The sequence below is a fragment of the Hyalella azteca genome, unplaced genomic scaffold (genome assembly GCF_000764305.2).
Source record: "Hyalella azteca isolate HAZT.00-mixed unplaced genomic scaffold, Hazt_2.0.2 contig11277, whole genome shotgun sequence".
Classification (NCBI taxonomy): domain Eukaryota; kingdom Metazoa; phylum Arthropoda; class Malacostraca; order Amphipoda; family Hyalellidae; genus Hyalella; species Hyalella azteca.
The window spans coordinates 16,492-138,387 of NW_025941278.1; the positions used below are offsets into that span (position 1 = coordinate 16,492).

General features: G+C 37.8%; 7 protein-coding genes across 7 annotated transcripts; 5 read left to right on the plus strand and 2 right to left on the minus strand.

Moving 5' to 3' along the window:
- The first annotated feature begins 48,253 nt into the window (after window positions 1–48,253).
- Window positions 48,254–50,938, plus strand: LOC125178600. Its single transcript, XM_047882776.1, has one exon. It carries the CDS (start codon window positions 48,444–48,446, stop codon window positions 50,232–50,234), a length of 1,791 nt encoding a protein of 596 aa, XP_047738732.1. The 5' UTR covers window positions 48,254–48,443; the 3' UTR covers window positions 50,235–50,938.
- Window positions 50,939–53,176: 2,238 nt separating this feature from the next.
- LOC125178601 lies at window positions 53,177–62,572 on the plus strand. The gene is made up of 2 exons (XM_047882779.1): window positions 53,177–55,169; window positions 60,754–62,572. Exons 1-2 carry the CDS (start codon window positions 54,409–54,411, stop codon window positions 61,769–61,771), a joined length of 1,779 nt encoding a protein of 592 aa, XP_047738735.1. The 5' UTR covers window positions 53,177–54,408; the 3' UTR covers window positions 61,772–62,572.
- Window positions 62,573–63,864: 1,292 nt separating this feature from the next.
- LOC108678776 (craniofacial development protein 2-like) lies at window positions 63,865–66,705 on the plus strand. Its single transcript, XM_018167243.1, has 2 exons — window positions 63,865–65,281; window positions 66,581–66,705. The coding sequence occupies exons 1-2, from the start codon at window positions 63,865–63,867 to the stop codon at window positions 66,703–66,705; spliced, it is 1,542 nt and encodes a 513-aa protein (XP_018022732.1).
- Window positions 66,706–67,371: 666 nt separating this feature from the next.
- LOC108678787 (GPALPP motifs-containing protein 1) lies at window positions 67,372–75,678 on the plus strand. Its single transcript, XM_018167254.2, has 5 exons — window positions 67,372–67,622; window positions 73,059–73,891; window positions 74,191–74,364; window positions 74,640–74,789; window positions 75,429–75,678. Exons 2-5 carry the CDS (start codon window positions 73,121–73,123, stop codon window positions 75,600–75,602), a joined length of 1,269 nt encoding a protein of 422 aa, XP_018022743.1. The 5' UTR covers window positions 67,372–67,622; window positions 73,059–73,120; the 3' UTR covers window positions 75,603–75,678.
- A 7,997-nt stretch (window positions 75,679–83,675) lies between these two features.
- On the minus strand, window positions 83,676–102,352 carry LOC108678805 (copine-8). The gene is made up of 10 exons (XM_018167287.2): window positions 102,254–102,352; window positions 92,295–92,354; window positions 91,127–91,301; window positions 90,346–90,793; window positions 89,814–90,013; window positions 89,354–89,501; window positions 88,485–88,631; window positions 87,989–88,111; window positions 87,534–87,704; window positions 83,676–87,247 (listed from the first exon to the last, which is right to left on the minus strand). Exons 2-10 carry the CDS (start codon window positions 92,336–92,338, stop codon window positions 87,105–87,107), a joined length of 1,599 nt encoding a protein of 532 aa, XP_018022776.1. The 5' UTR covers window positions 92,339–92,354; window positions 102,254–102,352; the 3' UTR covers window positions 83,676–87,104.
- Window positions 102,353–105,343: 2,991 nt separating this feature from the next.
- LOC108678794 lies at window positions 105,344–107,902 on the minus strand. The gene is made up of 6 exons (XM_018167264.2): window positions 107,869–107,902; window positions 107,468–107,561; window positions 106,953–107,083; window positions 106,265–106,419; window positions 105,863–105,997; window positions 105,344–105,663 (listed from the first exon to the last, which is right to left on the minus strand). Exons 2-6 carry the CDS (start codon window positions 107,536–107,538, stop codon window positions 105,484–105,486), a joined length of 672 nt encoding a protein of 223 aa, XP_018022753.1. The 5' UTR covers window positions 107,539–107,561; window positions 107,869–107,902; the 3' UTR covers window positions 105,344–105,483.
- Window positions 107,903–112,091: 4,189 nt separating this feature from the next.
- Window positions 112,092–119,444, plus strand: LOC108678795 (glucoside xylosyltransferase 2-like). Its single transcript, XM_047882772.1, has 5 exons — window positions 112,092–112,382; window positions 113,009–113,123; window positions 115,462–115,798; window positions 115,957–116,127; window positions 119,259–119,444. The coding sequence occupies exons 1-5, from the start codon at window positions 112,217–112,219 to the stop codon at window positions 119,442–119,444; spliced, it is 975 nt and encodes a 324-aa protein (XP_047738728.1). The 5' UTR covers window positions 112,092–112,216.
- Window positions 119,445–121,896: the final 2,452 nt, after the last annotated feature.

A 121,896-nucleotide genomic window follows, 5' to 3' on the forward strand; every position in this document is an offset into this window, starting at 1 on the left:
AACAGAGCTAGAAGTCTAAATCACTGTTTTTAAAAATGAAAACAATAACAATTAGAAAAAATCTTTGAACAGTAGTTTTTATGTTATTTAGGTATCTATTATTTATTTTATTTTATTTTATTTTTGTTGGTGAGAATGCACTCAGTTATAATATTTTGAGATCGTCAATTATAGTATTCACAGATTTCATGAGATATTATTCCAAAATATTATTCGATATTTTAGTCGTAATTGGATATCACTTGCGCCTGCAATACACAAAAAATGTAGGCAAAAACATACGCAAATTTTACGTACATACGTAATAAGCACCTACCTGCAGCAGCGTATGACGTCATCAGCGCCAGCAGACAAGCAGACACGACCAGCGTCGAGGCAGACTGTCGTCTGAGGCCCTGATTTGTTCCCGTCATTCTTTCACAAATTTAAACGTAGTTGCCTTATTTAAATATTCAAATAAAAACTGTTACTTGACATGGCTCAATAAATACTTACAGCAGCCGCAAGACAGGTAAAAAACGAAACACGGTAATTTTCGGTGTAATTTTTCGATCAAAAGTAGTTCAATGGAAAAATTGTTTTTCTATCTATTAAATGTAAATCCCACATTCAATATTTAACTAAGAAGATAATATTAACGATTGTCTCAGCTATTTTTTTTATTTATTTCGTCTTATTATTATTTTTAAATGATTATCTCAAATATCTCACTCCTACTGCTCGCTCACTCTCGTAGCTCACATCACAGTTTCGATAAATAGCGACAATGAACGAATGCCAAATTCCTCGTTAGTTTGACTTCAGATTGACTGGTGCTTCATGATTGAATATTACTTATTGCGAGGTAAAAATTAAGTAACAGTATTTCATATACCGTAGCTTAGAATAAAGAACGTTTCTACGTAAATATATAAGTAAGTCACCATCATTCTCATGAATACTTCATCATTACAAGTATAAAGCTTTTGTCGGATGATTACATAAATAATTTATTATCACCTCTATTATTATTATTCCGATTCTGGATAGCGTAAATTTTTTACAGATATCTGGTACTCAAACACGCAATACTTTGCTCACTGTCTCAAATTATTACGTTTAAAAAAGGTAAATAATTTCAGCTTTACTTTCACCAAATTCTAAATTAATAATTCCCCGTGCACAAGATTTCCATTCAATAACATGCCCAAGTTTATGCTCGTCTAATCTCACGTACTCCGGTTCGGCAGGGCGCCGAGATTCTTACCGCCGATTGCGCCTTTTCTCCTGGAACCGAGAAAGCAATAACCTGAGAGCCTGGCAGCCAACGTTTGCCTTCCTCGACTGGAAGCGGCCGTGTAGCTCTGAAACTCGACTGCAAGCAGCTCAGCGGCGCTGAAACTCGACTAAATGCGGCAATTTCAGAAAGAAACTTGACTGCAATTAGTTAGATAGTAATGAAACTGGTCTGCAGGTCTTTACGCGGCGTTGGAATACGACTGTGAGGGCCATTTAGGAAGGAAACTTGACTGCAACTTGTCAGGTAAGCAATGAAACTCACCTGCAAGCGGCTGCTTTAAGATTAAACTCGACTGAAGGCGGCAATTTCAGAAAGAAACTCGACTGCAACTTGTTAGTTAACAATGAAACTCGCCTGCAAGCGGCTGCACAAAGATGAAACTCAACTGAAGGTGGCAATTTCAGAACGAAAATTGGCTGAAAACTGATACATGTATGTAGCCGTGAAACTTGACGCTATGCGGAAACGTGTTAATTCTACTCGACTGCCACAACTAGTCAGCCATGAAACTTATTAGTCAACAACCACGTAGCAATGAAACTCCGCTGCAAGTGGCCACGATGAGAATGGCCACGTAGCAGTAAAGTTTTATTTAATAATTGAAATTTTTTGCCAGCTGCTCTTGTGGCAATTAAATTAGCCATTGAGCTGTCACGTAGCAGTAAAACTTCACTATGTGGATATGAAACTCGAGTTCCGATGGTTAGGTAGCAAAAAACTTTACTGCGAAATGAAGTGCAGCAGTAATTATGAAATGACGTGCAGCTGTAATTATGAAATGAAGTGCAGCAGTAATTATGAAATGAAGTGCAGCAGTAATTATGAAATGAAGTGCAGCAGTAATTATGAAATGAAGTGCAGCAGTAATTATGAAATGAAGTGCAGCTGTAATTATGAAATGAAGTGCAGCAGTAGAAAAATAATTGAATGAATTTAGGGATTTTAAAATATTAATTATGTCTTTCGAACTAAGTGAGAAATAAGTATTATTTTGGGTAAATTTTAGCAGCGACTACAACAAAACAACCCAACGAATAAGACTCAATTAATTCCCTATATATATTTCGTGTCATTATGTTGGCATGAACCAAGCCTGCGTTAATGAAGACTAATGAAAGAAAGCAATCAGTGTAGCAATGACGGATATGATTATTCGGTGAAAGCAAAGCAAGTTCAACTGAAAAGTTCAAACGAATGATTCTCCGTTTCAAATTTTGATAGCTTCACAATATTGGACTGGCTTCTGTAGTTTGTTTTACTAAGAAGTGTGAGCTCAGATTTATCCAAAGTAGAATGAAAAGCAGTAATTTCTCACTGATGGCACAATTAAACAAATTTTACTTTAGTTATTGCAACGACAAAAATTACATATTATTGATATTTTCAAAAAAATTATTGATATTTATTTTCTTCCATGGGTTCATCGCATATTAATTTTTCGTGAAAACATTTTTCGTACATTTCGTAATAAATTTTTCATTCGAGCTTTCAACATCCTGACTCCATCTTACTGTCAAATACCATACCAATTTTTTTCCAACTACCGGAGCGTTTCTATGTTTTTATTCCACTACTAGATTGCTGGAGCGTGCATTGCGTATTAATTTAGCGCGTGAATCAAAGTTTCATGCGTAGCAGGTTTTATCCCGCACTGTTTACTCGAGGGACTGAGTGCAATACCTTGTGATTTGTGCCTTCACAGGTGAAGCCCTAAATTTACTTCCGCATAACTGAAGGCATTTAACAGGTCGCCTCAAACAATGATAGCTAGGAAGCCTTACAAGCAGCGCGCGCTCATCGAGGGAGCTCCACACACACGTGCTTCCTTGTCCACTGCCTGAGCAACACTGAGGAAGTCAACCTGGTCGAGGGGAAAATAGTAATTTTGCTCCGTAAAACACACGTGAATTTGGAAATTTTCCGTGCAAGTTTACAACGAATTGTATGCTTGTGTGCTAAAAACTACTCCGAATTTAAATCTGTTAAACTTCACAAGCAGCAATGGCACCTGCGATGCAAGAACGCGACCTAAATACTGAACTTCGTGCGTGCAGCTTTAAGACTCAAATTTGTGATTAGTGATGAAAATATTTTATAATTCGCATTTGATGCCTTGCAGTATTGCGTTACTTAATCAGCTCCATTTTTTCAGCTGTCTTTCACTGGTTATTACTTGATTTAATAAATACAATAATTCCTTTCAGAATTCGACCAATTTTATTTTATAGTGTATTTTACGAGCTTGAACGTCGTGTTCAGCTTCAATACAGGAACCTAACGTTAATGCACCAGGGCAAAGAAGTGCATTATCAATCTATATGGAGACAACCCCGGCACCCGTCCTGATTATGTCTAAAATAATGGACTATGGCAAGTCTCGCTCCAGCCATGCAGTCAACCCGGCCCCACCTCGACGCTGAGATGTAAAGCAAACAAAGCTCTTGTGCTGAATTCTGAGAATTTCATCTCAATATTCATGGATATGAACATCATACAATAGTTGTGTGCTGTGCGCTGGTGATCCACAATATAATGGTGATGTGGCAATAATGATTTACGAAGTGGACGGTGTTGACTGGGGTTATGAATATGGTGGTTGTTTGGAGAGGAATCGAAATTGATGACGTTAGGAGGGCAATTGAATTGTATGATGTTTGAATGGGAATTTAAAGGGATGACGCTAGGAATGGAATTGAATGGTATGATATTTGGAGGTAAATCAAAAGTGATGACCTTAGGAGGGAAATTGTTTTGGGATTAATTGATTGACAGATCATAAAACGCTAATATAGGAATATAATATTTAATTTCAACTCTTCCCTTTTGGCAAATTTGTGTAAAATACTCCTAATATTCGATTGAATAGCTACAAAATTCGTCAATTATTTATGTATCAATAATTTATGTGTTTACAGCCGTAAAATAATAGTTATCTGAGCGTTTTGAGTCAGTGTGTATCATAATCACTAAGCCTTGCTCCGCGCTGATTGACCGTAATATTCAGAATTCAAATGAAATTTTTTCTATGTATGGCAGTAATTTCCATTGTTACATCTTTTTCTGCAATTGACCGCAATTTCAGCATTACTAACCCTTTTCTTTGCTGGTTGAGTTGCATGTTGATCTGAATATACGAAATGTTGCACTTGAGCGATAAAACGCTCCTACTTTTTTTCTGCAATCGACTCACATGACGTTATCAAAGTGATGCATCCAAAATGAAACATCACAGCAGTTGTTCCGTGGTGAGTGGAAGTTATTGCCAAACGTGTCGCAATATCGTAAATCCGGCTGCCAATCAGCTTTCTCGTTGCAAATAATAACCCTACCAATCACCGACGTCAGAGCCGAAATCACGTTCTCAATCCACCTTCCCATCTAAGTAATGGAACGTCAGAATCCATCCAGCAAAGATCCTTCCTATTTCATGGCCGGCTTGCCAGTAGCTAATAAATAACTGACTGATAGACGCTGATAATCTCCCAATTGTTTTTTATTTACGACGTTGTTGAGAGACGAGTGCAGGTGGACAGTTATAAAGCTCGCTGCCGAGCCTCCGCTCCAACGCTGTCCATTTGGCCAAGTTTGGCCGTCGAGTGGAACGATTTGTCGACTCGGCGGAACAAAAATATTGTGTGTCAGGTTCTTCCATTTGGGTTTTTGTCGCGTTTGACACAGTGTTTCACTGACCCTCAAACATTGCCAGCAGGAGTGTGGTTTTCAGTGTCCACGAGGTGTTTCTTCGCCAGAGAAAACTTTACAATTTGGGAAAACTTGACTGACAGTTTGGAAAAACTTGACAGTTGTGAAAACTTTTCCCGTAAACTGGAACTCGCGAAAATATTGTTACCTTTGAAGAAACCCGTGCACCACGACGAAAGAAAAAGGAAAGAAACTAAAGAATATAACTCAGTTCTCACTGCAGTGAGTGACAGAGAGCGCATTTTCTCCTCGACGAAAACGTGAAGTCACGGACGGACAGACAGACGGACGGACAGACGGACATGGCGAGCACAATAATGTATTTTTTCCATAAATGATAAAATGCGCTAAAAATTGCGAGAAACTTTTATCAAAAAACATTAATATTCCATGATTACATTTTACGGCACTTATCTCATATATTTAAGTAAAGGCATTCAATAATTGAAATTTCAATTGCAATCGATGCTTGATATTTTCTCTATGTACGCCAGACGTACGAATTTATCTCCGTCTGCCTCCGAAGAAGCTCGCCATCTTTCTTGCAGGAGCGATGGCCCCACAGCGGCTAATATTTCGCTCGCATTCTTCAAAATGTCCGCACCAATTCTGGCTAATTTTAGAGATCGATGAAACCATGGAAATATATCGACTGCTAAGACAAACGATAAAAATCAGAACCTACAACCGCCATTAATCCTAAAAAACTGTCCGGAGTTAAAAGTGAAATTAATGACAAAATACAAAAACGAAGACTTTTATAATTTATACCTGGGATTGTTTTATTCAATTTGGTTCGCTTCGTTATTAGTTCTTAATAAGTTACCAATTCAATCATCTAATACAGACTATTCTGTTAATTCATGGTTCTGTACATCATTCAACGCGCTCCACCCTCCTCGTTATACCATTTAAAACCATGCCACATAATTTAAAGAACTAATTTAAATAATTGATTCAAATTTTTTATTCTAAATTGGTCTAGTGCCAGGTGACTATAAGGGCCATTTTTAACGGGAATTTTGTCTGTTCCTTTGAACCCTTAAATTGGCTGTAAATTGCCAACGCATGATAAATTAATGGAATTCCTGAGTTGCTGTAATACTTGCCTCATTAAAACGCAGCCATTTGCTCTCATTATCATCGTCAGAGCTCCAATACACATGTTTTTATTAACTATTTTATGTCACGATTCACGGTTTTTCCACGTAACTAACATAGGTAGGTTCGTGAAGAAGTCAGGCACTAGCATACATTAGTGAAAAATTCGATTACTTAACACATTAATGAAGAAAATAGTAACTTATCTGCATTATTTAGTGAACTAATTTGTTAGTACCGTAACATGTATACAATTGTGAAGAAGTCAGGTAGTATCTATCATACGTTCATAACGTTCATAAAAAAGTCAGGCTCTATCAGGAAGAGATCAAACATAGATTATTTTCGATTCGAAGTGAGAAAGTATTGCCCTATCTATATAAGTATCGGTAAACAGTAGAGGGCTCACTTGGCTGGATCAAGAGGCATTTATGGTGCTATATTGAGCCACGGGATGGAATATTTCAGTCCCAGCGACCGAGGATAACAAAAATTTAATGATATCTTTGTACTTTATTCCTGAAATCCGAAAGTTATTTCACTGCTTATTTGCCTCATTTATATAATATACAACGATATTTTCTGATCCCAATTAACTATGGGAAATGCAACTAATATAATAATAAATATTTCAATAAGTAGAGCTTGCTGAAATGTTTAGAAATTATTTACTTCGTAAAAGTAATAATCGTTAAGTGTTCTTCAAGGACTTTTAGTGAAAAAAAATTATTGATCTAATTTGGGCAATATAATTATATTTTAAAACTAATGGATGTCGAAGTAATAGAAATATAACTCTATTGGTACGAATATTTTCGTTTCTTAATAAATATTTTCCTATGATCAGTTGCTCCTCAAATTAATATTGAGAAGCGGGTAGTGTAGTAAACGGATATTTTATACATAAATAATTTAAATTCAGCTCGTTTACATACATACTAAACATTATTCATTTATTATATTTGTGCTTGTGTCTAATAGATAGCTGGCCTCGAAATCGGATTTAATGTAATTAAGTCGCTGCTTGTAAGCTATGAAACGCTATCAGGACCGCTCGCCAAAATAAATCCCTTTATTTTTCGTATTTAATTAATTTCGATTGGGTTATACCTCAAAAATTAAAAGAATTTTTTTTAAGAGCCTGAAAATAAGCTATGCCAAAGTTATATTTAATGAAACTAATCAATAAGCTATAATATAGTATTTTTAGACAAAATATTTAGAGTTCGTAGCCATCGATATCTTCATTAGACATTGCAAATGAAATTAAAACGCATTTCAATTTCCATTCATTTCATCAACTTCATGCCATTGTTTGAAATGTCTTCTTGTTTAAAAGGGGGCAAATATAAATTGCAAACCTCTACTTTTCTACCACATTTCCTCGCGTGTCTTGAAATGTAAAGTTTACTCCTAGTAACAAAGCGCGTTGCAGTTCCTTACATCAAAGGGAATTGTTGCGCCTTCCGAGTAAGCCTGGGCCTAACTCCAGCAAACAAACAATTATTCAGTCCCCGAACAGACCTAGCACATAATTCAGGTCACAGTCCTTGCCCTGAGACCCATGCTGCTGTTGCTTGTTCCTGCATCGGCAGTTAAATTCAGAAGGCAACGAGCGTTTCCGTTCATCAGTAAATTTATAGGGAGATTTGACACACTGAGCATGTCTTCCGTCATGAAGCTCTCGAGCGCCGCTTTCAGTTTCCCGGATGTCTGAGGCGATGTATAGCACAAGTTCGAGCACTTCTTAACGAGTTCAACACTCCCGAACTGAACATGATGAACAGTTGAACAGTTGCCTGCTTGCATCGTCCAAACTTGTCTTGTACGAACAGAGTTTAAACCCTTCTAGCCAGAGTTAGACCCTTCTAGTCAGAGTTAGGCACGACCAAGACCCACGTCAAACGTTATAGAGTCTCGGGTCTGGCATGAACTTGGATGACTTTAGTGATGGGAGGCTTGAGTGCTCCATCGAAGTCCTTATGGAGAATTGGACGGGCGGAAGAGTCTTTTACTGAAGACGTCATTTCTTTTAGGATAAAGCCTAGAGAACTTTCAGGGACTTAGTGGAGTTTAGTATTCGGAACGGCAGGCGGAAGCTGCTCTTATAATAAATTCGTTGTCGATCACTTTTAGGTGTCTGGCCTGAGTCACGGAAAGATTTCACAGCATGATTCTGAATAGCATTAGAAATGCCGAATTCAAAATTTAAATAATAAGATAAGTGAATGTATGTTTAAATCTACCCTGTTTTACCGCATGCAATCTCAAGTTCGCCCAGCCTCATTTACCTGCTACGGGATTCTGCTCAGAACTCAGCTTGATGCCTTCTACATAAAAGACAAAACGAGTTCAGGTTACGACGCGGCGTCCCATGAAAATGTCCACAGAAAGTCCGTAAATATTTCGGAACACCTAGAAATAGCGAGAAATATCTGCTGCCTACCAAACGATTTGATAATGTGGTTCCCATTAGAGGTAACACGAGTATTCATCAAATAAGTGGAAGCATAGAAGCTCTTTACTTGTAGGCAATACATATAATATAGAAAATTTTAGAATAACACTATTCAGAACATGAGCAATTTTATACAAATAGACAAGTAGATTGGTGAAAAAAAATTTTGCGCGAGCAATAGTGATATTTTAAAATACAAATAAATAACTAAATCCCAAATCTTTGACAAGTTAATGTTGATTTGAAACTTAATCCACTAATAATTTGTGAATGATTTAAATAAATAGTTTTTATAGAATTGTATTATTTGATTATAACTGATATTTCCGGCTTTTTGTGAATTAAGCTGTAAGATGAAATAAGGAATATATTACAGGACTAACGGCAGAGTTGAATAAAATTTTAAAATCGAAGCTTTCGACGCTCGACGAACGGTAATTCAGTTTTGTTCTTCAACGTCAAAACTACTTCTCGAGAATGACCATGATTCAATGTTAATTCTAAATTGAGTTTCTTTATTATTCAAACGTCATCAAAGTTGGTTGAACAATAGAGTGACTGCCAGCTCGACTCGATAATAATAATGAGTAGACCGGCCGCACTGCCCCCACTAGACCCCCTAACAGTTTTTATTGTAAAGAATTTCACTACAAATCCCTAATCGGTGATTACCGGGACTTGAAATATTGAAGAGCGATGGCTCATCCAAAGATTATCGATACCTTCATCATCCTCAATTGTTCAACAATGCTTGCTTATACCAGATCTGGATCTCATCTTGATGATGTCAGCATTAGTGGACCTTTAAGTGATGATGTCAGCATTAGAGATGCTGTAAGTGATGATGTCAGAATCAGACATGGTGTAAGTGATGATGTCAGCATCAGAGATGCTGCAGGTGATGCTATCAGCATTAGAGATCCTTTAAATGTTGATATCAGCATCAGAGGTGCTGCAATGTGATGATGTCAGCATCAGAGGTGCTGTAAGTGATGATGTCAGCATCAGAGGTGCTGTAAGTGATGATGTCAGCATCAGAGGTGCTGTAAGTGACGATGTCAGCATCAGAGGTGCTGTAATGTGATGATGTCAGCATCAGAGATGCTGTAATGTGATGATGTCAGCATCAGAGATGGTGTAAGTGATGATGTCAGCATCAGAGAGATTTTGACATCATCTCATACTATGGGAGAAAACTCAATCACAAATTACTTGCATTATACTAATTGAAAAGATCGCCATTCAAAGCACATATATATGTTTCTTCTTTTAAAGATATATATTTTAAACATGTAATAATATTTTTTCCGGAGTGAATAGAGCGACGAAGAAAGAAATCTAATTGAAAAAATGTAATCCTATATTTTTTTAATATTCTCACTGAGTTGTCATAATTCTGCTTCATTATTGTATCATCAAAAAAAAAGATAATTATCTTTACTTAGCAAGTCACTAGGGCTTCAGAAGAGACCAGCTTCAATGAAGAACTATTCAATTAAATGCTTCTAGGATATAACTAAATCTATTGTGGTAAATCCGTATACTTGAAACTTTAACCCTTGAAAAGGTTGAAAAGGACTTGTGTTTAAACTACAACGCACGCTTGGAATCTTCTTCGAGTGCATATCTGAATCTATCCTGATAAATCCTTAGAATCGTAATACATAATAATGTCATGTTTTTTTGTTAAAGCCATGAGTCTGATTTATGATGAAACGAATCCACTTTGAGTGAATTTGTTTCCATGGCGCGAGCGCGTGAGCTTCCAATAACTGTTAGCATTCAAATCACGTACAAAACAGCCTGCCTGGATCAGAAAAAATCCCTCCTTACACCCAAGTTTTCTATGCAGGCTTTTATGCTCCAAACTGAGTTCTAAAGATTATTCCAGTTTGAGTAGATAAATGATTGAAGAAATAATTTATCTACTTTAATTAAGATATCAAAATTAGGATACTAAAATTAAATTTGGTAATTTAATTCAGCCTTTACAAGCTGAATTTTAGACGCTACTTCCATGCCACTGACTAAAACTTGCATAACTTTACCTTTGAATCATCTAGTTGAGAACGTCCGTATTTTTTCCATTATTGTAAGAAAATATGAAAAAGAAAAATATGGACCATATGTATGAGAAAAGTCTACATTGTTTGTACAAATAACATATAATATTACTAATACCTACAATATCGCACCTTTTGTCGGGGGTGCCTGCTTTAATCGTACCTGCTGCAGTATCGAGAATAAGCTTAATACACGAGGGCGAATCATTAATGCAGTGCTTCACAATTCGTCTGTGGTTCATGACTGAAAACTTAAAAATTGGGCGTAATTAACTTGACGATTGGTTTTTCAGAGCATACATTAACATGCAAATTGTAAAGCCTTCATTACGATATCTATTAACTTCAGTTTTTCGCGTTTGTTTTCGATTAATTTTAAGAATTTTTTAATGGTTGTGAGATGGCATCCATTAATAAATTCCAATTTCATGAATTTTTCGTTTTACTGGAAATTTATGGACGCCTCTTTTGGTATTTCATAGGTAATTAATTGTTAAATTCTAATAATTTTCTGTAATTCGTAATGAAAATCCTGAAATTATTACAGTATGTTTCAAGAACAACCTAATTCTCAAAAAAAAACACAAAACATTACAATTTTCCAGTACACCAAACTTTCTTTGCCTCGAGGGCAATCTTCTTGCACTAACGAGCCTCCTCCGTGTAAGGTTTAAGACCCACAGCCTGCGCGCTAAATTTCGTCACTAAGCACGGAGGCTGCGATTTCTAAACCGAGGTTTAAAGATAAAATTTGCATATCCGCCGCAGTGAAGCTGTCGCCAGAATTTAGACCTGCATTGTATTTTTGAGCTGAAATTTTTGTGTTTACATTGAAAAAATTACTGTCTTTTAGGGTCCATCATTAAATTCAAAATATGGAAATTTTTTATGATTCGTAAATCATAATATTTCTGAACTACTGCCACACAAATCGCTGATAACTATGGAAGAGCGGTTAAGAATCTTATGTCATAGTTCTTCTCTGTCATCTAGCGTAGTTCTTATAAGTCATTTATATCCATAATATATAATAAATCGGATCATTTTAATGGACTACGAATTATCTGCATTTGCCATACATAGTTGAATCCTGGGTTTAAATACCGTAGATTTTTTAACCAAAATTTTTTCCAAACATTCACGGATAAGCGCAGACATGACGAATACATGACGAACAGCTTCCATAACACTCATATTTGTAGCGTTATTGCTCTCTAATATTTTTTATAATTTTGTTATGAACTTTTTTGACATCGTTCATTGTAAATAATATTACAATGAGCAACATTTTTAATATGACTGATGAGCGTTAAATTAAATAAAAACCAATAATAGATTTTAGAAAATGATTATATCACAAATAAGAAAATTATAGAAACTAACTTATTGTATTAAAAGCTCATGGTTCACTATCGCGATGAAGGGTTCAGCGAGTGGAAGCGTTTAGAACTCGATTCCACTTTATACCTTTGCTTTATTGTAATAAAGTAATAATTTAATAACTCCACTATAATTATATTATAATTATTATTGCCATAATATATTATTACATTATACTTATTATACAATTATATTTACAGCTATTCAGTAATTGATGTATCCATGCAGAATGTCAATCATAGGTTTAGAATTCCAAAGTTTAAACTGGCTGTAGAAAAATCTCAAATGTGTGAGATTAAAAATTTAGAATTTGTTATAACATAAATATTTTTAAACTCACATGGATGACTCTACCGTATAAATGAAAATTTGTCGCATGTGGCAAACATCTAGAAAATTTTTGTCAATAAAAATATTTTGTCAATACGATAAAAACTAAAAAATTAAATGGAGTACGGTGATTAATATTTTTCTACGTTTCGTATTACGCCTGCCTGGCTTATTCCAATATCGAATTTCCCTTTTTTAACACGAATTTTAGGAGGGCTTTAACTGCCTAACTTCCCAATGAAAGTCTGACACGCAAATGTTTGCAAGCGTCGTAAATCACGGCATGGGCAAGGCTCCGTGGCTAATCATGTGTTTTGAACCATAGAATCTGAGCTCTCAATTCAGGGATGAATATATTAGTTCTTGGTTGTATATTCTTGAACCTAACTCATTTCGCCACTTATTCCTGCAATAGAACAAATAAGTTTTTCCAAGAATTTTCGTGGTTCAAATCCACAAAGTTTTGATTTTACCATACGACCCGAGTTACATTAACAGAGTAAGCGCGTATATATAGTAAATGATTACAACACAAAGTAAATATGAATACAATGCATGATTACACAATAAAAATTAACCATAAACATTTTTACAATGCACAGAATGTGCAGTATTACCAGATTCCTCAACCATGTGCTCCGTGGAGCAATTATGTTTCTTACCCTCACATTCCCTCGGCTCGCCGCAGATGTCGTGGCAGTTCAGCGATAATGACCAAAAATTGTGACTGAGAAGCGCAATAATTTGGCCGCAGAGCTCAGAACCTGCGCCACCGGGACCTCATAATCTACAAGACCGACCTCACTAATGACCTCAGGCGTCTATCTCAAATTTTATAATTACTGAAGAGCCTCGACAAGATGCTTCAGCGTAAACTTGAATAACCCGCAAACTTGAATGAATAACTACAGGATTTTTGAGTATTCAAGTAAGTAACTTAAGTATTTAAAAAGGCTGCAAATTAAAGACCGGATGAAATTTTACTAGTCTTGCAGGTGCTGATACATGTTCCACCAAATTGATTACGTTCTGCAGCACCCAAATACAAGGATCGATCAGACTATCCTTCAAAGAGCACGTAATTTGTTTACCTTCCATTAATAATTGGCTACTCACAGCCTAAGTGTTAATTCTCCGGTCAAATTAAGCCATGAAAACAGTTCATAATAATGCTCCTCAAACTGCGAATAGATTCATCTGGCTAAATTCAACGCCCCTGACGAGCAGCGGACACGCAATTTGTGGATGTAATCAAGCGGTTCAGCGGCCACGGTGCCTACAAGCAATAATAGCGCTGCCGAAATTACACGAAGTTGTCGCGGCTCTGAAGGCGTTTTCATTGCTATTGTACGATCACCTTGGTTCATCTAGGATACAGAATTAGACAAATTCTACTTAACGTAAGTTCTTTTCAGGCATTTCAGGGTCCTTATTTTTCATGGTAAATGCTCTGGCAATTATTCATTTACAAAGAATTTTAATTCTCTTGGATTTATACTCAACACTTCACAGACGGTGCGGACGTCTCAACTTTCTTGAGTTCGATAAGCGCTTGGCTAAATTTTCTTGGAAGCAACATTTTGGTTTCACGCGTACATAAATGGATGAATGTCTATTGTCTCTCCACTGGAGCGAAGATACGATAATCTCAGCGAAATTTAACTTTTTGCTGACCAAGAGGCGGGGCTACTGAGCGTGTTACGGGAATCATACCAGCTTGGGCCGATGGCTTTTTAAGGAAAAAAAATCGCACAAAAATAGACACTTTGTCAACTATAAAATACACCGACACCACTTCCCTGCATCCCGAACACACATCCCTTAATTACACCGTCGTACGAGCGACCGGAATTTCGGGCAAGGCACATTATGACAAATCTATGTAACAGATGCTGCAGATACAACTCTGCAGTCAGAAAAATTATTGAAACTTGGTTAAAAAATATTATTATTATTAATATTAAAAAATATTATTATGCACACAAAAAATATTATCATGAACATTTTGACTTCATGTGGGTTATATTGACCTAGCTTAGCTCTGTAATAGCGGTTTTCAGTCCTAAATGCATAAAATGTCACTATTTGCGCAAAATATTTTTCTATGTGTAAAATTTTCTGTAAAATCTGCAGGAAATGTTGCTTTTCTGCTGGATGTAAAACGGTCTCCTGGAATGGCTGCAGCATGGAAACCTCCTTGTCACAGCTGTAGCAACGGAACAGCAACAGAAAGGCTTTCCAGCGATGCTGTCACGGCAGCGACAGCGCAAAGGCGCTGTTCTCTGACAGCACTTCGAGTGTCAGGAGGGCATAGAAATTGCATGCAAATATTGCATGATGTGAACCGAAATCTGATTTAATATTGAATCGATGTATTCCATGTTTGCATCCTGATATGTCCCAAATAAATTGCTTGGTTATACCACAAAGGTTCATCATATCACTTATTTCCAGGAATGTTTCTTGTTCTCCATTTTTATGCAACATAGAAACAATGAATTATTCCCACACAAGATGCAAAGGTATCAGCATAAAATATAGCACCAACACTGGGCTTTCTTTGAAGCCGGACCCGGCAGCGATACTGACGCCATATAAGCGCAATATGATATAAATAAATACGCTGCAGAAATGCAAAGAACTCTATGATATGAGGCGCTACAGAAATGAAGTGATATTTTGGATGCAGGTTATAGTATCAAAAAAGAATTTTACCGAGTATACATATGATGTTGCGTTTCGTTAACTCCGCTGGTCGTTTATATAACTGCGAATTTCACTGGAGCCATGCGTTCATATAACTCCGCTTTATATATCAGCAAGGCTCTTTGCTCAGATGATATTCAATACAAATTTAATTCACAGTAATGTTAGATAAACACGTTGTAACCGTTGATTAAATTATATCAATTTTATTGAAGGAATAATAATGATGTATTGTATTGCATTATCTTAATTCATGAAATTACAGTATAATGAGGAAGATGACATCGTCCTAGCGTTTTGATTTTTATGATTTTAAGTCAAGATTTTTTAAGATTTATTAGAAAAAGTTTGCGGTTGCAGAGAACACAGCAATTAGAATGCACGTTTATGACAAGTTTTCACCTCATTTTTGCTGTACATGTGTAATCATGGAGGCTTTTAATGCAGATATTGTTACTCGGTGATCATCGAAGCATATATTTCTTGCCATCAAAAAATAATAAAGCCTTGTCATGTTGAAACGATCGTTTAGGCTAGCATAAGACCAATAGAATTTTCTATACTCAAAGGCATGTCTGTGCTAGTTTCCGCAAGAAAGCAACGACTCTCGTTGTAAGCAATGCAGTTTTTATCCATATTTTGTGAAACCATCCCGAACAATGTGTTTGTCTGGCCGTGTAAATGGAGAGCAATGTACCTAGAATGCGCCGCTGTCACTGAAGCAGATCTAGAGAACGAGCTTGCATATCTCAAATTCCAGGTGACGGTCCTTAGAAAACTGCTGCGTCCGTCTTCATTTGCCCAACGCGCGGCTGGACTTGTCTAGCGCCCGAGCCGGCACTATTCTTAAGTGCATTACTGTGGCAGCAAAAATAACGCCCAGTTACGGCCAGTGGCGGTAACTGTCGCAACAAAAATATGGCCTAGTAACGACCAGTAGCCATAAATGTGGCGACAAAAATAAGGCCAAATCAGGGCCAGTGGTCGAAAATGCTGCGACAAATATAAGGCCAAATTAGGGTCAGTGGTCAAAACTTTGGTAACAAAAATAAGGCCTAGTTACGGCCAGTGGCCGTATATGTGGCAATAACAATAAGGCCAAATTAGGGCCAGTGTCGGTAACTGTGGTGACAAAAATACGGCGAAGAGCGCAAAAAAACAAACTGACATTGTTTTATAGTGCATCTTGTGACAATAAAAATGAGGCCCAGTTACAGCCAGTCCTTTGCATTTGCTTGAGTCATTTTGAGTTAAAGGTCATTTTCACTTGATGATATTGAAGTGAATGATACTCACTGGCGCGGTACCGCACACTGTAAATACGCAACTTATGAATAACTACCGAACTCAAATAATTTCCTGAAATTTAATTTGTTGTCAGAAGTGACTTAACAATTTTAGTACCAATAACGGAACAATTTAGTCCCAAAAACGATACATGCATTTTAGTACGATATTTAAAGGTATGAATGCTATTATTTGGAATTATCATTTACAATAATCAAAAATATTGTAATTAATTTCGTTAAAATTCCCATCATTGCATTGCGAACTGGTTTTTATTTCGTTGTTAGAGCGTTACTTCGCTGTATCGAAAATATTAACTTCTCTTTTACCGCCCTAAGACTTACGCATTCAGCACATTGTTGTTGCTACTGGCATACAACCGATCCCTTGTACTGCAGAATTTTTCATCTAGTTTCCTTTAAATCCTAACCCGCCTTGCAGCGTTACCATGCGTGCCAGCACGAATCCCTCGAAAAGAAATCTTCAGCACAAAAAAAAATCCAGTGAAACTTTCTGGTTTCAGACGAGAGTTTCGTCAACTACTGAGTCACTCACTGGCGTCAAATGAAGCACCTCAAGCACGCTAAAGCTGCCCGCTTTGCTCGGTCTCACTTTACAGTAGAGTAATTCATTGTTCACTGTCGCGCCGCTCACACTATTTGTTAAAGTGCCTCCCACACTATTTACTACAGTGACACTCACACTAGTTACTACCGTGGCATACACACTATTTGCTATCGTGCCTCTCACACTATTTACTACCGTTCTTCTTACACTATTTACTACCGTGCCACTCACACTATTTACTAGTGTCATACACACTATTTACTGCCGTACCTCTAGCAGAATTTAATGCGGTATCACTAACACTATTTACTACCGTGCCACTAACACTATATTTACTGACCTGCAATAATTGCAAAATGTTTTGTGCGGTACCTCAACCAAATGAATTCGGAAGTTTAAGCACAAATTTAAAGTGAATCTTCAAAGATCAGTGATCAGTGTCTATTTTCAAAGAGATCTATACCCACTTGCCCGCACTCAGTCCCCACAAAGTGATCTTTGCTCGTCTAAAATAATAGATGACAAAGTCAATGTCACAACAGGACAAAAAAATCGTATCAGAGTTGAATATCAAACAATAGTTTTGTTCGAGGGCCCAAATTAACAACAGACGTAGAAATTTTCTTTTTGTATGCGTGTCTGGAGACATCATTTTACTTTGCGTTTCCAAGTCAAAAATATTGCATATTTTCAGGCTAGAGCTGTGAGCTGCCACATCTTTATTTCAACTCATGATTTACACAGTGGGAATAAAGCAAGCGCTCTTTGCACGGCTCGTAAACCAGCCTTCTTCTATTCACTACCGTCTGCATGGAAGTAAACCTGAGCCAACCGTTACATCTGTTGTAAAGTCCCTTACTTCTGTTGTAAAGTCCTTTACTTCTGTTGTAAAGTCTCTTACTTCTGTTGTAAAGTCGTTCACTTTATTTTGGAGTTGATCCGTGGAATTGGCTCGGCGCTCTGAAGGCGTCAAGTTTTACGAGCGCAACGAAAAAAAAAACGCCTCTGGGAACCACCTTAGGTCCAGAGTAATCAGGTATATTGGAATTTCAATGAAGTAAACGAGGTAAAGCAAAGTCGTTTAGAATCTTCGTAACAAGGAAAACTCTATGACGATTGAAATTAATTTATTCAATCAATGATAAAAAGTAGAACAGCAAGAATTTGAGATTAGATCGGTCGGAAACGGTACTCGAACGGTTCGAACGGTATTCGAACGTCATCTTTCTAAGCAGGAAAAACGTGAAAAATCGCTTTACTATTAAACTTTATCCAGCTTTTATGGTTAAGTAAGGTTGGAATGCAAGTTAACCAAAAATGTATTAGAAAAAAACGTCAGTTAAATTCACCATATTTTAATTGACTACTACCTTCTTGTAACGATGCAGAGGGTTTTCTTTGTTTTTAAATTCTCGCGTAAATTAATGTATGTCAACATATCTCGTTACCACCTCAACAATTATAAGCTTGATTAACATCAATCGAATTATTAGTCATGAGCATTATTTTTAACCTGCTCTACAACGATGTGACTCGAACGAAATATTTATACGCGGTTTTATATCTCTGGCCTGCCGCCTTTGATCGCTCGTTTGCTTTGAACGCATCGGTGTCGACCTCGATGGGCTCGTAAATATTCCATCGCTAAGCCGACGCTCGGGGACACTTAATAAACATTGAGGCTTTAAAACCTTGATGAATAATTCATAGCTAGAACACACCTTGTTTCAGATGTTGTTTCTTATTCATTGCCCCTGTAGTGACCAGTGAATAATTAATTAGGCTTTCGAAAGTGTTTTTCTTGTCATACCATTGAAACAGCAGATTAAATTTTTCAGGCTTCTAAACAAAAAAGGAATTTTTTTCTTAACCGAAGGAACAGGACGATGAAATGATCAGTTAAGAAGAAATTGTAATCGTTAGAAACTTGAAATGTAAATGTTTAAAGTGCTTATATAACGAAGATATAATTTTTAATGTTGGCAGTCAACAGTAACAGGCACTTCCAGATCCTAGATATCCTCTAACTTTATGGATGCAAATGAAGCAAAGCGGTGCTTCCATCCTCCTGATTCATATGGCTATAAATTCTGACAACGTTTAACACATTTGCTATTCTGTTTTCGTGCTTCACGTGGTAAGTGCCGCTGGTGGTGTTAGTATGCAGAACTTGATCGCACGGTGTGCATCGATCCATTGTTTAAATGATGCAGCAACAATCTCTGCATTTGGGATCGTGAACGATTGCAGGGACAAACGTAAAAAGTGCAAGCATAGATAAACCGCCTAGTGTTTTGGAAAGTTGTTCGTTCATATAATAATAACAACAACGATCGTTTAACTGTTCAAAATGCCATATCCTAACAAAAAGTTATTTATCTAAGTTCTTTTTCTAGACTTAAGAAATCTTTTACTTAACTCCTACGCTTCAACTAAAGGCGCTGTTGAAAAATCGTAAAAAATAAAAAGCCGTCGAGTGGACCAAAAGGATAACTATTTATTCCAGTCATGTCGGAATAATTTGAGCTGAAATATGTATATGCCAGAAGTTGGTACGATTCATGGCGAAAGTCAGCGTCATGGAAGCCAGGATGGGAATTGTCTGGAACATGTGCATGGGGTGCTGCCTGCATAGTGTGAGGAGAATCTGATGCGTGGGTAATCCGCGCCTAAACCTTCGGTGGACTTGAGATTATTCGGTCTAAATCCTTTATAATATTCATTTATTGTTCGAATTGAGACGGGCGGCAACTAATAATAAAAAAAGGAAAATTCAGCGAAACTTTTTTAAGAATTTCAATTGCAACATCAACCGGGAGTATTCATTATAACCCTACAGCCATATAAATAATCGCTGACTCAGATTTTGAATGAACGCTTGCATAAATTAAAGTACTTTTGGAAGTGTAACTTTTTTATTTAAATTAAATTTAAGGAAATAAATTCCTTAATTGCACGGCAATTTTGTACAGTTTTTTCTTAGCTGTCAAAAACTATAGCTGAATTTGCTGGGACAACTGTTGTGCCAACAGCTTCTGGTTTTTTATCATCAAACAAACGTACAAGTTTATTCTGTGATTTTAAATTTTTCGACCACTATAATGTTATTGTGTAATAATATCATTATTAACGTCTATGATTCACATTATTTTTTATTTCTACGTTCCAGCAGATATAGTCACGATCATTGGTTTGAAAATAATAATTAGACATGAAGCCTTAACATTTGTTCAGTCAAACGGATAAAGCTTAGATATGTTGCATTGATAATTATAATAAAAAGCTTATCGATAATTGATCCCTTTCTGCCTACACGCATATGTATAACATCAACTGAAATAATTTATAGACGAATGATTTATAATGTAAAATTATTTTTCATTTATTTTTCAATGGCTCAATTCAATTTCGAACCGCTTTTTCAAAATATATGCTGAAAGTCGACATTAAGGGTTTCGATTAATCTAATTTCTTCGAGATTATTGAAATTCAGTCAGGCTTCAACGCTGTCGCACTAACGATTCAACAGAGATTTTCGACGCTGCAGTATCGGTATAATTCACACTACAGCCGTTACAGGGGGTTGTTAATTGCTGTGCCGCTCCAATGCAAAAATCCGTGGCGTTACATTGGTGATGAAATTGAGATTAGTTTTGCATGGAAAGAAATGAAGCCTTTGTGTCTTCGTCATGGCGTAGGACAAATCTCCACTTTTGAGAGAATCCTATTGCAGTAGAACTCCGCTATCGCCTAAAAATTACGATTGATACTGAGATGGCGAGATTAATCATTGGCATAGAGCTTATGATCGTCTTTTGACGTAAATTCAGGACAAAAAAAAACCTTTCTCTGAGGTCTAATCGACATAAAATTATTTATATAGGTATCGAAAAAGATAATTTTTCAAAAAGGCGACTGATTAATTGTTCGTTATGTCATCAATCGTTCTAGAATAAATTTTTCTAATGGTAAATTTTCTAAAATTATCCATATTCGAATCTACTTTTAATGTTTTCGATTATGAGTGATCGTCGAAAGCGTTTTGTTTTCCTCGTTACAAAAAAATGTGAACTCTTCGTTTCAGATTTTCACTTTAATTATCGCTTATAGTAATTAGTATTAAATTTATGTTGGAAAATGGTTGAAAATTGTATCAATTTGGCTGAGACTTCTTCATCGTCAAAAGTAAAGTAAAAGATCGAAAAATTATTTGACTTTGCAATCGTAAAAGTTCTTTGCGGGACAACAAACATCATATACTTTCGTAATTTATGAACGCCAGATATAAATTTTAAAATCGTTTATGGTTACGGGGCCCTGCTTCTGGATAGCAGGGCCCCGTTTTAAATATTAATTGAGCACATTCAAATTCAGTGGCCGTGCAAGTGCTATTAAACTCCGAGACAATCTGGCTGCAACTTAGGAGATACGGTTCATGGCTCACCGCCAGTATACGAGCTCATTATAACATTCCTCGCCTTTATATTCAATTTACCGCGGCCTGAATCCTTTACATGGAAGGAAGTAATTGATTTTAATTGTTTAATGTGCCGCCGATGCCCAACCAATGTTCTAATGTCAATGAAACATAATGGGCGTTACCAATTATTTTTCAATGTGATAATCGCGGCGTGACCAATTTTTTAGCGTATACTTTGCATAGTTTACCTATACTACTCGGACGCAAGTTTTATGTGCATTGTAATGCTTTATGCATGCTACGCAAGTTTTTAGCGCAGTGCCTATATGCTATGTAAGTTTTTAGTGCATTGTCGTACCTATGCTACGCAAGTTTTTAGTGTCTTAAATAATTGTAGTGCCCATGCTAAATAAGTTTTTAGTGCATGGTAGTGCCTCTGCTTTACAGATTTTTGATGCGTTATTGTAGCGCCTTTGTTACGAAAGATTCATTGAGTTGTAGTGCATATGGTATATATATATATATATAAGATTTGTGTATTGTAGTGCTTATGGTTCTCAAGTTTATGTAGCATTGTAGTACTTACGCTACGCAATAGCTGCATACTTATTCGTTAGTGCGCTGTTGCATATTTATTCATTTTCCATTCATATAGTTACCGCCAGCTTCAAGAAGCTCAGTTTAATCAGGCCTTTAATCGTCCGCCACAACATGCATAAATAGCCCCAGGTACGTTCATGAATAATGACGGGATATTTGCATCACACATATGCCTCAGGAAGAAAGCACTCTAGGGCGCCACATTTCTCAGCTTCATTCGTTGCTGGATGCCGCAACCTGCTTCGCTTGAGCCCAGCAGTTCATCTTAAGGTCTTTGTTATGGAAAATAAGGAGTTTGTAACGAGGCATGAACTCGAGGCAAGTTATACGTGGCCACTTTTAGCTGAAAAACCTACGAGCGGCCGCTAAATGACCTTCTAAGCCGCCTGCATTGCATGTAATGAGTGAGTTTCCCCTGGAAATCCTGGAGGCCCTTATAAGGTGTGCAGAATATTCATGAGTCTGGAGGCCGCTGCTGCAATGGGAGGAATAAGCGAGACTTGGTATAAGTAGCGATGTACTCTGCGCCTGGTGTGAGTCACTCTGAACCAGTTCCCCCCCCCCCCCGGCAGAGAGGCGTATTAGTGCTACGTACGAAAAGCGTGTCATCATGTGGATAAGATGACCCACTCATTATTCTTAGTGTGGCCAACCGCCGAGGCAGGGTTTCGTCGTACGGGCACTACCTTGCTTCACTTATGAATATATATAAAGATTCCATACATAAAGCTCATGTTTGTCTCCAATTAATTCCTTACGCGGTGATGTCATTTTGCTGATGCCAATCAGTCAAATCATTTGCTTACTATGATATTTTTTTCAATTTTTTACGTCATTGTTTACACTTTTCCTAGGCCAAGTTAAAAACTTGGCAAAAATTCTGTTTGTCATTTAACGCAAAGCAGCTCGAATCTCAATTGAAGTGGTTGCTTTGTCACTGTGGCAAGAGTTGCTACATGACTAAATTGCTTTGTCACTGTGGCAAGAGTTGCTACATGACTAAATTGTTTTGTTACTGTAGCAAGGGTTGCTACATGACTAAATTGCTTTGTCACTGTGGCAAGAGTTGCTACATGACTAAATTGCTTTGTTACTGTAGCAAGGGTTGCTACATGACTAAATTGCTTTGTCACTGTGGCAAGAGTTGCTACATAACTAAATTGCTTTGTTACTGTAGCAAGGGTTGCTACGTGACTAAATTGCTTTGTTACTGTAGCAAGGGTTGCTACGTGACTAAAACGTACGTAAGTTAATTTTGAATAATCATAATTTACTCGTTTACAGGCCAATAGGTATTTAAAATCCTGCCAAAATTTCGCTTACAATGCATCGCAGCAAATATATCACTTGTTTAGCAGATAAATAATCTATTATATAAGTGTTATTCATCCATATTATATATCAGTATATCTTTTAATATTATATAATCTTTAATACCATGCACGTAAATTCGGTTGGAAAAGGAGTAATTCAGGAGCGATGGAGTGCCTGGATCATGACTGCCATAGGAGTGGCTGGAGAAAGCCTAGTGAGTGTCATTTGAGTGCCTGGATGAGGCCAGATGAGTTTCATTTGAGTGCCTGGATGAGGCCTGATGAGTGTCATTTGAGTGCCTGGATGAGGCCTTTGGATGAGGCCAGATGAGTGTCATTTGAGTGCCTGGATGAGGCATGATGAGTGTCATTTGAGTGCCTGGATGAGGCCTGATGAGTGTCATTTGAGTGCCTGGAGAGCGGCCGAAGAATGCCTAATGAGTGCCTGAAGAACGCCCTTAAGACGGTAATAATTACGTCTGTGGCTGTCAAGCCGCCGGCCTCTGCAACACTCAGACAAAAATTCAAATGAAGTCGAGCGGCCTGTCCTCGCCGCCGGCTCTGTCTTAGCCTCTCTCTTAGCTTTTGCTCGGTTTTCCTCATAGTCGTTTCATATGAGGTTGTGGGAAGTTGGACTTCCCAGAATTGTGCATTACACAATTATGGGGAAGAATTCCCTCAATTCCCATAAAAGTTTATTTCCCTCTTTCACTCATTTGAGACTCCACTATTTCAAGCACTGACGACTGTCGATGAGATGTCGATCTCGACGACCCATTCTAGCAGATATTCGTTTGAATATACAATTATGGGGAATATTCCCTCAATTCCCTCATAAAAGTTTGTTGCCCTCTTTTCCACATTTGAGACTTATGCATGCATGAATGTTGAGATTAATCCCCTAAGGCTATTTTATTAGAATTTGTTGCGCTGTTAAGCTTTGCCTAAAGATTTTCTCACTAAAGATTTCTCGATTTTCGATTCGTACATTTCGTACACTTTTCGAGGCAACTTCCATGTCATTCCTCTTTTTCACATCATCGAAGCCTCGATATTTATAGGGTTTATATTTATTTATAATATTTATATTTTATTGGTTTATATTTTCTTATTTGCGGAAGAATAGCGAGTCATTTCGAACCGGGGAGAAAAAGGCTGGACCAAAGATTTTTAAGTTAAGTTATGAGTTTAAATTAAGAAAATAGATTAGTATATGAAAGTTTAGTATTTATGACATATGAGAAATTTTTCTGAGTTTATGAATAATGAAATGGGAGTTTTCTGAACTACGCATAATGTAAGTATGTAATCTAGGAGTTTAACTCCATAACACTAGACTAACCAGCTATTATCCATCATATATATTAAGTAAAAACGGTCATGCGTAATAATATGTAATAAAGTACTTTCCGAAATTCATACGGATGATAAAATCAATATTCTTGATTTCAATGCTGATGCCACTGACAATTTTATCACATCCGTTAAATAAAAATCCACCAATACCGGGATATAAATCGACAAAAAAAGTGAATGCCAACAACGTTATATTCACAGTACCATCAAAGCTCTGATTTACTGCGCATCCAAAATATCATCAACCTAGGAATTTAAAAGTGAAGAAAATAGCCAAAAAGTTCACCATTTCTTATAAGAGAAAACGTTTCGGAGTCCCGGAGTTTTCTCTTATAAGAAATGGTGAACTTTTTGGCTATTTTCTTTACTTTTGAATTCCTGGTGAATTTGCGACTTAAGCAGCCAAGTGATTTTAATACTTATCATCGACCTAGCAACTGTTTATAATATTTTAAAACAACGCCACCCCATCATCAACAACAGCTCCTCCAATTCACTCTTCGACAACCTCTAAATAATGACCTTCTCAAAATTGTGCACAGCAAAATAGAAGATCCGATAATAGACTCTAGAAAACCTAAAAACCAACGAATTTTTAAGGTCAACTACAAAACCATTACGTGTCTTCATACAAAACCAGTTTAAGAATTCCAATAGAAATAATTAAAAACAATAAGATGTCCAAGCGATGGCGACTGACTACGATTGATCCTCAATTACAATTAGCTGGCCAGTAACGGACTATCATAACGAACGAACTAAGTATTTAAAGAAACGAATGAAAAATAACAGTCCCAAACTACCCTCCTTGATGGAAACAAACCGGCCAATGTCCTTTTCAAATATTCAGGCAGCCACGGTAAGTGCGAGCCGAGCAACCGTTCATACGCGTATATTTAGACATGACCACCACAATCCTGTCTAGACGAGTCACAATGCATCTAGATATTAGAGGACCGAAACTCCTGTAAAATATAAACAACAATTTTTAACCTGCAAAGAGCTGTTTCAGAACAACAAAATCTTAAGCAGATCAGATTATAATAGGTGGAAAATGATGGAAGCAAAATCGATACTACGAATTTCACGGGTTCGAAAAATTTAGGTAATTGTTTTAGCTTATTATGGCTAAATTTGTGACCATGAATTTATCTTTGTACAATATTATTCAATTTTAAAAAGTTTAAGTCTTCTACACAGAGCTCCGAATTTTATATTTGGAAGACAGTGCTAATTTTTTATACAATTTTATAAAGTCTAGAGTATATTTTGGTACTATATTTCATAATGTGTTCTTAATACTTTGTGGAAAATGGTGAAAGTGAGAAGCAAAGCAGATACACTCAGCCTAGACTATCTACTCTCACCAAGCCTTAAACAGAAAAAAATTCGGACAATTGTCTTAAATTGTTAGTTTATTGCCAGCTTCTATAACTGTAATGGACTGGGGACAAACAGCGCTGGACTTTTATTGGGTTTAGGAGGAAGAGACTGCGATCTCAGGGCATTTGGAGACTCTGATAGAAAACCACAAGGCTTCCTCAAACGACAACGAAACCGCAGCACAAATCCTTGTAAAGAACTTAGCTTGTGAAACATGTGACTATAAAGTGGTGATTATACAGCCGGCAAGGGGCTTTGTTAAATAATAATAATAAAAAACTAATTATTAATAATTGTAATGGAAATAACTATGCTTATCTAAAAAATGATTTCCTCATGAAAAAGATTCATTAAAAAATATTTCCTACACGAGATCATTATCTCTTACGAAAATCCTTGCGGTATTCAGAAAAGTGGAGATGATTCATTTCAAAATGAATAATTATTCAGAATCAGAATAGATTGTTGTGTATACAGTCGGGAATTCTCTAAGTTATGTATTCAACATTCCTTCACAGGTGCCCACGTTGTATCATAATGATTAGAAACATTCACCTGATCTACTGTGAGCTGTTGTTCAACTTCAACTCAATTAAAGTGGAATAAAAAATTAGAATAAAAATGGCACCTCTGGGAATCTCAAATGACTAGAGAGAGAATCGTGCTCTGAAGCATCATTATTGCTCTGAAAACGCAGGAATTGCCTTCGTGGAATGTTACTGGAATATTATTCTGATAACAGTGATATATTACTTTGAAGGGGGTGGAAAATTACTCTGATGGCTGTTGAATATTACTTTGAATTGACCACTCACTGGCATCACCACTCACTGGTGTCACCACTCACTGGCGTCACCACTCACTGGCGTCACCACTCACTGGCGTCACCACTCACTGGCGTCACCACTCACTGGCGTCACCACTCACTAGCGTCACCACTCACTGGCGTCACCATTCACTGGCGTCACCACTCACTGGCGTCACCACTCACTGGCGTCACCACTCACTTGCGTCACCACTCACTGGCGTCACCACTCACTGGCGTCACCACTCAATGGCATCACCACTCACTGGCGTCACCACTCACTGGCGTCACCACTCAATGGCATCACCACTCACTGGCGTCACCACTCACTATGGAGTGGGCTATTCATCAACAGTCACTAGAGCGTTCACGCGCTAGTCACGTACGTCGTCGGAGGCAAAGCGACAATTAAGCTCAATTACAAGGAATTCGGCGCACGCAAACAAGAATGTTTAAACAGAAAATTTGCCCTTTTAAACAGTGCAACAATTCTTGACTATAATTTGAAAGGCGAAAATGGTCGGCAGCAAATTACTTTCAAATGTTAACTTAGTTTCTAGGCCTTTAAAAATTTTCTTAGCGTTATTTTAATTATAAGGAATGCGGTTTGATAAGAATATCTAGCGAGTTTTTAGATTGAACTTCGGCCCTGGTCACGTATTCCGATCAAGATATTTATATTTTCCTATTAGTTCAACATTTTTGGCAGTCCATCAAGATAAAAGTGTAACCCGTTCGTGTCCGGCGCCACGTCGCCGCCCGTTACGATAACGGTTACGCCTCAGACGACGGCCGTTTGAAGAGCCGTTAACTAAAGTTTAAGGTCTTTTAAGAGCCCTTAAATCCAGTGTTTTAAAGCCCTGTTAATCGAACCAGCCTGACAAAGCACAGAGAAAAAAAAGCTAAGTCTTTAGTCCCCAATTACAGTCTCCTGTGAGGAACTCGTGTCACGAATCGTTCCTTTTTGGGGGACTTGATTTTCGTCAACTAGTGAATTGTAGTTATTTTTTATTATTGTATACTGAAAAATGCATGTAACACTACCTTATTAATAGATGACTTTTCTTCTTAATAGTTCTTCTAATTGTTTTAAATTGTCAGTAGGTGCCTCCAAAAAAACTGACACCTAATTAGTGTCTGTTAGAAACTTTGACACTAATGGGTGTTCATTGAAATCTCTGACTCTAATGGGTGTCCCTTCAACCTCTGACTCTAATGGGTGTCACTTAAAAGTTCTGACTTACAAGGAAACTTCGACAGGTCAAACGTGTCGACCTTGCGAAATCCTCGGCTGAAATTAAATTCTTTAAAATAAATTCTATTTTGTGTGAAATGGTACATGTGCGACCAGCTGAGTCAATAGCCAGCATCGATTCATTATGCAAAACGTAGATTAAATTTGATCATACCTAAGTGTATTAACGCTTGGTGCGTGTAAAACATACAAGTAGCAAGCGATCGATCTATTCCCAAAAAAATTGTACGTTTGGAACTTTAAATTCAACGAACAATTTTAAATTTTCACGTGAGTTGAGTCTAAAGAAATTAATTTTTACAGAAATCTTTGCATTTTCTGTAAAATCGAACCTAGTGTCATCATAAAATGAGTTACTTGCGTTATTAGTCTTATTTAGATGGTTAAATGCCTGAACTTTATATTGCTGTCGTCATTCCTTCACATTTAAATATTGATAGACATCCTTTCCCATGATTTCATCAAGAACCTTTCAAAAAATTCCTGAACGAGCGCTTACTCAATAAGGCGATAAATCCCAATTGGCACGTCGCTGTGGGGAGATAAAGGAATTGAAAGGCACAATTTTACGGGTGCGGCTCTCAATAAATTGAACGGACTTTTATTGCGGTGGCAAAGACAAAGTGCGAGTTATGGACGCTACAAATTTTTTAGCCACAACGCTGGCCAAAAATGGTCTCGACAACCTCAATTAAAATTGCACACGGAGCCACTGGTCCAGCGCGTGCAATACAAAATTGAAAGTGCAGTTGAAAGTTTTAGATGGCTTAACCTGAATGCGATGAAATGTTGTTTTAAATTTGCTTGACTTGGTAGTTTTGCGTACGAAAAAATTTTCGACTCGAATACTAGTAATAAAAGTAAAGATTTTTCGTAAGTTTTAGTAGTTCAACGAAGAAACTTCCTTGAGTTGGTCTTTGAATCCAAATGAGAGATATTTCGGCTATTAATGCGAATAAATATTTTTGGAAAAATTTATCAGCTATAGAAGAGACCCGAATATAAGGATAAAAAGAAATAGTGAGGATAGTTTTCCCAACGCATGGGGTTGTATGACGACAGCACACAAGCTGCATTTGCTGCAAACATCGCATGCTGCTCCAGCAAACACCTATAGGAAGACACGGAGCTGGGATAGAGCAAGCATCTGCTCAAAATCAACACTGCCATGCAGAGACCATTATCTTTATTTTTTATTCATCTATTTATATTTTATTCACTTTTTTATTTTTATTCACCTATTTATTTTGCTTTCCTAATTTCTTTATTTATTTATTGTTTTCAACATTTCTGAATGCAAGACTATATGGTAGTACTGGAAAAACGTTTGATTCCGTATTATCCTGCGATGAAATTTAATCTGTGGGTATGTATTGAATGTCCATATATGAATGGAGTTGTCTTCACGATTCAGAGACAACCGAAAGAGTTAAACCTATCGAAATCAATGTAACCGAAATCGACCGGTTAAAACCTAGAAAATTTTCAACTATTGTAAAAATCTGAAATAACAGACGCATTAATACCGATTTGTTTTCATTTCATCTTTTCTTATCATATTCCAATTCTCAAATCCAGCAATCAGCTTGTATCTGCACCACATGTTAATTTCCAGTTTAACCGGCAAATTCAAGGGCTTCTGTTAATACCTGATCCAAACGTTTACAATGAAAGCGTAATATATGCTTTTAGAAATGAAGGTACCACATTACCGAATGTTCTTCATAATTTACAAATTTTCACCTTTGAAAGCGAAATATCCTTCACTAATACTGTAGACCCACAGAGATGAAACGCCAAAGTTACGTTTTTTATGGTGGATAGCTTATGAAAACACTCCACACGCACACGGACAAATTGCCGCCGTAATTCTGACGTCCACTGCAAGCTCATCATCGCTTCCCTGGCCCTTACATCGCGGCGTCACGTGTCAAATTTTTGGCAAGGCCAAAAATCTATATATCACAGGCCATCCACATCTATATATCCATCTATCCACAGCAGCTTGATCCACTCGCATTTACTCCAGCAGATCTGGCACAGCTGTTCCAGTTATTGCTTTTGCATCGGCTATCATTTGATAGCGGAACAATCATGTGATTGTCCTTTCGTCCTGCAGAGTTCACTAAATTGGAGAATAAATGAGTTTGCTTGCATTGCTGCGTTGCTACAGCTACATGCAGGACGGCCACAAATTGAACGAGATGGCAAACTGAAATAAATTGTAAATGCTGAAGATCTCGCGCATTGAATGCGAGTATCATACGGTTAGCTTGTAGCTCAAGCCTCTCGACAGCAATATAAAATGATGGAATTTTTTATTTATAAACTAGATTTCATGTCTAGCGCAAATGAATGAATTAAACAGATATTTTGCACTCGTTTTTACACAACTCAGAAAACCAATCCCCTCTTAATTTCCTTGTGCTCAGGGATGAATACAAATAATATATAGTTTCCTTTCCAATCTTGTTATTTTCAAATCACATGCACACTTCATTACCTCATAATTAATGCAGTACTAATAAACTATAATTACTATGATTAAAGCAGTACGTGAAGCTGCACTCACATTTTTTAAATCGTGTATAAGCGCGCTCGATTTTTCGTAACCGGGCGCAATATTACTGACGAGCTTTTTATGGGAAATAATAAATCATTTATAAATTCGTAATTCCTTGTGTCATTACCACGTTTATTTATTTATTTATTAATATTATTCTACTAAGTTCTCTCCACCTTATATTTTTTCCACAAGGAAAAACGTACCTTCGTAGTCTGTTTTACGTATCCACACTCTGATATTTCATGAAGCTTCTTCCGTCAGCACTTGAACAGCAGCACCATTACTGGCCCCGGCAATCGGCACTTAATATCCCGTGTGAAAATAGCGCCCGTGTTAGGCCGAGGCCGTGTGAATATAGGCCGAGGCTATCGCTGCGCCGCAATGATGAGGGAGAGAACACCAGGCTTACTGTCCATCGTATGGCTGGTGTGAGCAACGTGCGAGACATCATCATTGTGTTGTGATGCTGTGATGATCATGTGCGGTGCGACGTATTGTGTATTGCATGCTGTAATGCAGACCATTGTTGCGTGCAGGTCATTGTAGCGTGCAGGTCATTGTTGCGTGAAAGTCATTGTAGCGTACATGCCATTGTTGCGTGGATGCCGTTAAAAATTATTGTTGCGTGCAGGCCATTGTTGCGTGCGGGTCATTGTTGCGTGCGGGCCATTGTTGCGTGCTGGTCATTGTTGCGTGCGGGCCATTGTTGCGTGCGGGCCATTGTTGCCTGCTGGTCATTGTTGCGTGCGGGCCATTGTTGCATGCGGGCCATTGTTGCGTGCAGGCCATTGTTGCGTGCGAGCCACTGTTGCGTGCAGGGCATTGTTGCATGCAGGCCATTGTTGCGTGCAGGCCATTGTCTGTCTCTTATACACATCTAGATGTGTATAAGAGACAGTATACATTCCTCGTCGGTGTCATGTGTTACACATTCCTCGTCGGTGTGACGTGCAACACATTCCTCGTTGGTGTGATGTGTTACACATTCCTTTTCGGCATTAAAAGTAACACATTTCTCGCCGGTTTGATAAGAAAACTTTAATCTAATTGTTTAAGAAGACAGTTTGAAAAATTTACTGTCGTTGGTGCAGCTTCCATCCCCCCATGCCGAAGCATTACAGTTTCATAAACAAATGATAAAAGCTTCTAGCAAATATTTCCTGCTAAAGTCGCTAATATTGGCAGTCGCTAATATTGGCACAGTCTAGCTTCAGGAATAAATTCGCAGGTTCTTATGCAAGACACGCGTCTGGAATCTCGGAATCGCGCAGCTGGAATGGAAACGTCGGCGAGAGGCAGCAGGAATACAGCGCCGGGATTTTGCTAAGAATTAAAGACGACAGCGCGAGAGAGGCTGAGCGCTCTGACTTCTTGTTGACAGCAGAGATATGGCAACATGAGAGTGTTGACAGCAGAGATATGGCAACACGAGAGTATTGACAGTGGAAAGATGGCAATATTATAGTGTTGACAGTAGAAAATTTTCAACACGACAGTGTTGACAGTGGAGAGATGGTAATAAGATAGTGTTGACAATAGAGAGATGGCAACATAATAGTGTTGACAGTAGAAAGCTATCAACTCGATAGAGTTGACAGGGGAGAGATTGTAATACAATAGGGTTGACAGAAGAGAGATGACAACATGATAAACTAGATATCAGTGAAGGGGCGACAGAATATTGTAAACAGGAGTGAAAAGGCAATGATATTAAATGACCCAATTTTTATGGAACTAATGCAATGACGATGTCACATGGCTTAAATAAAAAATGGGTTGTCCTTGAGATGTTGTCTATTTACGTTAAGCGAATACGTACACAAACAATATTAAGTAAGTAATTAAGTATATATTATTCCAGTAACAATCGGCAAATTTTAAACATCCTCTTAAAGATTAATATCATACTTGTATGTTAGTGACGAAATCCCCTTAATGGCTACATCGATCATATTTACTAAATATATCCATATAGAAACAAATCAACTGCTATTCATTCGAATAAATTTCGTAGCACATTTCTCCCAAAACCCGACGCCGGAAAAAATCATTATTCGCTCGATCTCTTATTTACGTTACGAAGTTTATATAAAATTTAAAATATGGATATCCCACGAAAGAGTCCGCAATTCGTACCATGTTGCCTGACTGCAGAAAATGCCTAGCTGTCCGCGAAAAAGGATGGCATTTCACGCTCCGCTGTCACTCAAAGTCTACGGATGGAAAACCCAACTTTACGATGTTTGTGACTCTCAGCAAATCAGTTTGTTCATGGAAGTATATAAGTCCTTACATTGAAAACTAGTGACTTGACTGAATTGAACTTATAATAATCTTAATATATTTATAACATGTATTTAATTTAATATGATACATAAATCTTATTCCCTTCAAAGACTGGCTTCTTGACAACAACCGGCCACTCAACGAGTCTGAATTGTTTTAAATCGAAAGTAAAATTAATGAAAGTAACTCTATTCAAAATTGTATGGTAATTTTTGGATAAAAATAATAGTTAACGATTAAGTTTTGATTATTCGTATGGGGGAAAAATATATGACGCTAATATTTGATGTTTATTATTTATTTACAGTACACGTTCACTATTTTTAGTGCATTTTTTCATTTATGGAAAAAAATACACTATTTTGCTCGCCATGTCCGTCCGTTCGTCTGCCCGTCCGTTCGTCTGTCCGTCTGTCCGTCTGTCCGTCTGTCCGTCTGTCCGACTGTCCGTCTGTCTGTCTGTAAGTCCGTGACTTCACGTTTTCGTCGACGAGAAAATGCGCTCTCTGTCACTCACTGCAGTGAGTACTGAGTTATATTTTTGTAAATTTTACAGGAATGTTTCGAAAAATACGATGAGTGAATATAAAAACATATAAAACATATAGATCAATATAAAAGCAAAAACAACAACCAAAAACAAGTACCGTGTGCAATTTCTGCAATTTATTTGCATTAATCAGTATTCAGACTCGTATTATGAATTAGCCAGTTCCGAAAATCATTCAGAACTTATTCTTACAATACTTTAGATATTAATTTCGCAACATAATCCATGTATCAAAATTCCGAGGATTTCTTAGTACGAGAACGGTTATTGCCCCGTCTCCATATCAATTGGTCCGTCAAAGGTTATAGATCTCTTTTATTGGTTCGTCCGAACAAAGAAAAACCATCGTCCACAAATTATGACAGACGCGCCGAAGAGAACCAAAGAATTGGAAGCAAACTGACGCCGCTCGATGGCTTGTAACAGATCTTTTCTTGTGCAATCGGTCGGCTGTCATGTTTTTCTGATCTAAACATTTTCGTGCTGTCGTTTTTATGGTTGAAAGTTACCACTGAAAAAAAAAAATAAAAAATTGTCCGAGTAGACTGTATTACTGATAGGTACTGCGCTTAAAAGCTTCAACTTCGAAATCACTGAAAAAAATGAGAAAGTATCTGAGTTGACTATATTATTTTGATATATACTGCACTTAATAGCTTCAATTTGGATATAATTGGTTTATCGTAGTAGCGATTTATCTGCCAGCAGAGAACATAAAAAAATCTTACTAATCAGCTAGTGAACCAGAATTTAGAAGTAGAGGCAAGTAACTTTTCAATATTTATTTTCAAGCCACTCTGCTCTTTTCTAGACTCAAGCGTCCTCGACGAATTCCATGCTTCATAAGAAGTGTATACATCATGATCATGTTATAACAAAACTGAAAAATTTGAAATTCATTTTAAGCAACTTAAGTTTCAAGTACCAAAGTCCTGTATATTTTAAAAGCTTCGGTACTTATCAACTCCGATCGGATTGAGACTCACATCACTCGCAGATGAACAGTTGTAAAACTAAATAACTTAAGCACTACAGGTTAAGAGTCAGAATTTCATGTGTTCTTCAAGAAAGTAAACTTTTTCATGCATTTCCAGCTCTATATTCAACTCATTCTCTTCTGCAGTGCAGTGTTAACAGTTAAATATTTCCACTTTTTCGTGTTTAGGTTTCCACATGGTCGAAGGTGCGCTCTTTAACTATACAATTAAATTTTTATTTAAATTTGCGATAAATATTTTGTATTTCTCAGTATTCTGTATTGCTTGGAGTGCTCGTTAAAAGACTTATTTTCATAATTTGCTTTTTATGTCCTTTATTTTTATTATCGGAAGTGTACGCTACAGGCGTAAAGAATGTAATTTGTTATTTATATAATTAGTATGATAAGTTTCTGTTTCTCTAGTAGTAGTAGTACACGTCATAATTCTAACTATTTAGCTCTATATATAATTCGAAATTTGAGCTTCTGTATTCCTAGGAGAGCACGTACGCTAAAATATTACATATTTTAGTTAACGCTTCCTCTGATTTGCCAGACTAACTTCTCTATCCCTCAGAGCGCACGCTAAATAATTAAATATTTTAATAATTCTATATTTATTTCTCTAGACTAGCTTCTTTATTCCTCGGGGTGCTCGGTAAATAATTAAATATATTAATATTACCCTTTTATTGAATTCGTAAAACTATCTTTTATGTCCCGATGAATACAAGTTGAATAGTTAAATATATTAATAATTCTATATTTATTTCTCAAGGCTCGCTTCTTTATTCCTCGGGGCGCTTGGTAAATAATTAAATATAATAATATTACCCCTTTATTGAATTCTTAAAACTATCTATTATGTCCCTAGGGATGGAAGTTAAATAGGTAGATATTTTAATTAACTTTCTATTTACTTAGCAATACAACTAATACAAGAGTATTTCTCAGAGTACACGCTTAATAATTAAATATTTTAATTAACTTTCTATTTACTTTGCAATTCAAGAGTATTCCTCAGAGTACACGCTAGAACTTATACACAGCAGCTTTACTGGCGCAGAACATCGCCGCCCCGGGACTGTAAAGTTGTTCAAGGCAGCAGCGCCAGTGCACCGCGGTGGACATTTTCCTGGCCCGGAATCCACCGAGGAAGCTTTTCACATGTGGATTTTTTTCCAAGGAGTAGCTTAATTTGTTTTTGAAGTTAGCCAGCAAATTAAAATTGTAGGCAATTGAAGTTAATTGTATGATGTATAGAAGCATTTATCTATTGCAAATGTGAACAATGTGTTCAATCTTATTATGAAAATTATTTTGATGTCATAATTAATGTAAAATATAAAAATTATTCATTTAAGTTCGTATTTTCTCCAAAGCACATAGCGTTTAATTAGCTTGTCACACTTTTGTTGTCCACTTTTATTTAAACAAATACTAAAACATGTCAATGCACTAAAACGTGTGTTTTCCCGAGGTACACTATAACAATAAACTCTATTCTGATATATAAAGTCGCATATTTCGCTACATTCCGGTGCATTTTTTAGTAAATTCAATGATTGCGCCATCTGTCACGTGAATTAAACTTAGATTGTTTTACTTGCCGTTGTATATCCCTGGAAGAAAAGCCGTACTGTGCGTTTTGTTTACAAAAATTTGAGTAGCTGGCCGAATTGTTTTCTTGTGCCATTCAAATGAGAACAACTTCCTCCATCCATCACTTTTATGATCAGGCTAAATAAAAACACAGATAAAAAGATCCCGCCATTGTCGTGACGAGAAGCGACTTTTGAGTTGTATTGTTTGGAATGCCAAGCGGAATGCGAGGTATAATATAGGACAGCCAAGAATGGATGAGTTTTAGAAGAAAATGTGTAATTGCTTTAATTTAATCAGACCTAAAGTTACATAAGATTGCTTTATGAAATTCAGGTTTTTAATGGGGATTTTCAGCTTTTACCTCATTCCTTTGACTACTTCATTAGACATTTTACGAGAATTTTTATTCACATTCATATTCTGAACATAAATTCAGCTTAATTTATACTTTCTCTGGTCAGCGGGTGGGATTTTGCGTTTCAGCAACCTTGCGATTTTCAAGAAATACTAATAACAGCAAAACACACTTTTATTGCTTTCATAAGTAAAAATTAAAATTTAATTCCAATCTGATAAGTTCAGATGTATTGTAAATGAAATGTAAAATGACATCAAAAATCGCCAGCAAAATATGTTTACAGAAATACCAATCTATAAAATACCAATCAGAAATACCGCGTATTCTATCTATACCAATATGAATAATACGAGGAATTTAATAAAAAATATTTATTATTAGTCTAAATTGATTTAACATATATAAATATTATTTTCTCACAACGCCTTTTCAACTTCACTTTGAAATTCATTTTAAGCAACTCAAACCCAGTTGGCCAAGCAGACACGAGCAGGGAATGATTATATTTATCGGATATTAATCGCTGATTGATCATATTTATCGGATATTGAGCGCTGATTGATTATATTCATTAAATATTAATCGCTGATTGATTATATTTCTCGGATACTAATCGCTGATTGATTATATTTCTCGGGTAATAATAGCTGATTGATTGTATTTATCGGATATTAATCGCCGATTGCTTATATTTATCGGATATTAATCGCTGATTGATTTTATTCATTAAATATTAATCTCTGGTTGATTATATTTATTGGATTTTAATCGCTAATTGATGATATTTATCGGACATTAATTGATGATTCTTCTCATTTTTTACTTCAATCGAGCAATATCAGGAGTATTCCTTTAAAATAATAGCCCTAATATCCTTATATAATAGCCTTGAAAGCAATGCCCGAACAGTCAAGATATTTTCTATTCGGTTACTACCCACAGAAAACACTGTCACGTAATATTTAATAAAATATGAATAAACAACACTCCACTTTTATTTTCATTGTTTGCGTTTCATTTGGTCCGTATTGTTTCCTTTTAATTTTTCAATTAAAAAAGTCGTGTTACTCTAATAACGCGACTTTATTCGATCGATTCGTCCGGCATTCCGGTATGTTTATTCATACCGGATTTATTCGCGTAAATTTTAGGTGATCACCTGGAATTGTTGTTAATTTTTCACCCAAGCGGTAATCAATCCAGCTAGAACAGAACTTTATTGCTATATAATCAATGATAAACCTGTTAATAAGTTCCAAAATATTTAAATAGCATGTTGCTAGCGTAATATGGCGGTTACTGGCGAACGACCTTGATTCTACTCCATGGTTTTACCATGCACATTTTATTCTACAGTCGTACAACGCCTGTCTGCATCGCTATTCTAATCTGCAATATTTTGCACATGTTCGTTAAAATTAGGCAAATTAATAAGATACAGCCAATTTTTTCATCAATTTCCAGCTATTTTAATCGATTGAATCATAGAGTAAGATGCTTCTCAAGCTCTCCATTATTTTACCATGGACAGTGCAGAAATATTATTAATAATTTGACTCGATTGAAATGAGAATTCAATATCTTCATACATCCCGTTATCAATATCTAATTTTTTATCATTTTGCATCTTGAATTTTTATGACAACGCCATGCTGTAAATTATTATCTGATTTTCTTAACATGCTTTGAAAATTATTAACTTCCTTTATGCCAAAATTCGTTTCTTTTCCATCATTTTGTTAATATTCAAGACGTGCGCGAATAGACCAGGGCAGCTGAACCCGCGTGTTTTGTCAGCCGCCTTCAACACAAAGAATGTGGCCGCCTGCTCCAATTTGTCAATGAAGCCGTCGCTTTTTGCACTGCAAAATTGACCTCACCTCCGCTTGACTTCCCTTGCTACTTTATCAAGACGAAATTGAGAAGTTTTTCTTCAGACTGCAAGTTCAAGTTTTATTTAAAACATATAAAAATTAGAGGAGTCCTAAAAATTAGAGGAGTCCTAACAATTAGAGTCCTGAAAATTAGAGGAGTCCTAAAAATCAGAGGAGTCCTAAAAATCAAAGGAGTCCTAACAATTAGAGGAGTCCTAAAAATAAGAGGAGTCCTAAAAATAAGAGGAGTCCTAAAAATTAGAGGAGTCCTAAAAATTAGAGGAGTCCTGCTAAATTAGTTGCTATGTTTTAAAAAAGTAAATGCGCCTGAACTGTTGATTATATCGGCCCAGTTTATTTCAGTAAAAAAAATTATTGACGGAATTCGTCCTATCAAAGGTATCGTACCCCTTTTGAGTTTTTTGTTAAATGGAGCTACTTGGTGAAAAATTCATAACTGTTTACTAACAATTAAAACTGCAAATTATAGAACAAAATTACTGCCAAGCCAAGATTTGAGAATTTTGTCAATATCAATTTGAGTTTGAAAAGATCGCCTTTTCTTTCACTGTTTTGATTCAACGTACATGATTTTCTTGCCGCAATCAGTACAATCAGTTTCTTTTAATTCTTTACTAAGACCACCAACCCTCGCCTTGTTCTCCCTGCCCTACGTAGCTCACCTCCGCGTACCGCAATTACGTAATGAGTTTCATCTGAGCCAGAAATGGACCATTGCAGGTGTTATTGGCTGTCGTTGTGTCGTACAGTCTACGACTTTTGACGGCTGACACGAGACACTTACGTCAGAGCGACGCGACGTAATGTAGGCCTAACATGGCGGTCTATTGGCTGATCAGCCCTTAGTATGTAGGCCTAACATGGCGGTCAATTGGCTGATCAGCCCTTAGTATGTAGGCCTAACATGGCGGTCAATTGGCTGATCAGCCCTTATAGTATGTAGGCCTAACATGGCGGTCTATTGGCTGATCGGGCGTTAGTATGTAGGTCTAAGCGATGTAATTTAGCCGTATAAAATCATCTTGTATAATTATGACTTTTTCATCGGTATTTTCTAGCTATTCATCCTTTATGTTATGTGGTTTATGCTTAGCCTTTTTCAGATATATAATAAAAAAACAAGATGCTAAAACACGAGCCTTTACTGTATCTTCCTACTGTTTAGGACCGTGAAGACCTGCAAATTCATACAGCTCTTCATTCTATAGAGTCAGACGAGCTAATAAATCTCATACAAAATTTAGGTGCTACACTCTAAAAAATTTTTAAGATAATTAAAAAGAAACAGCGCTATTTAAAATTAATTCTCATCTTGTATAATTAATAATTGTATGAATATCATTTCAGGGAATAATCGGAAGCTTTTTTTATACTGGCATCAAACATGTTAGATTTTAAATGTTTTTGTTAATTTATTTTTATTTTTAAGATTTTAGTGAACATCTGTTGCCATTCATGGCCACTATTTTCATCACTCATGGCGTAGCAAACTACTAATCCTGTTCTTGAGGATGACCATGCTTGATCGGCAGTGAATTCCAGCTAATGTAATTATAAAGTTGCCTTGAGACCAGGAATTTCCGAAACCTTGATCATATGGCTAATTCATTGGGTGGGGAAGTTTTGGCATCGAGGGAATTACCTCTGAAGTTATGATTAAAAGTCGCCGTATGATCCCCTCGGTGTTGGCCAAATCCCCTCGTCCTCCACTTCCCTCGGATCCACTACGGAAAATTGAACTAATTTCTTGTGATGAATGCGACGCCTCGTGGGATAATACGCCTCATTACGACTCAACTTTCTTATTGAATTTGTTGAAGCTTGGCTGTAGATTAGAACAAAGTATGTGTTGAGGGGATGTTTGTGGCTGTGGGGAGACACCCCAAGCTGGCATGATTCAATAGCAGAACGACTATTTTTGTCTTGTACCACAAGACAAAAAATAAAACGAATATTTTTAAATATAAACGAATATTTATATAAAAACGAATATTTATATAAAAACGAATATTTTTGTCTTGTACCACAAAACTGATAAACTGAATAATCAAACAAATAACAACTAAATAATTTGATCATAGTTGAGGGGATGTTTGTGGCTGCGGTCGAATACTGCGGTAGACGCCCCAAGCTGGCATGATTTAATAGCAGATTAGCAGAGTGATTCTTTCTGATTATAAAACGATTATTTTTGTGTTGTACAACAAAACTAATAAACTGAACAATTAAAGAAATAATAACTTAATAATTTGATCATAACTAATTAACAACAAAGTGAGAACAAATGCCTCAATATTTCATGTTACTGTAATATGGAAACGCTTTCAAGCTTTCGTTTAAATTTAATAATAAAATAAATAAATTTATGTTATTCAAACCAAGATTTTTATTTGAATTTTGACTTTCTAATATATAATTTTTATTACTGGAAAATTAACAGAGGAGCAAAGTTTTGGCACTCTAAGACCACTTTAGTTGCAGGCCTTGCGACCGGATTGCTCTCTTCTGTTTCTGTGATTCACGAAACGTTTTGGATCGAAAAATAAATTCTCACAGCTTCGTTTAGACTCCAGCAAACCTGTACTAATTTTAAAGTAACCATTAGAATATTACTATTGGTAATATTATCAATATTACCATTGTGTTTATTTTTAAATTGTTTTTTTACCATTGTGTTTAATCAGGCTTAAACAATTAAAATTATATTTTTAAATAAGTTATTCGATTTGACGCACACATGAAGTTCAGTAAATACTGACTGGAAATTTTCGGAAAAATTGTAGAATAAATTACCATTTTACAAGCGAGCAATGGACCGGCGATTGGCCGCTCAGGGAGACGATCAGGGTCGAGTTCGGCTGAGCATCAGGGCGGCCTCAGGGAATGCAAACTGATCGAGCGATCCCACGCTGATCGTCAAATATTAGCGCGCGATCGTCTGTATATTGTTAAATTGGATTTTACGATCGCCGGGTGATCGTCAAATCTGATGCTAGAAGATCGTCAAATCTGATCTAGCGATCGCTAACTGATTGTCATATCTGATCGCGCGATCGGCAGGAAATCGGGAAATCAGATCTAGCGATCGCTGGGTGATTGTACTGGCGAAAGTCACCCGTTAGTGGCCAGATGCAGGCAGGATGAAAAGCTGAAGAAGACTGGCCATGGTTAATTAGATGTTAGACTTCCAGCTCTTCTACCTAGCTCCAGAGGAAAGCAAGAACGCAAGCCCGCTACAACGAAAAATCACGAGGAATGTTCCAGGGAATTTATAAATTTGAATCTAAGTTTTAAATTTTAGCTTAAACGAAAACAATTATTTTATACTAAATATAGAAATCTTGGAATATTGAATTCTTACATTTAAATCCTAAATATTGCCCTATAACTATGTTATTTTCGACAAATATAATAATCTTATATATAAATCAAATTTTGTATTAATGCAACGTCTTAAAACGATATAAGTCCTCACCATGCACATACATTGGACTGGCTTGGACCTCGCGCTTTGACCTCAGCAGAAAGGCTTCAACTTCCCTTATTCACCTTGCAAGGAAAAATTAAAGGGAAAACCTACCCTCAAGTTTCCAGCATAAATTTCAAGAACTTTTTTGCTCGCAGCTTCCGCGACGGTTGATCTAAGGAATGTTCATTTCTCTTTCTCTCTTTCTGAATGTATTTTATTTGAACAAGGTTCCGCTTTTTTCTCTGAGTGTTGACTGCAATTTTGGATTCAATTGTGTGCAACTTGACAAGGGCTTTGCAACGGGAAGCTAGACTGAAGATTAGTGCAAATAGTAGTAAATATTTGCATAAATCTGAGTAATTATAGTAATTTGTGCGAATAATAGTATATAATTTGTGCAAATAATAGTAATTACCACACATATCAGAGCTTTATATACATGAATTTGAAAGTCTGATTTCACAATGATCGAAGCATAACTTAAAAAATAATCACTATTCTTTTTAACATTTGCCTTCATATCTTTAGTTAACTTATGTAAACTGGCTATCAGCTCGGCATTGCAGAATTCATAGTGAACTAATACCAACTGAATATTACGTTCCTAACAATAAGATCCTTTTGTTGCTTCTATTAACAAAATCTTTTCGTTCTGAATTCTTTCTGTTGATTTCATTTATTTTATTCATCACTGGCAGCAATTTATTTTTATAAAACAAATTCGCTAACAAAATTGTTCTATATTTTTACCTTGTAACAATATTTCTCAGAGATAAGAAAGTGTGTTGAAATTGCCACATTCGAAACGTGAAAACGCTACTTTAAGAATCCAAGCTATGAGCCATGTCCGGCAATTTACAAATAAATAAATTAGGATTTATTCGAAGTGTGAAGCGATGTAATTTGAAATGGATGGGAATGGTGAGTAACTTTAGATGACATTAATAATTGAATATATTACTGCATGAAATAAAGACCATTTGAATAATCATTTCACATGAGCGCTCTCTTTGCACCCAAGACCTGAGATTTGATCATTTTCAAGGAAATATTTCCTTCTTTCCGTTTTGATGTTAAACAGAAATATTCCTCTCACCCAAAGTTAAATGGAAAAAACGTGTCTTTGTCTCGAAATGTTACCATACCGCTGCATTATCTCGGCCTTGCCCGTACTTCTCTGCCTCGTATCTCTTATCGCAGTTTGCGTCAATGTGATCATTTGCAGCCTGATGTGCGACCACAGAAACCCACATGCAATTTTGGTCCTTACCTCACGATTAAATAAAGGCCAGATCTGTTCGTTAGACCAATGCTCACCCAATACCAGAGCTCTGTTATAATTTGAGAGCAAGATTATTGGGCTGTGTCTGGATCACTGTATCTGGATCTGCGCACTAGATCACTGCTCTGAGATCATAAGGATCTCAACACTAGATCACGGCCATAAGATCACAAGGATCTTAGCGCTGGAACCACTGATCTTCCTCTTGAGAGATCTCACGAGCATTGACCTGTGCGGTCTATCAAATGTGCAATTTGTGCGTGCAGCGTGAGCTTCTATTAAGCAATTCAAACAGTTCTATAATATTTATCTGTTTCCTTATTCACTTTGTAAGGCAGGGATAACTTTAACACATTAATGTAGAATTTGCGCTATTTAAATTCAGAAAGTAAATGTGTTACATTGTGCAAATATTGAATGTGTCATATTGTCCCAATATAAAATGTGTCATATTGTCCAAATAATAAATGTGTCATATTGTCCCAATATTAAATGTGTCATATTGTCCAAATAATAAATGTGTCATATTGTCCCAATATTAAATGTGTCATATTGTCCCAATATTAAATGTGTCATATTGTCCCAATATTGAATNTTGAATGTGTCATACTGTCCCAAATATTGAATGTGTCATATTACCCTAATATTGAATGTGTCATATTGTCCCAATATTGAATGTGTCATATTGTCCCAATATTGAATGTGTCATATTGTCCCAATATTAAATGTGTCATATTGTCATATTGTGAACCCACACAGGAACTTATAGTGCATCACTATCTACTAATTAATTTCTCTAGAAGCACATTATTCGAAGCTTAACACAAACTGAACATGCGATGTTTGCATGAATTAATGCAAACCAACTGGCAATAACTCCGGCAATGTCTGTAAGGACATCACGGTCATGGTTGAATTAATACATGTATTAATTAATACATGTAATTAATACAACCATGATCACGGTTTCCCATTGAGCAGCATGGATACGCGATATTCAAAAACAGTGCAAACATGTTATGCCTTAGCAATCACAGACACAGTAATAACATGTTGCCTCTATAAGCTGAAACATAACAATTCAAATCAAGATGAAATTCAAACGTGATGGGTTCAATGACCGGAATGTAACAGCATTCTTCAGTCTCTTGAACGCTTTTAGATCCAAATGAACAATTCAGAATAATTTATAATCACGAATTCCAAGCTCCTATTGCATCAAATTAAAATGGGTATTGTTAACATTTCGACCCAACAACGCAACGAAGGTATCTATTTTAAAATTTAAAAAATATTATCGTGAAGTGTAAACTCCGTCGTTTTAAATGTTCTAGGTTCTTTAATTTACAGAACAAATTAAGAATTAAATTCATTGATGCGATTCGGAAATAAATTATATATATATTTTTTTCTCAAGTTATGTTCCTATAAGGATTGTACTGATGAACAGTGTTTTTTTATAATATTTAATTTAAGAAAATTTGGTGCAGCGGTAGAAATGATTGAGAAGATGTGAGTAGAAATCCTACGTTTACTACTTCGTACAGCAGTAGGAAGGACTATTACTTATAAATGCGAGCAGAAAATACTATGCTTATGAATCGTACTTAAGTGAGTAAAAACACTGCATTTACATCTTCGTACAGCATAGGAAGGAATACTGCTCGGAGTAGAGATTACTACTTTAACTACATAATACATAGACGAATGATGCATGAATAATTTCATTAACATCGTACTGCTAATGAGAAAGAAGAGGAACATGCTCGCTATGATTAACAAGATCTCATTAGTGCCAAGCACCCCTGTGATATGAGCAGATGAGCAGCAGATTTTTTTTAATATGAGAAAATTAAATCTGACTTAGATTCCTCATCCAAAACAACATCCAATTACTCTTTTATTTTTCAATATTGAACATTTTATATTTACACGTAAGCATAGAATTTGATGCAACAATAAATCCCTCATTTTCATTTATCCAATATTATAACTCATTCAATTTTCACACTAAAATTAATTATTACCCCTGCCGTTATATTAACGTGGCTGTGAGTTCACATTCATGTAAATTTCTGAACATTCAATTCCCTGTGTAATATCATTTTATTTATTCATTTAAATACATAATGTTGCACTGTTTATTGTTAATTAGTAGCTAGTTGGATGGCCGTTACTAATAATTCAGGAAGCTGGTCGTTTGTTTAAATAAAGCCTTGACAGCCCTATTAAGCCTCCACTATTCTACAACATAGGGACCAAAAGAGAAGGAAATTTCACACCTCCACGAGGATTTCAAAGTATTCTCCGCACGAAAAAAGAAAAAGTTGATTCCTAGGCAGCAACTAACGCTTAGAAAACTAAATCTAGATTTTACCTAACAGTAACCTTTAGACTTTAGATGTCCGAATTCGATTAAAAAAGTTCATAATGGGCGAATTTAGAAAAAAATACACATCAGCCAACCCTTCCCTTATAGGCACTCGTAGCGTCGTAGGCGGTGCACATCCGAACACAAAAGCAGCGTTACTGTGATGTTGTATGATATGGGACCTAATGAATGGCATAAATTGAAATTTTATCACATTTTTATCTCGCAGTCATGTGTTTTTCTCAGTGAGGGCAGCCTATATGAGGACAGCCTATGTGAGGGCAGCCCATGCAAAGGCAGCCTATATGAGGGCAACATATGTGAGGGCAGCCTATGTGAGGGCAGCCGCCTTATCAGGTCCCGAGGGTCGTGTCCCAGTAATTTTGATAGGATCAAAAAGCTGCCCTTTGAACGCCAGTCGATTGACCAGGGATTTTAGGCGTTAAAATGCAACTCGTTTCAAAAATAAATACCGTGAAGAACACGAAAACTGACCCGAAAATGCAATAAACTACGAATAAAAGAGAGCAAAGCCACACGTAAAAAGGCATTCCCTGGAGAGAGACACCGTACATTTTCCAGCAACGTCTGTCGTAATCCGGGGAGAGGCGCCAGGGATGCTATATAAAAGACGTTCGGGCAGGAATAGGGCCTATATCAGAAGATTGAATGAATACTTTTTATTTTATCTTACTTCTTTACGATATGGTAAGTATTATTATAATATATAGAGTTGTGCAAAAGCACATAATGATGAATTAAACGTATTGCATTAATCAAAATCTGCAAGCTAAAACGGCTTTGATCCTGGGCCGAAAAAATTTTATTGCAGCGAGCTGTTGATTAAATGAATATTCGTAGACGCTCAGACTATCCATTGTTTGATGCCGGTGTAAAAAGCATTATAATAATAATAATAATAATAATAATAATAATAATAATAGTAATAATAATAATAATAGCGGTTTCTCCTGTCGCCGATTCTTAACATCGCAGAACATTCACAGCATTTTGCGGTCTCGAACTCGCAACTCACTGCTCCAATTCTGCTGTGCTTAACCGCCCTGCCTCCTCGCCGACTCTGACCAGAAACTGGTGCACAGAGCTGGGATCGAACCCGCGCCTCTCTGCGCCAATCTTGGTACTCTGAACTTTAACCACTGGTTAAATAGTGCTTTTTTATAATACAACTTTTTAAATCTTCACAGATAATGATTTTGATTTATTTTTAAGGATTGGGCATCTTCTGCGATACAAAATAGGCGCAATATATATTTTCAGTTGAAGGTTCATCTCGTATATGAAGTGATTCATGAAGATTCATAAATTGGCTTACTCATGGTCCGAAGGAGAAGATCCAAATGATTCTGATATGAATTTGGGCTATGAAAATACCCCGTTTAGAAACGTGGTGAAAATTTTCTTAACTGCTCTATATCAATCTTTGAATTTTTGACTTTTTTCTAACTATTCAGGAGTAACTTGTCAATCAATCCATCAACAGCTACAGGCATAACTCTAAACAATAGTGCATTTTTTCCATAAATGAGAAAATGCGCTAAAAAGAATGAGAGTTAATGAAGTACAAAAATTTTTTGGTTCTCAAAATTCTATAAAAAATATATTCATAACATTTGCTGATATAGAAGATGGAATGCTTTTCAAATAAAGAAAAAGAACGGCTGCTGCGCTATGGTATGTCAGCGGTATTTCTGTTATAGGATGCGGCCCACGACCACAGCCGGTAATTCAGTGAATAAGTTTAGTGATAACCCTGTATACAGTTTGGATATCGCTTTAGCAATTCAGAACACTATTGAATACTGTTGTTGAACACTCAAAAACTTAGCAGTTCATTAGGTGGCCATTATAGGATACCATGGATGGATATTTACCATACCGTGGATGTGGCAAGTGTCCTACGGCTTTCACCTCAGTGTTAGAGGCCATTCGTAATACGTGAACAACATTCCCTCTACATGTGGAAACAATTTACATAATAAGTTAAGCAGGGCCCTATATTGCATTCATGTCTATTCTTGTGATACTTGTCGAATGACCTTGGTATATTGATAAAAAATATTTTAAAATAAATTGCAACATCTTTTCGAAGGAACATGTTAGCCACGCCACAAAAATCAAGGTTCCAGCAGCGTTTTGGTCAAGCTGTGCATCCATACCCACGCCCATCTTTTGGTCACAGCGACAGGGTTAAATTACAGCAAATTTCCCTCTCCCTCAATGTTCCGAACCTCCCCCTCCCTCCATGCTTCGAGCCTGTACTATCACAAAAAGTTACGAGTTCTTAACTCCATCGTCCAGTCCCTGACGGCTTTGCAAGCTAAACCCAACAGTCACAGACGAGAAATCGACCGCTACGTCTACTTGGACTGCTATGGGTACTTTCACCACTACGTGAAGTTAAGCGAGATTTGATAGTAGGTCACCAGGTTTAGTTCTTAGATTCCTTTTCTTCCCGCGTGGTCCTTTTTTAAGCGCTACATGGATATTTTATACGTATTGTAAACGCGTGTATAACCGCCGTAATAATAATCAATTTTTATCTTTGTATTAACGTAATTAACTATTGCTCCGCCGCTCCCAAGTAACTACTTCTACGCCGCTCCCAGCATTACTTCTACGCCGCTCCCAGCATTACTGCTCCGCCGCTCCCAAGTAACTATAGCAATTACTTCTCCACTGCTCCCAGCAATTACTTCTCCACTGCTCCCAGCAATTACTTTCCCGCATCTCCGAGTCTCTCCTCTACCATCCAACTTATCAATGGCCAAAGATGCCATTGACTTTGCCTAAGGAAGTATGAGGTTTCTTGTCTATTCCTAACTTCATTAAGTTTACTTCTCTACCATCATTTAATACAAATTATTACATTTTCTTCTTGCAACAGCTCAATCCTTTTATTTTAAAGGCGGAATTTGCTAATGGGCGAATGTTTGATTTGTTCCGATTATTATTTTTTAAATTAGTCATTATTCCCACACCCATAAGCCTTATTTTTGACGGAAATAATATTAAGATAAGTTGAGTGCATTATCAACTTGCCATAACTGTTCATCATGGCTCCTGTAATGGAAGTGGCCTCGCTTAAGGAGATCATCGTGTTTTATTGCGCCGATTGGTTACTGGCGTGCATCAAGCGACACCCAAGCTTCCTCGTCCGACATATTCAACGGGAATACATCAGGCGTCGCCTGAGTCCTTTCAGTCGACAGGAGCTGCTGTCTTATGTGCTTTCTCTGCCAATGGAATCCGTATTACCGAAGGACCGCATCAAAATTATCGAAATGCTCGGCGGTGAGAAGATCACGAGCTTCGATGCTACGCCGTTGGGTCGTCAGAATGCGGTAGATGTTAAATACTTGTACCGTGCTTTAGCGGCCTTCCCTTCTTTAAACGTCACGCGGCTTGGAATAATTTGCCAACAAATAATTTTATTATACAATTGTTATACTGAGTTCAACGTGAACACCGACTTCTATCCTACTTTGAGGAAAATGTCCCATTTGACATGTGTAACTTTGATAGCTTTGGGTGACGAAAAAGTTTTATCTATTCTTGGATCTAATTGCGAAAATTTACAGTATTTGGACATTTCGTTCTCAGAGAAGGTTAATGACGCATCCTTGGCATGCCTTTATTTAAGCCATCCTAGACGATTACCTGAGCTTTGGGATGGACAACGAAGTTATATTGTCACCAGGTTTTCTAAATGTTGCAAGAAAATAAAATTCCTTAACCTAGTGGGCACTTCGGTAACCGCTCAAACCATTAACTTGTTGACTCAGCTGATGCCAAATCTGGAATCTTTTGGTGGGTACCTCAGGATGAGCGAATTATTTACAGCGCTAGCCATGCCATATGTGGGATACCCTCTGGTGAGACGGGACGGCAATCCTGAGTTCTGCTTGTTGCTTGAAGTATATGATCTCCAGAGAGGCGGGTGGCACAAATTGTCAGTGAAAAATCAGAAAATTATCGCCTCTGAACGATTGCGAAAAGTCGCGTCTGCTGGAAGGAACAAAGAACCCTCTGGGATTTTTGTGCCTCCGTCATTGCCTTTGAAACTCGCCGAACTAACGAATTTCTCACGTGAAGTAGATCCGAAAGTTATTTCGGTCTTGCATGATCTATGCCCCCACGTTTATGAACTACACATACTGTCCAGCTCACTTCCTAATTTGGCACAATTTCATGATGTGAAGGTTCTAGAAGTCAGGTGTCAATTTGTGCAAGGATGGAACGTAAATTTAATCAATTACTTGATGCAACGCGGCTCGTCTCTGAAAACCTTGGTAACATCACAAACAACTGAGGAATTTATTCCACTGTCCCGACTCCGATCGGCTTGTCCCAACCTTGTTGATCTCAATTTGCCGATAGATACGGAAGACGATATAAGATGCACTCTACCTCAGCTAAAGTGCGCTAAGATTGCGGTTAGGTCTTGGAGCGTTTTCAAATACTTTTGTCGGGACCATACGCAACTCAAGGAACTCAATGCCATGTTGCGTTATGGTGGAGAAAGTGATATCCCTGGGCAGACAACAATGACCGACAGTTTCTTCAGATCAATTTTCCTCTCGTACTCCTTCGTTTATCTTGAAAAATTGATCATCTTTGGTTGTGATTTAGGCGCAAGTACTTTGGAACTTTGTCTAGGTCCGTGTTTTCCGAGACTGCGCGTGCTGGGTTACGTGGATCGATGGAAAAACCTTACAGAGTCCCAACTAGCGCATTACCGCCGTGAGATCCGCGTAAGGAACTTGAATCTAAAATTGATCAACTTTAAGTACGATAATGTTATGAATGGTTCGATCGCAGAGGATCTAAAACTCCAATTATGGTAACTAAATCTTAAGACGAATTGAACGTTTCACGAATTATTTTATCGCGTCGATGTATTTCGTCCCTTACAAATATGATGCATTTAATTAGTTTTTTTAAATTAAGCATCTCCTTACTTTTCTTTCATTAGATCAATTATTGCCACCAACCTAATGCTCGATGGATATTAAGCACATGTTTAAATATTTTCACCAACGCGTTTACCCACATATGTATCAATTCTGTGGTTGATCTTGGTTGTCTATAAGAATTTTGTGGATAAAACACAATGTTGTATTAATTCTGAATGCGTCACTATCTGGCAACGCGCGTTTACACTCTTAGACGAAAATGGATTAATTGAAATTTTTAACCCTCTCTCTGCGATCGATGTCTTTGCTCTAAATGTTTCCTGTCAGGTTTTTAATATATGACCGACGAATAGTCGAATTATTTTAGTATTATTATTTAATAGCAGGTTTGAGAGGTTTCATTGCTTAAAGTCGAAAATGTGCGAATTACTCTATTCCTTATTCAGTCGAATTTTGCATTAGAATTGCATGAATATTAATAAATACTAATGAAAATTTCTTTATTTTAACGATCTTGTCTCTGGAAGACTGTGCATTTAATAAAATTTTTAGTACCTCGGAAGAGTTTATTGACACGTCCACGATAATTTAGAAGATTTTATTTCATAGATTAATAACAATAAAATGAAATAATGCATTGATTTTTTTACCTTGATGAGAACAGCGCGTTACTTTCTAGTGTATGATTCCTCCTACACTTGGAGAAATGAGCGACATTGTCTAAATTACGGTGCAAGCTTTGCTCTTGTACGGGTCATCCTGATCCGGTTTGGTCTGGCAATGGGAGGCATCAGCGGCATATACGTCCGCTCCCAGCTTTAGTTTTGGGTGTAAGACTGTGTCAATATTTGGAGAGTATGACCATTTATTTTTTGAGTATTGGATTGATGAAGCTTGAGGCCGCTTGATGACAAATCGGAAAGTTATTCTACGTAGTTACCTCTAAAACTGTTGCCTAAACTGTACTTATTGAAATTATAAAGCTGAAAATATAGCCACAATATGAGATAATAGTTCTTTTGAAAATAGAGGTTTTCATTGAATACACCCTTAGAATTAGATCACAAAATGAATTATTCTTGTCATTTTGACTTCAGTTTGTTGATGAAAATTATGATCCTCCGCAAAAAAAGTTGGTTGCAACACGCCTCTGTGCGAAATATTTAAACGTCTCTTTTATTGCCTTCGTGTCATAAAAACAGACGCAGCGCCTAATTTCTGCTTGTTGCCCCGGAATTTTACAACCTATGTTTAAATTGGAAATTTCCGTACCACTTAATCTTTCAAGTTGCGACTTCTTCCATCTAAGTTTTAATCGAGGTGGAGATAATTTTGCTTTCTCAGTGCTGTGGACATAAGCTTTTTCTGTCCATGAATTGTCTACAGCAGGAATTAATAAATAAACCGAGAACATCGAACGAAATGCTTGTAAAATCTTATTTGAATCTCAATTTCACTGAGATTTTCATTTAAATCTGACAATCTTATTATAGGTTATGCCAGACTTATTTGAACCTAATTTTCATGATAGTTTTAACAAATGAAATTTATGAAGAATAAGATAAAACATTTTAATTCGCAATGCGTATTTTTGCCCCCTTTCCGTTCAAGAGTAACTTTACCAACACTATACATGGTTCGGCAAGGGCATAGTTCTTCACGGGCATGGTTCGGCAAGAGCATGGTTCGGCAAGGGCATGTTTCTTCACGGGCATGGTTCGACAAGGGCATGGTTAGGCAAGGGCATGGATCTTCAAGGGCATGGTTCGGCAAGGGCATGGTTCTTCACGGGCATGGTTCGGCAAGGGCATGGTTCGGCAAGGGCATGGTTCGGCAAGGGCATGGTTTGGCAAGGGCATGGTTCGGCAAGGGCATGGTTTAGCAAGAGCATGGATCTTCAAGGGCATGGTTCGGCAAGGGCAGGAAACGGCAAGGGCATGGTTCGGTAAAGGCATGGTTGGGCAAGGGCCGTTTTTGAGCAAGGGCAGGGTTCGGCAAGGGCACGGTTCGTCAAGGAGATTGCTCGTTTTAAGAATTGTATTTTCTATGCGATACGGATAGTGGAAGATTTGTTTTGAAAGTTTAAAATGTGGCGTGAAAATGCTAAATAAATTAGCCTATTCAACATACCAGTTCGATCATTTCTGGAGTTCCAAGTATGGAATTCTTAGTCCTGTAGCTGCCGAAAATTTGAATGCGTTAGAGATATGTAAATGAGAACTTCTTCAGTTATCCCACATAAAGCCTCAACGATGCAATGAAACATCAGACGAAAATCGAATGGAATAATTGATTTTCTTTCATTTTTGCAAAGATTTTTCCATTGCTGAGCTTATGCGTGTCAACCTTCTCACCATTAATAGAATATTTGTGTTAAATTATTCAATAATTGAATTTCATATGCGGTCAATAAATTTTGCAACCGCTCCAATCTGGTATTAGGAGCAAGAAAACTTCGAGCCATTTTAGAGAAATGAAAACGCTATTATAGTTTCAGCTGAGACTCACGGTGCACTAAAGCTCTAAAGGACTGATGTATGGAAAATACAGATGTTTTTGCTTGTATCCCACATAGTAGTACTGCATCTCTCAACTTAGACGACCAAAGATATCGAATTTTAATGCTTAAATTATTTCATTGTCAGATTAGCAAGCACCAGCGAGCGCTGTACTTAGAAAGGATAGGAGTTAATATGTTAAAAACACATGTTCAGTATTATCAGAGATAATTTGGAAAATATATGCCTATAATATATGGAAAATATACGCCACTTTTTGACAAAAAAACTAGAATCTTTTTCCTGTGAAGAAAGAGAACTCGTCAGTGGACGAGTGGTTTATGATGCTTCTCACTTTCTGTGTCCCAGGACGCATACAGCAAGTGGCATCAGCGCGCCATTGTTGTATCAATTTCTTATCTAACCGATGCGTACGTTGCAGATCTGTGAGAAAGGGCCAGAGGGAAATGTGGTTTTCTTGATTTCGTGGGAATGATTTTATTCAAACCCTTATAGAATATATTTAATTTTTTCTAAATTAATAAACCACTAAGTTGTTTGATGAGTGGACAATGGGAAAATGCAGGATGATGTAGGTTAAATTTTCCTAATTTGGCCGTGGACGCAGTCGACTTACCATATTCGGAATACCGTTGCTTCTCCCATCATCATTTTTGGGATTACAGAAACTGTCCTTTATTTGTTTGATATATTCAGCTCCTACTTTACAGTAGTTTGCTCTTGGAAAGGTTTGGGTGTCAACCAATGCCTTTCTTCTCTGATAGGCGACGAAAGCCTAACTTGCGACATTTTGGACTTGTCTGTCGTTCAGCCAAACCCTGACTCCTGATTGGTTATCATGAACGTGGTATGGTATCCATTGATCCCATCCTCGCTGGATCGTTTCTTGGTGCATCAATAGTCGGGCCTTGTGAATCGATCGATGAAGCAATGCTCATACTAACTGTTAAATTATTGTTATGAAACCTTTTGAACCAAACCATATAGTCCTTTTCTAGCACTATTTACCCCTTACTTTCACCACTGCCTTGCAGCAGACGGTTCGTAGAGCTACCGCCAGAGCCGCTATTCAACAGACCCTGAACTTAACCCTCTGCATGTAGATAAGAACCGTGTAAGACTGGTTATAAAAACCGCAATTTATAGTATTCTATTCCCACCTAATAAATACAAAGCTGTTGTGATCTCAGTAGGTACTCTTGGTCTGTGTGGTTTGTAAAATAGCAGTTTCTTTTAAAGTCCAGCGACCTGGCGTTAAGCAGCACTCGTTAATCTGCTACTCCTGGCATGTGTTTGTAATAACGCGTACTCGTATTACGCTTGTCTTAATCCCTTGAAATAATGAAGTCAAAAAATGAAAATATATCTCCGATTTGTTCGGTCAGTCCTACGTGTCAACCGAATATTGCTGCTCTAATTTCATTGTTTCACTGGAGTTCCGATTATAATTTGTGTATTGATAAGGTGTGTAGCTTGTACTGTGAATATTCATCTAACTCTCCACCTTCTTCAGATCTTAACCATAACAATCATAATTTCGTTTCGTTGAGGAAGCGTCGGAAACCAGATAGTGGAATAGCTTATCCATGGCTCCTGCGAAGGAAGTGCTTTCATTACAATTTATTGCTGCTAATTGTTCCATAACGTGGCTCCAAAAGTGCATTGCGCATCGCTCATGCGTTGTTGACAAACATATTCTACGGGAATTTTTAAGGTGTCGAATTGGTGGTTCTACTCAACAAGAGCTGTTATCGAATGCTCTTTCTCGTATTTTGCGTGGAGCCAAATTGTGTACCCAAGCCCAAATACTGGAACTGCTTGGCGATGAAAAGACAACGCGTCTCGATATAACTCCTTCGCGGCTTGACAGTCCCGCTGAAGTGTTACACATATACCTGGCCATTGGATTCGGCCGTATGCGGAACGTCAGGAAGCTTTCAATAAATTACGCCAAGACTGCTCTTTATACTTCATTCAAACCCGAAATGAACACTTATTTCTACCTCACCCTGGATAGAATGAGTCACTTGACACATGTGGCTGTGCCTTATTTGGGTGAAGCTGGACTATTGTCAATTATTGGTAGGACGTGCGAAAATATACAGTACCTGGATATATCGGAGTCGGTGAAAGTTGATGACGCATGTTTGGCTTCCCTCTTTTTAAGCCATCCTAGATCAATGCGAGAACTATGGGACGGAAAAATACCTTATATAATCACTAAATTCTCTCAATGCTGTAATAGTCTGAAATATCTTGGCCTGAGAAACACCAAAGTGACCGTCAGAACAGTGAATATTTTGACTCAGGTGATGCCAAACCTGGAGTCTTTAGGTGGATGCCTGAAATCGGTTTCCACATTTCATGCACTGGCGCTGTTTGTAAGAGATTTCTTTGCGCCATTGGAGGAAAACGATCCACGGATCAGTTTGTTACATGATGTTTATGATCTCCAGAGAGAGGGATTTCACAAACTGTCGTTGAAATACCGTAAAATTATTCGCTCTGGTCGAGGCCAAGAAGCTTCTGCTGGACTCGAGGAGCCTTCTGGGATTTTAGTATCTCCTCAATTTCCGCTGAAACTCGTCGAACTTTCGGATTTTTCGGACGAGGTAGATATACAAGTTGTTCCTGAATTGAAGCATCTATGTCCCCACGTCTCTGAACTGCACGTATCTATTGGCTCCCTTGTCAACTTTGTAAATTTTCATAACGTAAAGGTTCTAGAGGTTAGCTGTAATTGCCGGTGGCAATGGCAGGAAACAATGATGAATTACTTAGAGCGACGTGGCTCGTCTCTGGTAGCATTGGCAGCAACGGAGACACCAGGGTCCTTCATATCACTATCCCGCCTACAAGCGGCCTGTCCCAACGTGGTCAACCTCACCATGTCTATAGATGCCGAAGACAACCAGGCTAATCTACCGCAATTATTGTACGCTAACCTTGTGTTTAGATCGTGGAGGGTGTTTGAGTACTTCTGTCAAGGCCACACCCAAATCAGGGAACTACGTGCCTCGTTGCCTTTTTACCTATCTGGCATCGCGGGACAAACGTCTATGACAGACAGTTTCTTCTCATCAATTTTTCTCTCCTACTCGTTTGCTCATCTTGAAAAATTAATTATCGATACATGTGACTTAGGTGCGAGTGCAATGGAAATTTGTCTGGGACCGTGCCTCCCTCGACTGCGCGTGGTGGGTTACGTAGATCGATGGAGGAGCCTTACTCAGCAAGACTTGATTCATTTCAACTATGAAATCCAAACAAGGAATTTGGATCTCAAGCTAATGCACTCGTACTACGAGGATGGTGTCGACTATCCGATCAGGCAGAATTTACTTCTTCAATTTTATTAGTAACTTTTTCGAGCTGTTTGTACATTTAATGAGTTTTAATTCGATCGTCAATCAAAACGATAGGGTGCCGTTCACGCTCTTCCCTTCTTGAAATGTCCATCTTGCTCATGGTTTAAAATAGTGTCCCTCTCTTAGACAACTGATAAGAATACGAAACCTCCCACGATGCCGGCCACTATTAAAGTTTCCCTTTATTATTTTGTTCCCCTGTTAATCATGTTCATGATTCTGACAGGGCTTTCAATTAAATTGTTTTCACCGTCCGCGTAATTAGATTTTTCATTGACTAACGTGCTCAGCCGCTCAGTTTATCCTTCAAAGACGAGTGACCTCTCACGAAATTTTTAGCATTACTAAAAATTTAATTTTCAAATAATTTTATGCGCAGTTGAAATCAAGCTTTATTCTTTTTTAGTACAAATTATGATATGTGGGAACGCTATCGCAATTAGCTACAGTGGGTAAACACCCGCTCTTATATAGCCGAAGGAGTGGCATGGGCTGGTTTCTCCACCATTTTTTGTAATGTTTAGCGCATTCAACGCCTGAACGAACAATGAAGTGTCTATGAATAAAGTGAATATGTCTTACAAATCATGGAACTTTTCGGTACGGTTCTCTACCGTTGATTTTTATATATTGATAGTAGTTGGAATGCATTTATAAATTAAAAATACCCGATCGCTTATCAGTGGGAATCTGTTTACTTGACTTTGAGGAGTTCGTACTGATTGCAATACGTTAAAGTGGTTATACTATCCCGACAGGTGACGATGTAGTTCGAATTTTTGGAAGTTCTTTTCACTTTGAAAAAAAACGTGGTTTCAGAGTCTCCATGAATATTTCCAACTAACTAAATGATCAGCAAAGATTAAATAAGATAAATCATGTTAGCATTACTTTTATCAGATTTCAGTTGATTCCATGCCTATATAGAAGAAATAGCTAGCGTTGTGTAGCTGTCCCATTTACGTTAAGCTTTTGGAGTTTATTTCTTTTTTTGACTCCTAGTTCCTTGATTAGTTTACATTTTAATAAATTTATGGAGTATTTGTACTTTCATTCACCAGCTGCTTTCCTTTTACTGGCAAGTGTAAATTTTCCTGATATCAGTGCCTTCATTTGTACTGCTCTGTACTGGGAAGTGTGTCGCCATTTGGACAATATGACCCGCTCGTTTTTCTGATTGTACCTTGACGTGAACACCATATAACTTAAGATACTTAGCGCTTCATCCTTGGGTGTTTGAGCTCTGGACTCCAAGACAGTGTAATGGACGACTTATTTGATTTATTTTCAATTTTTTCACTGCCCGTAGGCCGTCGCGCTAGAGGGATGCTGAGGTTGGTCTAATGACTGATGTAGAATGAAAAAATATAACTCGGTACTCACTGCAGTGAGTGACGGAGCGCGCATTTTCTCGTCGACGAAAACTTGAGGTCACGGACAGACGGACGGACAGACGGACAAACAGACAGACAGACGGACGGACGGACATGGCGAGCACAATAGTGCATTTTTTCAATAAATGAGAAAATGCGCTAAAAATATGACTAAATTTCTAACTAAACTGAATAATTTGCTTTTTATGAGAATGATGTGGGAAAAAATTCGGAAAATGAGGTTCGCTCTACTCTGCTGAGTAATTGGTTGTATGAAGGACGTTTTTTTTCTTTTTGCTAAATTTTCTCTAAGAGATTGGCTTGGAATCCAAGAAGTAATCAGAGCCTTCTAAGTGTTTCTCGATGAACCTCGTTACTTTGTTTTCCCAACTCAGCCAGAAAATACAATTGTCCCCGCGCCCTGTAGGTCGACCACGTTAATCGGCAAGACGTTAATTTCTCTTCAATTCCTAAAATTTAAACGATCCCTTCAACCTTAGTGAGTAAAAAATTATAATTATTAAGCTGTTCGCTCTGATTGACCAGCTCCAGCTATTATTAGTGCGAAGTGCTTGATGGATGAGTTTTAGTTCCGTTCGAAGGTTTTTCGAAACTTGTAACAAAAACGAAGTTATTTTCGCTTCTCATATTAATATATTGGAAGAGCTTCCTGCACTTTCTGTTGCAGACTGACGCGTTGAAGAGAATCGGAAAATGTGTTCAATATGGAAAAGGCTTGTTACGTATTTATTTCAAAATAATTTTAATCCTTTATGAACATGCGTTATTGGATGGCTATATTGTAGTGGAAACCACGATGATTTCCCCATGAAAGACTAAATTGACAATCAATGGTGAAGTTTTTTATAAACTAAGTTGATTCCGAAATAGTGGCTAATTTATGTGAGCGATTATAATGAACTTGAATTCATAGACCGTGGCTATGGAGGCAATGTGTGGCTACAAAGAGGAAGTGTGTCTATGTAGGCGAAGTGTGGCAATGAAGGTAAAGTGTGTCTAAAATATATGTATGTAGGCGAAGTGTAGCTATGAAGGTTATGTGTGGCTATGTAGTGTTACATCAAGGATAGTGTTACATCACTGATGGTGTCACATCAAGGATGGTGTTTCAAAACCTAACTAACAACTCGAAGGTCTTGTCAATCGTTCCATTTATTAATTCAATATTTAAACTTCTACGTAACAGTAGCTTGATCGTTGCTGGAATTGGAATTGTAGGGATAGTGTTACATCAAGGATAGTGTTACATCAAGGATAGTGTTACATCAAGGATAGTGTTACATCAAGGATAGTGTTACATCAAGGATAGTGTTACATCACTGATGGTGTCACATCAAGGATGGTGTTTCAAAACCTAACTAACAACTCGAAGGTCTTGTCAATCGTTCGGCCATGCCTGGTTCCTGATGGTTCATAAACTCGTAAAACTTCTTGCATTAACCTCCCACTAGCACGGCCTGGGTCAACGCGAATACAGGCTCCCGTGTAATGTTACGTAGAATTTTTCATGTTCCTCATCCCTGAAAGTTTCTCATCATTAATCACCCTCCTTTCGTCATTCGCAGCTAACCTTGCCTCTTGCAGAGAGCCTCCTTCCTTATTCTTTCAACAATAGCTGGTCCGGGGAAGCTGGCTCTCTCTAACGTTCTTGTTGCGCGAATCGACAAACAATCCTCGTCCTAGCTACTACTGTTTGCGAAATTGAGCAAATAAACCTTTTATTGCATTCTTGCATTAGTGTCGATTTTCGTTACCGATTCCTTGGAAGTGGGAGCCGCTGTTCGTTATGCTTCAGTCTACACCGTCAAGTCAATGAAAGTATGAAACACGAGTAGCAAATCTGCAGACCTTGCACTCTAACCTTCGCTTGTCAGTAACTACTGTAACTGCGATTTTCAGGATTCGATTCTCACATAATAAATACAAAGCTGTTAAGATCTCGCTAAGAACTCGTGGTTCTGAGTTTTTCATGAAATATAGTTCCTACTCAAGGTTTTAGCCTTCTAGGTTTGACAACAGAGTGCTGCGGTGACCAGAGTGGCTCGATCTGGTCACAGTGGCTCTGGATGGTCTGGTCATAATGGCTCCGTTGGTCTGGACCCATCTTCGCAATATGTTTGCCTTCATCGCTTCAAATGCCGAAGCTAAAAAATTAATGTGTCACCTATTTTTTCGATCTGTCCTACGTACGTCTCGACCGAATATTGCCGTTCTAATATAATATCATTGTTTTACAGGAATTCTCATCTTCATTTTTTTACTGATCAGGTTTCAAAGTTATACTGGTAAACATTCACAAAGCTTCCTACCTTATTCAGATTTTAACTATAACGTTGTCTCAACCAATATAGTTTCGTTTCGTCGTGAAGGAGCAGGAAGCATTGAAGTGGAATAGCTTTTCCATGGCTCCTTCGAAAGTGCTTTCCTTAAAAGTTATCGCTGCTGACTGTTCAATAACGTGGCTATTGAATTTGGCCAGTTGCATTGAGCATGGCTCTGGCGTTGTTGAAAGACATATTCAACGGGAATTTTTAAGGCGTCGCATCGGTGTTGTTACTAGACAGCATCTGTTGTCGAATGCACTTTCTCATATCTTGCGTGGCGTCGAATTGCGCCAACAAGCCCAAATACTGGAACTGCTTGGCGATGACAGGACAATGTGTCTCGATATAATTCCATCGCGGCTTGACAGTCCCGCTGAAGTAGTCTACATATATCGGGCCATTGGGTTTGGTCGTATTCTGAACGCCACGAGGCTTGTAATAAATTTCGCCAGTTTTGACGGTTCTTCCACTTTCAATCCCGATGTGAACACTTCTTTTTATCTCACCCTTGATAAAATGAGTTACTTGACGCATGTGGCTCTGCCCTATTTGGGTGACGCTAGATTATTGTTAACTATTGGTCGGACATGTGAAAATTTACAGTACTTGGACATTTCGGAGTCTGTGAAAGTTGATGACGCATGTTTAGCTCCTCTCTATTTGAGCCACCCAGGATCAATGACAAAACTATGGACAGGACATGTACGGTATGTAAAAACTAAATTCTCCAAATGCTGCTACAGTCTGAAGTTTCTTGGCCTGAAAAACACCCAAGTGACCGACAAAACGGTGGATATTTTGACTCAGCTGATGCCAAACCTGGAGTCTTTAGGCGGATGCCTGAAATCGGTGTCCACATTTCATGCAATAGTCAAGTCGTCTGATAGATATTCTTTGGCGCCAAGGCAAAGCAATTTCACATTTTGCACTTTACTTGCTGTGTATGATCTCCAGAGTGACGGATGGCACAAACTAACATTGAAATATCATACAATTCGATATCGAAGAGAAGCGTCTGGTGGATGCGAGGAACCTGCTGGGGTTTATGTTTGTCCTCCATTTCCGTTGAAATTAGCCGAACTCTCGGATTTCTCGGACGAGGTAGATTTAGACACTGTTTCTGCATTGAATGAACTATGCCCTCACGTCTCCGAACTACACACATCAATTACCTCTCTTCCCATCTTAGCTGAACATTTTCATGACTTGAAGGTTTTAGAGGTTATATATAGATGCAAGGTGAACGACTGGCTATGGAACCAAACTTTAATGAATTACTTGGAGCGACGTGGCTCATCTCTGATAGCATTGGCAGTAACACAGACACGATTTCACTACCTATCACTATCCCGCCTGCAAGCGGCTTGTCCCAACTTAGTCAACCTCACGGCGTCGATAAATGTAGATGAAGACCTGACTAATCTACCACAATTATTGTACGCTAACCTTGTGTTTAGATCGTGGGGAGTGTTTAAGAACTTCTGTCAAGGCCACACCCAACTCAGGGAACTCCGTGCCTCGTTGCCTCCTTCCCTAGCTGGCCCTTTTTACATATCAACACCAATGACAGACAGTTTCTTCGAATCAATTTTTCTCTCCTACTCGTTTGCTCATCTCGAAAAATTGATTATCGATACATGTGACTTAGGTGCGGGTGCAATGGAAATTTGTCTGGGACCGTGCCTCCCTCGACTGCGCGTGGTGGGTTACGTAGACCGATGGTGGAAGCTTTTGCCAGACGAAGTGGTTCATTTCAACAATGAAATCAAGGCTAGGAAATTGGATCTTACGCTAATCCACTCGGATGACGAAGATGGTGTCAACTTTCCGATCAGAAAAAATTTACTTATTCGTTGTTATTAATAACTATTTCGAGGCGACTTGTACATATAGTGAACTTTTGTTCGTTCAACAATCAATGGATTTAGATTCCTTTGACGCTCCTTCCAATTCTAATGTCTTAATTGAAATATCCGTCTCTCTCTTAGTTTGAAATTGGGTCCCATGCACTCCTATACCTCAGATAGGAATACGAAATCTCCAAAGGTGCTGGCAATTATTATAATTCATTTATAATTGTGTTCCCCTGGTCATGTTTTGGCATTCATGATTCTGGTAGTGCCTTCACGTATTATTGTTCTCAACGTCCGCGTAATTGAATTTTTCTTTGGGTATCGTGCTTAGTCGTGCTGTTTTTTTTTCGGAGACTAGTGAATTCTTACGATATTTTTTGCATCATAAAACAGTAGAATTTCACGAAATTTTATGCGCAGTTATTACTAAATACGGAACGTTCTTTTATGTTTTAAGCGTAAATCATGACCTTTTTTAATTGGGAATAATGTAGAATCTTTTGTCAGTTTGACTATGTTAACTTATCGTTAGCGAGTTCATACAGATTGCAATGTTGCCCAATTCTAACCTATGCCAATTGAGAATTTTTTTGACATTCTTTATCCCTCTCAAGAATATTTCGTCTGAGAGTTTGCCAAAAAAATTTGAATTAACTAAATGTTCATCAAAGGTAAAAAAATTATGCTTGCATTATTCTTACCTGATCTCTGTTTCTTAAACACCGGCACTTGGGCGTCGTGATGTAGCTTTCTCATTTACGTTGAAAGTTTCTTTTGAGTATATTTCCTTATTCTGACGCCTCGTTCCTGGACCAGGTTTTTTATTACAATAAAAATAATCACGTTTTTGTTCTTTTATTTACCAACGATTTTCATCTTGATGAATGGCAGGAATAATTTTCTTGATATTCGCGTCTTGATTTGTACTACGCTCAGAGAAATAAATGTGTAGGGTGTTTCGCTATTTGGACAATATGACCAGCTCGTTTTTCCGAGTGTACCTTGAGGAACGCCTTGAAACTTGTTACACTTAGCTCTCCATCTTTGGGTATTTGAGCTTCAAGCACCTGACGGCTGATATGTATATTTATTTGTTTTATTAATATTATTTTTGTAGGGATAATGTATGATAAAGTAAATGAAATAATAATTTAGGAAAATTAGGTTCCCGCCTCTTCGGTGAATGATTTATCTTGATTTTATGAAACAATTTCTTTTTATTTCTCTAATAATTTGGATTGGAATTGAAAATATAATCAGGGCCTTCTAGGTGTTTCTCGATGAAACTCATTACTGCCAATTCACAAAGCGGCCATAAAAAATCATCATCCTATATAAGTGTGAGGTATTAGAACATATCACGTGAATTCCACCCGCGCTAACTATAGGAATCCCCACCCTCCGGAGGTCGACCACGTTAATCAGCAAGTCGTTGATTTCTCTCTACTCTAGTTTCTAAAATTTAGACGATTCTACTATTCTTTATGCGAGAAAAAAAAATGACAAGGAATTAAGATGCTAGATTTCGTTAACCAACTTTCATTAAAGCTTGGCACTATATCATATCGACGAGTGTTCGTTATAAATTTTTCGAAACTCTACCAGTTTTTGTTGCTCTAGATAATAATGGTAAGAGCTTATTGACCGCTGCTGTTAACATAGTTTTAAAAAATATAACTCAGTACTCACGGCAGTGAGTGACGGAGAGCGCATTTTCTCGTCGACGAAAACTTGAGGTCACGGACAGACAGACGGACAGACAGACAGACGGACGGACTTTGCGAGCACAATAGTGCATTTTTTTCCATAAATGAGAAAATGCGCTTAAAATGGGAGAATATATTAACTGATTGAAAGGCTTGTTCCATATTTATTTTAAATAACCTTTAATCCTATCTAAACATACGTTATCCTCGCGCTGGGACTGCACGGCGTACGAGGCGCGTCCTCCGGGTGGCGGATGGAGGGAACACCGTAAGGTGACGTGGACCAACGCAGTCTAAGGGAAGGAAACCCTGACAGAAAACCACTGGCCCTCCAAGCCTGGGGATTGGGCAGAAGGCTAACAACCTACTCCCAGAAAACAATTTTGTTACAGAAACAATGGACGGCATATTGCAAGTTAACCAAGGCGAAACAGAGGTCGCCAATATTGGCCCTATGACGGCGATGGGTCAAAGCCTTAGGGAAGCCCAACGCCCGACAAGATCTCTAGTGACACCCAAAAACATTTTCACCATCGGTCACTGGAATGTGAGAACCATGTACAGGGGAGGAGCTGCAGCACAGATCGCGAGCAAGATGAAAAGATACCATCTGGATGTGCTCGGGATCAGCGAGTGCAGGTGGGCAGGAGCAGGCAGGACGAGGTTGGCTACAGGACAGACGTTGATATACAGCGAAGATGATGAACTACACGAGGGAGGCGTTGCTATATTGATAAGTCAACAGGCAGAGAAGTCACTCATGGAATGGACACCTGTCAACAAGAGGATAATAACAGCAAGATTCTACTCCAGATACAGAAGAGTAACTATAATTCAAGTGTATGCCCCTCACAACGAGAGGGAGGAAGAGGAGAAAGAACAGTTCTACCAAGAATTACAAGAAACACTAGATGGATGCAGCAGGAATGACATCACGATCATCATGGGAGACCTTAATGCTAAAGTAGGAAGTGACAACAGTGGGTACGAGAGGACTATGGGTGTGCATGGGCTGGGGATGCAGAATGATAATGGAGAAAGATTATGCGAGTTTTGCCAGCTGAATGGACTTGTGATAACTGGTACATTATTCCCACACAAGAACGTCCACAAAGCAACATGGGTATCTGCAGATGGAAGAGGAAAGAATCAAATCGACCACCTCCTGATCAACGGTAGGTGGAGATCATCTGTCCTGGACACGCGGGCACAGAGAGGAGCTGATATCAATAGCGATCACTACTTGGTGAGGACACGCATCACGCTAAGCCGCAGTACCCACAGAAACAACAACCAGGTAAAGCCGAGGTTAGATGTGGATCGACTGAGAAATGACGAGATGAAAAAGAAGTACTGCATGGCAGTCATAAACAAGCTGGACACCACAAGGAACGAGAGTGATAACATAGAGGAGATATGGGAGCAGCAGAAAAATGCCTATACAAAAGCGGCAGAAGAGGTGCTTGGGTACAAGAAAAGGGTGAACAAACCATGGATCAGCAACGATACTTGGAGGCTGATCGACGAGAGAAGAACTGCCAAGATACGGGTTGAAAGCACCCGATCAGAAAGAATTAAAAACAGAATGAGAGAAGAGTACAGAGAAAAGGATAGGGAAGTGAAGAGGAGCGTAAGAGAAGACAAAAGAATGTGGATGTCGGAAAAAGCGGCGAAAGCACAGAACGCAGCAGAAAACGGAAGACAAAAAGAATTGTACAGTATAGTGAAGCGGCTGACAGGACAGAGTACCAGCACCAGGCAAACTGCAGCAGTGAAGAGTGTAGGAAGAGAGGACGCCCAAAAACAACTTGGAGGCGAATGGTGGAAGAGGAGAGAAACCGAGCAGGCTGGAACTCGTGGAACATAGCACGGCAGGCAGCTGCAAACCGGACCCAGTGGAGGAGTGACGTCCAAGCCTTGTGCGCCTTATGGCGCGGAGAGAACTGAACTGAACTGAAACATACGTTGTAGGATGACTGAATTATAAAAGAAAGCACAATGATTTCAATTCCGAAGGACTAATAAAGTTGACAATCAACGGTGAAGAATATGCTATTCAAATTCCGAAGGTAAATACATTTGGGCGTTTATAATGAACTGAGTCTCCCATACCAAATTACTTCATGGTTGAACTAGTTTGCGGATATGTAGTCTGTTGTTCGCCTTTGAGATCACTGATCTCACTGACGTCACTGGCATTAACCAATCACTGAAATGCGATCAAACCATTCAACCAATCCGTCATGAAAATTACGGGATTAATTAAGTTTATCGATCTCAGTGACGTAACAGAAAGCATAACTGAAAGGCGGAAATTCTCGTGGAGCAACTTTATATTGTTCAACCATGAAATTACTTTATCTTACCAAGTAAAAATGGTTTCCATTGTTTAAATTTCATTAATCGTTTCTTCCGAAGATTGCATGCTTTTTCTTGATGGTTTATGGGCCGTTTCTCTCAACTATTTAAGTACCGTCACGATAAATTGTTAGTAAAGCACAAAGCTACTATTTAACCTTCAGTATCGGAATTTGTGTAGCTTAAAGCGGAACAATATAGAAATAATAATTACTTGTTTAATATGTTTATAACATGCATTTGAAACAACTGCAAAATCTCATGATGACGAACAATTGTTGCATCAGTGCCGTGAATGCGTAAGAGATTTATGAACCAAAATTTCGGCCATGGATGCAAAGTTAGGTTATAAAGGCGAAGTGTGGCTATAAATAAGGCGGAGCTTGGATATAAAGACCCTCACCCACAAAACTGATCTTATTGCAAAACGCTGAAGTGATCTATTGAATCAAGTCGAGAATTCGGTGATTTTGGATTCAACTGACCCATCAGAAGCTCATTTTTGCGGATGTAGTTTGTTGTTCGCATGTGACGCCACTGATCTCAGTGACGTCACGGGCATTAATCATTCTCCGATATGCGATCAAACCAGTCAATCAATCCGCTATGGGAATGACGGGATTGTTTAAGTTTATTGATCTCAGTGACATAACAAGAAAGCTGAACATAAAGACGCACATCCTCGTGGGTCAACCTAATATAGATCAACCATGGTTTAACCTCATAGTTGAACTAGTATAAGGTTAACCCATCAGAAGCCAATTTATGCGGATTTAGTTCGTTTCTCGCCTATGACGTCACTGATCTAAGTGACGTCACGGGCATTGATCAATCCCCGAAATGCGATCAAACCAGTCAACCCATGGTTGAACTAGCATAGGGTTAACCCATCAGAAGCTCATTTTTGCGGATGTAGTTCGTTGTTCGCCTGTGACGTCACGGGCGCTGACCAATCACCGAAATGCGATCAAACCAGACAACCAATCCATCATAGGAATGACGAGTTTGTTTACGTTTCTCGATCTACGTGACGTAACAAGAAAGCTTAACTGAAAGACGGAACTTCTTGTGGGTCAAACTAATATAGTTCAGCCATGGTTTAACCTAATCTATGCCTCATGGTTGAATTAGTATAAGGTTGACCCATCAGAAGCTCATTTTTACGGATGTAGTTCGTTGTTCGCCTGTGACGTCACTGATCTCAGTGACGTTACAGGCATTAACCAATCACCGAAATGAGATCAAACCAGTCGACCAATCCGTCATGGGAATGACTGGTTTGTTTACGTTTCTCGTTCTACGTGACGTAACAAGAAAGCTGAACTGAGAGACGGAACTTCTCGTGGGTCAACCTTGTATAGAATGACTGTCCCAAACGGCAATGTAATAATAGACTGGTGCTTAAAGATAAATCAAGATAATGTAATAATCGCAATTTGCAAAATTCGCGGAATTCGCACGCCGCGACATTTCATTGATCAGTCATTCACCACTTCGTCATCAGCAACTTCATTCAGCGTCGTCAACAGTTATTTATTGGAATCGCGAAGGGAAGGAGCCCCGATTCCCGAAGCCTAACTGCCTAAGAACATGTGACGAAAGCGAGAAGTCGGGTACCATAAATGACAGTTTTGACACTAACTAACGTCGCAGCAGCTCTTTTTTTGCCGGCGTTCAATAATAGAAGCTATCTATTATATCTATAAAGTATAAACAAAGATGAAAATAACTTTCCAGCAGGAACAACACACTTTTCGCCTTTACATATTCATTATATTACTACCGGCGTCAAACGGGGTAAGAAGGGACGGGCAGGGTATTAAGGGACAGTCCTCTTGGCTCCAATATTTCGTAGAAATGTTGTATGTGTAGCATAGTGCTACTAAACTAAATAAAATAGTGCAAAACTTAAAATAGTGGCATGAATTTCAACATTTTTCTATCTATGTAGACGTACCTAGGTTACAGGTATAAGGCATTAAAGGCAAGTTAAGAAATCATATACCTACATTTACCACCTCTAAAAAATCACTGAAAAAAGTGTGAAAAGTGAGATTTTGGAGAAGTACCTCACCTCTGCTGTAGCTGTAGCTAAGGTCTGTAGCTCTGTACAGTCTTAGACAGACTGTACTCTCTGACCTCTGTAGGAGTGCAGGGCTGGAAAAGTCCTATTTTGTCTGAAATATCGCGGCTCTAATATCATATAATATCAGTAGGTATGAAATCTCGCGGCTCAAATGTCACAAATTTTTGTTTGATTGAAAAATTGTGGTTTGCACTTCAGAAACGTGTCATTTCATAAAATTTTCAACTTCCGCAATCCGCATTGCTTTACCGTTCCAGCCAAAATATCCTGCAAAAAAAAACATAAACATCGTAATCATCGATGTAATGTAAACAAATCAACAAAACGTTTTGTTGAAGATTGCGCATAGTTGCGGGCATGTCAAAGCGGTCAGACTGCAGACTGCTATTAAAACATGCTCAACTTACAGTAAAGACAATTTTTAATGTTGCCATTTGACTGTTTTAGGGTATAATTAGAGATTTGGGGTAACACGTGCATGGAGAATCATGAGAATGTAAATAAATTCCCGCCTTGTAAATGGCTTTTCATGGCTGAGATATGGAATTCACGGCTTGGTGAAATGGATCACAGCTCAAAGAAATGGAATCACGACTGGCAAATCCATAAAACCACGGCTCAAAAAATTCAGTCGCGGCTTGCCAAGTAGATATATTCCATGCCTGTAGGAGTGTAGGACAGTAGGAGTGTAGCAAAAAAAAAATATTCACCACATTAAAAATTCTACCTACATGAAAGCTGCACACAGGTGTTGGCTTAAAAATGCGATTGACAAAAATTGTGTAGATCATTCCAGAAAAAAATGGCAGCCATTTGACCCATTTCCACACAATGGGGTTATAAGGGAGTAAAGGGACTAGGAAGGTAGTAAAGAGACATCCCCTGGGGTTATAAATATAAGGGAGCCAGGGACACCCCTAAAAATGCATTTACTTTTTACAGTAGATGAGTAGAACCTTGGTTAGCAAGGGCTCCAGTTAACAAGAAGATCAATTGATAACAAAGAATTTTATTACATTTACCTTGCTCAGTAAAAATAATTTAACTTACCAAAAAATTAATGCATCATTGCTCATCAGTCATCACAAAATTGTGCATAGATAGAATGTCAATGTCATAGATAGAAATAAAATTGTTCACTGGGCTCTGGGCAACATAGAATGTAAAGTAATTAACCTAAACTATGACTTTTTCTCAAAAGAGTATGACTATGATGGTTGTCACTAAAATATTACTGTCTGTTTTAGCCAGGGTGCAGTTGTGCAGAGGCCACTATGCAGAGGGTGGATGCAGCGTCGGCAATATATGGATTTTTAAGCCCAAAGCGTCGCTGGCCATTTTAAAGATGCGTCGCCGGGTAATTTGTAATGAAAAGCCATTTACGCTGAGTAATGACGAACTATTTACAAGCCACGAACTTATTACAAGGTTTGGACAAGCTTCGCTGCATCGTAATCCATCCAACGTACCGGAAACCTTTCTTTTTTTCTAAATAGTTGGCTGAAGACTGAGAAATATATTAAATGCAAGAATTTCAATCTAAATGTGTCGGCAAAATCTTCCGAAGGCGAAAATTTTGCCGATAATGCGTCGCTGTAGGTCTTTAAATCTTCATTCACTCTCTGCACAGTGGTGCAGAGGGTGCAACCGTGCAACTGCAAGCAGCGTTGCCAACGCCAACTGTTGCCAAAATATGGTTTTTATAGCCCAAAGTGTCACTGGCCATTTTCAAGATCTGTCACCTGGTAATTTTTAATAAGAAATGATGCAAGCAACTTTGATAGTATAGGTATCCTTTAGACCTTTACTATCCATGCACCGCAACACTTGCACACAACACAACTGATTTCCAGAGAAGCTTCACTGCATCCTGAATCCTGATCCTTCCAGCGTACTGGAAACCTTACTCAGTTACTGTGTGCACTTGGGGTCTTACATATTTCCAGTAATTTTGAAGTTATTTCTCATATGCAATCATTTTTATCCAAATGTGTTGGCAAGATCTTCAGAAGGCATAAATTTTGCTGCCAATACATTGCCAAAGATCTTGCAATATTCACCAACTTTTGGCACCATGGTGTTTTAGGTATGTTTCTACAATCTTTTTTTTTTACAAGTGGTCCTGTATGCTTAGCTGCAGAAGAAATGCTGCATGGCTTAATTGGCTGCTGATATGAACTTATGACGCTTGCAGTGGGCAAGGTCATTGTCAATGCTCAATTGCATGTCCATACTCCATGGAGTAGGTAATATCACATTATTCACATGAATAATATGGTAATGTATGGTATGGATAAGTAATATAACATCAATATAGGAAAAACAAGTAAAAATCACAGAAAATCTTATTTATTCTACATCTACATCATCTAAAAAGGAAGAGGAAGACTTCAGAGTTCTTTTTAGAAATGAATGAGTATACTTTGCATGCTAAAAAACATTTTAAAATCAAGTTTTACTTCAAGTGTCCCTTTTTACCCCATTCCCAGGGTTAGTTCAGTAGGCTTTTATTTTTGCTTCTGGCACCTTTCAAATAGCATATGGAATTTTTTCAGAGATGCCATACAGTAGCCCTCGCAAATATCTTTAAAATGAGCTTAAACTCGTTTATGAAATGTTTCATGGTACAAAGTTATTAAGAGAAAATGCTCTAAACCATCCCTTATTATCCCGTTCGATGGTGTAGTAATCATACCCAAGTTTTGGTTGTAAATATGTTTTATGATATATAGATACAATTACAATGTGTATTAAGAAATCAAAATGTAAAATTTAACAAAGTGTATTATTAAGGAATAAGGAAAGCCTGGCCTTGGAAACAAGTCAACTTGTTGAATGTTGAGTCACTAGTCTAGTGTAGTTGTACTGTGCAGGTGCTGAGGTGCAGACTGCAGTCACTGGCTCACTCTCACTGCAGTCATGCAGTGTGCTGACTGGCGACTTGTGTGTTATTGATGAATGATGATAGAGTCTGCAAGTGATTAGAGATTTAGAGTCTGCCTTGCTTCTATGTGATAATGTGAGTAGTATGTCTATTGTCAATGTCACTAAAAGTAAAGTCTCTTTTAAGTCAGTCTGTCAATAGATCAAACTAACTTAGTTTAGTGGGCTGCAGGAATTCACAGGCTAGCTGTTTGTCTGTTACTCTTAGTCCTGCAGTTCTGTACCTGTAGTCCTGTTAGCTGAGATTTAGCTCCACAGTCCCAGACACTCTCTGTTGCACGTGCACACTGCTTGATTACTGGTTACTCCAATATGTGATGTTTGGCAATTGTGTTGCCAAGATCAGGTTTTTAGGCCCTAGTAAATGTTGTCAGTATATACCTACTCCTGTAGTATAAAGGATTTGTCTCATAAATTACCTTAATATTCAAGATTTCTTTTCAAATATCCAACATGATGATATAAAGTGGTATTTAAGAAGAAATGTGTTAGCAAAATTTTCTGAAGCTATAGAATTTTATGCTGATGTTGCCAAATATCTCCAGATATTTGCTCACTCCCTGCATTGCTGCACCCTAGCATAGAATTTATCTATCTACCTTTCATGCTTTCAAGTTTCAAGCTACAAATAGGGCTTTCCAGCCATTTTTGGAGCTGCAAGATTCCTGCTAGATCATCAGTAGATGAGTTATTTCCTATCTAAATGTTAATGACACTGCATGGTTGGGCCCCAAGTATCCAAATGTATTGAGCGACAATATTTCATTCATAAATAGCAAAATTCTAATCCTGTTGTTGCTCTTGGGCTGTTTTGGCTGAGACTCAGCCTCTATCAAGGTGTAGATGCAATGTAAGATCAAGGTTTAAGATTTAAAATTGATTTTAAACAATTACATTTGAGCTTTGTGAATGTTATTTCATCAAAAAGTCAGGAAATTTTATTCTTTTTCTTTTCTAGTAGCAAGTCTGTAATTTTCCTATGTACTTATTTCTAAAATCTCAAGAGCAACATTTTTTAATGAAATTAGAATTATTCAGCCCATTTGTGCACATTAGTTAACAATTAGAGAAGAGGTATTATTATCATCTATTGGAAGATTGGAAATTTTCAACTTCAAGCTGAAATCAACAATTTGTGGACTGGTGGCAACACTTTTGCCTAAAAAACTTGGCAACACAATTACAAAACTTGGTATAGTTGCCAGACCAGCTGACATGGCTCCAGCTATAAATATTGCAAAATTAAAAATAGTGGCGTAAATTCAACATTTTTACTACCTATCTATGCAATATAAAGCAACTTAAGAAATTCTACATTTACTACCTCTAAAAAAATCCCTGAATAAAAGTGTGGAAGAAATGACATTTTGGAAAAGTACCTCTGCTAAGGTCTGTAGCAGAAAAAACATTCACCATACTAAAAAATTTTACATATATAAAGTTGTACCCTGGTGTTTGCTTAAAAATGTGATTGATGGAATTTGCGTATCTCATTCCGAAAATAAATGCCAGCAGCCATTTCCGCAAGATGGGGTAATAAGGGAAACCCCCCAGGGTAATAAGGTCCCAGGTTACCCCCTTCCCAGGGGTAATAAGGAATGCCATTATTTTGCATCTGGCACCTTGCAAATAGAATATGGGATATTTTTGGAGATGCCACATGATAGCCCTTGCAAAAGCTTTTAAAATGAGCCCAAACTTGTTTATGAAATGTTTCATGGTAAGAAGTTATTAACGAAAAATGCCCAAATCTGTCCCATATTACCCTGTTTGATGGTAGCTAATTTTACAATGAAGTCTCAATCCTACAACCAATACTAAGTGCTGATGCAAATTCAGATGCTAAACTAGATCCCACAGTTCATACCAGGTTCCTGTTGTTGGTTTTTTATTTATCGCTCATTCCAGTGCTACTCATCTCAATAAGTATAAGTCTGTCTGTTATGTATTTGAGTGATGTTGAAGGGACATGAAACATGGTATTGTTATCAAGCTGTGGTCATGTAGAGTGTGGGCAATTAGTTTTTGCAAATTTGAAAAGCTAGAGATGGCTTTTCATTTGAAAAATTCTGTACTACAGACTGTATTTTTGTTTTACAATTAGGCTCATAACTCCTCAATGCTTGCCATAACCTCTCCTTTCTAATGCAATTTTTCAGTGAGGTGATTGAAGGAATCCTCATTAACATGACTTATTGTTTCAGGTGCCTGGTATTGACTTTACTTGCAAAACAGCTGTGTTCTCAACATTAGTTCATTGTTCAAAATGGATCACACTCCAGAATTACCATGTCATCTTAAGAAACCAATCCTAGATAACAAACCTTTACCTCAAGCTCCTTCACAAATGGAAATCAATGAATATTCAAATTCTTCTTCTGAGTCAGGAAATGATTGTGCATATGGCCCTGTTCTACCACCTCATCTAAAATACAAAAATACTTCAATATTGGATGATACAGATAATGAACTGTATGGTCCTGCATTACCACCCCATCTTTCCAAAGTTTCAGAACAAAGTACAAAAAACCTCTCTGGCAAGGTATCTAAAACTTCTAAAGTTGACAACTCATCTGTAACAAACCATGAGGACAATGACTATGTTTTATCTGAAGATGAGTATGGTCCTTCTTTACCTCCTCATTTACAGGACTCTTCTGTCTCTGTCAATCCATTGCCAGGTTCAGATAATAAGAATTCAAATAATGGTTCAACAAGCAAAACAATTGGCCCAGCACTGCCCTTTGACTTTAAACAGACTATATTTGGTAACAGCAGTAAAGATGAGCCAGATGATATCTACTGTCCTGATTTACCGCCTCATCTGAAAAGAAAACTTTCACATGAAGCAACTTACGAAACTCATCCAATAATCCAGAGTGAGTCGACTAAAGATGGTTCAAGTAACGAGTCTGAACATTCAGAAGATGATGAGGTTTATGGCCCTCTACCTCCTGCTGAAGCTGTTGATATGGATGAATATATTGAGTCAACCATCCATCAGCGGACTGAAGCTGCTCAGCAGCGACTTAAGAATGTATGTTGATATTCCTGTTCATTTCAGCAGGCCATTCATTCTCTTATGAAAAGTATTTGTCTGCTTATTTCAATATAATTATTAGGAGTAAGATTAAGATGAATTAAATAAATGCTTTAACACTCAAATTGCTTGAGAAATTGATTATTTTTTTATTCTTGCAGTATGTTTTTTATGTATAAGTATATATATCGTTTGATCTATAAATGTTGTTTTGCAACATGTTGATGTGTTGTCAAGTTACCTCTTGATGTTTGAAACATACTGTACCCCACTTTCACTGCTAACTAATTTTGTAGAAGAACAACAAGGCACCCACGAGAGAAGACTGGATGTTAACTCTACCTGAAGATCGCCCGCTGTTCTCTGGGCTTGGACTACAGGCCAGGCAGTTCTCCAAGAGTGGCAAGAGAGATCGAGGCGACACATCAGTCTGGACTGATACTCCTGCTGATAAAGAGCGCAAAGCACAGGTCTATTTTGTGTACATTTAAAAGATGTTTTCTAGTTTTTTTTTCAAAATGTTCCTTCTGCTCTGTTGTTTATTTTGCTTTAGAATCTGTTCTATGCCAAATAAAAATCATAATTTATTGTAACCAGAACTTATGTTTGTCAGGAGGTACCATCAATCTTTTAGAATTCATCGCAAATTAGTTGCGCACACTACCAATCGAATTTATGCAGATATTCTTAATTACGTATAAAGTAGTCTTAACAATAATCATTTGACTGTATTTTGTTCTTGTAGAGAGCAGCAGAGGGCCGGAAAACCAGCAAGCACGAGCCTGAAGCTCATGCTAACCCTCGCGACGAGCGCATGCAGGCTATGGTCGCGAAGTACAACGAAGCCAAACGCGCCCAGCCGCTCATTGACACGCATCAGAGCAGCAATAAGAAGGTCGTCAAGACAGTTGCGGTCTGCTGCCGCTCTTTGCTCTGGTTTTCTCCGTAGCCTACTTCTTATTGTTTGCCCACTACTACTTCCCTGTGGCTCACTGCAATTTATTTGCTGCCTCTTACAACCTCTTCATCGTTGACCTCGATTTCTTTGTATAACTAAACTATATTTTTATTTATTTCGTGCCTCCTGCTTTTCATCATTTTAGTTAAGAATCTCATTTGTGTTTGGTGTTCTCAGACGAAAAAATATTAATCTTAGTACCGTATATAAATTAAGACAGTTGCAAAGTTCTCTTTTAACAATTGTTTGATTTAGAATAATTTCATAATCAAGCATTCAGCTACAATATCTATAATTGTGCATAGCTAAGATTTATTTTATAATATTTTTTTCAGACATTTTTTATTCTCATAGACGAACCAAGCTCGGTGTTAGTGGAAACTTCAAATTTTATAGTTCCCTCAAGTTATTGTGTCTAAGTTGCTCTGTGTAAAGGAATGATTGCCCTTAGCGTAAGAAAATAAAGATGCCCTTAGCGTAAGAAAATAAATAACAGCCTGAATGTTATTCTTCACATCTATAGAGTAATTTTTTTACTATATTTTCTCATTAAAATAAAATTTTTTCCATCAGCAGACCAAGAAAGAGAGCCTAAGCGTGACCGGAGTGGGTCGGGAGCGCAAGCCTTTCAGCAGAGAAGAGGATCTCCACGTCAACAAGTTTGACGAGGCGCAGAAGAGTTCGATTCTCAAGAAAGCGCGAAACCTTAATGACAGATTCTCTTCTGGCAAAAGCTCCAAGTTCTTGTAAAACTTAAAGTAATGACATCCCCTGATTTTTAGTGCATTTTCTCGTTAATGAAAAAAATGTGCTATTGTGCTCGCCATGTCCGTCCGTCCGTCCGTCTGTCTGTCTGTCTGTCCGTCCGTCCGTGACTTCACGTTTTCGTCGACGAGAAAACGCGCTCTGTCACTCACTGCAGTGAGTACTGAGATATGTTTTTAGACTTTCTTTTGATCTGTCATATGTTATTTTTATCGTTATTCTTTTGTACTGATATGATGACATTTTTCTCCGAGTGTGATTGGTACAAATATCGTCTACTTGTGTGTGTCAATTTTTATTTTATCAATTAATTTGTGGATTAAATGAAGGGTATTAGAACACGATATAGTTAATGAAGCGAAACGCTAGACTTTATTCTTATCAGTGCTTTAAATTATTTTCAAATATAGAAAGACTGCAATGAAGATCTGCTAATTCCATGTTGTGGTTTAGAATTGGAATTTTTCTCCCAATGTTTTGAGACAAATTGCTCCATTACATATGCCTTTATAAAATGAAATAATTGGCTTTTAATTTCCGTCTTTTGATGAATTTTGCCTATTATTACAACGTTTGTTATTGAATTAGTTATTATCGTTTCTCAGCCCCAAATTGTCAACTTACTTCATAGAAAATTGCACATTTCTTTGTGAATCTTGCTTTTATCAAATTAATGCCCTAGGTAAAGAGATTGCAGTCTCCATCTCATTCACTTCCTGTTAATAAATATAAATTAAATAAAATCCATTGTTTGAACTGTTTTGGAACACCAATCCATGCATTTTCTTATTTACAGAAAGCGCGTGTGTGGAACCTTGAAAACGATTTCTTTCTTATTCTCCATCAATCGGTCCTGAATAGAACGATAAGCTCCGATTTAATGCCGACTACCGACCCCGGATTGACTTTGAATTTGACTGCAATAACTTTCGTTACTGTTGTCTACTTGACGTGCTGCATATCACTAACTACATGAGCAAACAATCCCATTTGTCCTGGCTGTATCATGCAAAGACTTACGTTGGAGTAACATTTCTGTTTTCTACGGAATAATCCGAACTTGAATAAAAATCACTCATTTCGATTGGACTCTTGTAAATTTTTCCAGCTTGTAAGCTTATTAATCAAGAAAATATTTTTTTCTGAAATTTAGGTTTTTCCGATCGAGACAAGCGATTTTCCGCTCGAGTTTATTAGTCAACTACCATCCGTCTTTTTTCTCTTCTAAGGAATCGGACAGGCTCTAACATGTTGGCCAGTCGCCAATCAGAGGTCTTGTCATGTACGTTGATATTTTAATGTCAGGTGCGATGGAAGATGTGTTCGAGAATGATCTGATTTTAAACATATTTCATGCTCACACAGCTCTCTGGAATCGTTATATTATGACATGGATAATAAATCCATTCGGCAACAGTGAGTGGTTTGGAAATGGAGGATCTAAAATACCAAATATTGTTGGGCCGTCAATATTGTTGACTTTTACTTTTACCGTCATTTTGGTTTCTGTTGCGATCGGAAACAACCCGTCTCTTCGTAATCACATCCACTCAATTTGTTGGCCTATAATACCTGACCTTAAGTTCAGGATTGCTAGTTTAACCGATAGCAGCAGCTTTAGTGATATCAGTGAGCGCGTCAGTAATTCAAATGTCATATTTGAGCTCAAAGAAGGATTGGTGGGAGTTTATTCCATGCAAGGAAGAAGAGGCAACATGGAGGATAGGTTCAGTGTTTTACAAGATGTTTCTGTTGGCTCCAACAAGAAAATGTCCTTCTTTGGAGTTTTTGATGGGCATGGAGGGCAGGTAAATTGAATTGGAAGATCATTATAAATGAAGCCAATCAAGCCATGTATGATATTGACATAGTGGCAAAGCAGAGAGTTTTTTAGACTCTCCCTCATGTTCGTTTTTGAGTCCTATAACTATAAGTAGACCAGTAAAGTATCCTGGATACCAGCATTAACATACATAAGAAATTTGTTCAAATCTTGGGTAAATGAGGAAATTAAAAATGAACTGATTCTAAAAAACTTCTGGTTTGTCACTATGGATATTGATAATACCGTAGATGATTGCTTGTCGAAAGCAAATTTTTGTGCTGTAGAAAGTTTTAATTATATAGGGTAAACGCGGTATATTCTGACATCGTAGGTAATTCCGTCACCTCTCCATCTTTTCCTTTATATTAAGCTTTGTTTTGGTTCCATGCGTTTGTTGATGGTTGAAATGGTGACGTCATGCATTTGCGAGTCAAAATACTGCCAAAACACTAGGTCTTGGCCATCTCGTGGGAAAATATTGAGATCCAAAGAGAGACTATGCATGCCAGGTGGTGAGATCATCGAAAAATGTGTCAAATTTGACAGTTGACATGGCTCTACCAAATAGTGAATAACTGTTTTTATAGGAAGAATATTATGGTTTGAGACTTTTAAATACGTCTGTGAATATATTAGGAATCCTTTAAGTATACTTGTATTTGCTGATTTCAAGTCATATATAAATTAATAGATGATTAAGTTGAGATGTTGGATTTAAACACATGAAAACTAATTCTGACACGACTTGAATTGGACACATACAGATCGTTCAAAGCTTTGTACAAAAATTGAAATTTGCTTAATTAAAAGCCTAATAGCTGTTAATTAATACGTAATTAAGTAGTGTTCAATATTCGTTAGTGTTCTAATTCAAAGCCATGTTGTATCCCAATGCAGCCCAGACTGGAATAATGGGCAGATTATTCAGAATACCGCGGGTAAAAAGAGGCTCTTCAAGGGTGAAGTTGGAAAATCGCGGGTAAAATTTTCGTCCTCCCGGGTGCTTCTAGAAAATCGCGGGTAAGAATTTGCTGTTCTTGGGCGATTTTACAAAATCGCGTGTGAACAGCTGCTCCCTACCGTCTCTCAAGTCTCAACTTCTCGCGCCGAGCCGCCGAACGAGAGGTGCGCTGCCATAGACCAGCAAATTACCTCAAATCAGCCCTGGAGCCAACATCAACCTTCTAAATGCTATTGATATAGTCATCCTGGCAGTGGCACCTAAGCAGCTGTACTCAATTGACCCATCGTACCACACGAACTTAAAACCAACAATGCTTCAGCTCACAGCCTCACAAAGTCACAAGCTGCTATTCCACATCGGTTGATACGTCGTTCTCCAATAACTTTCAACCCATACCATCGCCTTGAAGGAATGGATCGTCGGCAAGCATATGTATAAATTGTATATGATAGTCGTATGTCGGATGGTTCTACAGGCGATTAAGTTGAAAACACTGGTTGTCGAGTCGTTTCTATAATACTATGGAGTTCTTNCATCTATTATTAATATCGTATTTCTAATGTTCCTAATATTCTAGCGCTGGTCGTCGGATCGTTACTATGAAATTCTTAATAAATTAATGTTGTAGCCAAATAAATTATAAATACACTACAAAAGTCACTTGTTTTAATCGTATAACACAAAGAATCTTTAGTCTACTTCAGGCCGGGTGGCCCAGTTGTTGAAGCTCAAAGTACCAAAATTGGAGCAGTGAGTTGCGCGTTCGAGACCGCAACAAGCTGTGAATGTTCTGCGATGTTAAGAATCTGCGACACGCCTATAGCCTACTAAACGGTGGCACTGCTATTATTATTATCTATTATATAATTGTAAATTCATAGGCATAGAAATTGCACAGCGGAGCTATATAATATTACTATGCTTTGAAGATGCTAGATAAATTAATTAACCCCATGTCATGTTCTAATGCTCGTCTTTGTCCCCAGGCCTATTTTTTGTACATGGAGAAATAATAAAACCATCTAATCCTTGAACTTGTACACCTCCCTATTATCCTACAATTACGGAAGCTATCTACCAACCAATTCAATAGACTATTGAATTTGTCAGTAATTGTGTAAAAAATATAATAATTGAAATCGACGCGAATATGTACGGTAATTAAAGTAATGAATTAGAACCATCTGGAACTCGATTGTTCAAATTTATTGCCGAACATTTCCTTTCTTTACCTTATTACCTTAAAGAACAATTTTGATGATGATTTTTTTTTCAGCTGTGGAACCCAGCATGAAGAAGATGGTCCCACGATGATCAATGAAAGGTCCTGCATCATCACGTCGTGATATGTTGTCGTCTGATGAAATCATTGGCCTATAACGTGGGTCATGGGTCAAATCTTAAATTTACTTCAGTAGACATTTTCTTCTTATTAATAAACGAAATTATGTTTGTATCAATGAATACAATATACACAATGTAGTCAATATTAATTATACGTTTTTCAAAGGTTTTCTGAATTAATTTTCATATTCAAACAAATGTACTAAATCAGTTTTGATATGTATCGCTCCACTCATGAGCACTGAGACAAATGGGTGGGTCTGGATGACCCATTTTGATGAGTCAACCGTGTCTGAATGTCGATCCACCCATTAAATTTCAGGCATGACTCTCTTAACTGAGAGAAAAAGGCCCCCGTTTTGAAACACTTGGGTGTTTCAAAACCTCTCGAGCTTGACGCGCTTATATTTGTGCGGCAAGCGTCGCGTGGTCAGTGCGCCGAATGCTGTCATAGGAGGTGGTTGTGTGGAGCCGCCGCTCATGAATGCCACGAATCTATACTGCTTACGGTTAATTGACTCGACTCAATTCGGTTAATTGTTTCAACTCACTGCTGTTCTTTTGTCAATAGTAATGTTAACGAGCGATGTCTATGCCATTCAATCGCACAAGAAGTTGATCAAAAATCGAAGATTTATTCTGGTAGTACCGCGCGCAAGACAAAATAAACACGGCAGCTCTATGTAGTTGCCGNACACTGAGAGAAAAAAGCCCCCTGTTTTGAAACACTTGGGTGTTTCAAATCCTCCCCGAGCGATCGTTCCCAAACCGAAACCCAGGCGTTTCAAACACTTAGGTGTTTCAAAATCGCAAATTTTGAAACACCTGAACGTTTTCGAAACACCTGGGTGTTTCGGTTTGGGCACGATCGCTCGGGGAGGATTTGAAACACCCAAGTTTTTCAAAACAGGGGGCAACAATTTTTCTCTCAGTGCACTGAGAGAAAAAAGCCCCCCATTTTGAAACACTTGGGTGTTTCAAATCCTCCCTGAGCGATCGTGCCCAAACCGAAACCCAGGCGTTTCAAACACCTAGGTGTTTAGAAATCGCAAATTTTGAAACAACTGAACGTTTTTGAAACACCTGGGTGTTTCGGTTTGGGCACGATCGCTCGGGGAGAATTTGAAACACCCAAGTGTTTCAAAACAAGGGGCATTTTTCTCTCAGTGCACTGAGAAAAAGTGAAAAAAGCCCTGTCATGTGGACCAGACGGCTTCCATCCCAGATTGCTCAAAGAATTAGCATCCGTTCTGGCCGGCCGCCCATTGACAGTATTCTTTCAAAAAACCTTGAACGAAGGAACTTTGCCGTCCGACTGGAAAGAAGCTCAAGTAACACCATTGTTCAAAAAAGGTGACAAAATCAGCCCCGGCAACTATCTCCCTGTCAGTCTGACAAGTGTTGTTTGTAAGCTAATGGAATCTGTTGTGAGGGATAGGATTATCGATCACTTGACTGCTCACCATCTCATATCAGATTGTCAACATGGTTTTATTGCCGGCAGATCCTGCACCACTAACTTATTATCTACGTTGAATGATTGGACTCGCCTGCTGGGCGAAAGGGAGCCAGTGGATGCATTGTACCTCGATTTTGCCAAAGCATTTGACAGTGTTCCGCATGAGCGGCTGTGGCGTAAAGTGAAGTCCTTGGGGATTGAGGGAAACGTACTCCAATGGATCAGAGATTTTCTAGTAGGTAGACAACAACGTGTCAGTATTACAGGAACCGTGTCAGACTGGGCATCAGTGCGCAGTGGCGTGCCACAAGGAAGCGTCCTGGGGCCTATTTTGTTCGTTGCTTTTATAAATGATCTGCCAGACGTAGTGTCCAGCGTGTGCTCCATGTATGCCAACGACACAAAAGTTTATAAAACAGTGAAGAATGTGTCAAATAAAGCGCAATTGCAAGATGATCTTGACAGCTTAGTTAACTGGGCTGATACGTGGCAGCTGCGGTTTAATGCTGACAAGTGTAAAGTACTTCACCTCGGAAGGATCCGGGCAATGAAAGATCCGGGTCATGAAAAGATCCGGGCAAATAACACGATATTAGATCTTCTGTGAACAAGGCACGAAAAGGAAAAGAATCGGCGACAGGAGACATCAGGCCTACACCTCAGCGCCGACATCACTATGTTATGTTATGTTATGTAACTCGCTACTGAAGGGTTTGATGTAGCTGCTCGCGTGTCCGCAATCCGTATTACGAGAGACGCCGCCACAGCCCACAACGGCAACGGATGCTTGCACTGTGATTTTATCAGTGAAGGAAGGTACGACGAATTCATTACAGCCTTACATGTAATGAATTATTTCTGGTGATGTGCTTTCTAAGGGCTTTTGGCCATTACTGTTGAAATTGTAGCTCTACGGGCACGGTTAAATTTATCCATGGCCACGGGTGAAATTATCCATGGCCATTGGCTTAGGGTGAAATTATCCATGGCCACGGGTGAAATTGTCCCTCGTTGACGGGTGATTTTTGCTCTTGTACGGGTGACTCCTGCCCATTATTCCAGTCTGGTCTCTTTGGATCTCAATATTTTCCTGCTAGATGGCCAAGACCTAGTGTTATGGTAGTAGTTTGACGCGCAAATGTATGACATCACCATTTCAACCATCAACAAACGCATGGAACTAAAACAAAGCTTAATATAAAGGAAAAACTAGAGAGGTGACGGAATTACCCACGATGTTGGAATATACCGCGTTCACCCTAGATAGATGATATTTTATCCAGCACTCAATCTCAAATATCCAGCAGAATTTTCATAAAATCATAGGGGTAAATGATCATTTCACATGATTTTTACAAACTGCTCGTGAAAGTAGCAATAGGCTGAATCCCTTAGATTTAATATTGAAGAAATTAGGAAAGGGTCATATGAATGGGCCTAATTTACAGGCATTTTTGCACAATTCATTAGTGGCTTCTGCCCACTTTTCCAGTATGGTCCAGCAACAGCATAAAATTGGCTCTGAAAAGTGAAAATAGTGGGAAAACTAGTTGCCTGTTCTATTGGAAAGTAACTAAATTTACTTCATGCCTGATGCTCAAGCTCAATAATGACAGTATGGTATGGTGAATTATAAATTACTTGCCAAGTTGCATTGATAACAATTTTACATAATTCCAAAAATGTTCAAGTATTGCCAATTGTGTGTCAGTGTCACTCAAACTGAAACACACTTAAAGTTAAACTTACCTGCCACAAGGGCTAAATTTCCTTAATGAAACAGGGGGCTTTTTGATATTACAGACAGTGAAATTAGGTGTTATTGACTGATAAAAGTCTCTATAGCTATGTAAATGATTCAGACGATTCTGTTGTATACTTCTTTCAAATACTTGGAGTACAATATTTTGAGATGGAATCTTCCTTTTTCTAAGCCACGCAACTTTGCCACTGTTCAATGGACTGGCAGGGCATTTAAAAACGTTTTCTTGTTTTGGACGAATCTTCATTGCAGGTAGTTTTAGTTTTATTTCAATACATTTAAATAATTTCAAATGTAAGCAGAGCGAACGTCTACCGAGATGACGAGAATTACGAGATTTTGAAGGTCCTTCTCAGACATCAGCTGATGGTTAATACTTTTAATCCGTAACATCGGATACATTCTCGGATCGACTCATAATCGCATAGGCTCAAAATATAATTGTCTTTTTCAATTTCTGTGAACAGTTACCTATTTAAAAAATATCAAATGACATATTTCAATCAAAAATAAATTAACAAGTAGATTGTTAGAATTAAGGTGCTATGAGGACAGTGTATAATAAGGTTCAATAATATTAATTACACTGGGTTACAAAAAAAAAATTCAAAGCTGCCTAAGGTTCTCGAGCTGAATAGGACTAATTTCAATGCTCTGAGTCCGGAACGTATCTTGGTTATATAATAAGGGAAATAAGTGAAAAGTTGAGATTAGAGTGCAATTTATTGAGGATAGCTTATTAATTTAAGTAGAGCTTATTTGTGAGTCGAATTGTTATGATTGTTGCAGACTAACACAGAAGGCACGTAAGCGTACAGCCCAGCGCGTAGAATAAAGCTTTTAATCTCCCTATAGGCCGATTCTTTCGTAAGCCTAGAGTATAATTTTCAACCATATTCCTATTATCATCATATAACTTAATACAAACCAAATTGTTAACATACACGCCACATTAGCGGTTCTCTAAGGCAGACCATTTAAGTGTGATCATGACTGTGAAATCAACGAAAATCAAGAATTCTTACTTATTATTATTAATATGGATGACATAGATCTTTCAAAATTAATGTTCCGAAGAAAAACGAGGAGAAATTCAATATCTCATTAAAGTAGCAACTTTTCAATATCCGCAGTAAATCTGGGCCTGAACACAGAAATTGGTAGATCAAAAAATCGCGCCGATACGAATGTATCAAAAAAATAATAAATGCTTAAATTAACTACATTACCATATTCATTTTCTAAATTCACAAAATCACACAAATAATCTCCATATTTTGCGCGCAGAAATTCAGAAAAATTAATAATAGATTTGTTCACTTTTCAGATCTATTTAATGGCACTGAGAAACTTTTTCATTCCAGATCGATCGATGATATTTAAATCGTGTCAACATTATTAGGTGGAATTACTCAGTATAAAGTCTCATTCAACAGTAACATATAAATGTTCTACTGGATAACGACATAAAAATTACATTCCAGATGCAACTTTATAATTATAATTATAAGAGAGACTAATTAATCCCCTACGACTTTATTAAATTGGTACCAAAGCTAAATTAATTAAAAAATGATCAATATTTATACTCGTCACATGGCTACACGCTCGCCCTTGACTTTAACACTAAAAGATCGGTGGAAAAAAATCTTGTTATTTATGATAAGAAAAAATACGTAGAACGATCAGAAAAACTTATGGATAATCTTGTCCAAATAGCGACACCCTTTCTTAACAACAACACAAGCAAAGAACAGAAATAGCACAGATACACCCTTTTGTTAAGCTTAAGTGGGTCAGAATGACCCACACAAGAGCAATAAGTGAATTGCTATTTAGACAATGTCAAACTCATTTCTCTGAGAGTGCAGACAAAATTCAATGAGTGATAATATAACAAAAATCATATTGCCACAGGTATCCCAGCATACAGATTCATTAGTTTCTAAGTTATGAAAGCAAGATTGGACATAATTACCTTAATAACCATAACCTTAACATAATTACATAATAATGTTTCAACTGGAACATCAGAATTATTTATTTGATTCACTACAAGCAACAATGTTTGAATAATACAATGTTAATAACATAACACGACCGATGAAATATTGTTCTATATATAACTCGTCCCAATGATCACCAGTTTGAAATCACTCGCTAAATCGTCCATGAATTTGAGTGAAGAATTATAGTCAATAGAATTGCGAGACAAGGTATCGGTCTTGCGCATAAAAAACATTGAGTGTGATAGTGCAACACTTATATAGATATACAGTATATGTTTTGATGATATATAAGGTAAGATGCATAAAGCTACAACACGAGGCTATACGAAAGGTTAGAGGAGAGAAATGCTGGCATACTCACAACACTGCTGACAATTTGCATGGCGGGCAACATTCGTGTTTAAATCGCAATTTTCGGCTATCATACGAAGCGCATATTCCACTATCACGCTAAGGCATGGCGCACATTATATTGACTGATCTAAACTTCTCAGTTGCCTCATCCACATGAGCATGCATGAAATTGCATTACTTTTCCAGACGATGTTCAAAATAATAGAAAATTTGATGTAGGTTATATCGCATATTTCGCAAACCATGAAAACGTTTTATTCGCCAATTCTCTAGGTATAATATACGGTATTTCAATCCATAGAAGATCAAATATTTCTCGAAGGAGAGTAATGTGCATGTTAGATGCATCCGAAACCAGTAAATTCATCAATTACAAGTGTTATTTTTGCGTCTCCAATCGGTGAGCCCTGTATATAATCATATAAAACGTGGAAATTATGAAGATATTGTGAAGTGACGGTAAGAGTGTATAAAAAATCCTTATTTGTTGATAACCTACCACACTACTACATGGCATTCACTGCAGCACCTCAGCGGTATTTTCACTACGCGCATACAATGATCGCCTAAGTCACTGTTCTCCAGACCAGACCTGTTAAACGCATCATTTTTTTCGAGGTTAGTAGATCATTTAACCCAAGCTATGCTATCTAAATAATACGAACACTTTGAATGGTTTAGTTAAGATCCACTTTAACATACATCCTCTTCTGATCATATTTCAAACATCCCGCTAATAGCAAGTTTTAATTTTAGTTCCACAAAAAAAAATTCTCGGACTTCACCACAGTATTTGCTTTCTTAAATTTCCTACTTGGCAGTGAAAATATATCCTTACAAAAATATGGATAAATCTTACTACGAGTTAAAGTTTTTAAATTAAGTGTTTGCTTGACAAGCCTGATCAATTTCACTATCGTACGCTCCTTTAGGTCACCATCACAGCTTAAGAATATACAGTTCCATGAACTTTCTCAAACTCTGCAGCATCAGCCAGTACAAATTGACAACAAGTAAAACAATATTATTGTAAAATTGACATAAAAACTACGAGCACAAAGAGATTCGCTGTTACAACTGGACACAATTCGCTGATGCAAAGCTGCTTATATCAGTCATTAATCCAAAGAATATTACCTAGGAAGAAAGTAAAACTTAGAACTCTAACTTAACTGCTTTCTTCTCAACTTACTTCATCCATCACTAACGAATTATTAAACACTTAAAGCAACGCCATCTAATCTGCATCGTAGCTTCTTTTAAAACCAATTTAATGAGGGAAACATCTCGATCACTACATCGTAGCACCTACTGTAAGGCAGGCTAGAAACTACAAGTTACATGAAGGCAGCGATCGTAGACGTCATCAGTCTCTCCAATTAGAGCGGCCATGAGCCCGAGTGCACTGCACATGCAGTGCCGTGCAGCACTAATTAGAGCGGCCATGAGTGCACTGCACATGCAGTGCCGTGCAGCACTAATTAGAGCCACCATGAGTGCACTGCACATGCAGTGCCGTACAGCACTAATTAGAGCGGCCATGAGTGCACTGCACATGCAGTACCTTGCAACACTAATTAGAGCGGCCATGAGTGCACTGCACATGCAGTGCCGTGCAGCACTAATTAGAGCGGCCATGAGTGCACAGCACATGCAGTGCCGTGCAGCACTAATTATAGCGGCCATGAGTGCACTGCACATGCAGTGCCGTGCAGCACTAATTAGAGCGGCCATGAGTGCACTGCACATGCACATGTGCGTTGGTTAAGCTCAGATTTGTGCAGACATGAGCTCGCGTTTCCTCATCCACTCCATGAACTGCCCGGGCAGCTCCTCGAGCACGGCCTTGGCGAGCGCTGAGCGGGCGGCCGCGCGGTCCTCGGGACCGTTGGGAGGCAGGAACTTGCGCAGCTCTGCTCACCATCATCAAAAATTTATATTCCATAAAACTAACTATAATTTACAATTTCATCTTCAAACAATGATCTTAGCGCGGGTAAAATTTGTATTATAGGTCCAATGACAGAATTAGCTACTATCATCATTCCACATTTGTATAATATGTCCAATGATAGAAGTATTCACTATCCGGCCATTCCACATGAGACGCAGAGAAAAAGCAATTCATACTAAATTTTTCACTCTTTATTACTTATTAAAATTGTGGTTCGAAACCGTAGTGCCACAAACTGAACTCACCGACGAACTGGACGATGTCTCGCTCGGCCAGTTTGCCCTCGTGGCTGATCCTCTTGTTGTCGGCATCGAGCTCCCGGAGGTCGTTGAAGTCGTCCTTGCCCACACCCACAATGATGATCGACATCGGGTGCTCGGCGGCGTTCACGATAGCCTTCTTCGTGGCATCCATATCTGCCAGGGTTAAGGTAAATTCATCATAGATGATAATCAAATGAAAACCCAGATTGAAAGTGAACGTGGTAAATTCACTTGAGCGTTATATAACTTTATCAACGCGTTTATAGACAAGATAAGAGTGATATACAAATGAGTGAATTAGACTTTGAATAGTCGAAAGCATGTAAATGTCTTCAAAGTCCAGTAAAGTTGATAGAATGAAAGCCTTCCAGGGCCTACGTGCAGACCGAGGTGAGGTCAAAGACAACACGGAAGAGAAAAATATAAAAGACACTCACCATTGACGCCTCCGTTGGTGATCATGAGCAGAATCTGATAGCTTCGACCGTCGTTGCAGCGAGCAGCGATGCCGGCAACGTGGTTGATGATGGGGGCCAAGTGGGTGATGTTGTGCAGAGTAACTGCTCGAGGAAAAGTGATGAAGAGCTGTGCAGATTATGATGGAGGTCATGTGCAGGGTAACTGCTCACATGAGGAGTAATGATGGAGGTACTGATTTATCGTTAGAAAAATTGACACATACTGTAGTCATATAAAAAACACATTGGATCATGCGGCGTAAAAACTATCGAGAGAAACCATTTTTTAATAAAGTAATAATGTAAAGTTGTTATGCCCCAAAAAATTATTGACTAAGATTTCAGATTTGTCAAATAAAGGCTTAGAGAGTTCAATGAACAGAGGACAGGGAAACTGACTGGAGTTGACGGTGTTTTAAAAAGCCAGGTAAAAGAACAGCAATTCAAGTAGTGACAACACTGGACAACAACTGACTGGAGTTGACGGCGTTGTAATAAGCTTGCAGGAGGCCCGTGACGCCCTGACAGTTGGGGTTGGTCTTGTGGCCGTTCATGTAGAAGCCGTGGCTCAGGCGCCCGTCCGACAGCTTCCCGCCGAACCCAAGAGCAGGAAAGTATCCGTCTGTATGACAATAGCGAATGCATTAGTGAAAACAGTGAATACGATTATAAAGCTAGCACCAATGATGCTTTAAACTCAATAGGATAGAGAATAATTTCAGGTAGTAGAATGTTACTGACAATCACACAAATTATTTCGATACGATATGATCTTAGAGAAGCCTATGGTGTTTTTAAACACGAAGCCTCCTTGTAGCCTAAAATCTGGTATGGAATTTTGGCGCGATGAGGAGATAATGACAACGAATAGAGTAATAGATCATTTCCAGCAAATAATCGACGTAACTAATGATATAGGTATCTATTTGTAATTTCCACGAATGCGCTATCAGCGCGAAATATTCAGTAATATACATTGAATTTTATTGTTGGATATAACTCTCATGGCTCCACAAATTTATTTAGGCAGAATTGACAATTTTCCTTCAGGGCGCGCCGAAAGGCTCATTAACGTGATAACTTATCGATAAGATTGAGAATTCGTTACACTATCATATTATCACAACCTAAAATTTAAGATCTTTGGGTATATTACGGATAATCAGATCTCCAAGTCTAGAGGAATTCAACGAGTGGTCCGTACATGATTCATTGAACAAAAAGGATTTCGATTGCACATGATTATGCCCAAATAACCCGCTGGTCATACTAAGATAAATCATCAACACTGAAAACTTTGTCTAGGTGTTGAAATATTAAGAGTTGAATTGAGGGATAGTTCACCAGAGTCGTAATCCTGGACGATCTCAGCGATGGCGCGGATGGCTGTCATGTACTCGTTCTCGACGCCTTGCTTGATGAAGTGCAGGGAGCTGCTGTCCTTCACGTCACCGTTGCTCGTAGTGAAGTCCACGGCCAGCGTGAAGTGCAACTGCAACAACGATTTTTTTACAAATCAGTATTAACGCGGTCATCCGGATAATGATTATTTTTAGGTCAAAATAAACGCGTGAATCCGGAGTAAAGATTATTTTTAGATCAATTTGAATGTGTGAATCAGGAGGAAAGATTATTCAAAGTTCAGTATTAACGCGTACAACATGAGTAACAATTATTTTTCGTTCAGTACGAGCGCATGCATTTATCGAAACGAGCCAAAAGTAATTATTCAATTGAGTTTTTGTTATAGATCAGATCGTAGTTCTGATTAACAACATTCGTTAATAGATCAGGAAATAGTTACCTGACAACCCTGTCTGATGTAGTGGAGGAAGGAGAGCTCGTCGCGGGTGCCCATCTCCATGAGCTTGAGCACGCCGGAGTTTGTGTACTTCTTCTTGGACAATTTCTTGGGGTTGATGAGGCTCTGCGTGTTGGCCTCGCATGGACCCATGCGCATCTGAGCAACGGTTGTCTCGCACTCGCCGATCAGGTCATGCTTGCCTGTACGAGACGTTAACAAGGAAGTTCATAATTGGAATTATCAATGATTAATTAATCACTCAATAAAAACAGTCTTCAATCAGTAATTTTCGAGCACTTGGTAGCCTGACAAGAGAATTAGTGAAGTCCTTTAGAAAGAAAGAGATTCTACAATGTAAACTTTCTATGTTATATCTAATTTTTTTGCATATGCGGGAATTTCAGAAAATTATTCGATCAGAATAAATCTCTACCAATCAACATAACTTGACAAACTCGTTCCTTACTGGGAGGAACATAAAATACCCTCAAAATACTGATGAAAATCAGACAGCACTATTTTTCGGCCTCACCATTGTCGTCGGCATCATAGCACTCGATCTTGATGACTCTATTCTCGTCTCCGCCACAGAGAAGCGTGATAGGCAGCACCATGGGCGCCCACACAGGGTTCAAGGTTTTCTTGATAACCTCTGTCTTGGCCACGATCGAGAAGCTCTTATCATTGTTCTGGCGTTTAAAAACAAGGAAAGGATCGCTCTTGCTGAAAGTATCTTTCTTGTCGAGATCTGTGGCACAGTACGAGACACAGAACGCCTCGTTCGAGACCTGTACGGGCTCGGCTGCCACAATAATGGAACCGTTCTTCTTGCCGAGATCGAGACTGCCTTTACCGCCGGCGTTCATAAGCTGGCCTATGCTTAGGCCTACAGTGCCGATGAGATCTTTCTTGTTGAGAGGCGCAGTCTTAGGATCAGCCTTGTCGCCCTTGTCCCAGTCGTAGACACTCAACACCAGAAGCTGAAGAAGAAATTACACAAAGATCCATAAATTTACGGCTTTCGAAAGCAATATTCAGCGAATACAAGAGAAGCAAATTAGATTAATTTTTTGCACAGTAAAAACAAGCATTTTTTAGCATTAAAGTCAGCGTAAAAGGAGGCACAAAAAGATCAAGAAATTGATGGGTTTCAAAAGCAACATTCAGCAAACACAAGAAATTTAATTAGATTAGTTATTTGCACAATAAAAAAATTTTTTTAGCACAAAAATCAGCGATAAAATTTGTTTTGGCATTCAGAACATCTCATTTGTTCAGAACATGAATTGTTGGCTCTCGTTGAAAAAATTAACCTGGCGAGCCTCGAAGTGGTAATCGATGATGAACTTGGTCATCCAGACAGGGTTGACGTTATCCTTGACGACCTCCGTGCGCCCGATCTCCTGGGCCTCGGCCCCCTCCACCTCACTCATCGACACCACCAACAAGGGGTCGCTCTTGCTCAGCATGTCCTTGTTCTTCAGCTTACTGCCAGAAGAAAGTAAGTCGGAATCTTGAATTTTTTGTTGAATTTTTTGGTACTTATATTCATTCCTACGCAATTCAGCTTACTGTGAGAAGAAAGTAAGACGGAATCTTGAATATTTTTGTTGAATTTTTTGGTACTTAAATTCATTCCTACTCATTTCAACGTAGATATTTGGTTATTTCGTAGTTATTAATAATTTAGTAGTTATAAATAGTTATTACATGACAAGATTAATAGTCAAATAGCCAATTATACTAAACATAAATTACCATAAACTTGTCAATTTATTTATAGATATAACGGTTTGATGAATTTCAAGAAAGAAGACTTCAAGCGTCGATTACGATTCATTCAAGAGCACGGCAGTGAGAGACACACACTGAACAATTTTCCACTAAAATTTTACTCCTGTAAAATAATTCAATCGTTTCTTTTTATTCGAACCTATACATGGCACAGACATACGCCTTTATAAGATGAACCTCGTATAAAATCATCAGTAATGCTAGGCACAGTAAATGTTCATCTCAGACACGCGTGCTGGCAAGACAATAAACACAGCATCTCGTATCATTACTACCAATTACTTCAACACATCAACGTATCAAGGATACAACTCGAGCATCTTCCACAACACCCTCTTGGTACTTGCAAGCTTTTATTTGCATATAAATCCCTTCTTCACGGCAGACGGTGAAATTATAATTATTATAGTTATATTATAAATAATATTATATATTATACTATTATTTTTTTTATTATTATTATTATTATATTTTGTTCAAATTTAGTTTCACTTCTGCTTTGCTAATGTGATTTGCAATGCCATCCAAGAGCAGTTAGCCCTCGAATGCTAGCTGTTGTATGCTCATCATATGATACAGCATTACGCTACATCATTTAATATCCACCATTGTTGAATATTCAATGAAAACTATGGATATAACCATCAATTCGATATACAAGCTATAGAACTCGATATATAAACTCACGAGGCGCTGAAGGACAGCTCGAGTTTCTCTCCGAGTGACGGCATGACGACGATCTGCAATCTGCAACAGAAAAATTTCGTGAAGTTTACCGGATAAAAATTCACATCACATCCATAACGCCGATGCCAGCAAAGAGCCGAACAACCAGCCAGTACACTGGACAAACTAGCACTTACGAAACAGAAAGATGCAGAAATCACCTAATAAGAAATGAGACATTTTAACATTTTTAATGATTTTCTAGATAATATTAACAATTAGACCCACTCAAGATAATTCTTGGCATATATTTGAAATGCTAACATTAGATTAGGGGCGATACGCAAGTTAGGAGAAATAGCTCCACGATACAAAATTCTATACTCGTTATCGTTTATATGTTCCGTAAGCCTTTAAAATGTTACTAAAATAATAATTCATGTACAGAAAAATTATCCAAGATTTTCATCAATCCAAAGCCTAATGAAAATTGCGTAATAGTGTAAATTTGCGACGGCATTGCCGGCCACTGAAGAGAGTGAGTCATGAAGAGATAAGGTCTCGTGACCGCAGCTTTCGCAGCCCCGACGTCTGCATCGCATGACCTCATGCCTGACACGCTTTCTACACCCAGCGATGTACGTAAGTTGGATTCTCTAAGAATATTTTTTCGCATTTTTTAAAGAATTCTTGTGATTTTTTGTTGGATTTTCTAGTCAACTTTCCAACAGTCCAAACTTAAAGAATTTGCCTTGACTTAACAAACTTAAATTTGCCTTTGATTGTTATATAGGCAAATTTTTAATATATATGTATAGGCTAAGCAAAAGTATTAAATCGCTGCTATCGAAGTAAACGTAATTAATTTTTCAATGCCATATTTTTCACAGCTCTGACAGTGATTATGTTTTGTTTTTCAACTAGATTTGTCTTGATTTAACTATGGACAAAGGATGATGGAAAAATCTTCAATCGGCAGAATCAAGGAATTTACTTCAGAGTTGTGCGTTAATACCTGAATATGAATTTTAACGAGGAAGAATTTTAGCAAGTAATTATTTGGAAAGAGAGAGGGGATTTGGTAAGACGATGCGAGCCATGCGGCTGAGGTGACCACAGGTAACCAAGTAAGGTATCATAGACAAGCGAGCCTCACACACACAAACACACACGCCACACACTGGTTTTGTGTCTAGACGATCCCTATATACACGTATATCTGTGTACTCGGAAATTTCAATTACACACGTTTCAGATCAGCAATAGATGTGGATCAAAGTTTGGTTAATAAAATTGTCAACAATGTGATCATTTCGTGGAAAAGCTAAGTGGAGGGACTTAAATTGTAGACTTGTGGTATTTTTTAGCATATATACGAGACTTCGCCCAAACTGAAATCAAATTCGCTAAGCTCAATGTCTTCCTACAATTTTGATCACAAAATTTAGTTTAAAATTTATTGAAACAAAATAGATACCTATTGTTATTGAAAATCAAACAGTCGATCAACAGGAGTGGCGTAATGATATTATGATTGGAAGTTTACGAATACAATTTCAACAGCTGTAAGAATTTTTGTAATCCGAACACTCTTACTAATCACCACGGCCTGAACGCTGAGTTGAGCACACGTTTAATTATAGACCGAACGAAGCAATGCAATATTCGGGCAAATTTATGAGTTGTTGCCATGCGGCCAAAAAATTAGAGCTGGGATCGATGGAATGTGAAAGTTTGGGTGCACAAACGCGGGTTACCTGCTTGTCCAGAGTCTCGATTAACGTGTATGACATCTGATGCATTATACTCATGTATTAAAGTGGCCGAAATATTTGATGGAATTCGAGTGTAATTCTTCTACCGAAAATTGCAAGACAGATTGAGTTTGACGGATGAAATATGTTTTGTAGTTGTTAATTAGTTAATTATTATTAATTAGTTTTACATTTTGCAAAATATGTAGGTATATGCATAAGAAGGATTAACACAATATCTGAATTGTATAAAAGCGTTCGAAAATTTCATATGATCCAAGGAAGAGTGAATGCTGTGGCATTCAATTGCATAATTGTATGCACATTATAAAAACTATCTATCGAGAATCTTAAGGGCATGATACCCAATAAAGATACGGTATTCTGAACTTTAAGAGAGAAGGATGTTAAAAGAATGTTAAATAATAAGACATCCAATCGACACAGAATAAAACCAAGGCTTAACACGTTGACTACGAAGTAATACATATGCGTACCACGAAATGTATTTCTCCAGGACGTAGTGGTACATAATTCAGGTTGCCTGAAATTGGCCAAATCCGAGAACAAAAAAAAGCCAAAAAAGGCCGATACCTCAAAATATACTAGTTTATTTGTAGGTTCCACTATAAAAATTCCATTCATTTTCTTTTTGCAGTATTTAAAATTTAATTAGGAAGTACCCCTATCATAAATTTTAGCCAGTCAATACAATTGAGAAAAACTAAATCTCGGAATTTGTCCGGAAAAAATGACCGCCTGGCAACCCTGTTTAAAAACAGTACAAAAAATGAAATAATAGTACAAGATGAAACAATCGGAGTCAACGTGTTAATGAAGAGAAGCACCGCATGAGATGGTGCCATACACCGTGTGGGGGCGCGGACCCCGCCTAGTGACTGGCACTGTGCCATCTCAGTGCCATTTAGATGACAGCGATCATCACTTTATTTGTTCATGTTTGTAACTGCCCTAAAAATTGTCTTTTATACAAGGAGAATCTTTTTCCTACTTTTTTTTCTACAATCAAAAAGAAATAATTTATATTTAGTCCTAATAAGTCGTCAATTATGTCAGCAAAATGAATGATTAGTGTTTCATTAAAATAATTCTTCATTTCCTTTGCCAGTGTAATTAATCAAGGATTAATAAGCGTCGATTGGTCCAGATGTACTTTGGCCAAAAAGAATCTATCCATTGAATTCAGAATTATGCACTATAATTAAGAATTATGATTAAACTAAGATGAGATTAATTAAGAATTAAGAATTATGATTGATTATATGCATAGATTGAATTAAGAATTATGCACTTTAATACAGGCCGGAAACTATCCAGAATGTACTGCAGGCCGCAGAAAGAGCAGTGACCGGAGAAGTGCTTGCGTGAGCACCGCAAATGATCCATCATGCCGGCAGCCGCGGCTGCATCGATTTCCGCGGCCGGTCTCGTCTCATGAGTCCATTAAGAATTCTAAGCAGCTACAGATACAGTCACAGTCCAGCATGGAATAAATGTCAGTTCGTATTTACACATGCATGATGCATGGATATTTATAAATAACATTTTCACTGTGAAGATATCATTTCAAAGATTTCGTTTCACACAGAATCCCTAGGTTTTTCTTGACCTTCTGAGTGCATTTTTTGCAATTGGTTTCTGAATAAAATTTTATCTGGCTTAGTTCTTTTCTTAGTTATCACCAATTTAAAAAGTATTCAGTATTTATGGAACTTTAAAAGAATAACCATTTACTCTATGCTCACTCAAGCATTCAAATTCCATTATTATTATTATTTGAATGTCGTTTTTATGTATAATTGAAAAACATTTACGTTACTTTCGAGTGTCGAACGTTACTTTCGAGTGTCGATTCGAATAATCAAATTAAAAGTCATTATTTTTAAAAAGTGAAATTATTAAATAAATATAAATGACTCTCTCTGCGTATTTTTATATAAATATAAATATATTTCTTTAATATTAATTGCGCTGCAAGCAATAGTCGCAAACTTTACACAATTTTATAAGGATTTATATTAATCTCCCTAAAAATTTGCGTTTCCGACTGTCACAGCCAGTTTTGCGACGTGAGTAAATAGACATTTTGTGGGTAAAATTTCAGCGCAGAACAGGATCCAGAAAAGCATAGTTCTGTAGAAAGTAAATGATTTTCTTCTGAAAGCCACGGCTATAGCAGCAACACTTGTTGCTGATGTGAGGGCGTCTGTGTGAGAGCAGCAAGCCATCACTCATGTAGTGCTGCTCTAGCGCGGCTCTCCCACGGCGCAAAACATGAATAGCGTCCGCAGACATTACCGGAAGCGTCGTCGTTCGTGTGTACGTCAAGGCAAACGGAACGTTACACACTCGATAATACGGTCATTTTTATTATATATTCTATTTATTTTTATCTATTATACTTTTTCATAAGAAGTATCAGGAATCAGATGAATAACTTCTGGTGACCTTCACTCTTCAACTAACACTCTTCACTGCAGAAACCATCAAATCTTGAGTTAAGGATAGCTATCTTCAAAATTCTCCCTGATAGATAATAATAAAATAAATGAGACATGACATTTCGAACTTACAAAACCAGTGAAATTTCACCCGCAGAATAAGAAAAAATTCTGCCAGGACGTGCGTTTAGCGTTTAGATTAAATTACACGCTTAAGATACACGCTTAAATTACACAATTAAGAATAAAAAGCAGTTATTTGGCGCACTTTTTAACTTTATTTTTCATCACATACAGTCAAATAATTCCTTAATTTGGTTTCTTGAGTGAATAGTTTAGTAACCGAGACACGTCGTGCACGCCATGTGTCAAACGCACTCAGAGTCCGCCCAGGATCGGTGACATCAGAGCCGAGTTTAGGTGTTGTTCTGCAACTCTAGCAAGATCAAGAAGTTTGCAGGAATCAGGCTGTTATTAGCTCAAAAATAATTCATGTTAGAAAGAGGAAAGATATTGTTTTTTCTAGACCAGTAGTTGAAAATTTCTTTAGCCATTCTTGGTCAAGTGTTTTTGAAAAATTCATGATAGATTGCACATTTTACCTTCTGATGCATAAATGGAACATGTACGGTAACCTAGAAGGCCAACAAACATCCTGTATTTCGACCGGAAAACATGTAATGCACAGGACTCGCTGGTGCAAATGCATTGCTGCTGCCAGTTATCGGTTAGCTCTGGCAATCTCAACATATGGTGCATGACAACTCCTTGTTCATTTTCTCATTGATTATGTTATGAAACTCAAAATAAAAGTTTGTAATGCGATACAAAACAAGCTAGCTTCAAATACCTATCTATCACACGACAATTTAGCTAAATTTCTTGTATGAGAAGATAAATGTCTTAAATCAATTCAATTTAAAAATTTTGTCAAGCAATAAGGCCGAGATTAACCATTTCATCACGCTAACTAGCCATAGCGTTTTGGGAAAATAAAATATGAACATGATCTATCCTGACCGTTTTTCTGGAAGAACCCGTATGCAGGATTTCTTTACACAGTATGCGACTTGCTCGCAAGCGAATGCTGTTCAAGCCCAAACATAAATTAATTAAGGAAATAAAAAAGGATCTTTTTATGAAGTATATAACTCAACAGACCATTTTACTGATGAAATAGGTGTTATATACTTTGATAAGCACGGAAACTCAACAAGTTGTGAGCAACTCGAGTTTGAAGCTCAATACTGCAACAACGATCGTCTCTGCCAACGATCTCTGGCATTGACAAGCCGAGCCACTATAATCAACCTAATTCGTATGCATGGCCGCAGCTCCAGCAATGAGTTTAAGAGAACGCAGCCAACTACGTCTGCATCAACTCCTACAACACAATCCTGCATGAATTACCACAAAACCTTCAATTCTCCAAAGCCTTCATGCGTGGTTAACCTTTTTTGTGAGCATGAACCTTAATGTGCTAACACGAGTGTAAACTAAACAAGGACGGGAATGCATTAAATAAATAAAACTTTTAGAGCTTTCAGTACACATGCTTGCGAGCATGACTCGAAACCTGGAGCAGTCAAGGCAATGTCTTCGGTCTAGGTTCAAACCTGTCAGGTTTTCACAAAAATGCAATTTTGCTATAGTATAAGAACTTACTCAAACTTGCTTGTTCACAGCACATGAAAATTCGTAGCAAAGAACGCTTATACTGAGCATAGGTAAGTTCGACGCACATAGCGAGTCTCGCGTCATACAAGCAAACATGGTATATAATTGGTGCAAGACAAAGCTGCTAGAATAGCTATAGGAGCAGGGGCAAGTCTTGTTGCAGATTCACGGTGCAGACTGGTCTAAAAATGACGGGTTTTAGAGCTGACTTATAGAGCTTCGCCCGACGCCCAATTGGGTTCTTTTTATGGGCACCGGCATGCAGACCCCGGCCGGCACATCGACCGCACCGGCCTGCAAAGAAGCTTGCAAACGAGCCTCGAGGCGGTGGTGCATGGTACTGCTTCATGTGCATTGAAGGCAATACACATGAAGCACATCTACCACGCCAGCTACAAGACTAATTTCCCTCAACCTAAGAATTTAAGATATTTACGTATCATGTACCTATAGCACATATTTACGACAAACTTAAAAGTGGCTTCTCAAATTCGGCTTTGGATATGATTACGTAGAAAAGTAGCTTTAAACTACTTGCAGAAAAAATCATGATCTAAACTGTTTGAGTTTTTCACCACGGAAAATACGGTTGTCACTTCTTCAAAACATCATACAACATTGCGGAAGCTTTACAATTGGGCATAGAAACAAATTCAATTATGGGACAAAGAGCAGCTAGAATACCGCAGCACCGCTTCGATACAGCGTAGCTGTGATAGAAAAGTCGAGGCGGTCATGATTCCGACTCCACCACTCATGGCAGGAAGGTCAGACTGTGGTGAGAACCACAAGAACCTATGAAGCTTGCAGTGACACAACCAAACGCTAACCTGACGTGCCAACTGTAACACACGTGCTCTAAAACTGCATTGAACTTGCCTACGCAGCGCAATCAAGTACTGAAAAATTACGTGTCAACAATAACGATAAAATCTACTGAAAACATGACCTGGGAATCAGTAACACACGGGCTCTGCATGTTAACTGAACCTACACACCCAGTGACATAATCTACTGAAAGCATGATGTGAGAGAATCAGTAACACACGTACGTGCTCTGCGTGTTAACTCAACCTATACACACCCAGTGACACAATCTACTGAAAGCATGACGTGAAAGAATCAGTAACACACGTGCTCTGCATGTTAACTCAACCTAAAATTGTAGCGACACAACTTTACCTTTAATCCGCAACACATACGAGGATTGCATGTTAACTCGTGTGTGACTCCATAACTTTTTAATGTTCATCAGTCTTGCTAATATAATGTTTACAATTAATAAATGAAAATATACAGTTAAACATCCAAACTTCTTGAAAAACTAAAATTGATTGATTTTGAATGACAGACAGACGAGTGAAAACTATCGACATTAAATGTAGATCAACAGAAACGAGAATGAAAAAGCTAAACAGTTGTGATCAGATAATAAAAAAATGGTTAAATTGAAGAGAAACAAATGAGATTAAATTGAGAACAAGACTGTAACTGTAGTGCCTACAAATATATAGAGCCGCAGCTGATGCTGCTTGCCCTGCCATATATTGATCCCAAGCAACAGGGACACTCCCTGGCGGCTGGCTTCAGCTCCAGTTGACATCAGCAGACCAATTGGATGCCTCACGATTTTATTACAAACTTGGTCATACAGGCAATAAAATGATGGTAGGATGAATTACTTCATTCACCAATATGTTCCGTAGTTATTAACCATCATATACATTTACCTGGAGCGATTTTCATTTACGGTGCAAGAAAACAGTACATAAAATCAGTGTACAACAACTGATACATTTTTGAGCTCATAATATATTAATATAATGGGTTATTTGCAGTGGTTCAGCGGAAACGCTGGCTGCAGAATTAATAGAGCAGCCATGACAGGAAATGAGGTGGCCATGCGGTGCACTGCCACAAGCAGTGCAGCAGACACGCACGTACGTTGTAAAATCAAGCGCCGAACTGCTTGGTCTCATTGATATTTTTACAGCAACGCCATGAATAACCGTCGTCGATAATCAAGCTGCAGTGATAACGTCTTTGGTTTTCATCAATATTTAGGTTCGCTGTTAGTAATACACAGATGGAAGTCAATATTTCATTTCAATAAAACATACGTTCAACAGAATGACGGGATTAATTGGGTGATTTATTATTCACATCTCTAGCAATGCCATTGAAACGACTTCACAAGTGCCAGCAGCCAATAGATTACTTCTCATTGCTCCTTATTGCTATGCAGTTGCACGTACAATTTACGAATGAAATCCCTTATATGAGACGTATAGGTGATTTTCATAAAATGGTCACTGCCATGAATAGAAGTGCGTGCACTGATAGTATAATTGTAGTGTAACTACGAGTGATTCGTCAACACGTGTTTATAAATGTCACGATGATCGACATCTGCTATGACGTCATTGCCAGAATTGAGGTGAAATTCAGCGAGGTACATGACCAATATTTAAGGTAAACGTTACAAACCACTCAAAACTATTGTCAAAAACAGTTGGTGGAATTATGTTACGATTTATTGAGTAAACCGAATGCTATCAACGTAAATTTGTACTACATATAAAAATTAAACGACACCAGTTAATTAATTGCGATTGTTCTCCTACAGGCCTTCGTTATATAAAGTCGGGAAAGCCTCAACGATTTCAGGCAATGATTTTCAATCGATATTAGAATTAGTTGGCTCTTCTGAGCTCAGCGTGACAGAGGCTCAAACAAAGAAACAGAAACATACGAGGAATAATTCCTGACAACTTTACGATCTTGATCGCTTTACTTGAGATAATCGGGTTTAGCAAACATAGCGCTTAACCGGAGAAGAAATTTTAAGGTAAATTCAAATTATAGAATTACCAAACATAGTGCAAAAACCGTACAGAAATTTCGCTGCAAACTAAAATTGGAGAAACTGCAGAACAAACTAAGCCTTAACTTAACTTAAAAAGAAGTAATCTTGCTTGTCAAGGCTAAGTTGTGTCTTGCATGAGTCCAGCAGTGAGCTAAGGAACGCTAAGCGAGTCTAGCAGTGAGCTAAGGAACGCTAAGCGAGTCCAGCTGTGAGCTAAGGAACGCTAAGCGAGTCCAGCAGTGAGCTAAGGAACGCTAAGCGAGTCCAGCAGTGAGCTGAGGAACGCTATAAGCGAGTCCAGCAGTGAGCTAAGGAACGCAGTACAAGGTGAGACTCAGCATACCATGAGTACAAGGTGAGACTCAGCATACCATGAGTACAAGGCATAGTTTAATACATAGATTATTTTGAATCGAACAATATCGTTGAAGTTTCATATATATCGTGCTGGGTAAGTTAACGTTTCTGATAATATATGCCATGTTTTTTAAATTTTAATTTACATTGAAACGTTAAAGCTCATATTCTTGGAACTAAAAATTTACGAAATCAGTGGTTAAGTTCCCTAACTTCCCTTGGTAGCGATAACTGCTATCATAACTACCATCACAGACAATCTGTCGCCGAATTCGGCTTAGTCACTCACATGTTATTACTCTGTACTTAATTGCTCATCGCCTTCAAATTACCTAATTTATCTCTAACTACATTTTTATATCGAGCATTACTGGCGTCAGAAGAATAAAGCGGAAATTGTCTGAAATTAGTTTATACATGAAGAAGCTTCAAATTTTCAACTGTATAGCAAATGTGATTACGTTTATTATGTTAATAAGCTTGGCAAGATGCCGGCGTGCATGATAGACTGACAACGGCAGCAATCCTCTAACTTCGGGCTTGACCAAAATCCTTCCAGCCTTTTTTATATTTACAACTTTACCGACAAGCATTGAGTCTGGAGAATATAATATTTTTAGTATTACGTAATCGTAATTACTTTACTTAATAATCATTATAGACCAAATTACTTGTAGTATACTGTTAAACCTAGTGGGATAATTGGACTGCACCCAAATATATATAAAGAAAATGAATTAGTAATATCATTTATCGTGCATCCATGTATATAATAAGCTAATACTGATTAAATTTACTTTAATCTGTGATCGCTATTTCTTTCTAAATAAGAAAAATCCCTGTTTCTCTTAGTTTGGGTCGTACCTTCAATAGAAATGAGTGAATCTCAGCCGTAACAGTACGCGAGCGACGACACAACCTAACACAACGACTGCTCAACTGACACTGGCATCTGGCTCTTCAAGACGCGGATTCTTTAACTAATACAAGACTCAACTCTCATGCAACATGCCTTGTGGGTGCGGTCAAAGTGAGCTCCTTATCAGCCAACAGATGGCGCATTGAAATATAACGTTTATGATTGACTTCTAAAGTTTTCAATATATCTCAAGTTAGCATTTTGACCACTCATAAAACTGAATTTTATTAAAATTTTGTTACAGTTACTGAGAGAATAAGGACTTAACGCAACATAACTTGAGTTTAATCCAATCTTGGAAAGCGACATGCTTTGTTGGGACTGAATGAGTAAGAACTGATCTCACCATGTAAAATATCTAATCGGAGTAGTGACTGTTTAAAAAGAGACATAAACTCACCTTAGCCTAGTCACATTGTTCTATTGACATCTCTCAATTCAAAGAAAGATTCGTTGCAAAGGACTGTACTATTATTATCCCTATTAGTCATAATATTGTAAAAAGTACATACTAATAACTCTTTTGTCGTTTAGGCCGTCAAAGAGACAGTAAATCGATCGATGGAAGGAAACAAATAAATATCTGAGGCCCATTAACTTGATATTAAGCGGATTCAATTCATTTCTTCGTCCAAGAACTAAACGCCCGATGAAGCTCCAAAAACTGAGCTTTTCCTCGACGTCTCGGTCTCGGTCATCAGGAACGCGTTCGTCGCTACTAAAGATTGCAAGAGCGTGTGAGGCAATCACTGCATTGAAGGTTTCTGAGAACATGAATGATATCATTGCCTTTATGAGCATAATATATAAAATGTGTGAGCCCTTATTGGGACTGGAAGATGAATAATATTATTGAACCGGCTTCTGATCAAGATGCAAGACGATGAACGTCGACAGCCAACGCCAGAGGTCGCTGTGGACGACATTAACCGGATTTTTGAAACTTTTGAAACTCACAACCGGTACTGAAACTTCAGTTTAGCAGACAACATAGTTTACTAGATTCAGCAGTTGCTCTCATATTGCAGTAATTTCATCACCCTTTTGGGGTACCGGGTAGCTGAAATCACCAATATTTTAGCAGTTGGTTGCGGGACTTACGGGTTGAAAACCCTTAGCTAGCTGTGAAAATCCTGCGGTGACAGGGCAATCATCTCATGCTTACTATGCAATAATCAACGCTAACAGCTATGAACTGATATTATACAGTGTGTCCCAAAAAAAAGTTGCTAAAAGTAAAGGCTTATAACTCGAAAAGTATTAAACGTAGAGAGATGAAATAAAACTACATGAAAGAGTATAACTTCAAGTTTTATTTGTTATCCATGATACCAAAGTTCTCTATATATTTCATAGTTAAAACTCATTATTTTTTGAGATCAAGATTCCCCCTACAATGCAGCTGAAATCTGAAAAACGAGTTTTCATTGTCGAACAATTTTACCTGAAAACTTCACCAACCAAAATAAAGAGAGGTTATTCCACCAAATGCAAACAAGAAGTTAGTCTCAACACAATCAAGAAGTAGATACGTCAGTAGAAAGATAAAGGAACGATCATAAATCAAAACAAAGGTCATTCTGGACGGCGAAAAACTGGAAGATCAGAAGAAAACATTGATATGATTGAAGAAAGAATTAATGAATCGCCTTTGGGTTTCTTCCTATGGAGTTACATGAAAGAAAAAGTACTCAGTACAAGACCAAGTAGCATTGACAATCTAAAGATAGCAATTCGTGAAGCTCTCGCAGTTATTGACCAGGATACCTTGTCTGCAGTAACAAAATTTTGAAAAACGTATTGAGCAGTGTATTCAAGATCGAGGAGGTCATTTTGAACATTTATTGTAATTTGAATAAAACTTGAAGTTATACTCTTTCACGTGGTTTTTATTTCATATTTCTACGTTTGATACTTTTCTAGTTATAAGCCTTTACTTTTGGCAACTTTTTTGTGGGGGGTCACCCTGTATAACCTTATAAAAACACCATCAAACTTCCGGTGTGGGAAATTTTCGAATCGTTTGAATTTTCAGGTTATCCACTATTTGCAGAAAGAAATCATGTAAAATACGAACAATAATATTGTTTATATTGAATAATATTAAATCTCAGAAATCGTTTCGATGCTTCTTACAAAAATGTTTCATTTTCCAACTAAAAATAGACGACTCGCCATGATGACGTCATGTGCGGCTCAGTCTGCTACATGACGTCACGCGCATGACGTCACTTGCATGCGGTCCACGACTACGTCATCAACGTTCTTGAGTCTAAACGTCATCTGGCAGATCAGTTAACTTGACTCAGTATCTGATAGTGCATGAGTAAGAGTAGCAATCATTCAAATGAGTTCGATGTAAAAAGTTTTACCGCGCATGGTTTCATTTATTTTTCTTTACTTCATCATAACTTCCTTGAATTTTATTTTTTCTGGTCTTTTATCATAATTTTCTTACATTTTTTCCGGGCTTTTATCATAGTTTCATTATATTGTATTTTTCTATTTTTCCTGTCATATAAACGCTTACAGGATGTAGTTTATTTTTACGTCACGTTCTAACTCTGAACCAGGTCTCAAACAGGACAAGAATTTCAAAATTGGGTGAGAATTAGAGATTCTACTACCATTTGATAATATGTCCTCTGTATATTTCAATTAAAAATCCCGTCTTTTTAGCGCATTTTCTCATTTATGGAAAAAATGCACTATTGTGCTCGCCATGTCCGTCTGTCTGTCTATCCGTCCGTCCGTCTTCCCGTCTGTCTGTCCGTCCGTGACTTCACGTTTTCGTCGACGAGAAAATGCGCTCTCTGTCACTCACTGCACTGAGTAATGAGTTATATTTTTTATATATACAAGCCAAGAACTGAACGAAAATTTCGTGGTTCTAGCAATACTGAGGAAAGTCGAAACTTATTTGCTATATATAAGAGCGCCAGGTGTTTCGATTCGAGTCAGGGGAAGTTCATTTTGTGAATGAATCCAATACTAGACGGATTTCAGATAATTAAAGGATTAGAAAAACACGTTCATATGCAGGAAAATACGTATTAAAGCTTGTAGTACGAATCTGTCGTAGCGAGAAAGAAAATTGACAAGGTGAAAATTTTGAAAGAGTCAAATTTAGAAAAATTTCAACTGAAAATACAGCAAGAGATTAAGTGATAGGTAACTAGGGCAATTTAGTGGTGCTGGTAGGAGCAGAGGTAGTGATGTTGGTGGTAGCCATGGAGGCATTGGTGGTGGTGGTAGCCATGCTGGTGTTGGTGGTTGCCATGGTAGCCATGATGGTGGTGGTTGGTCCAGCCCCTGTCGCACAATAGCTCGTCACGCACTTCATGTATGCCATCACCTGTAAATTGAAGTGAAATATTTATAAATAATACATTATTTATTTAGGTAATATACACTTAACTTGGATATATATATAAATATAAACATTCATTTATCTATGAAGAAGAATTATATACGTCAGGTTAGTCACCATTATTTATCCCGGCGTTTTGCCGGGTTATTAAAAGAGAAAAAATAGGAAATTAACTCAAGCTTACATTGAACTTAAGCAGATCATCAGTCGGGCAAGCGTCCAGCCCCATCCTGGTGTTGACTTCCAGGCTGGAGCCCGCAACTCGGGCCAGAAGCTCGGCCTTCAATCCTTCAATGTTAAAAGATCCGTCCGCCTTCACCTGCGTCAAATGAAGACAAAATTCAAACTAAAGTATTTTAACTAAAAATCTTTCACCAATTAATTTATCTTCCAATCAAAACTTAATATTATAACATCATCCAACTTTTAATCAACATGTGAATTCTTCCTTAAGATATTTTATAGATGACAAAGGACCTAGAACTTAGCGATGGACTCTTTACTGAATATTTATATTCAGTAAAGATAATATGAATATTTAAATAATATGAGCATGATATGAATTTAATGGGTATTTCCAACTTACTCCCCCATTTTTGGTGACCATGCATTTCATGAGCGCCACAGCCATGTCGGCATGTCCATTCATGTCCAGCAATTGGCAAAGCTCCAGCATCTTCATGTCGTCGCCACCTTCCATGCCACCTTCCATGCCATCGCCATGCCATCGGTCGCCATCGTCTGAGAAGTAATTACTTCCAAATTAAATGTTATCCATTATATTATCAATATGTTTAAAAAGAAAGATAGTACTTCACCACGCATAATATGTCACACATCACACGATACAGTCGGGCGTTCACATTAGATCTAATTTGAATGACATTGAACGAAGCTGTTCGGTAGATTTATGGTGTAAATTAATTACTATCGATATATCTAATTTCAATGACGATATGCAGAGCTGTTTCATATTTCATTCCCGTTTCAACAGCCGCATTTATTGATGAGAAAATAATCAATATTGTCAGAGCAACGCCACAAGTTGCGTCCCTTGTTTATTCATACTCAAAATATAATTACATTTGGACAAAGATTTATAGTAAACTACTATTGTTTCGTGACCATCAATCTATTTACCGAAATACAAAATTCAATTGTTTAAATGCAAAGCACTTAGTTATCCAACACACTGAGTGTTTCGATATCTCGTTAATTAATGTTTTAATTCTGAAGCTTTAAGTGATCTCTCTGAATTCATATAGTAATTTCACCCTTGAAGGATTTAATGATGTCTGGCAGTCCCTTCTGTTCAGTAATGCAAGCGTTCATCTTGACTTCCATGTCCGCTTTATCTTCTCCCGCCTTCAGAGCCTTGTAGCAACTACGTTCCTCTGCGGACATCCTGCAGCAAAAAAAAAAATGATAGCGTTCTTTCTGAATAGACAAAAATTTCATAATATAAGGCTGTCATAGATGGCTCGGAGGCAAATGCAAAAAAAAGGTTTACATAAAAAAAATACCCGAACTAAATCATAAAATCAATGGAATATCCTCAAGTCCAGCATCAATGCGCTATTTAAATAATAATTTTATAGCTTTGTTTGAAGGAGAAATCTTCGTTAAACTATTTATTATTAACTAAAACTTCGAGCCTAATAATCTTGTTGCTACAAATGCATGATAATATTCATCATTAAAATATTTTTTAGTTTCTAAAGTCTCGAGTGTAATAATTTTGTCATTTCAAATGAAGGAGATGCGTTCGATAAAATAAAATTAATTATACCGAGGTCCCGAGTGGCCAGGGAGACCAAGGGCCAAGGAGGCCAAGCAGAGCAGAGCGATGACGGACTGCATCGTGTCGTTCACTTGTAAGATATCTGCAAGGTGGACACAAATGTGATGAATAGAACACAACTTATACAATTTTACTTAGCATTTAGAAAAAATCGAATCTTAAAAGAGAAGAAATCGACTAGAGAATAGGAGCCTAGAAAATTGAATTCTCCTACTAATCAACAAAAAATATTACAATGCTATCTTTAAATCTTTCTCACGTGTGAATAAAACTCTAAAAACAAATAATGTGAAGAATAAAGTAATCATGCCCCGACGTAATATAATTTAATGCTTTTTCAATGCAGTGTGAGATCCATGGCTCCCAAAATATTATTGTTATCAAGAGACCTGGAAATATTTGTAGCAGCGATCAGGATGTCACGAAGACTGCGCTTGACAAGATTTAGAGTTTTCTTATATACTCCACGACAATTCATGTGGCTTTGTCTTGCCCCAAAGGAAGACGCCAATCTTCATTCATTTGTATATCCCTGAATGAATAAAATGCAAAGCCCATGGTGCCGGACTCCAATGCATTGTACGACAACATTTGGGTACAATGCTTTGGAGTCCGGCAAATCAGTAACTTTTGGGACCAATAGGCAGTTTTTCTTGTCAGACAAGACGAATTGAGGTCCACGTATCTATCATTGATCCAAACCTGCATTGTTATTTAATGTCGCGGTAGCCTATGTAATTTGAATTTGATTTAGGAAGTAGGATACGAATTTTATCTTCGTCAGAATGCTTCTCTTCTTGTTAATCGTAGTAGTGCATTGTGCATTAAATTATGCAAGGGAGTTATTCAAATTGAAGGAAATGGCTGCATACATTCATTTTTTGCGTTTTACATCCACAGTTAGCGCTAATCTCGTTAGCATCAATCTAATCTTTGACGTAATTTCAAAACGCGATAGATAATTACATTGAGACCTATACCCTCCAAGTCTAAAATCATGTTACGAAAAATTGAAAATTCACAAAAGCTTGGTAAAATGCATTCATGTTATTAAATAAGGAGGCTGTAGTTGGCATTGCATTACGATCGACGTCTTAGAGATTTCAGTTGTGTGGGCAATTATATTTTTATTTTTGTAGTTACAAATTTTATTCCATTTAAAGACACTTACTAAAATAGTTTTATCAAATGAACAGACAGAACAGTGATGATCGCAACAAGACGAATTGTAGTCTAATAATTTGGAAAGTATGTTATACACGAGACTATTTATGTATGGCATTAACGAAATGTGTTAACATGCCGAAATCCATTCAAAGCGTGTAGGAATTGTTAGGCCCAAACATTGCCCCATTAAGATGTTATGAACATTATTTGAAATTATCTGATTGGACGCACATTGGTTGTAGAATATCGTGAACACAGTTAATGAAAATTTTGTGCTTAGCTGCTTCAATGCATAAATTGTAAGATATTATACGATTTTAAATAGTGGTTTATTTTACTTATTTAATTTATTACACATCAATTGCACAACAGCCCGATCGAACAACAGACCAATCATTCAATGAGCGATAGCTACTAATAATGAAGGACAGATTGTTCCATACATTGACACATCGATGTCATTTTTAGATAATAAAAAGAGTGGAGATAACACTAGGAAGAAAAAATGTTAGTAGTTCTTTCCTACTAGTGACAAGGTTTAGTATATGCTTCGGTCGTGTGAGAAGTATAGCAAATATTTTCCGTGTGTGAAAATTCCCAACACAACCTATGAACGTTGTTTGAACATATAAGTCAATCAACTTCTTAATAAAACCCCGTATTGAGAAGAGTGAGAAATGAAGTGATTGAAGAGAGTGATTAAACTGAAGAGTGAAGAGAGTGATCAAAGGGGAAGAGTGAGAACTGAAGATAGAAGGAAAAGTGACGTTGGAGAAAGAGGTAAGATAAGTCCGTAAGTGAGGTTATTACTTATTGCTGCATCAAAAAATTATCTGTATCTCTAATATAACATTGTCTACGATACAAACATTTTCTTCTCAATAATTTTCTTTCCAAATAATTTAGCAGATACTGCGCTGTTGGTGTGAAATTGAAAACATAAATTCCTTCAACAATAGTTTATACAGGGTGGCGCGCGGTAATTTGCTGATTTGGGAATGAAATAAAAATATTATGATCAATAGAAAAATTTATTTGCTATTTGAATTATAATGAACGGTAATGGAATTTATAAATTACGTGGTTTTAAATAGTGCTTCTGGCAAATGTCGACCTTCGCATTCCACACACTGCTATATATGTTTTCTGAAGTTTTCATGAACTCTAACAAGCATGCCCACTGGTATTCTACCAATTTCAGCTCCAATATTGTTCCTTAGGTGTTCCAAGGTGTTGTGGCGGTTGATATACACCTTAGACTTCAGGTAACCCCAAAGAAAAAAATCGCATGGGGCTAAATCTGGTGAGCGTGCTGGCCAGGTCACATCACCCCTCAAAGAGATAAGCCATCCAGGAAACATTTGCCTCAAACAATTCATGGTAACCCTTGCTGTGTGTGCAGTGGCACCATCCTGTTGGAACCATGTATCCTCTAATTCCATTGCCTCAAGAGCTGGCTGAAAATAATCCTGTATCATAGACAAGTACCGTTCGGAGTTCACAGTTATGACACGACTGTTATCCTGAAAAAAGTTATGCCCAATGATGCCTACTCGCGATATGGCGCACCACACAGTGACGCGGTCCGAATGTTTTGTGGTGTTGTAATCCTTCTCTTAGGTCCCTTCGTAGACATGACACATTCCCTGCTGTTCTGAATGCATTCACCCAATTTACAATTGATTGCCGTCCAGGAACACGTCCGCGTGAAGGAACAGCGAATCGTGAACGAAAAGCACGCTGCACTGCAATGATCGAGTAGGCATTTGAAAAATACGCTTTACACAAAATGACCTCTCCTCACGTGTCCACTGCATGATGGCAATTGAGAGCCAGACGAATACAAATTTCCCGCCATCCACTGTAAGCCACGTCCACTCTCCTCTGTCTTCGACCGTCAGTGCCGCCACAGCATGCAGTGCAAATAAGCAAATTACCGCGCTCCACCCTGTACTTATGAACAAGAACTCAAACACTTTGATATATAAAATTGAACCTCTGATAATTATTTCATTTAATTTGTTTGCTTCTCAGATTTCATTACCATATTATCAGCATGTTCTCTCCAGCAGGCAGCTGACGTGGAAACGCAACGTTGATTTATGGTTGAAATGTTGATCAATCAAAATTAAACGTTGAATCAACGTCTAAACGTAACCAACACTGGAATTAAGAGGCTCTGTTACCTAATTTCAACGGTGAAGCAACCTCGATATTGGTACGTTGAATTTTGATTTATTTTCCAACGTTGATTTTAACGTTATCACCCCAACATTGAATGGTACATAACGTATATCCCAAATTTGAAACTTTGGTTCGACATAAAGTTCACAACTTCAATCACACGCTTATCAATCATATATTTGAGAAAGTTCGGATAAACGCGTGCTCGAAAATTTTCCAAGATTAGATAAGGAACGCAGCGATGACTATTTTATATTAATTATCCGAGGAGCAGATCGAAGCGGTGACATTTCATAACGAGCGGTTGGTCACATAAACCCTCCGCGCTTTACTGATCTTACTTACAACTGTAAGGCTCGGGTGAAGGAATCTTTGATTGAAATTGATACAGCCGATATTTTAGCAGCTTTACGTACGTCGAATAAAACAACTACGAAATTTGGAAACGCATTAAATTTCAATTGAACAAGTATATTATCCATATCTATATTATTATGAAGTAATTCTAATTGTATCATTCATTCCTCGTCCAACAGCAGTCGGCAATTGCAGTTTAGTAGAACGGAGCGCCAGTTTTTCATGGGTTAAAAAACATAATCGTTCAACCCCACGAGGAAAGTTCAGGAAAAAATTTTTTCTCTTAAATTGTTATAGCCATAATTAAACTGAAATAAACTCTCCAAAAACTCTTTTTTCGACTGACATAAATTCAATGATATGACGTATTGAGTATACACTTAAAAATTTCATATGAATTCCATGGTTCTGTAACATTCAACATGTAATTAGGATTAGTCTATTAAACTAATTGAAGGAGTAAATTTTGTATTTTTGGTTTATTCTTATTAACTAAGACAAATTAAACGTTTCCAATTTTTTTATTCCATCATTATTTAACTTTGTTGTATATAGAGACTGTCAGTCTAAATTAGTCTAGAAAGACAGTCTAAGATATTAGTCGCAGCGGATTTTTTATTGAAACTATAGTGCCTTTCCATGACGGGAAGAACTGCACTGAATACATCTTTCCTTAAGTTTTTATACAAATTTGGACGCCGTTTACCTGGTCATCGTCTGCAATAGCTCACAGAAATCGCTGGTCCTTCTAACCGAGATGCGTCGCAACACATTTTCTATGTAAATGTGAACCCAATAATTTGAATTTCATCTATAGATACAATATATTTATTTCTATATAGCTATCTCAAGTGTGCATAGAGACATAGGAAATACATCGTGGTGCGTTTGCTTCTATACAGCATTGCGTCTACTCATGTTCTTAAGTCATATTAACTCCATTTACAACAAAAATGACTATTATAAGAGGAAAATGCTGTCACAATTAAACAGTGATTGTTATTTTAATAGATCTTAGACCAATAAATCATGAAAATTGGTTCCAAACTTCTCGTCGTAGTAGCAGTTTTTTCAATGACCTTCGGAATTATTAGCATTGTTTCAAATACCTCATCAAAGTTCAAAGCTCATCAGTCAAGAATCAAAGATAACAACTTAGGGCTTCAACCACCGTTCGTGATAATCGTCTGCAATAGTGAGTATGAGCTGCACGTCTGGCAGACACGTGCTCAGTCAATAGAAATTTTGCTGTTTCGAACGAAATTTTCATCTGCATGAGAATTCGTGCGCGAAGCTTCTGATAAATCCTCAAAATATTACAATTGCCATCAGTGCCTGAGATTTGCTAAAGGCACGTGAAGAATATTGAAATTCGCCCTGCTTAGATAAGCGAGCAAAACAGCAAAAAAAATACAATAAACCCTAAATAATATTTTTCCTACCGCAATTTATAAAAACCTTTTTTCAATAAAGAAATCCTTTACGTTCGCTTTTGATGTGTAGTCCGCTACACAAGCAACAGAAATAATTTTAGCCTGATTTTCAAATTTGAAATTATTGAATATCATGTGCTCATTTTAGTCACAGTGTTTCCTAAAATTATTTGTAATAAATCAGACTTTAATCAAACGTTATTTCACGACCACTTTATTTTACCTATGATCGAGTGTTTTTATACATACATTGAATTGGCATACTACGAAAAAAGAAACGGAAAGCTTTGAGCTTATTTTTTTAAATGTGCCTCAGAATAATATTATTACTGATGACCCTACTCATCGACATCTTTTGAGCATTTTATCAAAATATAGTCAATCGCAGGTGGAAAATCCGACCGAGAGGCAGCATCAACCAAGACCAAGTATGAAACTCAAATTCGGCAAACCAAGGCTTTAATAAAATCCGCTGTAGTGCTCACTCGCTCACCTCCGATCAGGTAATTTCGAGATAGAAATCCAATGCAAAATATTTAAATGTAATGTAGCTTCGGATTTATTATGAACTTTTCAAGTTGGAATCTATCCACATTTATAACCCACTGTGATTATTAGTCCGGACAGACTAGCCTATGTCAACTGCATGGGCGGTCAAAGCTTTGAAAGATTCGATCCAGCAACTACATGCTGGGGGAATTATGTTGTGTATAATTGTGTTATGCGTAAAATTACAGAGAAAATGTGTTCATATTTTTTATTATATGATAATTTTAGTTTATTTTATTCAGATTCACTTTATGAGAGTTCAACTGCATTTTATTTTTCACTCCCTGAAAATTATGATTGTAATTCTATTGCCTAATACGAGGGGCATTCGGAAAGTAGTACCCGTTTGGGAATTGAACAAAAGGAAGTAAATATTAACAAATGTAAACATGTTTATTGAAAAGAACATGTATTACACTACTTCTCTACATAATCTCCGGACAAATTTAAGCATTTGTCGTATCATGTCACGAGTTTTTGTATACCAGTGTCATATTACTCCGCCGCCAGTGTTTCTGGGATCGGCAAGGTGTACTGCTCATCGATTTCATGACTCGCTAAGACACAATCAATGCCAATGCATATTGAGCACCATTAAAAAAATTACGGCGGGCAATTCAAAATCGACGGCGAGGTCTGTTGTCTACTGGCATCATTCTCCTGCACGATAATCAGAGCTGGGCAGCGCTACTTTGAAATGTAGCGCCGCTACCGCTACATGCTCTAAATGTAGCGGGCGCTACCGCTACACCCACTAGATTGTAGTGGGCGCTACCGCTACCGCTACAGTAAAATGTAGCGCCGCTACATTAGCCGCTACAATGGCCAAAATTATTGGAAATCTTTAAATATTTATTGTTCTGCTATTGGGATTTACTCATAAACATTTAATGATGATAAAACATTTTCAAAACATATCAATGCAACTTTATTGCAATTTATCTAACTGAACTAGTATGGGTTAGATACAGTAAATAAAAGTTACAGTTATTTTTATGTTTTACCTTCCCTACATGGATGTCTACTTTAATCTACCAATCTCAAAAATTATCCACATATACATATAAAAAATCACTCATTTATTTGTATATATATGTGGATTATTTTTGAGATTGGTAGATTAAAGTAGACATCCATGTAGGGAAGGTGGAACATAAAAATAACTGTAAAAATAACTGTAAGCAAACTGAAACATGGAAAAATACCTGTAAGTGGTAACTGGTAACAACTTAACAAGTAACAACTAATATGTTGACACTAGTAACAGGCTGAGGTTGAAACGTTACACCGAAATCTTTCGTACAGTTTTATTATGTAATTTATATTATCTATGAATCATGCTGGTTTTCAAATAATATTTAATAGGTACTATTAAGTAAAATCTAAAGGCGTTATCTATGAATGTAACGGTAGCGCTGTAGCGGCAAAACCTCGTATCGCTACTGAAAATGTAGCGGCCGCTACATGTAGCGCGCTACTGCCCACCTCTGACGATAATGCCAGGCCGCATACGGCTCGGATAACACAACAACTTCTCCAAAAATTCAAGTGAGAAATTTTCGACCATCCTCCCCTACAGTCCGGACATGGTTCCTTCAGATTTTCATCTGTTTACGAAACTCAAGGACTTCGTGGCAGGGACAAAGTTTCAAAATGGTGAAGAACTGAAAGAACACGTGACTGCGTATCTCAATACACTGTCGGCGGAGGCAAATGACACTGGTATACAAAAACTCGTTACACGATACGACAAATGCTTAAATTTGTCCGGAGATTATGTAGAGAAGTAGTGTAATACATGTTCTTTTCAATATACATGTTTACATTTGTTAATATTTACTTCCTTTTGTTCAATTCCCAAACGGGTACTACTTTCCGGATGCCCCTCGTAATATCATTTACCAGTAACACGTATACGTATGTTGGTTTAATTAGGCTGAAGCATAGTTTGCCTATATTTCTTTTGGCAGCGCTGCCATAGGGACAGAGAATGTTTAGCTACAATTGTTATGACAAAAACATATTACGCAAGCGACACAGATAAACAGTCGACGGTAACTGTGTTTCAAAGCTGTTAAGGTTGATGATACTATTCAAATAATTATCATACTCTAATGACAAATAAATATAGGTACTGTTACACTCCCGTTCTATTAGTAAATGAATTGAAAAGAATAGCCGCTCTAATATATTATAGATCAGCCACTCCGTCTTCTTTCTCTCCTACTCGTGAATTCCGTTATCCATTTTCTCATCTATCACATATAAATTGGATCCATCACTGTCGCGCAGGTTCATCGTCTTGGTGGATGACGACTCGGTGCAGCCAGCTCTTGATGAGTACGTAGCCCAGTGGCCAGATAACGTTCGAAATCGTATAATTTTGAGTTATCGTTCAGTATTCCAACCAGACGAATGGCATTTCATCAATCTGTATGAAAAATGTGCAACCGAAAAGTTATTCCTGCCGTGGGCGTTGCCCGAGATCGACTCCGTGATTTACCTGGATACTGATTACGTGTTTCTGAGACCTCCAGACCATCTAACTGAGCACTTCAAGCACTTTGATGACAAGCAGGTGTTGGGAGTGACTCCTGTTGACGGCTATTATCTGCAGCACATCACAGAGGTAAATCCATCTGAGCAAAAATGAACTATCGATGCAAAGTAACGATTCAAGATTCAAAATAACGATTTGAGATTCAAGTAACTTTAATTTAATCATAGCAGATGTTTAATTTTTAAAAATATTTCAATAACTGTGTTTATGAGGCCCAACTAACTCAGATCCCGTACTACGGAAAGAAAGGTTTAAGCACAGCGCTCCTATTGGCTAACCTCACGCGGTGGCGTAATCTTCCCTTCGATTGGCTGCCAACGGTCGTGAGTGTGACGGAAGCTTTCCAGTTTGCTATTGCCACAGGAGATCAAGACATTTTTAACATCGTCTTCAGTGAGGTAACTAACACTTTTGCGATCTATTGCGTGGTATGTAGTTCCACAAGGAAAAATCATTATGATACGAGGCCTGTTTTTTAAGTCTACCGTTTTGGAATTAAAAAAAGACGTGCAAAGAGACCATTTAATTTATTTTTACATGAAAGCCTGTACCTTAATCTACTTTTCTACATAATTTCGGTGAATATTGAAGCACTTGTCATAACGTGGCACCAATTTTTGAAAAAAACTGATAAAATTCTGCCGCCTGACTTGTTAACCACTGCAACACAAATGTTTTGCCATCGTTATCGTCTTGAAGGCGCCGACCGCCCAGGTGTTTCTTCAAGTGGCAGTGTGATGCATTTGATGCAGTGTGATGCATTTGGTGCAGTGTGATGCATTTGGTGCATCAAATGCATCGCACTGCACTCTTCATTTGTGATACAGTGGTTAACAAGTCAGGCGGCATAATTTTATCGGGAGGGTATATTCAAAAACTGGTGCCACGTTAATGATGTTATGACAAGTGCCTCAATATTCACGGAAATTATATAAAAAAAGTAGATTAAGGTACAGGCTTTCATGTAAAAATAAAATTATTGCGATATCTTTGCACGTCTTTTTTTTAATTCCAAAACGATACTGACTTAAAAAATATGCCTCGTATCAATGTGACCAGCTTTCCAAAGTAATATATAGATACATTCAATATGTCATAAAGTAATCTTAAAGTCAATCATCGTTGGCTGAGAATTTTTATCATTCAGCACTATTTCGTTTACGTAATGAAAGTTTCGCTGTTTGAAAAAGTTATTCGTAGAATTGCAAGTTAGTTGGACACTGTTAGGCAAATTTTTCACTCTAATACTCAAGTTGTTATATCTATTTGTTGGAATATTAATAAATTTGAGATTGAGTGTAACGCAAAAATTAGCTAATCGTCCTATAAATGAACAAAACGTATTAACGCATCCGTAGAAAGTAATGAGACTAAAGATTTATCGTCACCTAAGTTTCCAGAATACATATACGACCTGAGCTGCGACTGGAGTGGTACCATAGAACAGTGCTGGACTGTCAACTGGAAATGCAGCACAATCGAGCATACAGGATTCTCTTTGGTTCATGGCGCTAGGAGAAGATTTTTTGCTGATGAAAGTCTGAAACATATCAACAGAGATTATTTCTTTCGCACATTGGTCCCAATGCAAGTAAGTGTTATCAACCAGACTTTATTTATAATAACGTTATGCAACGTGTCTTGTTTAAGCTGTAGTTCTAGTAGCTGTTGATTTCATCAAAAATGTGTTTGTTATTCAACGGTAGCATTAAGTTTATCGGGCATATGCTTATTTTTTTCATTTAACGTTCCACAATTCCTTGCACAGGGCCATTTCATTTATGTTTTATTGAAATAAAAAGTCTACTCTTCCTCAACTGGCAAATCGTTCTTGATACCTCAATTTCAACATCATACAACAGTTATCCCACTAATAGCAATCCCCTTAAGGCTCGTATTGAGAGCCGCGAGCCCTCGATCAGGCAGGCTCGGCTGTTCTCCAATGTGATTCTATCACTAAGTTGGTTCATTAAAACTCAACTCTTAAATAAAATATCAATCAGAATTTTTTCATGCTCATCTGGTTATTTATTTGAAATTTCTTTACAGCAGAAAAATAAGTAAACTTTTTTATCATCAATGATAGAGGAAAATGTTCGTCATTTACGTTCATTATACCTGCGACTGCAATCTCTCCTAGATATGGTTGTTTCTTTTACGAAGAAAGTAACAATTCATCAACCAGAACAAACCAAACTAACAATTTATTGGCAACAGTAATAGGATGAATTAAACGATTCAAACTACTACAGCTGTAAACGAAGATGGAGTGAAATAATAAACTGAAAATGAAGACATTCAGGCTAATTTAAATTTGTAAGGAATTTACACGAATATAATCGCTGATAAACTTTATTTGAGAATCCAAAAGATAAATCTTCGCAGGTTTTCGAAGGCAAGAGAATAAGAAGTGAAGAAGCAGTGGAGCAACTGCAACCAGAGAAAAAAAACAGTCTGATTAACTGACAAACGTAGTTCAAGTATGCTTTATATGATCATATTCGGTATTCCAATTTATCGGCACATAATTTGACAGTGAACTTGATTCCCAGTATTAACCTTGCGAAACTAAATACGACAGCAGCAAACAGACGAGGCGTTCCGTATAACGACAAAGTTCCCGCAGAATGTGTGACGTGTGATGCGAGTCGTTATACTGGAACGTAACTATGACTTCTTGAATTACAGTAAAATATAAAGGACTGTTTAATTGAGCAATATGATCTCAAATATAGTCGTTCAGTTAAGTGCGATCAAATTTTGATTTAACCAACCTTCTAAATTATTGTCGATGGATCCATTTAGAAGTGGCATTAGATGCCATTCAGAGGTTTGACTTAGATAAAATGTACAATGGTTAGTAATAGGTTGGCCCAACTCAGCTAATTTAGTAAATAAGTTAATTAGTAATAAGGTTAAGGTTTTAGGCCGGCAATAAGGCCATAAATAATGCGTCGTAGACGACTTCGCATTGTTGGGTCCAACCAAAGAAGTGAATTTGCATACATTAACAGGACTAGGGGCCCATTCCATGCATTAAATCAAGTTAATATAGAGAGAAAATGCACATATTATGCTGTACTTTATACAGCAATCTAGAATGCACCATTTGTCACCTCCTTCCAAGCCCATATCTGTCAATTCCTTATCCTAGACGTTAATAACTATTCAAACTTAATCTTCATGGTCTTCCTTAAATTAAAACGGAACAGAATTTCTTATAAATTTTTGGAATATTTTTTTTTCTATTTGGAGAAGACTTATAAGATTAAAAAAACGCTAGTTGCTCAAAATCAGTATTTTCGGAAATTACAAATAAGCAAATTGAACGTCAGTGTTAAAATTCAGTATCAGTGATATAGGTTGATTTTTAATCAGGTACGATAGTTTTTACGACCAGTTTTCTTTATTTGGTTATTGTATGTCTGCGTCAAGACTGTAATCGATTTTCACCACATGTGATTAAAATCAGTTTTTTTAATAATTATAATGATGAATTTGAGAACTTAATATCTATTCCTTCGTCCAGGAAATATTTCTGGCATGGGAGCGGCATGACGTCAACGATCCTGTGTCGGTATTGCTCCGATATTTGACCGACGCTCTGCACGCTCGGGAGGACGAAGTTCGCAGGATGAGAGGCAGTAATAAAACGCATCAGTTCTGCACTTATAGTTCCCAGAAGCTTTTGAAACAATTGTCTGACCAAGTTTGAATTTATTTGTTTTTCGTTCCGTATCTCTCTACTTAACCAGTTTCGTAAGTATCTCAGAGTTGCTCAAGACGAACTCGAGGACGTACGAGTATAACCAGGCAGAGCATAAATTAAGGGTACGTAGGTACGGGGGTGCAGCCGTAGACCAAAAACTTTACTCTTAAATGAGCCGTGGAGCCAACGCCCAGCCTCACCAAGATTCAACTTTGCTCAGCCTCAGAGCTAGAAGCCACAAGCTACGCTTGATTTCCGTGATCCCGACAAGCGATACACTGCCGAAAGATAATAGCGCCTTAGGTCTTCAGCCAATGCTTATGCATGCACGCTCATAAGCAGGCAGTTCCTCATCCGGCTGTCCCTACTCCGGCCTAACCTCTTCTGGCCTAACCTATTCACGCTGTCCCGGCTCATAGCCTTGCAGCCAATGAATGGCTCTACCAGCACACTTGGACCGCCTTTCTAACTTTTTGCAGCCAATGAGGTTAGGTTAGGTCCGCTCAGGTTTGTTTTGGGTGTGGAAATGTTGCAACTTGTGTAGGTTAGGCCAAAAGAGGTTTGGCCAGATGCAGTATGGCCATGCTTATCTTTACAAAGCTTATTTTGTGGTTGTGGACGTTCGGCGCTATGGCTTTGAGCATTTGACTTCAAAGGCTGTTATGCCCTCTAGCGTTCTTACCTACGGAAAGTAATATGAACAAGTGTGAAGTTTGGCAAAGCTGGCCTCCGGCATGAGCCCCCAGCCGGATGCGGAACTGCGTGCTTTTGAGCGAACATGCTTAATAAGTATCGGCTGAAGACCTACGGCGCAATTATCTTCAGACATTGTGTTACTGGTCTGCAGCTTCTAGTTCTGTGACGATAAATTTAAAGCATGGTGAGGACGGGCGTTGGCTCCAGGGCTTATTCAAGAGTAAAATTTGTGGCCTACGCTACCGGCAAGTTAGTTTCCTACTGAGTTTCCCAAAGTATCTATTTAAAAAAAGAATAAAAATGCTTTGATCTCGTATATTTCATTCACGCTCTGAAGAAAATAATTTTCTTATATATAATCGGTTGCCAATGTCCATACCATTTTTAGACATTTATTTTGAAGTTTCATCTGTCAGGCTAAATCTGAATCTCGAATTAAGGTACGATTCTCTGCATTCGCTTTAATGTCTAGGGTGTCCACGCCGTAATTTCCAATAAATATATTTTAAATCTCGTTGTTGTGTTTCGGGCTCCAACCTCTTATTTATGGCTCTGCCCTTGTTAATTAAAACACGGAATTTTTTAAACGCTGTCTCCGTGATGTCTTGATCGCTTTATCAAAGTTGGATCAAACCACCGTCACGATACCCGTTCCATTTTCGTATTTATCCATCTAATTATAGCGACGAATATCGCTAATGACGTGAAAGTAAATTGAATAAAATAAATGATAAAATAGACAAATGATAAAATAGATTGACTTATACAGGTTACGGTGTTCAATATGCAATAGCACACGCTCCGCAATGCCGGTAAAAACCGAACTCTATAGCACTTGCTGCTCGGAAGTTTCTACTGGACGAGTATTACTACTGCCATATCTTCCTTACCTACTACGGTATACGCGGTATGGTTGGAGACCTTGCATTGCTAATTCTTCATCTAATATCTCCTTATTTAGACGTCTAGCGTGCACCGCAGCGTCTAGTTGGTCGCCACTCAAGGCGGGTGCGGTGCGGAAACTGGAGGCAGTGCAGCGCGCGTACCTTCACGTACAGGATCAGCGGCATGAGGGAGCTGAACCTGAACTACTGGGGAAGGCTGAAATACCTGGAACTGTACTCACTGGAGAGAAGAAGGGAAAGGTATATCATACTGTACACTTGGAAGATGATAAACGGACTGGCTCCCAACTTTGAGAGTGAGACCTCCAAAATAANAGTGTGCACCGCAGCGTCTAGTGTGCACCGCAGCGTCTAGTGTGTGCACCGCAGCGTCTAGTGTGTGCACCGCAGCGTCTAGTGTGCACCGCAGCGTCTAGTGTGCACCGCAGCGTCTAGTGTGCACCGCAGCGTCTAGTGTGTACCGCAACAGGCGCCTGCCGCTGATGACCTTCACAGCTCGGCGGTCGAGCGCTCCAACGACACACTTTCAATTCTGCTCGTTTTCGTTGCAGCTTAGCTCACGACATTCAGTCTACTGTAGTTATCTGTTCTGTTCACGACATTCAGACTACAAGTGTTAACTCCAACTTAAATCAATCTACGCTCACTGAAAATGAGGTTTTCCTAGCGAAGTGTAAAATTTATCGTAAATAGATCATTCATTCATGGCGTTCTAAGTGAAAAATAAGGACATAACTACATCGTTCACTTTTTCTAGTAGAAGTTAACTATTGATAAGAACCTTTCGTGACAGTCCGAAGGCTGCAGGAATGCAAACTACTTCAGATCCTGCAACGACAATAATGCGTGCGGTTCGA

Excerpts from the sequence above, each read along its gene's own strand:
- LOC125178600 (XM_047882776.1), top strand. The coding sequence starts at position 48,444 with ATGGCTCCTGTAATGGAAGTGGCCTCGCTTAAGGAGATCATCGTGTTT.
- LOC125178601 (XM_047882779.1), top strand. The coding sequence starts at position 54,409 with ATGGCTCCTGCGAAGGAAGTGCTTTCATTACAATTTATTGCTGCTAAT. Across the intron at positions 55,170-60,753 it reads TCTTTAGGTGGATGCCTGAA|ATCGGTGTCCACATTTCATG; the intron begins ATCGGTTTCCAC and ends CGGATGCCTGAA.
- LOC108678776 (XM_018167243.1), top strand. The coding sequence starts at position 63,865 with ATGGACGGCATATTGCAAGTTAACCAAGGCGAAACAGAGGTCGCCAAT. Across the intron at positions 65,282-66,580 it reads CGCCCAAAAACAACTTGGAG|AAGCCAATTTATGCGGATTT; the intron begins GCGAATGGTGGA and ends TTAACCCATCAG.
- LOC108678787 (XM_018167254.2), top strand. The coding sequence starts at position 73,121 with ATGGATCACACTCCAGAATTACCATGTCATCTTAAGAAACCAATCCTA. Across the intron at positions 73,892-74,190 it reads CTCAGCAGCGACTTAAGAAT|AAGAACAACAAGGCACCCAC; the intron begins GTATGTTGATAT and ends CTAATTTTGTAG. Across the intron at positions 74,790-75,428 it reads ATCAGAGCAGCAATAAGAAG|ACCAAGAAAGAGAGCCTAAG; the intron begins GTCGTCAAGACA and ends TTCCATCAGCAG.
- LOC108678805 (XM_018167287.2), bottom strand. The coding sequence starts at position 92,338 with ATGCCGTCACTCGGAGAGAAACTCGAGCTGTCCTTCAGCGCCTC. Across the intron at positions 90,794-91,126 it reads ACCACTTCGAGGCTCGCCAG|CTTCTGGTGTTGAGTGTCTA; the intron begins GTTAATTTTTTC and ends TTTCTTCTTCAG. Across the intron at positions 87,248-87,533 it reads AGACATCGTCCAGTTCGTCG|AGCTGCGCAAGTTCCTGCCT; the intron begins GTGAGTTCAGTT and ends GATGGTGAGCAG.
- LOC108678794 (XM_018167264.2), bottom strand. The coding sequence starts at position 107,538 with ATGCAGTCCGTCATCGCTCTGCTCTGCTTGGCCTCCTTGGCCCTTGGT. Across the intron at positions 106,420-106,952 it reads CATCATTAAATCCTTCAAGG|ACGATGGCGACCGATGGCAT; the intron begins GTGAAATTACTA and ends ATTACTTCTCAG. Across the intron at positions 105,664-105,862 it reads ATGATCTGCTTAAGTTCAAT|GTGATGGCATACATGAAGTG; the intron begins GTAAGCTTGAGT and ends TTCAATTTACAG.
- LOC108678795 (XM_047882772.1), top strand. The coding sequence starts at position 112,217 with ATGAAAATTGGTTCCAAACTTCTCGTCGTAGTAGCAGTTTTTTCAATG. Across the intron at positions 113,124-115,461 it reads ACTCGCTCACCTCCGATCAG|GTTCATCGTCTTGGTGGATG; the intron begins GTAATTTCGAGA and ends ACTGTCGCGCAG. Across the intron at positions 116,128-119,258 it reads TTAACATCGTCTTCAGTGAG|GAAATATTTCTGGCATGGGA; the intron begins GTAACTAACACT and ends TCCTTCGTCCAG.